General features: G+C 35.8%; 2 protein-coding genes across 3 annotated transcripts; both read right to left on the bottom strand.

Moving 5' to 3' along the window:
- Positions 1-35997: 35997 nt before the first annotated feature.
- LOC131027218 (protein HIGH CHLOROPHYLL FLUORESCENCE PHENOTYPE 173, chloroplastic) lies at positions 35998-118434 on the bottom strand. 2 transcript variants are annotated; one of them, XM_057957224.2, is made up of 13 exons: positions 117380-118433; positions 116775-116987; positions 115579-115783; positions 66436-66511; positions 65850-65985; positions 65605-65709; positions 65349-65432; positions 37391-37480; positions 37206-37271; positions 36903-36959; positions 36722-36799; positions 36582-36629; positions 35998-36474 (listed from the first exon to the last, which is right to left on the bottom strand). In XM_057957224.2, the coding sequence occupies exons 1-13, from the start codon at positions 117866-117868 to the stop codon at positions 36403-36405; spliced, it is 1719 nt and encodes a 572-aa protein (XP_057813207.2). In that variant the 5' UTR covers positions 117869-118433; the 3' UTR covers positions 35998-36402. The 2 variants fall into 2 exon arrangements, with proteins under 2 accessions (XP_057813207.2, XP_057813208.2); XM_057957225.2 differs by lacking the exon at positions 116775-116987 and having other exon boundaries at positions 117380-118434.
- On the bottom strand, positions 72295-75047 carry LOC131873634 (uncharacterized). The gene is made up of 2 exons (XM_059216635.1): positions 74594-75047; positions 72295-74481 (listed from the first exon to the last, which is right to left on the bottom strand). The coding sequence occupies exons 1-2, from the start codon at positions 74647-74649 to the stop codon at positions 74154-74156; spliced, it is 384 nt and encodes a 127-aa protein (XP_059072618.1). The 5' UTR covers positions 74650-75047; the 3' UTR covers positions 72295-74153.
- Positions 118435-144179: the final 25745 nt, after the last annotated feature.

The following is a 144179-nucleotide window of genomic DNA, read 5'->3' as shown; positions in this document are numbered from 1 at the left end:
ATGCCTCTAGAAATATCTGGTAAACATTCTACATCAAATTATTCTTCTTCTTGCTCTTCTTGATGTTGTTTTTCTTCTTCAAGTTGATCCACATTTATGGGCTCATCCTCACACTCCCCTTCTTTTGGTTCTTGTTCTTTCTCTTACTGAGAACCTAAAGAAGAAAGCTTTTCTTGTCCCTTCCCTTTACATGTTCCTATGTGAACTTGTAATTGGGAGATTTAGGAGAAGCAACAAGAACTTTCCTATTATTTTTTCTCAATTCTGATCTCTTTCCAATAGTTGCAATAGTATCATCCTCTAATTTAGTGGTGAATAAATTTAACTAGATTCCTTCCTGTGTCATCCAAATATTTGTATTTGCAAGAATCCTTTGAAATCTGGTGCTTTTGGAAACCACCTCCTTTTGAGACCATTGGATGAAAGGGATAAGAGTATTGGAAATCTTCCTACTTTCATAAATTGGATCTAAGATATTACCATCATTGACCAAGTTATCAGGAATATACGCCAAGTTGAGATTTATTATTTGATCCTTGGTGAGGTGGCAATAGTCAAGTCTCCTAATATCTTCTTCAGTTCTACAATTAGGCTAGATATCTTCAACTCTATGAACATGAGTATAATTCTTTTTTAGTTTGTTATTCATACATTTATAATCAAAATTATCCTTGGACTTGAATTGTCCTATTGTCACTTTTCTCATCTCATCCTCCATAGCTCTTACTTTTAAAAATGAGTTGATAAAATACCTCCCCATAGACAATGAAAGCTTAAAACCTATTTTATGAGAACTTTATTGTTTCCCATGAATCACAACCATTTGCCTTGCCAACTCAATCAAAAAATATTTTTCAGATGGATAGCTCGAGAGCATGAATGGATGATCATCATAACCTCCTATCCTTAGATAGGTGAAGGAGGGAAACTGTAAGAACATACCTCCATATTGATTGATGACCTCCCAAGATTCATAAAAAATCCTATAATTCTCAAGTTTCTTATCAAACATGCACGTATGGGAACAAAAGAATACATCATTAACTCTTGTTAAATGATGTAAACTTTCTTTAAGAATTAATTAAGAATAGTGTTTCCAAACCAAGAATTGTCTTCTATCTCCTTTTGAGGATAAACTTGAAAATTACTTATAGCGACTACAACATACACCAAGTAGAAATCCATGTAGAACTTCAAGGTGGTAGGTACCTTAGTGAGATGTTCACACAAGGCATCATTGATCTGCTTAATCCAGACGCTCTTCTTATTATTCTATCTAATGATATGAATGTACTGATACATCCACTCATAGTATGTATTAGAAGTGGGAATCCCTTTTACTCTACTGAGAATTACAATCAAGTCATTTAATTCCTCCTTGAAGTCACTTCAAGGGAATGTCTCGGGCCATCTAAAAATTGTAGGTCTGTGAGTCTTCAACCAATTGTCTTTGATATTCCTCATGAATTTCTCTAAATTCTTCTCATAATGGGCTTCAATAGACTTAATATCTATATCCACATATTTCCCTATACAAGGACACTTGAACAAGGAGTCAAATAAATCCTCATCCAACATAATCACTTTCTTTCCATCTGCATCTTTCATACTTTGACTCCCAGAATCAAAATGATTTGCCACTATAAGAACAAACTTTGGATTCTGAGATGACATAGGGAAAGTTGCAACTAATTGAATACTACTATTAATGATGGTTCCATTAGATAGTAGTGTGGGGGATTCTCAATTCATCTTAGATTCTCATTTATATCCACATGGCCTATTTATGTGTCCTTGATATTTGTAATATTTGATACCACTAGAAATGGTGGAAAGACTGGATGATGATCTTGTTTCTTGAATTTTACTGTCTTCTTTCTTAGAGATGGTTCTAACATTCGTAAATAGATTGAACTGCATCAGAGTTCAAAAAGATCCTCCAAAATTAGATGAAAACATCATCATGAAAAAAAACCTTAAATATTGGTAAATCTTCAACATTGATACAATTTTTATACTGAGAAAAATTTCTAAGTATTGGGTGTAAATCAGGTCCATGGACCCAATATGCACATTGGCAAACTTGAATAAACTGTTTAGATGCAAATCGAAGAGGTATATGAAACATGTAAATCAAGCCTATAGACTTGATTTGTGTTTTGGAAGGACAAACAAGGCTTATGTTATTTGGGTCTGTAGGCACGAATTACACCTAAAAGAGGTGATTTGGTGTGTAGTTTGGGTCTATGGACCCGAACCACATCATACTTGGCTCGATGTAAAACTTCGGGATAACTTGCATATTATAATTATGTAGTCCGGGTCTATAGGCTTGAACTACACCAAAAAATAATGAGAATGGTGTTGTTGGGGTCTATGACCTCGATTAATACCATATGACAACAATAAAGGTCCTGGTGTAATTTAAGTCAATGAACCCAACTACACCAAATGATAGTGTAGTTCAGGTCCGTTAGCCTAAATGAAACCATCAAAGGAAATTCTAAGAAAAATAATAGTGTGGCAAGGGCTTATTGACCCTCACAACACTATACAACAATGATGATATATCATGTGGTGCATGCCTATAAACCCTAGCCACATGGTATAACAACAATGCAAAGGATAAAACAATGAAGTAAAGTTCAGGTTCATGGACTTGAACCACATCACAATGGTGTGATTTGAGGCCATGAACTCAAATCAAGCCACACTCAAAAGCATTAAGATAATTGTAGGCACAAAAGAGGGAAAAAATCATGTCCACAAGCCCAAATTTAAGTAAAAATAAAAACTCTATATTCGAACAAAAAAGATAAGAAGCACACCTATAAAAAATGACTTGCGGAGAATGAAAGGAGAAAAATAGTGAGCTTGACCTCCAAATTGAATGACAGAAGTAAAAATAAATACTAATATGCATAACAGAAGTATCAAAAAGAGGAAAGAGAGACCTAAAACAATTTGAACTTTGAAACATTAAAGCTCAAATCATGGTCAATAAATGAAGTGCGAATTGGGTTCGTGGACCCAATTTGCACTCAAATGTGTATTTTGGGTTCATGAACTAGATTTTCATGTTGGAGAAAAACCAAGTGTAGAGTCAGATCTAGGGTTTGACAATACACTAAAATGACCAAAATGAAACTAAATTAAGATTGATTCCATAGATGAATTAATCGCTTTGAATCAAAAAGATCTTAGACTCTATCGACCATGATTTAGACAAAAAACATGGGGCTATCCCAAAATTGTACACAACTTAAATTGGGATGACAACTGTCTCTAGCTAGAGAAATATTTTCCTCATCATTATTTGAAACAATTAGAAAGTGGTAGAATCCCATAACTCTATGTACCTTCATCCATTCTATTGGGCCACAGGGTCAAGCAAAGACAAAGATGCAGAAGAAAAGACACAAACTAAAGATTGCATAAATATTCACAAGGTTATTTCACAACTTCATTGGGTGAATAAATTGAGATGCTATGCACCATTAGGTAGCACATATGGAGTCCCATCATCATATGTAAGAATACAACTATCATTGCCATAAACTTGATGAATTTTGAATGGGCCTTGTCCATAGGGTGTCAAATTTTCCATGCATGCCTTTAGGTTCTTGTCGCTTGTCCTAGATAAGGACAAGATCACCAATCTTGAATTTCATTTTCTTTGGTCTCTTGTTAAAGATAACCTTAACTTGCTTTTGATATTGCGCAATGTGATCCACCACTTGTGTACGTTGTTCCTCCAAATGAGTAAGAAACATGATTCTTTTGTCAATGAAACATTCATAGGTCCCATCTTCAATGACCTTTGCCAGCCTTAAGGTCAGTAGTTCTAGAGTAATTGGAACCTCATCATTCAATCCATACAATAGCTAAAATGGTGACATACCAGTGCCTCACTTAAGTGTAGTGCAATCCAACCACAAAGCATCATACAATGCCTTGCGCCACAAGCGTTGATTTTCATCAACCAATTTCTTGATAATAGTGACTAGGTCCTTATTGCTAGATTTTGCCTAACCATTGCCTTGTGGGTTGTAGTCAGATGAATGAGAAAGAGTAATTTCATATTCATAAAAAAATTGAGTCACATACCAAGAAGAAAAAATAGTTGCATTATCTACTACAATTTGTGTGGGACGCCAAATCTGCAATTGTTGTTTTCCTTGAGAAAACAACATAGCACCTTTGAAGTAGCATGCTTAACTAGAATATCCTCTTCCCACTTGGTGAATTAGTCTATTTATATGAGAAAATATGCATGTACAACACTTGAGGATGGATTTATGACACCAATTAAATCAATTCTCCATTGCTTGAAAGGTTATTCAATTATAACTAGCTTCAAAGGAAGAGCCGCCAAATTTTTCTTTCCAACAAACTTTGAAAAAGATCACACTTACACACCCACTTATATAAATCCTAAAAAAAGTGTGGGCCAATAATATCTAGCCCTCAAAATTTTATGAGATGTAGTTGGTGCAGAGAAATGTCTGCCAAAAGCAAATTGTGAATATATTTCAACAATTTTTCATGTTGTGCTTCATCAACACATCTCAAGAAGGTACCATCAATATTCCTTTTGTACATGAAATTGTCCCAAAGAACAAAATTTGCAGCTTTAATCTTAATGCTCACTTCTTTTCCTTTTAACTCAAATGATGAGGGAATTCTCCACATGTAAGAAAATAAGAAATATTGGAATACCATTCATCAGTAGTGCTAACAAAGAGAACTTGAGGGAAAGATCTAGAAGTTTCACCTTCTTCATTAGGTTTATTTTCAGCCATGAGCTAGCATAAACCTTTACTATGAACAAGATTTGTAGGATTTATCTCTATATCATACTATTGGATTTTAGCAATCCAATTGCCTCTCTTAGTGCCAAATTCTTGTTGACTCAAAATAGATTTAACAGTGGTATCAAGAATTAAAACAAGAGTATGTGTGTTAAGGATGTAGAACCTAAAATGTTTCTCTTCCTTAACAACAGTGAAAGAATGCTTTTCCATTTGGGAATACTTCAACTCATGAGACATATGGATAAATCATGAAAGCGATAGGAGAATCGATCCCCTCTTCATTTTTCAACATCAAAATGGCAGACATAGTATGCTCTAAAGCATAACTATACATGATGAAATCCTTGGTATAGTAAGTGTTGGATGAAAATTTTGTAAACTAGGGAAGTTCACAAAATTGTGGTTTCAGCAACAGTATGCGAGATTAAATCTCTCATAATTATAAGGGAAGGCTCCCCCTTTTGCTCACTACTCTCTTTAATTTAGAACAAAATACAAACTGTGATTCCTAATCTAAACTTGGGTTGCACAACATCTTATTCTCTTTTTCAAATAGAAGTTATACTTTTCTCTTTTTTCAGAAAAGAAATTACAATCAGGAGCAGTAATGATTAATACAACTTTGAAGTTACTATAGAATAACTCATAGCATGTTAATGAAAAATACAAATAAAGAGAAACAAAGTTTCCATAAAGGCACAAAGTCCTCCATTGCTTCTCTAGGATGAGAAAATAGTGTTCAAGCACGAAGTCTTACAATCACTATAATCTTAGCTACCTTCTATAAACAAATTCTGTAACCTAGAATATTATACCAAGATAACTATAGCATCGTAAATTGTACACCCTTAATTGGGTGGTACAATTCCATGCTTAGGTTAGCACCCACCTTAGTGTGTTGCATCTTGCATTTTAATTTCCTTTTGATCATTTAATTGATTAATTTAATTAAATCTAAAGTTCTCTTTCATCCCTCTACACATCATAAAATTGGGCCCTTAATCCTAAGCGTGCCCCTTTTAATTTTATTCTTTCAATTAATTAATTCATCAAAGCCCTAATTATCTCCTATTTCGACCTTCAAGGCTTGATTTATCATATCCAAACATCTTAAATCATCACATCCACTTGGGGATCACCTTATAATCACGATACCTTGCATCCCTAACAATATGGAAAAATGTTGGCCGGACCAATGTGATTCACGTCAGCCCCTACTTTTTCTTATCAAATTTCAGGATCATGTTTTGGTAGTATTATAATATTTAAATCCAACTTGGTGTGAAATTATATCATTTCTTGGTTGGCCTATGATAAAAAAAGAAGTTAGGGTTTCATAAATATAGCCTTTCCTTTCCTCATTTGAAGGATCCAACAACTCTAGCAATGAAGGAGCCTCTTATGAAGTGAAAGTGTAGGTTTATGTGAAGTCTTTAATAAAAAAATCAAGCATCTATAAAGTCTACATCAAGCATTTTCATCATAAATTTAAGTTTTGAAGATATTGAAGAATAATAGGAGATCGTTGACTATTGATTGGATTGTACCTCTCCCTTAGGGTTTGGTATGGTTTCATGTTATTTTCATATCATTGTATGAGCTTCATAACACTTATTTTCAGATTTACATTCATGCTTTAGATCAGTTATTTCATTTCTGATTTGAATCATTTACATTTATATTTACATTTACATTTACATTTACATTTACACTCATTTAGGGTTTACTCTCCAAGCGTAGGGTATAACTCTAGATTTTTTTTTTGTTCATTTAAGATCTTGCACACACACAAGGTTCTTGTACACACATCTTCAGTACATTATCAGTTATTTGTGGAGGTGGAAATCACCAAAACAAGAGGGTTAAGGCAAAACCCCATATAGCCACCCAAACACCATTTTTTCAAGTTGCAAGTGTAGGTATAGAAATCTGACGAACACACGATCTTCAAAACTAATAGGACACACAAGTGTTGACTCAAGGCCAGAGGTAGGTCTCATTTTTCTAGGACCAAGGCGTGGCACCTTGGTCCTCTAGGGTTTTTTGCTTCTTGTGGTAATTCTATAGTGAAAGGTCTCATATCCTATAATCCAGAAGTTCATCTTTGCACAGTATCAAGGACATAGGCGCCCAAAGCCTTGGTCCTGGTCAATTAGGCCCAAATTTTTGTGACATGTACACATCTGAATTCAATTTCCTTCTTTCTACTTTGTGTCTCAGTCTCAGATTTGTATTTTTTAGTATTTCAGTTCATACTAACACCTTTAGTTGTCTCCTTAGCCTAGTTGCTTATATCATCACATTTTTTATATCTCCTCTTCATAGCAGCAAAGGAATAGAAACCCTAAAGATATTCCTTGAATCTCTCTCTTGCAAGAAGTATTCAAAGTGAATTATCTCCTTAGGCTCTTTCATATTCTAATGTGTGCATGAGAGTGGGATTAGGTCTTAGTTTACTTGATTCCATTTTCATCCTACACAATAACAAAACAAATCACAAAGTCTTTTTATTGATATCTAATTATAATTTTGATAATATTTTCTCAAAAAAACAAAATGAAGCTCAAAGTGTTCAAATCACTATCTCTTGTACTAATTGTGAATTCTATTTAACAAGCATTGAAATGTAACATAAAGTTTACAAAACAAAACCTTCTCTACTCCTCAATAATATCTTTCCACAATGTTTTTACTTGATCTAAACAAGACTTTATAACAAGAATGACATAATAATACTCTCACCATAAACCACAATGTATTCAATGCAAAGTCTGAATACAAAAGCTTCCATCTTATTTGATCAAAATTGCAAAATAACAATATGAACTCAAAGTTTCACTTTGATCTTCACTTCGATAGAGTTTCTTTGCATAAGCTTAAAGATAAATAATTACAATGATCAACCTCATATATATAGGCGAGGTGCAATGACTTAATCTAGGAGAACTATGACTAAGTGAAAAAAGAGTCCTAATTGATTTAGGACACATGCATATTCTAGATGCATAAACTTGAATACAAAATGACGCTTGAGGTGTCAAAATCTAACTCCAAAAATGCACCTACAACTTTAGAAAAATGGAAACTACGAAGTGTCACTCGACACTCCATTATGATCTTGCTTCATGAATTCTTCAAACTTTTGAAGATTAATCTTCATTTGATCTTTAGTAGGTCCTTTTGTATGGCTTGTGATAACTTTGACCCGAGTGATCGAATCTTCGAGGGTCACATAACATTTTTTGTGTTTCTTTATAAGGGAAGCGAACTCATCTAGATTGACTTGAATGTCTATTAACTTATCAATTGAATATATTGAGTAAACTTCTTTATGCACTTCTTCTCCATTGAGAAAACTGAATTGTTTGATAATAACATCTTCATGAAGATTATTTTGATTTTCATCAAGGAGTGTACAAATAAGTGTCGATAACTTTTCAATTATTTCCTTACCTTTGTCATTACATTCCCTTTGAGCTTTCCTCATATCTTTGATAAGTATTATCAAGGTGTTCATTTTATGTTCTAGCGCTTCCATTTGTTCAATGTACATGTCCCTTGAAGGAAGCATGCCATTAACAACCATGACATCTAATTGAAAATCCTCTAACTTCAACCATGATTCAAAGTCCTTCTCTTGTGTTTCTAACTCCTTTAAGAATAGATCCAACGTTTTATCTATCTCAAACTTGACACCCTCTAGATTATTGATTAGGAAAACTATGGAACATATGAGATGTGTTCCCTGATTGAGTATCCTATCCATCCATTTACCAATTGATCTTCCTCATGAATTGACTTGCTCAGCTTGTTTGATGATCTTCTTATCAAGTGATGAGATGACTGGCTCAATTATCTCTAAAGACTTTGTTATCTTGATCAAAATATTAGTGAGTTGTTCCATTTGTTTCTTCAATATATCTTTCTTGACCTCTTCGTCATTATATCTCACCACAAGATTATCAAAAGATGATTGATCATATTCTATTGTTCCTTCGCTATTTTTCTTATCCAAATAAATCTTGTTAATAACATAATCAATGGGTTGAATCTTGTCAACGTCCTCAAACATGGATGTGGATACTTTAGACAAATTTGGGAAATTGGAAAACACATTCCCAATGCTATCTTGAGGAGTATCTAAGGCAACCTCACTAGTAGTAGAAGAAAAAACAATAGGAATGATCACACTTGGAGAATATGACACGTCAAATAGTGGACTCAAATGGTATTGATTTAGAAACATGAATCCATGAAGATGTAGCAACTGAAACAAGACTTGATACCTGTGGAACATGACCTTCTATGTCATCGGGTTCAATGCCTCTGGAAATCTGTGTTAAACCTTCCTCATCAAATTCTTCTTCTTCTTTCTCTTCTTGATGTTGTTGTTGTTCTTCAAGTTGATCCACATCAATGGGATCATCCTCACACTCCCCTTCTCTTGGTTCTTTCTATTTCTCTTGCTGAAAACCTGAAGAAGAATTTTCTTGTCCCTTCCCTTTACTTGTTCCTATAGTGAACTTGTACTTGGGAGGTTTAGGAGAAGAAACGTGATCATTCTTGTTCTTTGTTCTCAATTCTGATCTCTTTCCAATAGGTACAACAATATCATCATCTAATCTAGTGGTTAATGGATTAAACTGGATTCCTTTCTATGTCATCCAAATATTTGTATTTACAAGAATCCTTTGAAATATGGTCCTTATGGAAACCACTTCCTTTTGAGACCATTGGATGAAAGGGAGAGGAGTATTGGCAATCTTCATGCTTTCATAAACGAGATCTAAGATATTACCATTATCGACCAAGTCAGTGGGAATACCTGCTAGATTGAGATTGATTATTTGATCCTTGGTGAGGTGACATTAGTCAAGTCTCTTGACATCTTCTCCAGTTCTACAATCAGGCTAGATATCTTCGAATTTATGAACATGAGTATATTTCTTTCTCAGTTTCTTTTTCATACCTCTATAATCAAAATCATTCCTGGACCTAAATTATCTCATCGTCACTCTTCTCATTTCATCTTCCATAGCTCTTGCTTTAAAAAATGAGTTGATATAATACCTCCCAATAGATAATGAAAAATTAAAACTAAAACTTGTTTTATGAGAACCTGATTGTTTCTCATAAATCACAACCATTTGCCTTGCCAACTCCATCAAAAAAATCTTGTCAGATGGATACCTCGAGAGCATGAAAGGGTGATCATCATAAAATCCTATCCTTAGATAGGTGAAGACATGAAACTATAAGAATGTACATCCATATTGATTAATGGCCTCCCAAGCTTCATCATAAACCCTATTCTTCTCAAGTTTCTTATCAAATATGCACACATAGTAATTAAAGAAGTCATCATTAACTCATGTAAAATGATGTAAAATTTATTTAAGACTTAATTGAGAATAGTTTTTCGAAACTGAGACTTGTGTTGTAGCTTGTTTTGAGGATAAATTTGCAAAATTCCTCATAGCGGTTGCAACATACACCAAGTAGAAAGTCATGTGGAACTTCAAGGTGGTAGGTACTTTAGTGAGCTAATCACAAAGGGGCTCACTGATCTACTCACCCTAGAAGATCTTCTTGTTGTTTTGTCTAATGATATGAATGTACCGATACATCCACTCGCAATATGTATTGGAAGTAGGAAGCCCTTTTACTCTACTGAGAAGAGTAATTAAGTTTACTTATTTCTTGAAGTCACTACAAGGGAAGCTCTCAAACCATCTAAAAATTGTAGGCCTGGGAGTCTTCAACCAATTATCATTGATATTGCTCCTCCATTTCTCTAAGTACTTCTCATAATAGGGTTCAACAAACTTAATATCTATATTTGCATGTTTCCCTATACAGGGACACTCGAACAGGGAGTCAAATAAATCCTCATTCAACATAATTACTTTCTTGCCATCTGCATCCTTCATACTTTGACTCATAGAATTAGAATGATTTTCCACTGCAAGAACAAAGTCTGGATGTTGAGTTGACATAGGGAAAGCTACAACTAAATGAATACTATATTAATGGTGGGTTCCATTAGATAGTAGTGTGGGGGACTCTCAATTCGTCTTAGAAACTCATCTATATCCACATGGCCTATTTTTGTGTCCCTGATATTTGTAATATTTGTTACCACTGCAGATGGTGGAAAGACTAGATGAGGATTTCGCTTCTTGAATTTCATCGTCTTCTTTCCCGGAGACGGTTCTAACATTTGTAAATAGATTGAACTGCATTGGAATTCAAAAATATCCTCTAAAATTAGATGAAAACATCATCATGGAGAAGCACCAATACTGATAAATCTTCAACATTGATACAATTTTCATATTAGAAATAATTCTAACTATTGGGTGTAAATTGGGTCCATGGATCTAATCGGCACATTGCCAAACTTGAATATGCTATTTAAATGCAAATCAAGTCTATAGACCCGATTTACACCTCAAAGTGAAAAGGTATATGAAACATGTAAATTGGGCCTATAGACCTGATTTGCATTTTGGAAGCACAAACAAGGTTTATGTGATTTGGGCCCATAGGCCCAAATTACACCTAAAAGAGGTGATTTGGGATTTGGTTCGGGTCAATGGACCCAAAACACATCATACTTGGTTTGATGTAAAATTTGGGATTAAATTGCATATTATAATTATGTAGTTTGGGTCCATAGGCCCAAACTACACCAAACAACAATTAGAATGGTGTCATTTGGGTCTATGAACTCAATGAACACCATACAACAATGGTAGAGATCATAGTGTAGTTTGGGTCAATGAAATCAATTACACCAAATGATAGTGTAGTTTAGGTATGTTGGCCTGAATGACACCATCAAAGGCAATGATAAGAAAAATGATATTGTGGTGAGAGTTTATCGACCCACGCCACATGGTATAACAGTGATGGTGTGTCATGTGGTGTGGGCCTATAAATCCTAACCACACGACATAAAAACAATGCAAAGAATAAAACAACGAAGTAAGGTTTAGGTTCATGGACTCGAACCACATCACAACAAAAAATATTGTTGTGTGATTCGAGGCCATGAACTCGAATCAATCCATACTCAAAATATTAAGATAATTGCAAGGTGCAATAGAGGATAAATTTATGGCCATAGGCCTAAATTTAAGTAAAAATAAAAAAACTCTAGATTTGAACAAAAATGAAAAGAAAAGAAAAGAAGCATACCTGGAAAAAACAACTTGAGGAGGATGAAAGATGGAGAAAAACAATGAACTTGACCTCCAAAGAAAATGACAAAAGTAGAAATAAAAACAAATATGCATAAAAGAACTATCAAAAAGAGGAAAGAGAGACCTAAAACAATTTGAACTTGGAAATCTTAAAGCTCAAATCATGGGCAATAAATGAGGTGAAAATCGAGTTTGTGGACCTGATTTGCACTCAAATGTGCATGAACCCGATTTGCACGTTGGACACAAACCAAGTGTAGAGTCGTATCTAGGGTCTGACAATACACTAAAATGACCAAAAATAAAACTATAAGATTTCAATGTCGTAGATGCATTAATCGATCTGAATCAAAAAGAGCTTAGAGTTTATGGGCCATGATTTAGATGAAAATTATGGGGGTTATCCTAAAATTGCGCACAACTAAATTTGGGATAACAAAGGTGTTACTTGGTTTGAAGGGTGTGATTTGGAAAATACATATTCTAGTTGCAACTCAAATTAGGGATCATATGCAGAGGTTTCCTGACTGGTAAATAATGTAGCACCATGTGTTGCACACTAACTAAGATATTCCAAAGTGATATGCAAACAAGGTATAGAATAATTTTTGAAGTAGTGGAGAATCATAAGAGTTTCAATACCTTCATGGTGGACAAGGATAAATTCTATATGGAGGTAGTTTAACCAAGGACAATTTGGATTCCTACGTTGCCTTATGAGGTTATAAAACATGAGTGGATTGCATATGCCAACATATTGCTCTGCAAGACCGAGGATAACACTACTAAGAGATTTTGTACCTATGATGAGATATTTGGAAGTAGAATAGGAAGAGTGCAGAAGAAAAAATTAAAAGGAATAATGTAGAGATAGAAAGAAAGTTGGGCCTTCCACCAAAATCCACACTTGAGGGCCCTATGGTAGTACCACAACCTACTTTTGCCACTTTGCTAATAGAGTAAGGATGAAGAAGGACATGTAGGTCCACCTCTTGCACTACTACTACTCAACCATCTAGATATTCACAAACACCTCCTAGTAGAAGAAGAGCCATTGTTGAAGAACTAGTAAGAAGAAGAAGAAGAAGAAGAAGAAGTTAATGCGTCATGATGAGTTTTGATAAATATTAGAGGAAGCTAAAATTAGGTAATGGATAGATTGTCTCAAAGACAAGCACAAGAGATTAAACCAAACAAAGAGTGAATACTCTAATGGGGATGGACAAAGAAGATATAGAGAGGATGGAGAAAGAAACTGAAGATAAGACTACTAAAGTCTTGGAAGAAATAAAGAAGACTGGAATGGTTGTTGAGGAACAAGCTCCTCTAGATTCTTTTGACTTACGTGACAAACCTGATGTGTTATCCCAAGACATGGATTTATCATATTTTGATGTTCATCTGATAAGAAGTGGTGAGGATGAGAAGAATGCTAAGAAAAATGAGGAAACTTCTCCTTCGTATAACACAAGTGCACAAGTTGTAGAAGAATTAGTATCCTTCCTTCAAGGACATAAATCCAGATGAAGAAAAAAACACTCCTGTTTTGGAGAATACAATTTATGATAAGAAAAAGAAAGAAGATAATCTTGAGAAAGGTCAAACACTGATGAGAAGATAATTAATAATCAAGATGCTTCTAAGAGTAGCTATGAAATAAGTCATGGATCCTCTTCTCCCTCAATAGACTCATTCAAAGACCTATTAGTACTACATATTTAGTTTCAACCTATGGTGACGCCACAATTACTTCAAATCCCAAATCATGTAAGATAGGTTGACTTGTCTAACATGTCTCCCCTCCACAAGTTTCAACTTTGTGATATATCACACTCATCTATAAGGAAAGAGATCATGTAACAACATTTGGAGAGGATTGGGCTAATAGATGATGTTGTGAAGATCATTTGGGAAGGTTTACCAGAGGTATACATTTATTCATCTTTTCCCTCAAAGAAAAATTTGAAACTCTTGATGGGTCTCTTAAGGATCATTCTTCTCACTATAGCATCGTAAATTTTACACCCCTAATTAGGGTTTTCCAATTCCACACTTAGGTTAGCACCCACCTTGCATTGCATTTTGCATTTTCAAGGTTACTTTAAGCATTTAATTATTAATTTAATTAAATCTAAGGTATTTTCTCACCAGCTTACATATTATAAAATTGGGACATTAACCCTAAGTGTGCCCCTTTTTACTTTATTATAATTAATCTTGATAAAGTCCTAATTTTGAACTTCAAAGTGTATTTTTGCATATCTAAACACCTTGGATTGATGCACTGATCTAGATTTGACTTTTTAATCATGATAGTTTGATTCCTTAGAAATTTGGAAAAAAGTCGGTCGAACCGTAGCAAGCACCACAACGGTCTCAACTTTTTCTCCCCAAATTTTGGGAGCTTAATTTGGTGGCATTATAATGTTCAAATATCATTTTGTGTGACATTTTATCAATTCTAGGTCATCCTAAAGGTGATTTAAATTATGAAATCCCTATATAAGGTATCTCTATCAATTCATTTTTGAACAATTACACATATATGGAAACATTATCATCAATTCAAGAGAAAATTTGATTCAAGGAGCAACAAGCTACATCAAGGCATCATCAACTTATTGTTTCAATTATGATTTCATGATGGAAATCATAATGGATTTTATGTGATTTATCATGTTATGGCATCAACACATGGATGACTTGTCCTAAGAGGATTGCATCTCCTATTGAAGGTATAATCATCTACATTCAAGCATTTCAACCTTGCCTTCAAAAGGTAATCTTTTCCATTTAGTTCAAGTTCAATTTATATTTCAATTAGGGTTAATTCCAAACTAGGGGTTTGACCTAAGGTAAACCCCTATCCACAACACAATTTCCCTACTTTTGGTGCTTAGGTGGTGGATTTGGGAGTCGTATAGGTGGAAAAAAAAAAAGGAGATAGAAACAAACAAAATTGGCTTTTGCAGTTTTTCTATAGACCCCCTCTATGACCAAGGTGAAATTGCAGGACTAGGGCAAAATTACAAGACTGGGGTGAAATTGTAGGACCGGGGAAAATTTAGAGGACTAGGACGACATGCATTCTAGTCTCGACATTTTTCCCCGAATTTTTAGTTACAAGTTTTGACCCTCTTCTTCTGCTTAGATCCCAGTTTACAACTCTATTTGACTTCTGCAACATTCTGTTTTCATCATTTCATTTCAATTTCTCATTGTTTGTGATAGATTTAGCATTTGAAATTCATATTCAAACACAACTTCAACTCAAACAAAAGAGGAAATAGTAACTCGATCAATATTCAACCCTCTCCTTTATAGAATTGAGGTAGGATCTATTGAGATCATCCTCCTTTTGAATGTAATGTTTGTGAAAGTTGGGCCATTTCCTCCTATACAGATCATAACTAGTGAAACTCTAATTTTTCATCCATTACTCACATTGAATAGAAGGTAGATCAAATGTCATTAAGAAAGATAAGTGATAAAAGGATGGAATAAGAATTTGACAGGTGTGATAATTCACATAATAAAATACAAGAGAATATGAAGACCTTTCAAGAAGGTGTAGATGAAGCCATTGCACTTTATCAATTTTCTTTGAGATGACTAAATTCCACCAAAAGCATAAAGGATCGGATTGACTTCATTGAGTCACAGATCACACAAATGTATAGCATTTATGATCTAACAAAAGATAAGGATGGATGAACATGGGCTCAAATTGAAAATCTACACATAATTATCACTATTTCAATATGAGAGAGAGAAAATCAAGAAACAATTTAGTCAATTAAGGGAAGTAATTAGCCTAAGACGTGCATCACTATCTAGGTTGCTAGCTGATGTTGAGGAGGTGATCAAAAGATGAAGACACTTGGTAGTGCGGGTGAGGTAGAGGACCTATACATTTGATTTGAATGTTAGAACCACATATTATCATCAACAAAAGCACATTGGGATACAACTTTGGCTCAACTTAAAGTAATTTACAAAAAACATCTTACCCTATAAGTAAGTTGTAGATAATCGATAATAGGATAATTTTATGATTATGTATATATGCAGAGGTTGAGAGTGGAGTTATTAACATTTTGTTGCATTTTTTTTAATATGTAAATCAAAGGATCAAGTTTTTTCTTGAGGAAATAAATGCTACATCTCAAGGGGGGTTTTGTAATGGGTTCATATAACTAGTGGGACTATATTGTTAGAAAATAGATTGTGTCCCTCTACCCATTTCCCTTGATGTCAAATGGGGAAAGAAGACTTGTAAAAAAATAAGTGTTGTCATAAATGAAAAAGTGGGAGATTGTTGGAAATATGTGCCATATATTGTTATTTATGTACACCTATCATTCATTTTAACCTATCATTCTTGTATAGAGATAGATTGGTATAATTGAAGTAGCCTTGTATAGAGATGGATTGGTATAGTTGAAGAAGAAGAGAGATAGTTTGAGACTAACATATTTGAGAGAGATGGTTTGACACTAATGAAGATATGGGATCAACATGTTTGAGGAAAAGCAAGGCATTCAAAAAGACCAATATAGTATGATGATATCAGTAATGTTATTTAGGAGCCCAAATAGTTACCATAACATAATGTAGTCCAGAAGCTCTATAAGTATCAGTTGCATATTTTGAATACTTTGGGTATATTGAGAAGTGCAATCATATGGGATGGTTTTTTAGTGTCGTAAATTGTACTAGACCAATTTACACCTCATGTTTGTGTTGCTACTTTAGTGTGTCTTATCTCCATCTCCACTCTAGGTCCATTTTGGCCCCTTTTCCAACCTTGATGTCATGAATACCAAAACACACCTTGGTTTGGACTAGGGTGCTTTGGTAATCCTTCTCTTTGTCTGTAGCTTAGGGGGCAATGATCTCTCCTATTGTTTCCAAGGATCCACTTTTCCTTTGTTTATTTGTGTTTTCTCACAATACGATACCATTCCTTGTGTGAAGTTTTTTGTTTGCTCAAGGATTCTCTCTTATGAAAGAGGTGTGCATCCTTGTTTACAACCTCTTCTTCATTTACAAATGTATGTCTAGTATAAACAAACCCTTCACTTTGGTTCAAAAAGTGTGTTATCCTTTATCAAGAATTCGTTTTACCTAAGAATTGGGGGAAAGTATGAATTGTTGCTCTCCTTCATTTCTTTTTGGTCAATCATTTAATTTTTGTTCAAAAATATCTTCTTGGAAGTAGATGTCTTTGAACAAATATCTCTTCTTCTCCAAAGGATTCTCTTTATATTTGTTGCAAGCAATCTCTTTTTCAACTATCTTTTCTTTGCTTATAGGATTCTGCCTTTTTAGCTTAAATTTATGAACATTGTTGCCTAAAAGGACATCTCCTTGGCATTGAAGTTGTGTATCCTTGTTTCTATCTTCTTTAAGACATCAACATAGGACTATGTTGACATATTTAGGGGGGGGGGAGAAGAGGGGGTTGCATCACATATCTCCTTCTTTGTAATATATTTTTGCATGTCTTATATGGGGGTTTTCATTCTTGAAACCATACCAAGAAGTCTTATACGAGATGTTTTTGTAGATGGAGAAAAATATATTTGAAATCTTATGGGACAAGATACAGATTTATTATAACATCCTCAATAGAGTACCTGCAAAAGAAACACACATGCAAAGCTGAAAACAATCAAAACACACACATGCATTTCAAATGAAGCCTCACTCCATTGCAACTCTATATTCAAGATACTACAATCAAGATTTGTGCTCTTAGATTTCTTTCAACACTAAGTGCAATAAGCTATGAAGAATGATGATTTCAAGAAATTAAGATGCAATAATGCACCAGGGATACTAAAAGACACAAATAACAAATGCAAGATAATAGATGGATGCTTAGAATGCTAAGGTAACATATTTGAATGCAAAGTCTTGGATGCCCAAAATGGGAGAGGAGATCTACTTTTATAAGAATTCTTCGGGTGAATCCATGTTGTGGTATGAATGCGGGATAAAGAATAGGGTTTGAGATTTTAATCCCACATGTGTGAGGTGGATGGAATAGTAAGAGTGAAAATAGATAAATGGGTGGTAAAGAGAATGCAAGAGAGGTTTAGGAAATAGGCAAAGTGGATAAAATAATATATTAAAATGGCATTATTTAATAAATGGATCAATATAATATAATAGGGATATTAGGATTAAATGATAAAACAAATAAAGAATAATGGGATAAATGATAAAATAGATATTATAATAATCTGAATTCATCCTTATGATCAAAAAAACTAAATTAGGAGGATGTTTGATTGAAATTTTTAAGTGTCTACAAATTCATTTCCAGAACCAGATGTAGCCTTTTAAATTTCTTATATGGGGTATACATTCTCAAAACCAGACCAACAAGTCTTATATGAGATGTTCCCGAAACCAACCATATTTGTTTTATTTCATGTCTTATTAGGGGTATACATTCTCGAAACCAGATTAACAAGTTTTATATGAGATGTTCTTGAAATAGGCATATTTGTTTTTATTTCATGTCTTATACAGGTTGTTGCATGATTGAAACCAGACCGACAAGTCTTATACAAGATGTTTAACTCCTAAAACCAAACATTTAGATATGCAGCAGGGTGAGTTGACTAGCATAACACAACTTACTAGACCATTAAACTCTTCCTTTTTCAGAGAGTGGAACTAGCATAACACAACTTGCTAGATTATTTTGACTCTCCCTTCCTCAACATGGATCACCTAGCATAACACAAATTTCTAGCCTATGACATCCATGTTCTTCCCTTTTTCTTCCCCATGAGCTCATAAATTTGCTACTTGTGGATCATGGTTCATCATTTGATGCATGTTCTTTCTCTTTTCATGTGATTGCTTGTGTTCTTGTTATAGCATTCTAAGAATGATATTAGTGACTGAGACATTTGATTATCAAGATGTAGTGTCATAAAATTGCGACCCTAGCAATTTTTGACTGCATTAGGGTCCTCACGCATGGGAATTTGAATCCTCTAGCCTGATCGAAGATCGAAGATTGCTCAACAGAAACAACTTCTTCCTTGGCCTTTGCATCACCCCATCCACACTCTACCCTAGAGAAAGGGGCAGGACAGGGGTGTGGTGCCATTTCCCCCCCTTGGATAGGGGCATGGAACCCTTGTCCTCCCAAGATAATGGCGTGGCACCCTTATCCCTGCCCTATTTTGGGGCAGGATCCTTCCTAGGGTTGCATTGTTGGTTGTGCCTCAGGCGGGAAACTCCCCCGATGTCGGCCCGTGAGGAAATTCAAATCCACTAACATGTAAGGGGAATTTGTCCTCTCATTTTCATAAGTGGAAATCTGATAAGTTGGATAAGGCGAAGTTGGAGAGATCCAAGTGTGCACAAGCGATCAAGCAATCTTTTCCAGCATTGAGCATTCTCAAGTCTCCCTTCAAGGCTAGGTGTTGCATTCAAGTCAAGGATTCAACCATTGAACAGGAGATTAATTCCAACATTCAAATCCACACAATCATTTCTATCAACATTTCTACTACAACCTCCCTTGAGGTGATTTACAATTCAGTCTTTCATTTACAGCTACTTGCAAGTACTTTCTTTCATTACTTGGTTAATTCCAAAACTGGGGTTTGACCTAAAGGCAAACCCCCAATCCCAACCCATTTTCCTCTCTTTTCTATGTGTAGGTTGCAAGTGCGCAACTGTACTTTTAGATTCAGGCTTCATTTGCAGAGGCAAAAAAACCCTTTTCGTTTCGCGGATTTTTCGGAGGACCGTGTACATTCCCGCCATGGTCCTGACAAATTTTCCTCAAATTCGCAGGGCAACTTTGTCTCAACATTTTATTGCTAGATCCAGGTGCACAGCTTCATCCCATATTCCGATCTTAAGTTATAATCAATTCTTTGTCTCTTTTGCACTACATAATTCAATCAATTTCCTTTCCATTTCCAAGAAGGAAGAGGGGATCAACTTAGCATTCCCGATTCATTCAAAATTCAATCCACCATCTTCATGTGGAGAGATTGGATCTAGTGAATTATCCTCTCCTCTTTCTAATGTAACATGGTGAAAAGTGCTTGAATGGTAATCAATAGCAAAACTCTCATCTCTCTTTGAGGTAAAGGGTAGTTTCCTTCTTGATCTATCATTCACCATTTTTATCACCATTACATTTTGGTGAACCCGACATCTTGCATGCTTTCCTTGGAACAAAATTGCATATTTTTCATTTACAAGTTTTTGAATTTAAAATTGAACTTGTGATTTGTAAAAATTGCTTGTGGTTATCTTAGATCTGAAAATTGTTTTGTTTGTCAAATTCAATTTCCTCATTGTCTTGTTCAATTTGCAATTTAAATTTACAAAATTAAGAGGTTACTTGTTAAAATCCTAATTTTCAAAATTCATCTTGAACTTGTGTAAAAATTGGATTTCCATTCAATTTTCAGATTTTTGATTGTTCTCAGATTTGTCTTCAATCCTACAATTCAAATTTTCAATTTCCCCGCTTTTTCCAAAAATTCAAATTTCAAAATTAAGTGGTTAGGTCATAAAATTCTAATGTTTAAAATTAATTGGATTTTGTGTGAATTTCAAATCAATTTCATTTACATTCAGATTTCTAAATATTTTCCAAGGTGTCCCTATCTATTATGTTTGACCCTTTTCAAAATTGCAATTCAATTCTTCATTTTCTTCAAAACCCTAATAGGGTCCTATTTTCACATTTGTGTCTTCATTTCGCCCATCTAGAGATCATGAAATTCACCAATTTTGGGGGGTTAGCTTTAAAATCATCATAATATCCATCCCTGAAAATTTCAAAAAAAGCTAGTCGAACCATGTGCGTTCCCGCCACGGTCCTCGACTTTTTTCCCAAAATTTTGGGAGATTGTTATGATTGTATTTAATAGCTTAAATCCAGAAGATTGGCCAATTTTATCGATTTTTGATCCCTCTAGAATCATAAATACCTTCAAAATTCAACATTTCAAATTTCAAGAAATTTTCTAAAACTAAGAGGTTAATTATAGTTTGCCCTGATTTTAAAAATTCTGATTTTAAAATTAAGTGGTATTCCCTTGGCCCTAATTTTAAAATTTCAATTTCCTTTCATTTTTGGAAATTGTGTCATCCTATTCCCCCAACAAAGTTCAAATTGTGTAATCATTAATTTCTTGAATTTTTCTTTACTCAATTTTGTAAGCTTTGTTCTACAATTCAAAATTCAAATTTTCCCTCTAGTGCATGAGTTTTACCACTATTAGTCCTACCTATCCTATCCTCGTGAGACAAAGCATTAGAATTAAGGCTTCCCAAGTTTTAATTACCGAGGAGATGGAGCCTGATTTGGGTGACTTCTTTAATGAGGATCATGCTAATTCTTCCCATCCTAATCATGTGCCTATTCACCCCATTGATGGATCCCATGATGAAGAAGAAACTTTAACTAGGGTTTCTTTAGATCAACTTTCTACATTGGACAATCAATTTGATAGCTTTCAATAATGGATGTCCCAAGAGTACCCTAATAGTGAAGCTCTTCCATTAATTGAAGGTCTTAAGAGCATGCTTCAAAGTGATAAGAATGGAATTGATATATTGTCAATTCTTCTATTCGTTTGACTACTCCTGTGACTAGCATTCCTACTTTTACCTCCAACATCATGGCTACTACAACTCAAAATGTCATTCCTACAACCATAGGTCATGGGGGAAATCCCTCTTCTTCATGTAGTCCTCCATTGTTACCTATGTCTTCCATAAATATTCCTATTATTCCTCAACCAATCAGTGTGACACAAGGGGGCAATTCCTTCAACAACTTTATCCCTCCTTTAAGTGTCCCTTTTTCTACCCAATCATCACCAATGCCTACTTACCATAATGTCCCACCACCTTATTCTCAGTCCATTCCTTCTTTCAATAATATCACACCACCTTCTCAATCACCTATGTCTAACATCAATTCTTCTACTGAAATGACAATCAACAATCTTGCTCAAACCGTGTCTTCCTTACAACAACAAATTGCTTCCATCAGTCAATCCAAGTTTAGTGTGCCCACCTTTGATGTTGCAAGCCCACTTTCTCTTGATATTATTAAATCCGTGCCACCTAAACATGTTGAGATCCCTCAATTGGAACTCTATAATGGAAAACGTGATCCTCTTATGCATGTCAAAACATTTCAAACCTTGTGTACTGATTTTGCTTATGATCAAAGATTGCTTGCAAAATTGTTTACAATAACACTAAGAGATAAGGCTTTACAATGGTATTTCTCTTTTCCTTCTTCTTTTATCACTTCCTTTCAACGACTAGCAAATACTTTTGTCCAACAATTTCAAAACAACATTGGTCCTAAAATCACTTTGACTGATTTAATGCATTGTAAACAAGGTGTTAAAGAAAAAGTGATTGATTTCATTGGTAGATATAAGCATTTGTGTGCTCAATTTTTTTTTCATGTACCTAATAATGATATTAAAATAATTTTCATTTCTAATTTGCAAAAAGATATTAGGGAAAAGCTTCTTTTGTCTGAGTTTACTTCCTTTATGCAGTTGTGCGCAACACTCCACAATTATCAACTAACTGTGAGTCAAATGGAGCAATCCACTCATATGGCTCTGAGTGATAAGGGGGAGATTTTTCAACAACCGTTTGCGAAATTCAAACCAACAAAAAGCTTCATCAAATTCAATGATCCAATCAACAACAACCATGTGAATGCTACAACAGGTGTGCCTTCTATTTTTAAATTTTTCCAAAGAGAAAGGCAATTTACTCATATGAATGAATCTTTACATAGTATTATGTCTCAGTTATTGCACATAAATGTTATCAAACTTCCTCCTATTAAAAAAATTGATCCTTCCAAACTTGCATCTCCTTATTTTGATAACAATTCCTTTTGCCAATTTCATCTTCAACCTGGTCATGATACTGAGAAATGTTTGGCATTGAAAAATAAGGTTCAAGAATTGATTGATAATAATACTATATCTGTGGAAGGTGTGAATGATAAAGGGAATAAATCAGTTGCTCTTCCTAATCAAAATCTTAAGATTTTTACTGATCCCTTTCCATCTCATACCTCTAACGTTATTGAGATTGTGCCTAATTCTCTCTCTTCTGAAGAATTCACCTCTATGGCTCCAAACTTGGTTAATATGGTAGAAACACATGATATGCCTAACGATCCTTGTATTACATTTGACCCTAGTGAGACCATAAGAGAACTTGATGGCCCTTTATACAAAGTTGCGAAGGTTAAGGATATCCCTTGTCGTGGTGCCCTTATTGATCCCTCTTGCATGGTTAATGTCATAACTAAAGAGTATCTTTTCACTTTACGATTGCATAAACCAATCTATGATGCTTATAATCTGGTTGTGAAGTTATTTGATGGCTTCTCTTGTCCTACCATTGGCTCTATTACCCTTCCTATTGAGGTTCATGCTGAATCCATGGATGTTGACTTTGTTATCATACCTTCTTCAGAGCAATTCCGTGTGAAGTTGGGATATCCTTGGCTATCTTCCATGAAGGCTATTGCTTCTCCAATCCACAAGTGTCTTAAATTTCCTCACAATGGAGAAATCATAACTATGAACCATAGCTTATTTTGTCCATCTGAAAGAAGCCCTGGTGTTCCTATTGATCTCTTTTGGCCTAAACAATTTCAATCTCTTCCATCAAGGAGCGATGCTCTTTTTCAATCTTATAAAAAATGGAAGAACGATATGATCTCATCCTTAAGTCAATCTAGATCCCTAACACTTGACATTCCTATTATTCTTCAAGATAAGGTTCTTCCCCTCATAGAAAAAACTAATCTCCCTCCTAAGGAAAATTGTCCACCTACTCCTATGGATGTGACCTTATCTTCTCTTAAGGAGAACACCAATATTCTTCCTAAGGTTAGACATATACCTCCTCCTCATGATGGACCCGGTCTCCTTCCTACACCTCATATTCCTCCTTTCTATGTCGCAGTTCCACCTCCTTCCTCTTATCGAGAGAAGAGGTCTGCTTCTCCTATTGTTCAACCAAAAAGACCTCAACCTAAACCTTCAACTATCAAGGAAAGAAACACTCCTACTTTTTCAAGTGTTCTTCCTCCTTCTCAACCTTCCACTAAGACTCGACGAAATCATTGTGCAAGAGAACGCTGACGAAAACTCCGTGTTCGAGCTCATGAATCTATCCCTCAAAATATTCAATCTCCTCAGATTCCAACAGTTGACATGATTCCCTTTTCTCCTAAGCAAGACATTCAACCATAATATCCAGATCATAAGTTGCATAATACATGTGATGGTTTTACTCCTATTCATGTTCTTGCTCCTCTTTCTCTAAACTTTGATGAAGAAATGGGTGAAAATGTTATTCATAATGGTAATACAACTCCTAATGCTTCTACCAGTGAGTATGAGTATGTTGATGTGGACAAACATTTATCAAATGAGTTTTCACAAACCCTAATCCTAGCTCCTTCAATTGAACAAAGTGACTTACAACATGAGCATAGTCCTTGTTTGGATCTTGTGATAGCTCCATCTGTTGTGCTCGATATCGCTCCTCTGGCATGTTGCTCACCTTCCTGAAATAGTGATCAGAAAGATCGAGAGATGGATGTCGTGCTAGATTAGTGATACTAGCATTGTAGATCCTCTCTCTCTCTCCTTTCTTGATCTTTTGTGACCATTCTTCTATATGTATCCTTGTTCTTCTATTGTTCCCTTAATGTCTACTTGGGGATGATGCAAAGCATTGAGATCTTCTCTTAGTCTCTTTCATACTGACTCAAAAGACATCCTCTCTTCCCTTTCTTCTAAGGTAGTGTCCTTCTTTAGGGAATGAAGATTATTATATGCATATACATACATGATATACATGAGTTATCATACACCATATTGACCCCGAGGACAGCGACACTACCTCGTGTTTTCTGTTCATTATCCTTGGGTTTATTCCTCGATTGGGGGCTAAATCCTTACGATAACGTGCACCCTCTCTTATCTCTCTCTTGGGTGTATCCTACCTCAAAGCAATCACTCCTGATAAGGCACATGCGATCACTTTAACGTGGGGGCATACACTCCACTCATACTTTCCTTCTTGTGATACTTAGAATTACTTAGTGAACTTTGTTTTGCTTTGTAATCTTTTGTATCCTTGCTTTCATGACTCATAGTGAAGGGAACTTTTCTACTTTCAATCATGGTTCTCCCCTTCTTGATCTTCCCTTTTACTTTGTCAATCGAAGTCGTAAGATCCTAAGTCCACTGGGGGCTTGGTGCATCTTGCCTCCTTGGCATGGTAAAAGTATTTCAATCTTGTTTCCTTGTACTTTACCGACAGTATTGGCGTACGCTTATACTCCTGCTAAAGTGGGGGCTAAATGTAGTGTCATAAAATTGCGACCCTAGCAATTTTCAACTGCATTAGGGTCCTCACGCATGCGAATTCGAATCATCTATCATGATCGGAGACCGGAGATTGCTTAGCTTGTAGAAACAACTTCCTTGGCCTCTGCATCACCCCATCCACACTCTACCCTAGAGAAAGGGGTAGGATAGGGGTGTGGTGCCACTGTCCCCCCTTGGAAAGGGGTGTGGCTCCCTTGTCCTTCCAGAAAAAGGGTGTGGTGCCTCTAACCTTCACCTATTTTGGGGTAGGACCCTTCCTAGGGTTGCATTGTTGGTTGTGCCTCGGGTAGAAAACTCCCCCGATGTCGGCCCATGACGAAATTCACATCCACTAACATGTATTTAAGGGGCATTCATCCTCTCATTTGCATAAGTGGAAATCTGATAAGTTGGATAAGTCAAAGTTGGAGAGATCCAAGTGTGCGCAAGCGATCAAGCATTCAAGCATTCTTTTCGAGCATTGAGCATTCTCAAGTCTCCCTTCAAGGCTAGGTGTTGCATTCAAGTCAAGGATTCAACCATTGAAGAGGAGATTGATTCCAACATTCAAATCCAAACAAGCATTTCTATAAACATTGCTACTACAACCTCCCTTGAGGTGATTTACAATTCAATCTTTCATTATAGCTACTTGCAAGTACTTTCTTTCATTACTTGGTTAATTCCAAAATTGGGGTTTGATCTAAAGGCAAACCCCCAATCCCAACCCATTTTCCTCTCTTTTCTATGTGTAGGCTATAAGTGCGCAACTGTACTTTCGGATTCGGGCTTCATTTGCAGAGGTAGAAAAACCCTTTTCGTTTCGTGGATTTTTCGGAGGACCGTGTGCATTCCCGCCACGGTCTAGACAACTTTTCCTCAAATTCGCAGGGTGAATTCGTCTCGACATTTTACTACCACATCCAGGTGCACAACTCATCCCATATTTCGATCTCAAGTTATAATCAATTCTTTGTCTCTTTTGCACTACATAATTCAATCAATTTCTTTTTCATTTCAAACAAGGAAGAGGGGATCAACTCATCATTACCAATTCATTCAGAATTCAATCCACCATCTTCATGTGGAGAGATTGAATCTATTGAATTATCCTCTCCTCTTTCTAATGTAACATGGTGAAAAGTGCTTGAATGGTAATGAATAGCGAAACTCTCATCTCTCTTTGAGGGAAAGGGTAGATTCCTTCTTGATCTATCATTCACCATTTTCCCACCATTACACAAGGTTTCTTCAACTAGTTGACTTGGAGCCTTTTTGTTTTTAGTACTAAGCCATTGTGTTGTGTGTCTCTATGATGAGTGATTTTAGTTTCTAGGGACCTCTTTGCCTTTCCTTTTTCACTTTTAGAGTTGTGGAAATATGTAAATGAAGAAAATACATAAATTGTTAGATTATTTAGCCTTTTTTTATTGGTAAAATATGATTGTGTTTTTAAGATCTTGGTTGCTACTTATATATGCTATTCTTCTTACTCGACCTCTTCCTATCCTTCTTAGTATAGATTGGAATTTTTTTCTAAAAGACTTTCTTTGGGTTAATTATGAAGGCTCCAAAGGCTTTCATAGGGTTGCTTGAGAAAATTTATTGTCATTCCAAAGAGGTGGAAGGTCTTATGCTTCTTGATATTAAATTTTAGGGACAACTCTTTGTGCCAAATAGATCACCATAGTGCTTGATTTGAGTTAAGCTTATAAATTGCCCATTTGCATATATTTCACAAGGGATCCCTCATGTTTGCGGAGCTTGGGAAGGATTGATTTTTTAGTCTTTCCTCATTTCTCATATACCCATCAAAATTGTTGGAATGTTTGTGGCTAAGAGCATTTAGAAGTTTGGGAGTCCATTAAATCTTGTCTCATTTGGAAATGAGATGAATATAAATCCACTCTATTTATTAATTCTAATTCCGTTTAGTGGTCCCCTATAATTACCTCTCATGGTGTACCTTTAACAAAAGTTCTTCAGATTAAGGGTTCCAAATTTTCAAGAAAGGGTTGCACACGTTAAATTGTACTTTCAACAATTATTAGATGCAATCACATTAAAACTTGACTCTATTGGTAATAATTTAAATAAAAAATTCAATTAAATTTCAAAGATCTTTGAAATGATTGACGTGTTGCAAATGGTCTTTCTAGCAAAGTACCATTACAAGATTGACTAGTTGATATTCCTTTTCATCAATATAAACCCCAACTTGCTTACCAATGGCTTTCTTAGCAAATTCAAAACAAAATCTTGAATTCTTACTGGAATATTCAATTGGTTCTTGCCATTAGATTCAACACTTTAATAGAATATTAAAAGTCATCATAGAAATAACCTTTCCTCTCCTCCCCAACTCTTCATATTTGAAGAGTTAAACATTTGTATAAAATGATGAATGCAAACTGTGTATCATGTTGTAACAATGAATAGAAGATATTGCCTTGGTTTCCCGTGGATCTAGCCTTTAATGGTGAACTACACAATTCATTGTGGAGTGTCTATTTTTTATTATCTCTATTTATGTTTTGTTGTTTGATGTGATTTAATCTGCTCTTTAAATCCCAACAATTGGTATTAGAGTCAAGGAGAAGTTGTGGAAAAAAAGTTGTGGAGAAATTAAGAAAAGATGGAAGAAGAAAATAAATGGAGAATTGAAAAATTCTAAAGGAAAAACTTTAGAATGTGGAAGCTACAACTGGAAGCTTTGTTGGTGCAAAAAGACCTCGCAATAACGTTGGAAGCAAAAGCAAAGAAGCCAATTGAGATGTCCCATGAGTAGTAGGAGAAATTGGATAAGAAGGTGGTGGCAACTATAATTCTTTCCCTCTCCATCTATTGAAAAATTCTAAAGGCAAAACTTTAGAATGTGGAAGCTACAACTGGAAGCTTTGTTGGTGCAAAAAGACCTCACAATAACGTTGGAAGGAAAAGCAAAGAAGCCAATTGAGATGTCCCATGAGTAGTAGGAGAAATTGGATAAGAAGGTGGTGGCAACTATAATTCTTTCCCTCTCCATCAATTGAAAAATTCTAGAGGCAAAACTTTAGAATGTGGAAGCTACAACTGGAAGCTTTGTTGGTGCAAAAAGACCTCGCAATAACGTTGGAAGGAAAAGCAAAGAAGCCAATTGAGATGTCCCATGAGTAGTAGGAGAAATTGGATAAGAAGGTGGTGGCAACTATAATTCTTTCCCTCTCCATCAATGTGTTGTTTAATGTTGAAATAGAGAATACAATGGAAGGTCTTGGGGATCATTTATATGATATGTATGAAATGGCTTCCACGTCAAATGAAGTTTTTCTAATCAAGAAGTTAAACAATTTGAAGATGAAGGAATGCAATGTTGTATTAGACCATTTAAATGAATTTAACACATTGATCAACCACTTAATTTCGGTGAGAATAAACTTAGATGATGAAATCAAAGTCATTTTGCTATTGTGATCTCTATTCAATAGCTGAGAAGTAGTTATTACTGCTATCAACAACTCGATGTCCAACAAGAAGGGAAGTGTATTAAAATTTGATAATGTTGTTGGGACTCTTCTTAGTGAGGATATGATGAGGAAGAATCAAAGAACTTCATTCGGAGATGCTTTGATAATAGACAACAGGGGGAGATCACCAGAAAGAGGAAATCATAACAATAGAAGGTCAAATTCCAGCAAGAGATCGAAGTCAAGAGGCATATATAGTGGTTGTTGGTAATAGCAAGCAAGGCTACATCAAATGGAATTGTTGGTCATTCAAGATGGCTGAAAATCAACCAAAAGAAAATGAAACAAATGCAACATATGAAGAAGATGCAGAAGCTCTTATTCTAATTATAGGAGAATTTGCAATAGATGTTTGGGTGATTGATTTAGGAGCATCATTACATGCCACTTTGTGCACAAAGTATTTCATAAACTATCAAAGCCATAATTTCAAATGGTAAGGTTTTTCTTGGTGATAATGAATCTTGATATAATGTTGGCAAAAGGGATATTTTCTTGAAACCAAAAGATGAAAATAATTGGTTTCTATAGGATGGTAGATATGTCTCTCAACTCAAAAAAAACTTGATTTTAATTGGGAAACTAGATTCTCAAGGATGTAGAGTCACCTTCAAATTAAGTAGATGGAAAGTGATAAAAGGAGCCTTGGTAATTGCTAGGGACAACAAATGAGGCACTTTGTATGTGCTAGAGTCACATGAAGTGGGAGTTGCAAAGGCAATAGCGGATAACAATAAAAAACTTTGACACAAGAGCCTCGACGATCACATAACTAACTAAGGCCTTGACAATTTGCACAAAAAAAATCAACTTTCGATCTGAAATCAAAAAACCTAACAAGAAGACACTACCATTGGAGCTAGTGCATTTGGTTGTCTTTGGTCCCACAAATGCAACTTCGATTTGTGGGTCTAATTATTTAGTTATTTTGTAGATGATTGCACTAGAAAGGTTTAAGTTTATATGTTAAATAAGAAGGCTACAAGTGTTTGGAAAATTTAAGAATTTCAAAGCGCTTGTTGAAAATCAAACCAGAAATAAGATTAAGTGTTAAAAACTAAATAACTGGTGAATTTTGTTCCATAGAATTTAATCAATTCTGTGTAGAAAGTGGTATTAAAATCGTTAGAGGTCGTAGCATGCTCTCAAATGGAAGTTTGGGTAAAGAATTCTAGGCAAAGGCAGACGAGGTAAGAGGATTCGTACAATCTTCTGGAGTGTTTGGGTGTGAAGCTTACATTCACATTCTGTAGGAATAAGGAACTAAGTTGGAACTAAAATCGAAACGGTGTATCTTTATCAGATATAAAAACGATGAGACATATTGCTACAAATTGTGGGATCCTATTTTGAAAAGAAGCAGTCGTTGTAGAGATATTTTTTTCAATAAAAAACGATGCCCAGTCTGCTCGAACAATAGATATTGGCAAATGAATCTATATCACTAAAAGGCATTACCATTGGAAGTAATGTTGTTACACCTCGAGAGACTTCAAATTCAACACATAATTTGCAGGCATAGGGAACTCTATTTTTAACATAAGGCTAGGAAAGGTCATTTCCAACGCTGCCTCAAAATGATATGAAACTTACAAGGTTATGTTGAAAACATCCTTCGCATCACCATTTCAAAATTGCCAACTCATAAGGGAAATCTAGATACTATGTGGGAGAAGATCGTTGGGAAGAAGTTGCTTGCGTTTCAAAATATGGAAGATGCACATATACCGCAATAGCAGCAGCTTATAAGGCCATTGTCCCAAGCTAATTTGGGGAATTTACTATTTGAAGCTCCAAGATGCAAGATTATTATCACAATCAAAGATGGTTCTACCATCCCTAGAAACCCCTTTACTAGACATGCGCATGTTCTCGGATTGCATGGCGAATCTCATGTTGCCTAGGAGAATGCAAAAAACAAGCTTTCGCAATGGAAATCAATATTCCATTTTCGCAGAGAAGATTTTTAAATGCTTGAACACTACTGATTTCTTAGATGACGTTGGGAGGGAATGTTTCTACACTTAGCCTCATTCTCGGTGGACAAGAAAATATGCGGTGGACAAGAAAATATGCGCTGATGCATTGCTTGACATTTGGGTTTATGTTCGAAAGATGAAGAAGCAAGATGCCCTTATTATGTTACGGGAACTTGCAAGCAGAAATTTTTTAAATCTAATCAACAATTAAGGAAGCTGAGCAACAATCCCTTTCGAAAGTGCCTTTGAGTTGTGTTGTCACAAAAGTTTGCACCCTTGTTGAACACTAGTGCTCAACAACCTTGTGAACATGGAAACAACCTCCAAGTGTGGGACATTGTGCAATGTGAGGTTGAATCTCTGGAGAAGGCCAATTTCCTTATCAATTAGGGTGCAATGTTGGACCAACCCAACACTTATAAAACCTATTCTAATGATCTAAGGGGAAAAGGGGAGAAGGAATGCTGAAATGGAAAATAGGTGATGCACCTAGATTGAAAGTTGATCCTCCCTGCCCATAACTACATAAGACATCAATGAAAACTACCCAAAGATGCACACAATTTTCTATCCTAATCAGCTCCCTAAGAACATGCAAAGGTTAGAATCCTATAAGATGAAGAGAGGAATTAAAATTAATTCATAGACAACGTCTACAGGGGTGTTACACAATCACAAAAACTAAGAATCAGAAAAAAATGCATTCAGATAAAGAGGTAAAATGCATTACACAAAATATTTGAATTGAAAAGAGGCGAGACAGACAATTTTATTGATATAAAGGCAAGGCAAAGTTTACAGTTGTAGAAAGTATGAGTTTCTATAAGAGAAATGGGGAGAGGACCCTTTGAAAGAGCTTCAAAATTTGCCTTTATAGATCAGGCATAATTAGATGAAAATACTAAGATCATAAACCCTAACTAGCTAGGGTTAGGTTACAAAAAAGAGAGGATCAGATCAGACAGATTGATCTGATGGTTGTGTCTGAAAATATCTCCTAGAATTGGGAAAGAGCAACAATCCTTGAAAAAAGGGAGAATCCCTGCATTGAATAGCATCTGAATGTCCTCTGCGAGGCCCAAAAAGTTTTCGATCTATAATAAATGAGCATGGGTGGCCTGAGAGAAGAGCCTGTAGGGTCACAATAGAGTAATGGCGGTCGTCCCTCAACCCTCTAAAAGTGGTTGAGATATATCGGATTTGATATGGTTAGCTGACAGGGTCAAAAACTGATTTTCGACCGATTAAGTCGACAACCACTACCAGGTAGTTGTTTGAATTCCAACGATCATCTCAGGTTTAAATTCAGGCCACCCGATCCTCATCCTCGCGTGCAAGTGGATGGTCGTGATTGTGCCATGAAAATGAGCTGGTCCCACGAGCCAACCAACCCATCGCAATATCGTAGCCAAGGGGGGGACCCAGTTCCTGATCGCTACGAAACAACGATAACACTCTTCCTTCATAATGCTGCCCACATCGCTCATCGCCGTGTCGCACAAAAATAGAACAATCGCAGTGTTTTTGTTTGTAGGGAAAGAGCGATAACCACCTACCAAGAGACAACAACTTAAATTCCTCCCGACTGCATCGCTCATCGCCTTCTCGTGCGAAAGTAGAACAGTCGTAGTAGGGAACAAAAGTGGAAAGTTCTCGACTGCATGATGAGCGATAAAAAAGAACTCCCACCAGCTGGTAGCAGATGAAAGGGGTTTGTCCCGCCATGAAGAAGGGACCCTCCAACTGGTAAACCTTAAGTGAAATGACCCCCTGTGCCGGTCAACAAAGCAAAAGAATAAGGCCGAAAAAGGTTAAGGCAAAAGCCTTAAGGGCTTATAGTTTTAGGTCTTAGTGGTTTTAATAGGGTGTTTTAGGCATTGAAGATATCTCAGATCGGTTGTTTGCATGGCTAGGGTTGACACAAAAATGGTCAACAAGTTGTTCTTTATACAACACATTATTGTGCCAGATTTGGGATGCCAGGGCAGTCCAGTCCATAAAAAGAGGTTAATCATGCATGAGAATGAGCCTAGCCTGCTAAGGGAGAGGGAGTTGCCTAGTGATTCACCACTTAATGCTCAAATTGTCTCTATTCACACATGTTCAATGACCAAGGTTCAATGGTATGAGATGAATTTTCTGGAGACAACGACTCTAGTATTTTTTTTTTTGCAACATAAATACTTTCTTCCTCTAATTCTGAAAATAATGAAGAAACTCAAAAGTTTTAATAGTATGTAATTTGGATTCACATAGGGCCACAATAAAAGGTCTAGATGCCTTTTCTTCAGTCAACTCAAAAGTGTTCGCTTGGAGAGGTTGGTTGCACCCACTATTCCCAAACGGACCAAAGTAATACAAAACTTGGATCTCAAGCTTATGCGAAAGGTTTGTAAAAATGTCCACATTCAATGACTCTAATCTGCATGAATTTAGCTTGGACTACTGACAAATGAAGAAATTGGATGTCTGGGCAACTTATGGAGTTAAAAAGGATAGGGTCTTCTAAGTATCTTGTAATGTCCCCTTTTCTAGGTGACATGAGATGAGCAAGGGTTGACCTACCATTCGAGTTCCCATAGGTCAATGACATGGTTAGGGGACTCATTCTGAGGGTCATGGAGCTTTGTGAGCCATTTTGGACCATCAGACGACAGTTCCTATTTTTAGGGAGAACTGGCAGTTGACTGAATGACCACCTGGGGGACCAAGGAGTAGAGCAGGATCCTTTTGAGCAGTTATAGGTGTTTGGAGAGAGGTTCCTACTTTTTAGGAGGTTGTGGCAGTTTCCATATTTGAGGTTCCATGAGACCATACCATGGTTTCAGTTTCAGGAAGATCTGGTGTGTTTCCTAGTTTCTAGGAGTATCCCTAGATTTTAGGGATGGGACTGCCAGTTGGCCCATCTTGTCCGGCATCAGTCACAGACAGGTGACGAAGTCAGATTCATGTTTGGTTGGTTATTTTGGGCTATTATTGGATCTATGGAAATATTTTAATATATTTAAATATTTCCTAAGTTGGCGATTAAATAAATTAAAATAAGGCTATGTATATAGCCATTTCGGAGTAATAAGGGGTTTTTGGCTTCATCTGGTTTGATATGCCTATGTGTTATAGCTCGTTGGAAAGGTCTTGAACTTTGCTACATGATTCTCACCCCCAGAGTCTTTTTGGATGCTTGAAGCTATTTATTCGCAATAAAGTGACATTTTTCTATAGTTTGACGCCATAATTGGGAAAGTGTCACTTTAATTATAAAGCGCAAGCTTTATTATTCTTTAGGGTTCGACTTGCAAAGGGAAAGGAGTTATAAGGAGATGAAAACCTAATTGATAGCATCTTTGATCATTTTGAAACTTGCGAATTTGGGAATTGCTCTGGAAGAGTGATTTTGGTTTGGGACGCAAACCCCAGGTCTGAGCTTGCTGGGACGTAGCCCTCAGCAGGAGTTGATAGTGGATTTATCTAGGATTGCACAGAGATTGTCAGAGGTAGAAGATACATCTTCTTGTCCTGAAGATTCAGCGTGCATATTGGGGATTTCAACAGGGCGGCTAGTCTATTTCAGCTGGCACGTGATTTGCAGCAGCTTCCACGCCTCCTTTGCAACCACGCGTTGTTTGTATGTTGGGTTGAAGGGTTGTGTTCAGCTTATTTGGTCTTCCTTGTTCGTTGCCAGTAATATTCCTCCATCTAGCATCAATCCAGATTGATGAATTCTTGCTGAATACAAAACCAGGTTATTTGCCTGGTATGATTTGCAGTATTTTCAGATTGCTTAAGTGTTCTTACATATGAACTTTGTTTACTGTTTTATTTCACAGTTGTTGCTATTTATCAATTACTTTACTTATAACATCAAAACCCAAAAAGAAACAATCCCTTTCTGCAACTTCTGTCTATTCTATAAGATCATCGGAAAATTACAAAAATATAGTATGTTTAATTAAGAATTTACAGCAGCAACAACAAAAGGATCCATTTGGGATTTTTCATATCCTGTTAGCATTAATGATGTCAAAGCTGAGGCGGTAAAAGTTCAATTGCAGATGGTTGTATTCAAGTTTGCTCCAAGAATCCAATGAATTTCAATGAGGAAAATGTACGAGTTGCTAAATTGCTAGGGGGAGGACTGCATGACTACCGTGTGGTTTAGGACACGGTACTGAAAAGTGATGCTATTGGAACCATCAAGCATGTGGAGAGACTCAAGATTGCAGTGTTCGGTGGAGGTGTGGGTACATTAGCTACAAAAACTAAGGGTACTGTCATCATTCAAAATGTTGAATAACTGCTAAGTTTTATTGATTTTGACATGGTTTGATAAAGACTCGTCCAATGCATCCTTGAAAAATATTTGTACAAGTGAAAGTCTTGCAAAGCTTCTATGGGCTTGGCTACAATGTAACATTAAGAGTGGAAAGCAGGGGACATCACTTTTTATGGCTGTATTGGTTGGATTTCAAGTGGGAGATTGTTGGATGTGTGAAGTCCAACGGTCATCTGACCTTTTCTCTCCTCCTTGCCTCTTCACTTCCTTCTTGTCTCTTCATATTTGAAGAGTTAAACATTTGTATAAAATGATGAATGCAGACTATGTATTATGTTGTAACAATGAATAGAAGATATTGCCCTGCTTTCTGGTGGATGTAGCCTTTATTGGTGAACCATGTAATTAACTGTGCTCTGTCTATTTTTTATTGTCTCTATTTATGTTTTTCTGTTTGATGTTATTTAATCTGCTCTTTAAATTCCAACATGGGGACTGATAATACCAAGGAATTAAGAAAACAATTAGTTAGAGATACCATATTACAACCATTGTTTGATTTGATTAGTGAAATTTGGAAAAGATGATCCTGTCTTGGTAGTCAAAACAAAATTTGAAATCTAATTTGGAAATTACCTTAAAAAAAAATTATAATACACAAAAAATATCATCATATCAGCTACCACCATTTTGAATTTGGTAGTTAATTTGACTGTTTTATATTGTTTATTTGCCAGAAAGTCGAGTAATTTGTTACTCTATCGTTGAGAGATCCATTCATACACATAAAAGCAAAGAGTGGTTCGTAATATAATCTTTAGTTATCTGAGCAAGTTTAGAATATACATTACACATTGAATACACTTCTGTTACAATCTTTTCAAAGGGAACACATTAAAGCTGGCTTAACTTAGGATCGAAACTTAAAAGACTTCTAAAATCCAGCTGCATAAAGTGGAACTTAGTTGACAAAAAATGGAATATCAGAGATCTGCCAATTGGATATTTGATACAATGAGCAACATCAAAGGAATGCAGAGACATCTTCTACTAGAAGCATGTATAACATCAAAATCTTGGCGCTCGCCTAGCTGATGAGCAGTTGAATGAATATTGCAAGAATCTATACGTGCCAAACTAGTATTACACTTGAAGAAATAATAGCATCTTGATGAATGGTTCGAGTTGCCAGTTTGTTCAAACATCAAGTATTTTTTTCTAGAACAGCAAGAGCTGGGGTCAAATAGTTGTTTGATTTGTCTGGTAAATGAGCAACCTGTTACAGGCATACCAGTTGATGTTAAGAATTACTGAAAAATAATTTAAGTATGTTCTCTTAGAGATGAGTCAGATACAATGTTGATTCTACTTTCTAATGCTTACCAGTTCATAAAGCCCTTGACCCTGCTCTGCAACATATTCATAGCAGACCTGATGACCAGGCATACCATGCATTTAATTTTTTAAAGCATATCAACACAGATTAATATAGCTATTGGATGATATATATGACAGATACTCACATCAAAGCTCTTATTCCTTGCTGTTGAATCATGCAAGGCCTTCACACAAATATCTGCTACATCTGCACAACTTATCCCCTGTGATCACAAAAGTTAACATAAATGTATAATCTCGAGAGGAGAAACTGGAACCAAAAATAATATAAGAAACTACCAGCTTTTATAGTATGATGTATCTAACCTGTGATATCCTGTTTCCCTGATCAAAGACAAGTGCACGCTGTCCTCCAGGTTCTTCCTATAAGAATTACAAGCGACTTGTTAAATGCTTTTTATATTACCTTCAAACAATTGAGAATGGAAATGCGAGCAATCCAAATGTGGCCCTCCTGGATTGAGACCATTTTTCCATTTTTGTGCTTTTAGATAGAAAATAAATTTGATTAATAGGAAGAATTGCAATAAAGGCACGCCATCTTGCATGTATCAAAGTGGTTCTCAACTTCACCAAGAATAAAAAATAAAAAATGGCTAGGAATCAAACCTGTAATGGGCCTGGACGAATGATTGTGTATCCGAGACCAGATATTCTCAATGCATGTTCTCCAGCCTTCCAAATTCCAAAAGATCGCATAAGGTTTGAAGTTTACCAGGTGCAATAATTTTTTTAAGCTTTTTAAATATTGAAGCAGATTGACATATGAAAAGATAAATTACTACAATCCTAACCTGCTTGGCTTTAATAACTTTCTCTCTTATAGTAGGTTCAATACCGGCTCCTGTACATGATACTAAAACAAAATCTGTTTCTTGTCCACTCTGCAAGCATATATAAATATAAAAAATCAGGGAATGCAGCTGCTAAAAAATACAAGCTTAACATATCAAGATTGAATTTATTTCTGAATCTACTTCATTGATGATGTTTATAAGAATAGCAAACTGATTTATTTCAACACAAGGCATCCAGCATATAGCATTGTTTATTTAGGCAAGTGTTTATATTCTACGGAATTAGGAGCATTAGGTTTCCAGTTTTCAGATTCCATATCAGTGATTTGTAAATCTTTTGGAGAAAACTGTAACAAATTTTAAATTTTTACATGCACATGTTTGATCTTACTCCATGATCCATCAGCAAGGTCTCAGGCAAGAGAGTTAGGATTGCAGATTCTAGTTACACTTATATAATGCTTAAGATGCCAAGGAAGGTGAGTTATCTGGAGAAAAGCTACTACTAATGTGAAATAATGGTGTAAAAACTGGGACTAGAAAAAGGGTAGGGAGTCGTTTGGGTAGGATAATAAGCATGGTATTAAGAATAAAGTGAAATAAAATAAAGGAAGCATGGCAGAGTGAGATAAGTGCAGCAAGAACTTTTAATGAGAGGTAACTAGCATAGATATCTTAAATACATCTATCCCGAGTTACCAAATTGCCCTAAAACCGTACTAATCAAGGGTATGGAACATGTCCGGAATTAAGATTGGAATTGATTCATTTGTGGATTCAGTCTAGGCACATAACTTTTAAGGTGGAATATTTGGAATTGAAATGGATGTACCTAGGCAATTCCAAGTGTATTGGGGTAATTCCAAAGCAATTCTAGGTGTTTCCAAGTGACAGATGCCATTTTCAATGCATTTTGACATATTTTCTTTGACTTTTGACCTTCAAAATGTTGTCCTAAACCTTAAGATGAAATTTATAATGATGAGATGTTGGGTAAGCTTTTGAGTAGTGTCACCATTACCCATGGCAATGTGCTGCCAAACATCCATCAAGTGCTGCTGCCAAAGAACACAACTGAGAAAGCAGCTTCTTCCAAGGCCAAGTCACCCAAAAAGTGGGACCAAAATCTCTTTTTTCTTGAAAGCTTTGATGTTTATGAACACCACCGCTTTGTGGATGGCATTAATTGCTTTAATTTAAAACCATTAACTCAGTTGTCGAGCTGTTTTGTTTATTGGTTTCAACTTTCAACGGGTGAGGATCAACTAATCCACAATAGTTGTATATTTTTAGAACAAGAGGTGTATTAGGTTAGTGTAGGTGAGTTGGTTAGTTAAATTTAAATTACATTTGGAGTTAGGTGTGATTTGTGAAATGTGTAAGATTTAACAATTCAAATTTAAATAATAATTGGACTTGAGCTATGATTTGTGAATCAATATTGGAGTACAATTAAGGAAAAACCTATGTTACCCCAAGTTTCCGGGACAGGGACGACAAGGGATGGCAGGACGAGTTTCCTGGACAGCAAATTATTTTGCCAATTTTGGGGACGGCGGAGGGACGGCAAAGGGGACGGTTATATAAAATATAGGGAAAATTTAAAATATATAGGGAAAGTTTAAATGTTCATATGAAAAATAGATAAAGCATGTATATATACATTATATTCATATGAAAACATGGATAAAATAGGTATATGTACATTATAGAACCTTAACATACCACTTTTGTGTTCAAAATTCATTGCTAATACTCAAAATGCATTCATAATTCAGAATTCATTGTCAATAATCAATATGCATTCATAATTGAAAATAAATTGTCAATATGCCAACACTTGTTTGCATGTAGTTCATTGTTTCTTTCTGGTTGGAGGATATTTTGATAGTCTTCCATTTCTGTTATGACTTACAACCGCTTCTTTATGCACTACAAAGTTTTGGGTGTTTGTGAAATTCTATGCCAAGCTGTTATTCATATTTCTGAGTGCTTTTGGCTATGATTCAGACCTGTTTACCTTTCATAATTCTCAAAAGTCCAATATTGCAAACCTGCAACCACTTTTTTACACACTACCGAGTTCTAAGTGTTTGTGAAATTTATTAATAGGCTGCTGCTCATTATTTTTAAGTGTTTTTGGAAGTGATTCAGACATGTTTACTGATCATATTAGTGAAAATCCAATTTTACAGAGCTATAATAAAATTAAAAAATATTTTTTTTGAGCATTTGAGTCTTTTTTTTTAAATGTGCTGGGAAAATGGGGATGGCTGGCCGTCCCTAGGATGGTTAGGGGACGGGGGGACATCCCATTGAGAATCATTGTCATCCCAAAGTTTTCGGGACGTTTCCCACAAATTTTGCAATTTTGGGGATGGCAAGGAGTCATCCCCTAGCCGTCCCCAAGTCCCTGAAACGTCCCTAGTACCGGGACGGGGGATTTTAGCCCGAGGACGCATCCCCGGGTTACGTAGGGAAAATCATTTTGTGGGATGTAGACCTAGAGCTAGCTGACTTGGATGTTTCTATTGCCACACAATCTTCACATTTTGAGGAATCAACTAACTAGCACATTTCTATGTGGAGTAGTGGAGTGGCTACTTCTGGTTCTTCAAATCTACCTAATCATCTAATGTCAATGATGATCATAATGATGATGTTTCTCATGATGAAGACCCATATGATACTGAACATAGTTGAAAAACTTGGACTTGGCGATGACTCGGCTGACCCAAAAATTTAAAAAACTCGGGACTTGCCACAAACTCGGGAAAACATTGGCTATAACTCGGCAAATTTATCGAACATGTTAAAAAACAATTTTTAAAAAAATATTATTCAAAACAAACATATTACTAGATTTGTTGAGCATATTACTAATTTCCATCATACATAAATCAAAATTAGAGTTTAATGCATATCATAGATCAAAAAAAGTTAAACCCTAAATGAGTTGCAATGCCAATTCCTCCTCACTCCCTCATTGTAATCAAGTTTCTTATTTGATAGATCCAATAACTAATGGGGATTTGGGATTGGAGACCCACAATGGGTTTGAGGGGCAGTGGCCCTCATGGGGATTGGGGGCAATGCCAATGAAAATTATTAATATATTAGGTTTCAATTTAGATGTTCATACAATTGGGCAACATGAATGTTTTACATGTAAATGACCATCAAATTTATGTTGTATTTTTGTTATCCAACCACTCCATTACAAATTTTTATAATTATTTATATTTATAAAAATATAAAACTATATAGAATTGCAAATACATTTGATATTTCATGATATTATGTTTTATAATAATACATTTGAATCTTTGATAGCATGATACATCACTATTGATCAATGATATCATGATAGTCATAAAGATAATTGTTGAAGTTGTCAGTTTTGGTTTCCACTCCTAGACACCCTCATTGTAATCAAGTTTCTTATGTGACAAGAGATCCCAATAACTATTGGGAGTTGTGAGTGGAGACCCCAATTGGGTTGAAGGGAAACAACCTACATGGGGGTTAGGGGGCAATGCTACCAACAGGATCCAAGGGTAGCACTCCCACCACCAAGCCCAAATTTAAGACTTTAACCACACAAACCTTCATGGCACACACCAATTTCACAATTTTATCAATTAACGACAAAATTTAGTTTGTAATCATTCACCTTAAAAATAAATTACCTACCTTTCAAAATGCAAAATTGGCATAAGAAGAATGAGTTTAGGATTTAGGGTTCTTTTTAGGGTATTTTTAATGCTTTAATGTTTTAAATATTCTTTGTGTTTTTATTAAGTTTTACCCATGAGAATGTTTGGGAGTGCCTAGGAGCACCTTTGCTGCATTAGGTTCAGTGTGGGTATGTCATAGGCATACCCACAACAAACTTGACAGGGATTTAGGCAGATAATGAAATTTAACACACGTTAAACATTTTGCTTCCATTCATTGATTTCTTCAATGAGATATTACAAATATATAGGAGTTACATCTCCTACTTACATGAGGAACTTGTATAACAAATTATCTATTTTGATGAGTTGTTTTAACAACTCAACAAATAATTATTCTCACATTTGTAAATAGCTAGATGAGTTGTGATAACAACTCACATTATGTGCACTAACAATACATTTCCCAACATTCCCCCCCTTAGTGTGAACATGGTAAGAACTCACACCCTACATCTCCACTAAGCCCAACTCTTTTGGCTCATGATCTTGATTCAAACAAAAGGCACCTTCCATCATCCTTTCATGGTTTTCACATAGGTTCACCACAAACCTAGACATGAACATGAACCCACTCATCTATTCACCTCATATGGTTTTTTGGATTACCACCAACCTTTTCAAGATCCATGAACTGCAATACACTAGTACTTTTGTTCATTACAATATTTTACACTTGTGGGTTACTAGTGCAGGAGCATCTAGAGTTTAGTTGCTATGTCAGTTAGATGTTTGAGTCTTAGGAGTTAGGGGTCATGTCATTTTGTTTCAATAAGGTCCATGGAGACCATTTGTAATGTCATTTCATGTTTTCAGGTCTCTATGTCAGAGTTGGAGTCATAACTTGCAAGGTTGGAAAAATTGTCAAATGTTGTCATCGGGATAGTTATCCTGATAAAGTGTCGTCATTGTAAAAAGTTGTCAAAGTGGTCATCGGGATAGTTATCCCGATAAAAGGGTCATCGGGATAGTTTCTTCTATCGGGATTGGCAAATATTGTTTAACCCAAAGAAGCAAAGATCAGGGAAAAAACCCGATTATACCCGATTAATCAGGAGTCGCCGAAATCCCCGATTAATTCCCTGTAAAAATCGGCAAAGTCGTTGACTGATTTTCAACAACTTTTTGCATGTTTTTAAAGCGATTAAAACGGGTTTCAATCGGCAAAAAATCGCGCGCCTGCGGGAAATTTGCAGAGGGCCGTTTGAAATTTGTCGACGAAGTGTTGCACGCTGATGAAATGCTTCGGCCGATAGGGTAGGGTTTGTAGAGGCGTCGAGAAAAATGGTTGACCCATATAAATGTTTTTAATATTTATGTTAAGACTTTTTAATGCAGCCCGATATAAATGTCATTTACTAATGTCAAAAATATTTTTTTAAATTGTGGGATTTGAATATTAAGGAAGCTGCCCATTATAAATGGTAATTAATATTAAAAAATTATGTAGAATTTAATGAATACAAAAAATATAAAGTCTATTTTGATAAATATTTAATATATTAACATTTATTATAAAATTTATCGGTTTTAACATTTAATATATTAAATTTAAATATTTTAGAATATTTAATTTAAATTTTTAATTATATATATTAAATTTGACAAATTTAAATTAAAATAAACAAATTTAATATTGTTTATTGTGATGTTTATTAGATATATTATTTATATTTTCTAAGAAATCAAATTTATATAGAGCGAATTTAATGACTAATTTTTTTTTGAATATTTTTTCTCTTGCCAAATTTCATCCGAATTTTTTTGTTAGAAACTTGAATTCAAACAAGGTGAATTTCAATTTAAATTTACTATTATTTTAATATAATATACTTATTAATCATATGTTTTTCAAATACAAATTTGATGTTTTTATTTTGTTTTTAAAATTGAAATTCAAAATTAATATAGTTTGATTTTATACTTTTAAAACTAAAGTTAAGTGTTTTTATTTTGTTTTCAACCTTAAAAATATAAATGTTTTTAAAAATATAATTTAATATTTTTATTTTGTTTTTAGAGGTAAAAATAAAATAATTATATAGATGTTTTAATGTTTTGTAAAATAAAATTTAAACATTGTTTTATTTTTATTTTTTGAAACAAATGTTTTTAATGGTAAGAATAAAAAATTATTATTTAAAAAATATATATGAAATGTGTTAGTTTTTAATTAGGGTGAAGAGCGGATTCTAATTGCCTAAGGCAACATTGGAATCCGCCCTTTAGGGTTGGGCCCTTTTCCTCACACACCACCCTCTAGGGCTGGGCCCTTTCTCACGCCATCCTCTAATAGGGCTGGGCCCCCTTCTCACACGCCACCCTCCAAAAGGGCTGGGCCCCCTTCTCACACGCCACCCTCCAAATAGGGCAGACCCTATACCTCACACCACTTGATATGGCTTTCATGAAACGTGTTAAGGAAATAATTAATAAATAAATTATAATTATGCTAGCCGACTTAGAGGTTTACCATCAAGAGGAAGATATATATGTGGGTGCTTCAAGATGAAGTAAAGAATTTCACATCTCATACAATGCGATCTGCTCTGCTCCTAAATGTGATCTGCCCTCCTACACTTGGCGAATTTGCTCCTTGGTGAATTGCAAGAACATTTAGTTATATGTTGCTTCAGCCTGTTGAAGTTATCTTCTGTTGATTGGTGTCTTGGTCATCTACAGCTAGGGCATCATCCTACATCACCTTGGCAACTTGTTGTTTGGACAACAATCAGAGATAAGTGTTGTAATCAGAACATTGTGTTTAAATCATAATCAGATCTGAGGATCTTTCTTGCTGGGTTTTTCCTCCTAGGAGGTTTTCCCAAGGTACTTGTGTGTTGTGTGTTCATTCTGTTCATTTCTCTACTTTTGCTTAATTCTGGTAATTCCTAACACTAACAACAATTAATATTAATCTGGAAATTAAGATAAATTTTAATTTTCTGAGTATTGTATTAATCTAAAAGACTAAAATCAACATGGTATTAGAGCTATAGGCTAGATCAACTTTCAGATTTCAGAATTTAGTACTCTTTTATTTCCAGATTGTTGTGTCATTCACAGGTCAGGTCAATGGGGCTGAAAGTTGAAGATAGGCTTGATGGAAATCTCAACTTTGCTGCATGGAAGGTTCGCATCATGGTTGCCCTAGAGGAAGAAGATCTTCTTCACTTCATAGAAGAGAAAGAGCTAACTGAACCTACAGATGTAGCTGAGCTAAAACAATTCAAAAGGAATGCTGTCAAGGCCAGAAAGCTCCTTATAGATTCAGTTAAAGACCACCTAGTCACCTCCATTGCCTCATTCACTATTGCAAGAGAAATATTCAGTCATCTACAAGGTACTTATGAAATTAACAATATCAGTAAGGGAATTACTTTAAGGCAACAATTACTTAATATCAAGATGTCAAAAGAAGATTCTGTTATGTCTTATTTTATGAGGATTTCAGAACTAAAGAATCAGCTAGGTACAATTGGACATAACATGGAAGACAAGGATCTTGTTATGATTGCCCTAAATGGTCTACCACACTGATGGAAGTCTTTTATTCAAACCATAAGTGGAAGAACTGAGTTACCTACCCTTGATCGCCTTAAGAATGATTGCATTCAAGAAGAGTCGCGTCATATCACAAGGGGGCAACTCAAAAGTCCTCAAGTAGATGATCAACACATGCTTGCAGCCCAATGCAAGAAAGGTGGTAGTTGGAAGAAGTATTATCCCAAGAGGAATAGAGATTTCAGATCACCTAGTTCTCAACATTCTTGGAAGAAGCCAAGAGATATCTCTCGTGTTCGATGTTTCAGATGTGACAAATTTGGTCACTATGCTAAAGAATGTCAGAATGATCCCACGCAAAATGAAGCCAACCTAAATCAAGTCTTAGAACAAAATGATGACTTCTTATTCATCTCTGCCCTATCAAGCAGCATACCCACAGACAGTAACACATGGTTGATTGACAGTGGTGCTTTCACAGGCTACCGTGATCACCTTTCAGACTTAGTAGAAAAGGATACCAATCTACATGTGGTAATTGGTGACGATACTTGATATTCGGTAAGAGGTTCTGGCACTACTTCCTTAAATTTAGACTCTAGTACTTCATTTCACCTTAGTGATATCTTATTTGTTCCTGGAATTAAAAGAAACTTAATTTTCATTTTTGCTCTAGAAGACAAAGGTTATCAAATTGCATTTTCTGAGGGTAAAGTACTTGCTTGGCCTAAGAAATCTAGTTTTAAATCTGCTCGTGTAATTGGAAATAGATATGATAGTTTATATAAGCTCTCTGCTAACCCTATTCAAGCCCTCATTAATGAGGCTCCCGAATCCTGTGAGCTATGGCATAGAAGACTTGGACACTTACACTATCAAGCACTTCCCTCCCTTGGAAAGTTGGTCAAAGGTATGCCTAAACTTAGTCAAATTCATGATGATACATGCAAAGGTTGTGCTATAGGTAAAAATGTTAAAAGCCCTTTTCATAAAAGTGAAAGTAGAGCTAAAGATAAACTAGAACTTGTTCGTTCTGATTTATGTGGTCCTATGTCTATAGCATCTCCTACTGGATTTATTTATTATGTAATCTTCATAGATGATTTCTCTAGGAAAACTTGGATCTACTTCTTGAAATCTAAAGAATCTGATGAAGTCTTAAGTAGATTTAAAGAGTTTAAGGCATTGGCTGAAAACACCTCTGGTAAAAGAATTAAATGTTTAAGATCTGACAATGGAGGTGAGTATACCTCTGGTAGCTTTCATGATTTTTGTGTTGAGACTGGAATTAAGAGGGACTTTTGTGTTCCATACAATCCTCAGCAAAATGGAGTTGCTGAAAGGAAGAATAGAACAATTGTTGAGACTGCAAAGGCTATGATTCATGATCAAGATTTGCAGACTTTTCTATGGGCTAAGGCTTCTAGAACAATAGTATATATTCAGAATAGATGTCCTCACCATGTTTTAAAGAATATGACAACTGAAGAAGCTTTCACAGGATCCAAACCTGAAATCAGTCACTTAAGAATTTTTGGAAGTCCTGTATATGTTCATGTGCCCAAGGAAAAGCGAACCAAGTTGGAGCCCTCTGAGAAGAAAGGCATGCTAGTTGGATACAGTGAATCCTCCAAGATCTATATTCCAGGTCAAAGGTATGTTGAGGTAAGTAGGGATGTTACTTTTGAAGAAGATATTGCCTTTAAGAAATCAAAAGGTTCTCTTGTTATTGATGAAGTTAATGACAATCAAGATATGAATGTTGATACTAACCCTGAGATTCAGAGGGAGCCTGTTGAACCGCCACCTCAAGAAGAGCATAGTGATCCACCTGAGCCTATGAATCCCACTGATATACCTAGTGACATTGTTGTTAGCAAAAAGAGGCCACTTTGGGTGAGAAACACCATTCAAGAAGCTGAAAGATTTGTAGCTCCCAGTGGCACTTTCCAAGAAACCAAGAGACCGCAAGTATTCTCCAACTACGTTGCATTGATGTGCAATCTCATTGAGTCTGAGCCATGCAATGTTGAAGAAGCCTTGAACCATCATGCCTGGAAGTTAACTATGGATGAAGAGTATCAGTCAATCATCAAGAATGATGTTTGGGACATTGTGCGTAGACCCAAAGGTAAATCTGTTGTTTCCTCTAAATGGTTATTTAAAATTAAACATAATGCTGATGGTAGTATTGAAAAATATAAAGCTAGATTTGTAGCTCGTAGTTTTTCTCAAAAGAAAGACATAGACTATGAGGAAACATTTGCTCCTGTTGCTAGATATACCTCTATTAGAACTATAATAGCTATTGCTGCAACTAGAGGTTGGAAGCTACATCAAATGGATGTTAAGACTGCCTTCCTTAATGGTGTCATTGAGGAAGAAGTCTATATTGAACAACCTGAGGGTTATGAGATTTAGGATAGAGAAACTCATGTATGCAAATTGAAGAAAGCTCTATATGGCCTCAAACAGGCCCCTCGTGCTTGGTATGAAAGAATTGATAAGTACTTGTTAAGTTTAGGGTTTTGTAAAAATGATGTTGACTCTAACATTTACTTTAAGATATCTAATGATGAAATGCTAATTCTAGTTCTATATGTGGATGATTTATTTCTTACTGGTAAAGATGAACTTATCATTAGATGTAAGAAAGAATTAGCTTTAGAATTTGAAATGAAGGACTTAGGTCTAATGCATTATTTTCTAGATCTAAAAGTATGGCAAAGATCTAACGAAATTTTTCAAGTCAAGGAAAGTATACTATTGATATTTTGAAAAGATTTAGAATGATGGATTGTAAACCTATGTTTACTCCTATGGAATCTAACTTAAAGAAGTAGAGTGTTTTTGCGGCTAACTTTGATTTTGTAGATCCATCGGAGTACAGGTAGTTGATTGGATCATTGATGTATCTAGTTAACACTAGACCAGACATATGCTATGCAGTGAATGCTCTCAGCCAGTTCATGAGCATGCCCAAACATGTTTGTCTTGTTGCAGTCAAGCACATCCTAAGATACCTGCAAGGCACAGTTGGTTATGGGTTGACGTATCCACTTAACACTTCAATAACCTTGGAAGGTTATTTAGATGCAGATTGGGCTAGAAGTGTCAAAGATAGGAAAAGCACTTCTGGCATTTGTTTCAGCTTACGATCCACAGTGATCTCTTGGGCTTGCAGAAAACAATCCTCTGTTGCACTAAGTACTGTTGAAGCTGAGCATATTGCAACAAGTGTTGCTTCTAGAGAAGCAGTGTGGCTTTGTAAGCTTCTTGCTGGGTTGTTTGGACAACCTTGGGTACCTAAAGTTATTCATTGTGATAATCAGAGTTGTATCAAGATGTCTGTCAATCCAGTGTTTCACGACAGGTCAAAACATGTGGAAACTCATTATCACTTCATTCGAGATATGGTGCAAAGAGGTGCTATTCAGCTGAAGTATGTCAGCACTAATGATCAGATTGGAGATATCCTCACCAAGCCTTTATCCAAGGTGAATTTTGTGTACTTCAGAGACAGGCTTGGGATTTCAAAAAATGGGACCTTGGTTGAGAGGGAGTCTCATCCCCAGTGATGCATTGTGTTGCATCAACCACCCTCTGTGGGCAATGTAAGGTGGTAGTTTTCTTAGGGAGAAGAATAATTGTTACCATCCTTTGCAGGCAATGTAAGATGGTAGAAAAGATCCTCACCACCCTCTGCGGGCAATGTAAGGTGGCTTCAGTCTTTGCTTGTGTGCAAGATGAAAAGATCTTTTGTTATGTAATTCCAATCTTTGCTTGTGTGCAAGATGGAAGACCTTTGATTATGTAATTGCATTCTATGCTTGTGTGCAAGATGGAAGTCTACTATGTTCTGATTATGTAATCCATTCTTTGCTTGTGTGCAAGATGGAAGATAACGATATTCTGATTATATTCTCTTCTCCCTAATTAAGAGGGAGCGTTAGTTTTTAATTAGGGTGAAGAGTGGATTCCAATTGCCTAATGCAACATTAGAATCCGCCCTTTAGGGCTGGGCCCTTTTCCTCACACGCCACCCTCTAGGGCTGGGCCCTTTCTCACGCCATCCTCCAATAGGGCTGGGCCCCCTTCTCACACGCCACCCTCCAAATAGGGCAGACCCTATACCTCACGCCACTTGATATGGCTTTCATGAAACGTGTTAAGGAAATAATTAATAAATAAATTATAATTATGCTAGCCGACTTAGAGGTTTACCATCAAGAGGAAGATATATATGTGGGTGCTTCAAGATGAAGTAAAGAAATTCATATCTCATACAATGTGATCTGCTCTGCTCCTAAATGTGATCTGCCCTCCTACACTTGGCGAATCTGCTCCTTGGTGAACTGCAAGAACATTTAGTTATATGTTGCTTCAGCCTGTTGAAGTTATTTTCTGTTGATTGGTGTCTTGGTCATCTACAACTAGGGCATCATCCTACATCACCTTGGCAACTTGCTGTTTGGACAGCAATCAGAGATAAGTGTTGTAATCAGAACATTGTGTTTAAATCATAATCAAATCTGAGGATCTTTCTTGCTGGGTTTTTCCTCCTAGGAGGTTTTCCCAGGGTACTTGTGTGTTGTGTGTTCATTCTGTTCATTTCTCTACTTTTGCTTAATTTTGGAAATTCCTAACACTAACAACAATTAATATTAATTTAGAAATTAAGATAAATTTCTATTTTCTGAGTATTGTATTAATCTAAAAGACTAAAATCAACAAAATGTATTGAATCTCAACTTAAATATTGAATACTAGTTTTTATTATAATAACACAAAAACCAGTATTTTTTTTTAAAATGATCTATAAAAGATATTAATTAAATTAAAAAATATATTAATTCTTAATTAATATCAATAAATTTGTTTATATGTTGACTTTGTATAAAGTCACAAACTATATTATAATTGACATTTTGCCAACTGTTACCATCTAGTTATTATTTATGTTGTGGTATGTTTTGTGCAATGTAATCAACGATATGAATATGATCAATGAAAATCTATTTTCTCCAATTTATGTGTTGAAGTCTCTATTTTATTTGCCTTCAATATCTCTATGCTATGGAAATGCCCTTAAATATAAAAAAAGAGTAGTTTTTGATTGTTTTTCTGCAATTTTTTAGGATTTTTTATAAATCTGATTTTTTCCTGATTTTTTCAAAAAATCTTATACTTTTGATTTGCCGATTAGTTCCCCAAACGCTTAATGCTTCCTTTGTTTAACTGACCTTGGAAGGTTATACCGATAGTTTTCCAATTGCCTCGTTCGGTACAGCTATGCCGACATAGGGACATCGGGGTAAGTTTGCTTTATCGGAGTTGCATAAAAAGGTTACCCCGCGAATATTAGTTATTCCGATGGGTGAAAAAAAAAAAAGACTTCAGTTCGGGATTGCTATCCCGACATCGGTGTCTAGTAGTGTTTTGTCAATTCGAAATTGTTATTCCGATGTCAGTGTTAAAATTTGATTTTTCAAATTTGGTAGTCAAACAGTTATGCAGTCCAACAGTCACAGTGGGAAAGTGCATAAATTGGGTATAAATTGTATAGAAATGGTTGGAAACTGATTCGGAAGCGTATTTTGAGAATTTGAATTTCTGAATTTGATTCTATAACATAGTTTCAAAATTTTTGCAATCACTGGCGTTGTATTGAAGGATCACTTTTTTGCAATTCCTCTGTTTCTTGTACATATATGTTGTTGTATGAATTCGATTTGACTAGGCAATTGGCAACTAGGGTTTTATTCACGATTCGACAATTCTCCCTATCTTGCATCAGTTACATAAGGAAATGACATAATTATAAATAGAAATAGCCACCGTTGTCGAATTTTGCCACTCGATCTCCAACAATATAGGAAATTGTCACTACCAATGAAGATGGAATTATATTTCCCCCATAATGTGACATTTCCAATTATTAATAACATAGAAAATATAAGAATACAATACAATAGAAAATGAAATGCCACCAAGGCTGATAAGTGGCCCTGTCATTGGTGATTGACGAGAGAATGCTGAGTGTCCTCCTTCCTCCGTTGCCTTCTACCTCCAAGATTGAATTATTTAAAGCACATATTCCTCATCACTAGGACATGACAACTCTATTGTATTTGGTCATTGATGTCAATATTGTGTGTGTCAATTTAATCTGTTTGTTGTATTACTTCCAGCTTTATGGTTGATCTCTTGTATGGTAGAGTTGTTTTCTGCTTGCCAAGTGGAGTAATGTCAAATTTGTTGTTTGTAGATCTTTTGTGAGTCGATCCTCTGCCTTACAAATTTGTCAATGTCAGTTTGCAAGCAAGCTTCAGGCAACACCTGTTTGTAACTGAAATTTCTGGTCTTATGCGTGTTATGCATATTATTCCTTGTAACTGAAATTTTTGGTCTTATGCGTGTTATGCATATTATTCCTTATAACTGAAACTTTTATCTGTGAATTCGCTCTTGAGGAGCTGCTGTATTTGGTGAGACTCAGAATCGTTTTTTTCTATCAACTCTTTCTGACACGTTTGATTCATTGAAAGCCCTTTTTTTTTAGTTGTGTATGGTGTGTGCGTACAAGGGGAGACTCAGTCAGAAGTAAGATTTGGAGGTGTTTTTTTTGGAATATCTGTTTTAGATGACATGTTGGTGATAAGTTTCTTTTTGTGTGAGAATATGATCAATTTTTTTTCTGGTCCTTTTAGACATGTGGCATGATTCGAGCTGTAGAAGGATTTTGGCCTTTGCATGGAGGGAGGTGATGATATGCGTAACTGAAGAAGAAGAATTTTTGGGGGGTATGCATCGGATTAAAAATTTGGTGTGATTTGAAGCCTTTGAATGGTGTGTCTTGTTCGATAATTTGTGTGGAACCTTCTAAGGAAGCCATGTAGACATAGAACCCATTACGACATCTCTCTTTGCCATTTTTTTTAAAGGGGGTGTCGACAGTGTATTTGGCAGTTTATGAGTTTTTTGTACCAAATGTATTATGTTTAGTAACCACTACTTTAGATTGGGAGGCATTTTCTTTTTAGAGAAAAGTTGACAATTTCAAGTTGCCACTATGTTGGAACAGATACAAACAATGACATATTCAAGTGGCCGAACTTTTTAAGAATTTGATGAAGATGTATTTTAAAATTCATGTGTGTTGTTCAGTTTGTGTAACCCTTTCAGCTACATCAACCACATGTCTGTAGGTGCTAAATGAGTAACGGGTCTCTGTATGTGTATTATTGTCAGCAGAGTTACAGGAGATTCGATGAATTTGCTAAGTCATTAAGAAACAATGTTTTTTGGTTTTAGTATTTTTGTTTTTGGATGAGGAGATGAAGTGATAAAAAAAAAATTGGAGAAGTCTTTTTCGACAATAGGAAGATTTGTTACATATTCTTGTAAGCAATCTAGCTATGATTTTTGAAAAATAGTGGACGGTGAAAAGGTGTTGTTGGAATGTTTAAAGATTCAAATTGTTTTCTGTATGGTGAACTGATTCACTAATGTATAAATATGATACTGTAATGTATCTTGTATGTGTGTAACACACAAATGCAAGATTACTCTGTAAACAGGTTGTATAACTGAACATAAAAGTCTCAGGACAAATAGAGTTGTGTGTGGTCTACTCATATCAGAGTATGACAATGTATCTAATTTTTTTTGGTTCTCAAGTTCGGAATCAAAGATGTTGGGTTGATGCTCATTAGGGTTGTGAGTGATTGTAATTAGTTGATGCTCTTTGAGTGAGTTGGAGCTCATTGTTGTAAGGGTTGGTGCCCAAGTGAAGCTTTTTTTTAGTAATTGTTGAGCCATGGTTTTTTACCCTGTTGGGTTTTCCACGTGATAATATCTTGTGTCTGTGTCTTCTTTGTTACATGATCTCAATCCTTTGCTTCAAATTATTAATTGTGCAAGACACTGATTCACTGTAGTCAAGCTGCAAGGAATCCTGACTGCATATGAAATGCATACCAGTGTCCCTATGAGAAAGAGGAAGACAACGATGATGAAAGAAATTCTAAGCTCAAAAATTCCAAGAAGTTTGTAAAAAGGGGAAAGAAGTTTCAAGGTTTCAAGAAAAGTGTCTATTCGAAAGAAGATAGTGACTCTTTCCTTAGCAGTGAGGAAGAAAATCAGAATGATGAAATTTTATTCATGGTTGTTGAAGACACTCAAGAAGTAGATTATTTTGATGAAGAAGATGTGGAGGTTGATCTCGAACAAGAGTTGATTAGTTCTCTCAATGAGATCAAGATATTAAAAAGGAAAAATCAAAATCTCAAGGTGCTGCTACAAGAAGAAAATGGTAAAGTTTATGAGAAAACGTTGGCTCTAGAAGCTGCTGAAAAGATGGTGACTGATCTGAAAATTCAGATTGAAGAAAGTAAAAATTTTGTAGAAGACCTTAGAAAACAATACAAAGACAAGGAGGCTACTTGTGAGAAACTTGAAAGAGAAATTGTGTCATTAAGAAAGCTTGTAAAGTCCTCTCAACAGTTCAACAAGGAAAACACCTTTCAGAACAATGCTATGCCACTAGATGACTTATTGAACTCTCAAAAGCAGTCCCTTGACAAGAGTGGAGTTGGCCATGATGAAGGTCAATGCTCCAAATCTGCTGAAGGTAAACAAAGAAAACCCAATGCTGGTTTTGCCTTTAAAAACAGAAATGGCAACTTGAGCAAATTTTTAAATGCTAGAAAAGCTCATGTGACTAGTTACAACAATGCATACTTCTATGGCTATTGTTTTTCTTGCAACTATTATGGTCACAAGGCTGTAAATTGTAGAAGATTTCCTAAAAGAAATTTCAGTTTTATAAATCAGAATTCTTTTGCTCCATTGAGAAATCATAATGTTGTCTGTTACAAGAGCAATAACCTTGGTCATTATGCAAAGTTCTGTAAAAGTGTCTTGACAGATTTGCCTAAGAAGGAGGATAAATAAGAGAAAGGGAAAAGAGTATGGAAGTCTGGAAGAAGAAAGAAAAGTTAAGTCCTGAAGTAGCTTTAGTTATGCAGACAACTCTTCTTGCTCAGAATGAGAAGGATATATGGTACATTGACAATGGTTGTTCTAGACACATGTCAGGTGACAAAAGTAAATTTATTACTCTTAAGAAAATGAATGGAGGTAAAGTCAGGTTTGGAGGTAGTTCTTCTGCAAGAGTTGCAGGTAAAGGCACTCTTGTTTTGAATGATGGTGAAACAAAAGTAGAAAATATGTTATATGTCAAAGGTTTGAAACACAATCTATTAAGTGTAAGTCAGCTATGTGACCAAGGATATGATCTTTCTTTCAATTCAAATTGTTGCACTATAAGCAAAAGTGAAAAGCTAATTGCTAATGCTACTAGGGCAGCAAACAATCTTTATATTCTTGATGATTCTAACAGTGAAACATGTTGCTTAAGTCAGTATGATGAAGCTTGGCTATGGCATAGAAGACTTGGGCATATGAATTTTGACAACTTGATTCAAATCAGCAAGAAGGAAGCTGTGAGAGATATGCCACAACTCGAAAAACCAGCTGATATAGTTTGCAAAGACTGTCAAATGGGGAAGCGGACAAGAACCAGTTTTAAACCCAAAGACTTATCCAGTTCCAAACCACTTGAGTTAGTCCATACTGACCTATGTGGACCAACTAGAACAACAATCTTGCAAGGTGAAAAGTATTTTATGTTGTTAATAGATGACTTTACACGTATGACATGGGTTACTTTTTTGAAAGAAAAATCAAAGGCTTTAGAAAAATTTAAAGCATTTAAACCATTGGTTGAGAATGAAATGGATTTAAAGATTAAATGCTTGTTCTCTGATAATGGTGGTGAATTTACTTCTAATGAATTTGTGAGTTTTTGTGAGCAACATGGAATTAAAAGGCAAGTTTTAGCACCTAGAACACCACAACAAAATGGTGTTGTTGAAAGGAAGAATAGAACCGTGCAAGAGATGGCCCCCAGTATGATGAATGAGGCCAAGGTTAGTGATGCTTTTTGGAGAGAAGTTGTTCACACAGCTGTGTATATTCAAAACAGAGGCTTGTTAAGAGCCAAATATAACAAGACACCTTATGAACTGTGGAAAGGTGAACCAACACCTTAGGAAGATTTGTTACATATTCTTGTAAGCAATCTAGCTATGAGTTTTGAAAAATAGTGGACAGTGAAAAGTTGTTGGAATGTTTAAAGATTCAAATTGGTTTTTGTATCGTGAACTAATTCACTAATGTATAACTGTGAGACTATAATGTATCTTGTATGTGTGTAACAACAACAAGATTACTCTGTAAACAAGGTGTATAACTGAACATAAAAGTCTCAGGACAAATAGAGCTATGTGGTCTAGTCATATCAGAGTATGACAATGTATCTGTTTTTTTTTGGTTCTCAAGTTCGGAATCAAAGATGTTGGGTTGATGCTCAATAGGGTTGTGAGTGATTGTAATGAGTTGATGCTCTTTGAGTGAGTTGGAGCTCACTGTTGTAAGGGTTGGTGCCCAAGTGAAGTTTTTTTTATAGTAATTGTTGAGTCGTGGTTTTTTACCCTATTGGGTTTTCCACGTGATAATATCTTGTGTCTGTGTCTTCTTTGTTACATAATCTCAATCCTTTGCTTCAAATTATTAATTGTGCAAGACACTGATTCACCCCCCCCCCTCCTCAGTGTCTTCTGTTTGTTCTTCAAACTCATCATCTCTGACATATTCTTTCCAATTTGTTTCTTCAGCCAAGGAAGCACGATGATCTAGTAGATCTTGTGCCCTCTTCTTGCAATTCAAAATTACATGTCCTATTTCATTACAATAGAAGCATTAGATTTTTCCTTTTAAAGGAATATTCTTAGATTTGTACTTTCCTTTTCTTGCTTTGTTATGTACAAATAAGACCTCTTCAAATTCCGAGTCTTCATTATGATCAAGTAGAGTAGATATTACTCTGTCAAGACTAATGGTTACCTTGCTTAATGTGAACACAATTCCAAACATATTTTTAGGTAAACTATTCAGAAGTATTGTTTTGGCATCATCATCTTTTACTTTCTCATTAATCCTAGCTAGCTGATTTAGGAGAGAATGAAACTTACATGATTTGCCATTTTTGCACCTTTATCCATCTTCAATCCATACAGTTTCTATTTCAATGTTGTCTCGGCACTTTTTTCTTTAGATCCAAAGAGCTTGTTTAATGACTCCCGAATCTCTTTTGCCGACTTTGTAAAATCCACATGATGCAAGTATGATTTTGACAAACCAAGACCGATAGTCCCCAATGCTTTTTGATTTTTGATAGTCCATTTGGCAAGTTCATTCGCATCAATTGGAGAGACTGAGTTGGGTTTAACAACATCCCAAAGATCTTTTTCGATCAAGTGTAACTGCATTTGTATTTGCCAAGTATGAAAATCTCGACCTTCATATTTTTCAATGAAACTTAACTTGTCTATGACCACACTATTAACCAAAAGAAAATCAAAGGTGTTGAACTTTGTCAATAATTCACCTTGATTATAACACTTTAAACTTGTTGATCAAATAGACATACTTTTGATGACACAAAATCAACAACTTGGACTGGACTATCCAACTTGACTTTGACTTTTAAAATTACTTGCCTTATGGGTTGTCTTTATCAGCAAGCTTGGCGATAATAGCAAGCGCATCACTCTATCAATTTTGAGAGATAGAATGATCTTATTTGTGTTTGTTGTACTCAACCAAGTCCTCGCATCAGATACATCATCCTCTATATTAGAACCTTTCTTTGAACAAAATCCTTTCAAAATGCTGCTTCAAAAAAACGTCTTCCTTGTTGTACGTTGGACACTGCTAGGCTTGCTAGATCTGCAATGGTGCACGAAATCTTGCAACGCTGCCAAACATTTTATTAAGGAACTTCAACCTTATGCGATGCCTGACTTGAGTAAGTTCAAACAAATCTTCAAATCTTCGAAATGCCAATAATGGTGGCAGTAACAAATGCGACAATGGATGGAGCGAAAAAGAGCCTATGCTATCGATAAAGCATCTCTTCTACTGCAATTGACTCTCCCATATTTTCTTTGGCATGCTTGGTCTTCACCTCGGGCTGAATAATGATGGACAATACTGCCAAAGCTCCAAATAATCTGCCTCCTATCTTATACAAGCAAATGCTTTGCTCATATCCCACTGTGATATGTAACTTGAAAGTCGAATGTTTGATCTAGTAACTAGGTGATTTTGAAAGATCTTTAAAATCCCTCTAATCATGCTTGCTTTGATACCATGACAAGGATTTAGGCGAAAAAATGAGATTTAACACACATCAAACATTTTGCTTCCATTCATTGATTTCTTCAATGAGATATTAAAAATATACGAGTTAAATCTCCTACTTTATAGGAGGAACTCAAATAGCAAATTATCTAAAGTTGTTTTAACAACTCAACAAACAAACAAACCTCAACAAATAATTATTCTCACATCTGTAAATAGCTATGTGAGTTGTGTTTACAACTCACATTATGTGAACACTAACAATACATTTCCCAACAAAACCTAGGGCAACAAAAACGCTCCCTACTTGCTCTCAAGACGATCCTATTGCCACTCCTAAACTCACTCGCTCAAGTATGGGAATGAGAACCCGGTAACTTAGGGAAATAATTGAATAGAGGAGCCCAATAAAATGAAACAAACAAAAAATGATCAATTAAAAAACTAATAGAATCAAGACATGTTTCTAAACAAATTCTACTATTGGAAACCATGAGTCATTAACTCTTCAACCGTTGGCTATATTAAGATTATTGTCTAAATGTTTGCTGACCTCAGCGGATTCTCTTAAGAGTCTTTTTAAGTAGTTATCTTGCAAAGCTAAGACCTCGACGTCTCCAATGCAAATGTTGTGCTTTCTTAGTAGAGTATTAATCAGTAATGTCCCCTTTTAAAGTTTCCTTCTTTTATTTAAATATAATAAACCCTAACTCACAATAATAGTTAAATTATTAATAATAAGTTTGAGATTTAACCTAGAAATTGTAACCTAATTTTTATTATACAAATCAGATTTTACACTTAGAATGTGTCTTAGAAAATATAAAACTTATTCTCCTATCTCCTCTATAAATCTTCCTCCAATCTGCAGTGTGCTCTCTTTATTTAAATTCCTTGAAATGTCTTTTAAGTCTGCCTAAATAAGGGGTTTTTGTTCACTAACTCAACGACTAGAAATTAAGGGGCTTTCATCCTTCAATTTCAAACCTTGAGGGGTTTCTTCCATAGGTTGCTGAACCACGATTCACGTTCCACAAGAAATTAGAATATAAGAATGTCCTCTCAATTCATGTCCCCTTCTCCTTCATTGATCTTCCTTATATAACCTTTTTCTTTAAAAGACATAACTCTTTATTAATATGCCTTTTGACTTTTCATCAAAGTTAAATTTTATTAAATTTCAGTCTTTTATAACATTAATTATTCTCCCTGAAGTGCTCCCTTTTATTATACTTAAGGAAATTGTAGGAGAAAAGAGGGGGCATTACATCAGCTAGGGCAGATTTGTTATGTAAACATGTTTAATGCCATGATCTTTCATTCTAGTTTATATGGAGTGGTAAATTTCTATGAAGCGGACCACTTTATAGACTCCTAAGTTGTGAAGTGGATATTTTCAGTTTTTGGAGGATTTGATCAATCTCCTAAGTTTGTTGTGTGGTCTAAAGAATGTGAGGATGCCTTTTCTCTTGAGGATTATATAAATCTAATTGGATAAAATTTCAATGTAAGGAAGGAAAACAAGAAGGGTATTTGAAGACGTGCAACATTATGTTGGTTATACTGGTGCAATTTGGCTAATGATGTATTCATGACTAGAGGGTCCAACTAAGGATTATCTAACCATTCAGCCAAGGACACAAACACATAGTGAAACTCAATTGATACCGCAAATAAATAGGACTATGTATCTGTTGATTTACATTATAGTCCATTGAAATGGGGTTACAACATGAGGCCTCAATTTTCAATGATATATGGGCACAATTATGTGTAAACCACAAAATCTCGTATGATATTACAGTACAATGCTCTCAATATACCACACTATGAGCCTAAGCTCTAGGTTATGATTTCTATATCTGGTATATCATGAATGTTGCTTTCCAATGGGTAGGGATGATGTTTATATGGTGATCACTGGCCTCTAGAATGATCCACACAAATTACAAGATGGTGAAAATCATGATGCAAGACTAAACATGTAATCGTGAGATGTGTAGAAGCGAACCTTTTGGAATAAATGTGGCGAAGAATGTGCAATAAATTTCAATGTGGTTCATACCATGAATTTTCTTGGTACTAATTAATGTAGCTTTGTCATTGTAATGACATCTACAATGGAAATATGTTACTAGTATGCAGAGGTATGATTTTTAGTTTGGTTATTCTTGTTCCATCATCAACACATTTTTGTATGTATAGGTTTATTTGTTATGAGGTTGTTTCTCAATTTTGGGAAGTTGTTCATTTTCTTAGGCTCATTTAACAAGCCTCTATGCAATGTATTTTCAACAACTCAAGAATATAATCATGATATGGAATCAATGCTTGTTCATTAGTACGCCAATGAGGAAGAATCTTGCTTAGGTGTTTGAGAGAGATCCCACTCTTAGGAGGAAGTATTGCATACCATTGCATGTAGCACACTATTGTGTGTTTCTACTTGGAAATTCGGCACTTAGAAGGATCACAAATTTCTGTAAGCTTGCTCAAAAGGATGATTTTGACATTGTATTTCATTTGGAATTGATAGTGACTAGTGGGGTTAGAGATATGTCAATCTTAGAGAGGTGGTGAATTGTGTAGGCTAGGCATTGCCTATGACAACAACATTCTAATTCTTAACATTTTATTTGTTAAAATTGTCTTAAGGTTCAACAGATTTGAGCTACAATACCAAACTAGAAGCAAGACAAGGAGGTAGAAATGACATAGAGGCAATGTGGTGCAACCAACAAAGGCACCAATCACATAAACCTAAGGGAAAAGGTCTTCCATATCACATATCCAAACCCAGACCTAAATTGGCAACATAGTTAAATCTGCAGTGTTAAACATTTGCGATACACCAAAACCTTCTAGTAATGCCACTTCCTATGAATTTCCTAATTCAAACTTTCTAAGAATTCTGCAAGGACCAAAATTTTTCATCTTTATCCTATTATATGTGCCTTATGGAAATCTCTCTTTCCTCAAATATACCATTAGTTCAATTCTTACCACAAACTCCTTATGTCTTTTTTCCCCATTTTCTTTCTCCTTATAGTCATTCATTTTTCAGTTTCCCAACTAATTCTTTACCTCCTCATGTATGGGCTTCATGTGGTCTAAAAATTCTTTTGCTTTTGCACTTTTTTCTCTTTTTACATATATCTCTTAAATCTGAAACATTCTTCGTGTTACTGCTCTTATTCACTAAATTGTTATAAGAAAACTTAGCTTGTGACCCTTTTGACTCTGTAATGTCCCCTACTTGGTTCAAGACAGTTTTAACCGTAATTAATCGATTTCCAATATATTTATTACTTAACTAAATCGATTAAGAGACAAAACTATCTTAACATGAATCCAACCTAGGATGTTCTACCTTTTCTTTAGTCTATCAAGTACTAGCTATCTTACCATACTAAATAATTAATCCTATTTTTGATTTATAAATCATTTACACATTTATTAATTTTTAATTAATAAATGCTTATTATTATCAATTAATTTAATAAATACTTTGTTTTGGTGATTTAATAAATATTTATTAATTTACTCATTAAAAATTACCTTTTTATTGTATTAATATTAACTATAATTATTATTTTAATATTTATTATTATCCATCTTTATGTTATCCCCCATTGATCATTCTAATTATATAGATACATAAATAAGTAAATATAGTAATGTGGCAGACAGATCTGACACATAACAGATTTGGTCTGCCATTCTTATGTTCTTATATATTGGCTTTACATATATTTCACTTTTATGCTAATATTATGTAATTTGCCTATCTGGGAATTTCCTTTATAAGTCTGTTGAAGATCAGTCTAAAGGAATAATTTCTGAGTTATATTCCTACATAATATCGTTAACACTATATAATAATTATAATTGCAGCTTTATTTTTTTATTATTAAAACTATATTATTATTATTAAGTTTATTAAATCCTACATAAGGATGATATAGGGCTCCATATATTATGCTACTGCCTGCAACTAAATAATAGTTCTGATCTGATCTGATTTGTGTTCTTGAGATAAGTCTGATATTCATATAACTCTAATAGGTATACGTATGATGTGTAAATAAGGATTTCAATAACTTTATTTGATCATATGAATTGTCTTCAAATGATTGAGACTTAAACCAAGTGAAGGGTATTGCACAGATTATCAATTGTTATTTCTTACCCAAATACGTCAGAATTGATGTAGAACTGATAGCAAGGTCTGATATATAATCATGAGATATACTATAAATGAGATTACTTAGTTACTTATTGTGATAAAGGAATGAGGCTGGTCTGATGTACGATATGCCTCCCAATTGATATATTCATAAATATGGCTTTTGGCAATGGTTTACTCTCTCTGATATATATCAGTTTCTTATACCCACGTCTATGTATTTCTAGCAGCGATATGTAATTGTTCCCAAAAATGATCCCCTTTCCTTTAATGGTCGTAATGCCTTATTATATCTTGATGGTGAATACGACAGGTTGCGTTTCCAAAAGATACGTCTATTAATGCTTCTAATTGTGTTATAAGTACACACCCGTCATTAACGATTCTTTTCTTTATTAAATATTGTGGACTAATTATGTGATTAGCAATGTCTTAGTACAGATTGCTATACCATAATTAATAATGGTCTTTGTCACTAATCGAGGCTTGTCAAGATGCCTTAGTCACTATACTTGAAATCGTATTTGATTCGGATAAAAGACTAATATATTGAGTTCTTTTGAACTGATCAGGCAATTCGATCATTAAACCTATTAATTGGATAGTACTTGAGTACTGACCTCCTCTAATCGCCTTTCCTTGCAGAATTAAATCTTTTATTCCGTGGTCATCTTATATTTATGGTGGTGTGAATGGAGGCTTCCATATTCTCGGCACTACCTTGTTTGATATTAATATCGTCTTCATGAAATCGTTTTAGCTAATATTTAATTAGTCTTATGCTTGACATTGTCATAAGTTTACTTTCTATGAATCACTTATTATATACTAGATTGATTTTCTCTTTCCCTGATCGCAGTCTTGTGTAATCTCTTCTTCGCAGCGATAAAATGGAAAGATCGATAGCTTTAATCTCGTTAACTCAATCAACCATTCTTTACGGCACAAAGAGTGAGCATAGCTCCTAAGGGAGTAAGGCACATTTGTGCCATCCGTAACTCCCACTAATAACTCATGGTTATTTGTGGATACTCTTCAGTTGGTAACTCCTACGATCTCAATTTATAATTCCCGATACCCTTATGTGCCTCTCAACAGCAGGATTGCTATCATTTAGAGATTACCTACATTACCGATGGTAATATTGAATACTACCAAAGAAGACCGATGCTTTTATTTGAGTATATACTTAGAACGAAATACACAGCGGCAGAAGGACATATAATCTGATCTATTTTGATAGCTAGTCTAAGATGAAGTTATTTTCTCCGTGCTAATTTGATAATCTTCTTTTTTTTAAGAATTTTAGTGGTCTTGAAACTTTATATTTATTATTAATTATTGAATATATATAAATTATGTTTACAATTAAGAAAATGTAAATTATGTTTATAGTTTATAATATATAAAATATGTTTATAATATAATATTAATTTATTTTTATTTGAATATTTATTAGTAATAAATATTAATTTAATAAATAAATAGGTTTCAAATAATCATTCTTTGGTAATTAATTAAAAATAATAATTATTTCATTTAGGATCAAGGAGGGGGCATGACAGACTCTTCATTAGCAGTTGTAGCTCTCATTGTATCTTCAAGTATTCTACACTGCTTCCTTAAATTGGGCACATTCAAAAGCTCTACAACTTTCTATTCCACATCTACAACAAGTTCCTTAAAAGATCCTTCACTATCTCTACCTATTTGATATCAATCTATCTTATCACTGCGGTACAAAACAATTCTTTCTTTGTTCTTGTGGTATGAATCGCTGCCTTCTCTTTCTTCAACATCTTCATTATAGGGTCTTCTACCACTAACCGGATGTCTTCCTCGCTGGAACCTTCCTCCTCTTCCTCTAGCTATCATATCTAATTTCAAATCTTTTGTTCTAATTTTCTCCTACCTTTAGTGTAAACTGGTATGCTTGTTCAACTATTTGTAACCTTACCATGCTCAATTCTTCCTAAATAGTTCCTCTTAATCTATTGATGTATCTTGCCACCACCTCTTGATCATTTTTACTATGTCTAGCCCTAATTATGATCTTCTAAATGTTCAGTATATTCATTTGTAGTCTACTCGTTTTGTCTCAAATTTTACAATATTTTCAACAATTCTGATTGATAATCAGCAAGTATTAATTGGTTCTTCAACTTTATAAACATCTTATCCCATCTCTCTATCTTTGTGTTACCTCTCATATTTCTTCCCAATTGTACTTCTTTCCACCAAGTAGTAGGATGTCCTTTCGATTTGGTATTAGAAAACCGAACGCTCTCAAGATCTACAATCTCTTCTCATACTCAAAATATTCTTCAAGATCATTTATTCAATTAATCAATTTCTTTGGATTCAAACAAACGAAGTAACTAGCAATGTCCATCCTAGAATTCTTACTAATCTTGAAAATAGCTCTCAACATCTTTACTTCATTTGTTTATTCTTCATCTAGGCCTTCCACAACTTGTTAGATAGCTTGTAGATTCTCCCTTTATTCAATTTCCTCATCATCACTTTCATTATTTATAGGTTTATGACCTCTTCTTCTATCCTCTTCAACATCTGACCAGATATGCACATTTCTAATCATCTCAAACATTTCCTCTATACTTCCAGCAATATAAGCAACACCTTGGCCTCTACCCATTCTTCGTGGAGGCGTCTTGACTTTGGGCCTGATGCAAACATCCTTTGATTCGGTGATATATCTACAACCTCCCTTGCAAACTACCTCAAAGTCTATGCTTTATTTAAAAACTTTCAATGTGGACTACCTAAAATTCAATAATCCGTTTACAAGAAAAACCTTGGTTATCTCTCATAATCTTTTCTCAGCATTCAAAATCACGCTTTTCCACCATTTGATGTAGCCCTGGTCAGAGGGTCCAACTATGCAGCCAAGTACATAAACATACAATGGAACTCAATTGATATCAATAAACAAGAATAGGCCTTCGTTGATTCACAGTCATGTAATACATTACAGTTTGTTACCATGGGCTTACAACAAGAAGCCTAAACCTTCAAAGATATATATCGGCAATTATGTGTGAACCAGAAAAATCTCATACAATATTACAATACAATTCTCTTATATGCTATCAAACTATGAGCCTTAGGTCTAGGTTATGATCTCTCAATTTGATCCATTATGAATGCTACTTTCCAGTGCTTAGGAATGATGTTTATATAGTGATCCTTAGCCTCTAGAATCATTTGCATCAGCCACAAGATGGTGCAAAGCTTGATGCAAGATAAAATGTGTAATGGTGAGACATGTAGAAGGGAACCTTCTACATTGAATGTAATGGAAAATGTGAAATAAATCTGTAAGCAATTCATACCACAAATCTTTATGAACCAATAAGCTTGGAAATATAATTGAGCGTTGATACAAAGCTCAAATGGTCACCACAAATTAAAAACAATGAGCTTGGACTGGAAAATTCCAATATGCCTATGAATGAGTCTAGAACTCTTATGTGCCTTTGTGGTGTGAACCACAAGTTGTGAATATATGATGGCTGGAATATTATTGGAAACCTGCATACAAATGTAAAAGGAAACATTTTTTATTGATGCAAGATTGCTCTTACACCTTGATTGCTTTGAAGATCTGTTTATAAGTACACTCATTCTTTCTAAACATCTTTCAATCTCTTGGTTAGTATGATGATGATTCTCATCACATTTTCAAAATCTTTGACACATGAGCAATGTTTTGAAGAAGTGCACTCCATGGGGTGGGTGATGATGAGAAGAGACAAGCAATTAAAGGTCAGCGAGTCAATTTTTGATATACTATATTTGATAGGGTACCATCCAGCTTTCTAGAAAGAAGGATGAGGAGGAAAGGTAAATTGCCATCAACATTTATCTCCTTGTTAAATTTTAAGTCCTTCCAAGATGTTGAATAAATGGAATTTTCATTCTAAAGTTGTCAAGGATTCTTCTTTTCTATACAACGGGGAGATATATCCATCAAAGGAGAGATGCAAAAATCTTGTCTTCTAGCATCTTGAACACCAAGAAATTAAAGTTCCAATGACAATGAAGATTAGTTCTCTTGAAAATTGCGCTGATTCATCAATCCAAGATTATATAAAAATAGATTTCTATGAAAAATTTCGCATATGTGTTTGCAAAGTGAACTCGAGCAAGAAATAAAGTCAATGGCAGGATGCACCATCTCAACAAACTTAAAAAACTCCTTGCTTTTCACACAGGAGAGTCATATAGTAGTCAAACTTACTGGCAGGGCTTTTATATATTCTAGAATCATCTTGAAGTTGTTACTGTCCCGTGGTCCTTGTTTTGTAGTTGTAGTGGTTGCTCTCTGTTACATTTTACCAACAGAAGAAAGCATAATCTGTCAAGTTATAAATCTAAAAATGAAGTCTTATTCTGTTGCATTCTAGCCACTGCAAATCTTTTTAAGTGGTTTTTAATTATTTAAATGAAATAAGACACACACTATAAATACTACATGAACCAGAAAGAAGGTTTACCTGTTTTCTTGGTTCAAAGCGAATTCTCATCGTATGTACAAGGAATGGATCCAATCCAGGATCATTGGGTTTCACAGGCCGGAAAGCTGAGAAAGGTAACCTATACTGTTGACAATAAGGAGCAACCAATTTCAGCAATTTGTGTTTGTTAATCTCCGGTAATTTTAAATATACAATTCAAATTATTTTGATATCTTTAAGTGCTGTAAACATTTACTGAATTTCAAAAACCAAAAATTGTCTACCCTGCCAAAGCCTATACGTGTTGCAAACCGTGTGAAGTATAGTTTGCTTTGAGACATATCCCCAGCTGGCCCAGTTTCTAGTATTACAGTATATGCTTTTCCATCTCCGCCAACAGAGAATAATAGGCCTTCATATCTGTCAACACCAAGTATGGAAAAAGTTTACAGTTATTAAATGTCCAAGGGAAATTGGCAATGCACTCGTGTATATTTTTAGTTATTCTATGTCAATTCAATCCCTATCAACTTTAAGGAATTAATTTCAGAAATTACATACTAGAACTGTAGAAAAAATTACCTCAAGGAAAGATATAACTTAAGAGGCTAAGTTTCTTTAAGAAATATATACAGATACACAAGTTGCTCTGAAATTATTCATCCCATTCTGAATCTGTTAGTTGGCTAGTTCAATCTCGAATGTATTAAATTATTAATAACAGTGTTAACAATTAATGTCACTTATAAAATTACTAAAATCTGTAATGAGTAAAAGTTCCTTTCTTTCCTCGTGTTCCTTACATGTATACTTTAGTGAATAGTCCACAAAAGGAAAAAGTGCCCAATATGAAAAACGAACATTCTGTACCTGTCAAGGGTAAAACCCAAGGGAAGAGAAATCTTCTTCGTTATCTCCACATATCCAGTTCTGGTAAACACAAATCCTGTAAAAATCATTTATATTTAAATAATCTGATAAGAAAAACACTCTTTTGTGATGGTGCCATCATTTGAGTCATGATATTATGTGGCATTGAGATAAAACAAAGTCAAACAATTGAAAAAATTATTATTGTATATATTTTCCATGCCACTGAAAAATAGTAAAGAAATGAAAACATTGGATGAGAACTGAGACAGTTTTCAATGGAAACATGACTGAACCAAGTTACAATTATTGTAAAGGAGAAACTGATTTTTTTTAACTGATAATGAGGATTGAATCAACTATAAAGTTGCTGGATCTCTGATATAATAGAACTTCCAAAGGTAACTCCGCTTTGATTATTTGGGTCAATTACCCTTGGAAACAAGAAAGAAGCGCCCAGATCTCTTTAAGACAATCTTGCATTTAGAAATAAGTCTGGGCACTTGCACTTCATATTTTCCACAAGCAGTTATCTGGTAAAGAATGAAATTTTTATTCCTTTGTTTTCTCTGCATGTTCTGCTCTATTATATTTCAATTGGTTATCTATCACGCATTTGATTAGGAGCTATTTATCACTTTCTTAAGTACAAAATGAATTTTGGAACAATTTCCAAAGAATACAAGTTAAAAAGACTTGCTAAGCTTGAGAAAAAAGAGAGATTGGAAGAAACAAAGTTAATTGTAATTGGAGTCGAAGATTGCAACAAGTGGACCTCCTTGATAAAGTAGTCACGAGCAAGAGTTAGTGCTGTCTAAATGTTGGACAATATTCATATTGAAAATATTTGGGAAAAAAACCTTTACTTTTGGACTCCATTATGAGAAGATCTTGATGTAAATGGATTCAAATGAAGAGCTGGATTATCTCCTTCCTCTTCTCCTTCATCAACAATTTCTGTAATTAATCACATTTCTCTAGTTCAGGTAACTCATTAGGTTTTAAATTTAAACAACAGAGTTACCTCACCTTGCCCCTAGCACTTCCAAGAATTTTACACAGCTCAGAGTACTTGGAATTATAAGACAAGTTGCAGTTAAATACAAAACAAGGTTCTTTAATCATACAATTTTAATTTTTTTTAATAAATTACTTACAATTTTATAGTTATGAATGTCCTATTTGCATATTTGTGGTAGGAATATTATAGTGCTTGAACAACTAATCTTCAAAGGTTAGTGTAAGAATTGCCTATGAAGGTAGCCACCCAAGATCTAGAGCATAGTTGAACTATTCGCGACTCGGCTCGACTTGCCAAGCCCCTGGGAAAAAAACTTGGAAAAACTCGGCGAAAAACTCGGCAACTTAAAAACACGCTTAAACTTAGTAAAAAATGCATTTTTTTTGCAATTTTTAATGAGAAGATGCATCCAATGAGTCAATAAATGATAACATAAAAGAAACAAGTTGATTCTAGATATATTTAAATGCAAAGTGTCTACAAAATCACATCCTCATGAGGAATGCTGATGGCTGGAAGCCTGAAGCAAAATAGTAAATTACTAAATAGTTTTTGTAAAAACAAAAGTAAATACATCATTACAAATTACAATTACAACTTCCTCTTCGCAGCTCTAGCAAAAACATGGGGAGAGGTAGAACTAGAGGGTCTAGACTATCTAGTCGTATAAGTCTGTTGTGGGATTGGGTGTGACTGTGCCTCCTCGCTCGGTATGGTTGATTGAGACTCATCCTCCATCCTGGATGAAGCTATGTCTCCACCTGCCTCTGGCACTGGCAATGAATCCTCATCCTCATCCTCATCCTCATCCTCATCCTCATCCTCCTCAATGTCATCCAGCCTGAAACCAAATCCACCCCCCTCCTCCATAGCTTGCCTCTCCAAATCAGTGATGTCAGTGTCGAAAAACAATGGAGGCTGCTCCTGTGATGTCCAATCACTGTAAGGATCTATATCATCCAAGTCAATTGGACCACCTTCTAGTTCCTCTACCTTCTTTACGCGCAATCGAAGATTATATTGCACGTAGACAATGTCATTGAGCCGTTTCTGCGCTAACTTGCTCCTCTTCTTTGTGTGGATTGCTTCAAACAAGCTCCAATTGCGCTCACAATTGGATGAACTGCAAGGCTGACATAAGACTTTGAGGGCAAATTTTTTGAGATGTGGGGTGTTTCCACCCCAATTTTGCCACCAAGCATCTACAAAATAAATAAAATGGAAAAGTTAGAACGCAAAGAGAAAAGAGAAAACATAATTTATCAATCATTTTAGTCTTTAGATCCCAAAATCCAAATGGAAAATGTTATACCTGGGGTTTGAGTGGTTCTTCCTCTCCTAGCCAGCTCTGAAGAGAATAGCTTACCCCTTCTTCCCTCATAATTTTGGAGCTCACTCACAATGAGGTCTCTCTCCTCAACATCAGGTACCTGTTGTGACGTTTTCACACATCGCCCCATTGCAAATGGGGACCCCTGCTTTTTTTTTGCTTTTTAGGGTTTGTTTTTAGTTTTTTTTAGGGTTTTGTCAGTTAACCTTTGCATTTTGAGGGTCGCCTAGGGGATCACATGGATAGCAAGTCTGGCTTGAGTGAAGTCCTGATCCTGAAATTTGGCTAAGTCTGGAATGTCCTGATCCTGAAATTTGACTAAGTCTGGAAACTGAAAAACCTCCAAAAATTAGATTTTGCAATATAACTTCTGGAGGTCTGAAACCACTCTCAAACATCCTGAAAGTATATATGGAATATAACTTAAAGTATAAGTGACATTTCCTTCTATGTTTCTTCTTTCTTATAGAAGGAAATGTCACTTATACTTAAATGTTATATTCCATAAAAATTATCCTGATAGAGAGTTCAAAAAGTCAAATTGCGCTCCTGTCCTTCACTGAGGATCCAGAGCGCATTTCGCTCTTGTCCCTCTCCAAGGGACCAAGGCGAAGCGCTCCTGTCCCTCACCAAGGGTCCAGGGCAAAAAAGCTTATTGGAGTCATTCCTGACCTTGTTTGGCTAAATTGAGACATCAAAGGCATAGTGAAGGACGAAATGAACATGATAAAGCATCCAGACTTGATCAAAAATGATGAAATGATGAAGTTTTTGCCTAGAAGGTCAAAAGTGCTCCTGTCCCTCATTGAAGAACCAGAGCACTTTTCTTTATATGCAGAATTTTAGACCTTTTTTGGACATTAACTCTTATTCGTAGCGTGAAGTAAGATGAAATCTTCCCTAGCAAAGGAATTTCGGGGTGAAAAGTGAGACAATTTGGCTTAGAAGGCAAAAAGTGCTCTTGTCCCTCACTGAAGGACCGTAGCTTGAATTTCAAATTTGCACCATTTTTGCAAGATTAAAGTGATTTTACGATTTGAAGAGGTCAAGGGAAGCATGTTTTGTCCATTGAATATAATTTAAGTGATCTACAAAGGAGTAAATCAACCCAAGTGACAAAAAGTGCTCCTGTCCTTCACTGAAGGACCATGGCACTTTTTCAAGTTTCTCCTCTTTGTTTGATATTTTATGGCAAAACTTGACTTGGATGGGAAGGACGAAGGATGTTTTATGCCTTGGACGCGATTGAAGGTTTAAAAGAACAAAGAAATACACCAAGATGCAAAAAGTGCTCCCGTCCCTCTCCAAGGGACTAGAGCGATTTTCCAAAAAGTGCTCCCGTCCCTCTCCAAGGGACCAGAGCGATTTTCCAAAAAGTGCTCCCGTCCCTCTCCAAGGGTCCAGAGCGATTTTCCAAGAAAGTGTAAATTTCTTGCAAAGACAAGGCAAGTTTGTGATTGAAATGAATGGAAGAGGACATGATTAGCCCATTAAAGATAATTTGGGAAGCTAGCAAAGGACGGATAAGCTTGAAGTCGAAAAAGTGCTCCTGTCTCTCACTGAAGGACCAGAGCGCTTAACATGTTATCTAGCCTTTCTCACCAATTTTGGACAAATTGAGGCCAAGGCGCAAGTTTGAAAAAGGGTTTAAAATGCCTTGAAGTGGAATTGAGATGCGAGAGTTGCAAATTTTGACGACAACTGGCAAAAGTGCTCCTGTCCCTCACCAAGGGACCAGGGCGCAATTTCCAAATATGACTATTTACCTTGCATTTTGAAATGATATTTTTATTACCAAGGCTCAAGATGGAGTGAAATGTGATATTCTACGCCTGGAGGATAATTTGAAGTTGATATGATCAAGAATTCATGCAATGGACTCAAAAGTGCTCTCGTCCCTCACTGAAGGACCAGGGCGCTTTTTATGAAACAACAAATTCCCTCCGAGATCATGCTAAGGCAAAGTTGTATGAGATGGGAAGGATCTTCTAAAACATGATGAACGAAGGTTTGACTTCAAAAAATTGAGAATCCTAGCCTAAAAATGAAAAAGTGCTCTTGTCCCTCTCCAAGGGACCAGAGCGAAGTTAATGGCATTCATTATTTTTTACCATATTTGGGCGTTAATATCCTCCAAATCGCATTAGATGCCAAATTGCTAACTTTGGAATATTTGAAAAATTTAATTAAATTGGCATTTAATAAATTAATTTTGGGCCTCAAAAAATCGAATTTCTATTATAAAGGCATTTAAAATTAATTTTTGTGAAATTAAAATTAAAAGTTGAGCGCACAAGGCATTATTTTGCCTTTATTTGACAAGTCGGCCTACTCCTTTTGAGGTTTTATTTATTATTTCACCTTTTATTTGCAAGGTCGGCCTCATGGGTAAGTGGAAGGTGAGCACTCTATATATTGGAGGTGTTGTTTCACAATTCAAATCATTCAATCATCCTTTCAAGTGCCAAATTGGAGAGCAATTTGAGGAGTGAAATCCAAAGGAGTGGAGTGAATTTCTACTAAGTGTGGAGAAGCTAGTGGAGGGCGAAATTCATCTTGAAAGCTATTGGAGAGGAGAATTTCTTGCTAGATTGGAGGATAAATTCCAGATGTTTTGAAGGTATCTGAAGGCGAATTTCCAGATTTTTGAAGAGGAAGGTGGAGTTCTTTTCCAAGCTAAAGGAGGTGCATTTTATCCAAGGGAGAGCTTTGATCTACACTTTGCCTAGCAAAATTCATTTATTTTTACATCATTTCTTGGAGTTAATTCTCAAGAGGAGGTATGGCAAAATCATCTTGACACCCTTATTCAAGGTTTGATTTTTTTAGACATTTTTTAGAAAAGTCTAAGTAGTGCATGGTTAATTAGGAAATGATAACTCAAGATTTATCATGAAGTTTCCTAATTAAAATCTTGAATCTTCCTTTTAAAGTTTAATTTTTAGATTTCAAGATATATTACTAATTTTGAAATGTTGTGTAGGTATCAAGATGGCGACTCCAAAGCCCGGAGGATCTACAAGTCGGCAGGTTCTCATCAAGGACAATCAAGCAAGGACAAGGGCGACCTCCTTTAGTCTAGCATTGACAAGGACGGCCTTCTTCAGTCAAGCGTCATCAAGGGCAACTTCTCCAATCCAGCATTCCAGAGCGAGGTACATCAACATCCTGCACATCAGAGACAAAAGAAGGCGGAGCAAAGGGTTCGTTGAAGAAGCCAATAGTTCCAGATGAATTAATTAAAGCTAGCTTCTCAACAACATCAAGTTGAATATCTACCAAGTTACAAGTGTCAGACGAGGTAGCATCCTAGTCATCACTTCTCCAGTCGGATTGGTCCACCTCAGCATGTCCAGATTCAATGTACCTAACTCATGGAAGGTAGCACAAACTTCAATGTACCTACCCCGACTATCTATTGGTGGAATTTTTCAGAGAGGACATGTGACCAAGCAATACAATTATTTCATTGGTCGAGCATTAAATGTTATGTAATGGTTGTAACAAACCCTAATTAGGGTTTTCATTATTGAATCTTGGCCATTCATCTCAAATTGATCTTAGCCATCGAATTGTATTGTGGGCACTATATAAGCCCCGACTCTTCATTTTGTAAAAGGAATAGTTGGAAGCAGTTAGAAGACAGATAGAGAGTAGTTAGAAGGTGATTAGCTAGTTGATAGAATAGCAATTAGAGTAGAGTAGAGAGAGAAGGCAAAGATTGTTGCCAAGATGTTGTTGTAAAAGACTTGTAACTTCATTGAAGAAATGGTGGAATTTATGGGTCGATTCGACAATTTGCATGGTCTCTATACTTCTCGTATTTGATTTCATGTTATTAGATGAGTGGAAGAAATGTGCTTGATTGATGGTGGAATTCGTATATCCATACTACTAGCAGTTTGTTGATTGTAGACTTGCCTTGCGTAGTCAACTGGAATCGTTCAGCTTAAGCCTAACTTCAATTATCGCTTCTTCATTGATATGCATCAACCTGATGGTGTCTATGCCTGCAGTGATGATTTGAACATCATAAAGCTTTCCTTCGAAGATCGCACTAACCTTGTGGAGATGTTCCTGTGATGTCAAAACAAGACTTAGTTAGAATTTCATCAAAGATCATTCATTGCTCTTACATTCTTAGTGTTAGGATTAGATCCTTTCCTCGCCCTCATCTTTTTTCCTTTTTTGTAAATCAAAGCTAGTAGGAGCCTGTGTTCCAGCAATATTCAAAGCAAATCAAACGTTCAATCATCAAATGTAAGTCCCCTTGTGATTCCAGCAAATCATATCATACCACAAAGAGCTTATCCACACATAGAGATCCTACAACGAAGAACCTTGGAGTCATCTTGATTGATCCTTTTCCGTGATATCTACAGCAATTAGAGGCTTTACTCAAGAGAAGATAAGGTACCCTTGGGTATTTTATTCTGTGTTTGATAGTGTACAAAATACACGTCAACAGTACCATCCTCTCAATGCATGTATTGAGGCCCTCCATGACTTCTGCATTCGAATTTGAGTAAGAACCCCCGAACCTAAAACAAGGGTTGAGGAAATACCCTGCTGCATGAATGGGTTGGTGGAGCTGATTGTTCCACCTCCTATCAACAATTTCCCAAACGGGATCAAATTTGAGCCTATCCCCCTTGTAGTAATTTTTGATAGACTCCTTGGCCCTATCCATGGCCTCATAAAGATATCCCATTGGGGTTTTATCCCCATCCACCAAGCGAAGAACTTGAACCAAGGGCTCTGACACCTACAATTGAAAAATACAAATTACAAAAAGATCAAAATTTAAATAATGAAGTTACAAATTAGTAATGAGAGACTTGAATCAAGAATAACTAAAATTTAAAAATTAAAGTTTTGAAGTAACAACCTTCACAATCTCTACAGCCCTTTGTGCAAATTGGTTGTCGAAGACTATGCATACGACAACCTCTCCTTTAGGCTTCTTTGAATAAGGTGAGTTAAGCCATTCTCCACTCAAAAACATTTGTTTCAAAGAAGTCAATGCAGCAAAAATGCTTTGCAACGTCAAGAAAATCGTTGCAAACCTTGTGACACCAGCTCTCACCAAATCTTTCCCTTGCGTGTGTTGTCTCATCAAATTTAGGACCCAAGGGTGATTGTAGATATATTTGGTGATCCTCCTTGCATCTTCCCACAACTGGAGTCACCCACTCAAGTTTTCCTATGTCCTCCAAAAGAAGGTCAAGGACATGTGCTGCACAAGGTGTCCAAAAAAGAGTGGGGTGCCTCTCTTGGAGGATTCTTCTTGCAAAAGAAGAATTTATTCTTAAGAAATATGCAACCAAGTAAAACAAAGCCCACAACAAATGAGAATATTGCTAATGCCTAAAGGTGATAATTCAAAAGGATTCTACCTAGTGACACATATGCTGCTGCATTATCTGTGATGATTTGCACCACATTCTCTACCCCCACCTCCATGATGACATGCTCCAACATTCCGGCCAATGTTTCTGCATTTTTCACCTTGTTGGAGGCATGAACAGATTTCAAGAACACTACATTGTCCTTGCAAGCGACCAAAAAATTGATGATGGTGCGGTTCTTGCCATCTGTCCACCCATCAGAAAGAATGGTGCAACCATAATTTGCCCAATCAATTTTTTGATCCTCCATCACTTCTCTTGCCCTAGCAACTGCATTTGTGAGCAACCTGTAAGTGCAAAGTGAAATTAGGTCTTAGTACACAATTTTGATTTATTAAACAAGAAATCTAAAAAATAATTAAAAATGAAATCAAGTGGACTATGTAGTAATTTACTAACCTCCCACTCAAATCCCTGCGAGAAGGGGCCTTGTACCCCTTTCCTGAAACTGTCATAGTAGTGACCAAATTCAGCCAATAAGCATTCTCCGCCACATTGAATGCAATATTGTTGAAGTACCAAAAATCAGCAATTGCAATGTCAGTTTTCTCATGTACCTCCTTATTCCATCCGCTAGCCTCTAATGATGGTTGTGCTCCAGGTGTGTTTCTGGGCACAAAATAATCACCTATCGACCCTGATCATTGTGATGGAAGTGGAACAGTGCCAGGTACTCTACTAGAGGAAGCAGAAGCAATGGGCAAGCTGATGGTGGGTTTGCGGATACGTGGGCCACGCCGAGAGCCCACTATGCCTTCAAGTGCTTCTTCTTCCTCTTCAAGGTCAATAGAAACACCTTGAGATTCAGCTATGGCTGATCTCATGGCTAGCTTTGCCCTCTCCCTTTGCAATTTCTTCTCTTCCCCAGTTGCAAGTAGGGCATTCATTTGTCTTTTAATTTCTTCACTGGTCCCAGGGCATGCTCTAGCATTATGCCTATCTATTCCTGCAAGGTGGTATTTGAGGCGGTTGATGCCTCCATGAAGTATTCTCTCACACTTTATGCATATAATTGACCCAGGATCGGGTCCCTCATAGGCATACCTCCATGCCCCATCTCTAGCACCTCTAGGATGGGTGCCTATAAATCCAGATGGGCATGGATCTAGTGGCCATTGCTCCCTTGCCATGATTAATGCTTACTTAACCTACACATACAGAGTGAAAAAAATTTTTAACATTTTAGTTAAACAATTTAGCACTAAGCAAACTATCTACATTAGTTTATATAAATTTAGACATCATTCGAAGTTTTTTTAAAAAAAAAGTAGAGTTTGAATTTTTTTTTGAAAACTAGATTCTTCAAAAAAATTGTAAAAATTCAACAAAACTTGTGTTAAATCTTGTATAAATAAATTAGAAATGATTTAGACTACCTAGGAATCATTTGTAATCAATCTAAATGCAATAAAAAATAAACAAATTGTTTTAAAAAAGCATAGAAAAAAAAATTAAAAAACTTACCTGGAATCTGATTTTCCCTTCAAATCCCCTTCAAATCACTCAATAATCACCCCAAATCACCTTGCAAGCCCTTCCAAGTGAGTTTCCCCCTTCTCAGCCCAAAACAATATTGGAAAACAAAAAATGAAAGCATTTTAAAGCCGTTTTCGGCTGATAAGGAAACGCGAGCGAGTTTTTGGTTAAAACTCGCTGAGTTTTTGGCAAAAACTCGCCAAAGACTCGACGAGTTTTTGCCAAAAACTCGGCAAGTTTCCCTGGTGAGTAGAAGTCGTTACTACTCGCTAGGTCCAAAAACTCGGCAAGTTTTTGTCACTCGCCGAGTTTTCGGTGAGTGTGTCATCTATGATCTAGAGGCAATAGAGAGCACAAGAACAAGAGAGAAATAATATGTGACAAAAAAAACTATATTCCTATCACTGATGCAATATAATAGAATCAACTAAATTCCATTAAATTAATTGGATAAATAAACAATGTATATAAGCCAAGGCAAAAGGGAATCAGAGCACACAATAATAACATGTGGCTCAATGAGATGCAAGGGTAGGTAAGAGTTAGTTAGAACTCAACCACCCAACACAAATAACTATGCATCCTAGGAAAGGACAATTCCACCTAAAGTGGAAGCGCTCCAACTAATCCTATGCAATTCCCTAAGTAAGTTTAAGTAAAGTGTAATTATATCCTAAAGATAAATAAAATAAATTAATTACACCAACACCCCCCCTTAAGTGCAACTTAAGGGAATGTAGACTCAAACTAACAATGCAAGATGGGTCCTGGCTACTAGGCCATGTTAGGTACCCATGTACAAATGCAATGCAATCTCTCACAAACAGAGAAAGAAAGAAAAACCCAATGGGAAAAAACTCCCCCCCAAAAGAGAGATGGAAACACACATTGCTCTCAAAGACGAATGCGAAGAACAAAACCTCATGTGAGGAAAAAGTCCCCCCCATACAAAAGAAGAAGAAAGACCATGAAGCCCCCCCCCCAAGTAGAATCTCCTACAAGGATGTTGACCGAAATTTCTCCCCATTAGGGAGAAATAGAACCAATGTTGCACCAAGAATGTTGAAGTGTGACAAAACCATGTACCATTGTCGATGAAGAATGACCAATGAATCTCTCACCTCAACATGATAAAGATAAGGCATGGAGACAACCTAAATGCGCATCGGTTGGATACTCAAACTACATACATACTCAACTAGAGGCATGTACCAAGTCTCACAAGATAGTTCCTAATCTATTGAATACAGGAGGATTACATCAAATATGCCATCAATGACAAAGTACAAAGAGGTGTGGCACTTTGTAATAGTGCATTACAACATAGCTCATGCAAGAGAATACAACATAACAAAGTGCAAATATGAAAACATGAAGATGATGCCACCAAAAAGATGCCCTGTAGAAGACTGCGGATGAAGATGCCTTCGATTGGCATGTCGCCAAGAAAAAATGTAGGAGCAACTGGCCCCCCCTGGCTGTTGTTTGTAGGACATTGCAAGATAGGTATGATAGGTGGAAAAGAAAAAAATGTGTTCCTAAATTTGCTTATTTCATGAAATCTTTTTTTATAAAAGACTTAAAAAATCTTATTAAAAACAAAACGTATAGAAAACTTTATTAAAAAAAATAAAGAAAAATTTGAATTTTTCTTTTATGATTTTTTGAAAAAAACTTTATAAAAAACAACAAAGAAAAAATCATTTTTTTTTTAACTTTAAAACTTTATTTAAAAATTGTTTTAATAAAAAAAAATTTAAATAAATTTAATTAAAAATTATTAAAGAAAAATCCTTATTTAAAAGGATTTTATTTATTTAAAGTTTTTAATTTTAAAAACTTACAAAAACTTTTATTAAAAAAGTAATTAAAAAACCTTTAAAAAAAATTTAGTTTTTTTTGGATCCCCATGGAGGGCACAAAGACCACTTGCGGTACCCACAGGTTTCCTTGAGAGTCGTAGTGTACCTGCAGGCCTATGAACCGCAGACCTATAGGCCGCAGTGTACGTGTGGTACTCGCAGAACGTGTAGACCCCTTAAAAATGCCCGATTTTTTTTTTTAAAACAAACACAATTAAAATCCCCCCCATGAATATAATTTAAAATCTATTTAATTAAAAGAAATTTAATTGAAAACCGAAAACAAAATTTTATTTTTTAATTAAACAAATAAAAATCGTACCTACAAACAGTGACGTCCATACAGCAAGGAGGCTTTTTTTCTTAGCTCAAGGTGATGATGGCCGATTTTGACGAATTCACAGGTGATTTTGGGGTTTTTGGGCCTTATGAGCGCAATGGTGATGTTTGATTTGGCCCAAAGTGCTCCAAAATTGTAGATTGCTCTTGGGTCTGGTAACCACCCTCCACCTTCAAATGGCTATAGATTTGGCCTTCGATGTTGGATTTGGACGAAACAAAAGGCGATTCTAACTTTTTGAACCTCCTCAATCTAATGGTAACCTCAAATTTGACCCAACAAGCTCTAATTGTGATCTGCAATAGAAAGCCACAATACGCAAAAGCCCAAGTTGTACCAAAATTTTCTCAAATGGCAAACCAATGGCACTTCAATGGCTTTGATACCATGTAAGAATTGGCTATGAATGTAGCCACCCAAGATCTAGTGACAATGAAAAGCACAAGAATAAGAGAAATGATATGTGATAAGAATAAACTGTATTCCTATCAATGATGCAATAGATAAGAGTCAACTAAATTCAATTAAATTAATTGGATTAATAAATAATGTACATAAGCTTGCTTATATAGACAAGGCAAAAGGGAATGAGAACACACAATAACAACATGTAGCTCAATGAGATGCAAGGGTAGTGTTGACATGTATTTTGTACACTATCAAACACAGAATAAAATACCCAAGGGTACCTTATCCTCTCTTGAGTAAAGCCTCTGATTGCTGAAGATATCGCGGAAAAGGATCAATCAGGATGACTCCAAGGTTCTTCGTTGTAGGATCTCTACGTGTGGATAAGCTCTTTGTGGTATGATGTGATTTGCTGGAATCACAAGGGGACTTACATTTGATGATTGAACGTCTGATCTGCTTTGAATATTGTTGGAACACAGGCCCTTACTAGCTTTGATTTTAAAAAAAGGAAAAAAGATGAGGGCAAGGAAAGGATCTAATCCTAACACTAAGAATGTAAGAGCAATGAATGATCTTTGATGAAATTCTAACTAAGTCTTGTTTTGACATCACAGGAACATCTCCACAAGGTTAGTGCGATCTTCGAAGGAAAGCTTTATGATGTTCAAATCATCACTGCAGGCATAGACACCATCAGGTTGATGCATATCAATGAAGAAGCGATAATTGAAGTTAGGCTTAAGCTGAACGATTCCAGTTGACTACGCAAGGCAAGTCTGCAATCAACAAACTGCTAGTAGTATGGATATACGAATTCCACCATCAATCAAGCACATTTCTTCCACTCATCTAATAACATGAAATCAAATACGAGAAGTATAGAGACCATGCAAATTGTCGAATCGACCCATAAATTCCACCATTTCTTCAATGAAGTTACAAGTCTTTTACAACAACATCTTGGCAACAATCTTTGCCTTCTCTCTCTACTCTACTCTAATTGCTATTCTATCAACTAGCTAATCACCTTCTAACTACTCTCTATCTGTCTTCTAACTGCTTCCAACTATTCCTTTTACAAAATGAAGAGTCGGAGCTTATATAGTGCCCATAATACAATTCGATGGCTAAGATCAATTTGAGATGAATGGCCAAGATTCAATAATGAAAACCCTAATTAGGGTTTGTTACAACCATTACATAACATTTAATGCTCGACCAATGAAATAATTGTATTGCTTGGACACATGTCCTCTCTGGAAAATTCCACCAATAGATAGCTGGGGTAGGTACATCGAAGTTTGTGCTACCTTCCATGAGTTAGGTACATTGAATCTGGACATGCTGAGGTGGACCAATCCGACTGGAGAAGTGCTGACTAGGATGCCACCTCGTCTGACACTTGTAACTTGGTAGATATTCAACTTGATGTTGTTGAGAAGCTAGCTTTAATTAATTCATTTGGAACTATCTACTTCTTCAACGAACCCTTTGCTCCGCCTTCTTTTGTCTCTGATGTGTAGGATGTTGATGTACCTCGCCCTGGAATGCTGGATTGGAGAAGTTGCCCTTGATGACGCTTGACTGAAGAAGGCCGTCCTTGTCAATGCTAGACTGAAGGAGGTTGCCCTTGTCCTTGCTTGATCGTCCTTGATGAGAACCTGCCGACTTGTAGATCCTCCGGGCTTTGGAGTCGCCATCTTGATACCTACACAACATTTCAAAATTAGTAATATATCTTGAAATCTAAAAATTAAACTTTAAAAGGAAGATTCAAGATTTTAATTAGGAAACTTCATGATAAATCTTGAGTTATCATTTCCTAATTAACCATGCAATACTTAGACTTTTCTAAAAAATGTCTAAAAAAATCAAACCTTGAATAAGGGTGTCAAGATGATTTTGCCATACCTCCTCTTGAGAATTAACTCCAAGAAATGATGTAAAAATAAATGAATTTTGCTAGGCAAAGTGTAGATCAAAGCTCTCCCTTGGATAAAATGCACCTCCTTTAGCTTGGAAAAGAACTCCACCTTCCTCTTCAAAAATTTGGAAATTTGCCTTCAAATACCTTCAAAACATCTGGAATTTATCCTCCAATCTAGCAAGAAATTCTCCTCTCCAATAGCTTTCAAGATGAATTTCGCCCTCCACTAGCTTCTCCACACTTAGTAGAAATTTGCTCCACTCCTCTGGATTTCACTCCTCAAATTGCTCTCCAATTTCGCACTTGAAAGGATGATTGAATGATTTGAATTGTGAAACAACAACTCCAATATATAGAGTGCTCACCTTCCACTTACCCATGAGGCCAACCTTGCAAATAAAAGGTGAAATAATAAATAAAACCTCAAAAGGAGTAGGCCGACTTGTCAAATAAAGGCAAAATAATGCCTTGTGCGCTCAACTTTTAATTTTAATTTCACAAAAATTAATTTTAAATGCCTTTATAATAGAAATTCGATTTTTTGAGGCCCAAAATTAATTTATTAAATGCCAATTTAATTAATTTTTTCAAATATTCCAAAGTTAGCAATTTGGCATCTAATGCGATTTGGAGGATATTAACGCCCAAATATGGTAAAAAATAATGAATGCCATTAACTTCGCTCTGGTCCCTTGGAAAGGGACAGGAGCACTTTTTCATTTTTAGGCTAGGATTCTCAATCTTTTGAAGTCAAACCTTCTTTCATCATGTTTTAGAAGATCCTTCCCATCTCATACAACTTTGCCTTAGCATGATCTCGGAGGGAATTTGTTGTTTCATAAAAAGCGCCCTGGTCCTTCAGTGAGGGACGAGAGCACTTTTGAGTCCATTGCATGAATTCTTGATCATATCAACTTCAAATTATCCTCCAGGCGTAGAATATCACATTTCACTCCATCTTGAGCCTTGGTAATAAAAATATCATTTCAAAATGCAAGGTAAATAGTCATATTTGGAAATTGCGCCCTGGTCCCTTGGTGAGGGACAGGAGCACTTTTGCCAGTTGTCGTCAAAATTTGCAACTCTCGCATCTCAATTCCACTTCAAGGCATTTTAAACACTTTTTCAAACTTGCGCCTTGGCCTCAATTTGTCCAAAATTGGTGAGAAAGGCTAGATAACATGTTAAGCGCTCTGGTCCTTCAGTGAGAGACAGGAGCACTTTTTCGACTTCAAGCTTATTCGTCCTTTGCTAGCTTCCCAAATTATCTTTAATGGGCTAATCATGTCCTCTTCCATTCATTTCAATCACAAACTTGCCTTGTCTTTGCAAGAAATTTACACTTTCTTGGAAAATCGCTCTGGACCCTTGGAGAGGGACGGGAGCACTTTTTGGAAAATCGCTCTGGTCCCTTGGAGAGGGACGGGAGCACTTTTTGGAAAATCGCTCTGGTCCCTTGGAGAGGGACGGGAGCACTTTTTGCATCTTGGTGTATTTCTTTGTTCTTTTAAACCTTCAATCGCGTCCAAGGCATAAAACATCCTTCCTCCTTCCCATCCAAGTCAAGTTTTGCCATAGAATATCAAACAAAGAGGAGAAACTTGAAAAAGTGCCATGGTCCTTCAGTGAAGGACAGGAGCACTTTTTGTCACTTGGGTTGATTTACTCCTTTGTAGACCACTTAAATTATATTCAATGGACAAAACATGCTTCCCTTGACCTCTTCAAATCGTAAAATCACTTTAATCTTGCAAAAATGGTGCAAATTTGAAATTCAAGCTACGGTCCTTCAGTGAGGGATAGGAGCACTTTTTGCCTTCTAAGCCAAATTGTTTCACTTTTCACCCCGAAATTCCTTTGCTAGGGAAGATTTCATCTTACTTCACGCTACGAATAAGAGTTAATGTCCAAAAAAGGTCTAAAATTCTGCATATAAAGAAAAGTGCTTTGGTCCTTCAATGAGGGACAGGAGCACTTTTTACCTTCTAGGCAAAAACTTCATCATTTCATCGTTTTTGATCAAGTTTGGATGCTTTATCATGTTCATTTCGTCCTTCACTATGCCTTTGATGTTTCAATTTGACCAAACAAGGCCAGGAATGGCTCAAATAAGTCTTTTCGCCTTGGTCCCTTGGAGAGGGATAGGAGCGCTTTTGCCTTGGTCCTCCTGAGAGGGACAGGAGCGCTATGCGCTTTGGATCCTCAGTGAAGGATAGGAGAAAAATTTGACGTTTCGAACTCTCTGACAGGATAATTTTCATGGAATATAACATTCAGGATGTTTGAGAGTGGTTTCAGACCTCCAGGAGTTATATTGCAAAATCTAGTTTTTTGAGGTTTTTCAGTTTCCAGACTTAGTCAAATTTCAGGATCAGGACATTCCAGACTTAATCAAATTTCAGGATCAGGACATTCCAGACTTAGTCAAATTTCAGGATCAGGACATTCCAGACTTAGCCAATTTTCAGGATCAGGACTTCACTCAAGCAGGACCTGCTATCCATGATCTCCCCGACAGCACTCAAAAATGCAAAGGCCAACTGACAAAACCCTAAAAGACCTAGAAAACAAACCCTAAAAAGCAAAAAACATGGGTCCCCATTTGCAATGGGGCGATGTGTGAAAACGTCACAACAGGTAGGTAAGAGTTAATTAGAATTTAACAACCCAACACAAATAACTATGCATCCTAGGAAAGGACAATTCCACCTACAGTGGAAATGCTCCAACTAATCCTATGCAATTCCCTAAGTTTAAGTAAAATGTAATTATATCCTAGAGATAAACAAAATAAATTAATTACACCAACAGTTAGTCATCCATGTTTTGTGTCAACCCAATAGCACTTTTGGGTCTACGTATAATTGGAACTTCTAGGAGAGTATTCAAACCAAGAAGAGAAATAAGTTGACCCAAAAGCACATCTGTGACCTTGTCTTTATGTAATAATGCTTTTTTCCGTATGCGTCAAAAAGGTAGGTAAAGGGGTCTCTTGATGCAATGGATGTGGTTGACATCAATCCATATTCAAACTATATTTCCAAGGATGCACATCAATTGTTTACCAACAAAGATCTCACAAAAATAGAGAGCGAAGCAGCAAAGGTGGAAGCAATGGAAGTATGTGGGGACAACATTCTTGATGATGCATTCATTCTTGAGGAAGATGCTTTTCCTTCAAGATTGAGGGTGATGACTATGAGAAAGGTTATTAGAAGTTGGAAAATATTTGAGGGATTTGTGATTTTTTTTATAATATTAAATCATCATATGATAGTATTATTGTGCATTGTGCTCTTTCTTCTCTAACCATAATAAAAAATAGACCCAAATATTCTCTAAATAAATTCCTTATTCTTCTTATCTATTATTTAATTTTATTTATGAATTTATATATGTATTCATTTTCCAAGTTTGAGTACAAGTTTTTTATCCTTGCTTCGAAGTTACAAGAGAGGGTGATGCATCAGTACCATTGTAGCAAGAGCAGTTGACCTGGAAAAAGGGTCAGTCAGGGAAATTGCACTTTCCATACTATATACAGCACAATGACATGTAATATTGTTCTTTGCAATTAACCAATGGTGAACCAGATTTGCATAAACAAATTGTAATGTTTATGGAGGGGTGAAATTGACTATGCATTAGTTAAATATAGGTTGATTTCTTGGAACAAAAGAGTAGAGAATTATTACTATTTCAATTTTTTAGTTAGAATAATTCAAATACTGATACACTCTTAGGCTGATGTGCAGCAACATTGAGTTTAGAAGACACTAACCAAGGTCTTAAAGGGCTAAATTTATATGTAGGATTAAGCCAAACTATTTTCCAGAGACTCCATATAACATAAAATGCACCAAGATTCCTTTGAAGTTTGATGGCAGAAAAATGCTCAAGTCTTTTTTGTCACAAAATCCAACTCGTGCTATATTGCTTAGCTACAAAAATAAAATGGGTGAAATTTGCACAAGAACAAGGAGCTAGTAATAATATAGTATATCATATGTCACAACTCATCAAGGAAAGATAGTATGATCCTACTAGCTCAGATATCAACATATTCAAGATGCAAATCTATCATTACACCCAATAGGATCTAAGGTAAGATGAGATTGCCTTTGAAGCTACAATCTAAGTTGCTAGTTTGGGTTCAAGCACCGGTTCGGGTTCGAGAACCTGGTTCGTTGGTACAACAAAATTTTGAAAAGGGGCTTGGGTTCATTAGTACAAAAACATATGTGTGTGTGTGTGTGTAGCATTAATTAAGATTAGCATGTCACATAGCATCATATAAACAACCAACATAAGCTTGTAATCGTAACATCATGATCATACTATCAGAGCATCTTATACACCAAGTTTAATATCAAAATGACAAAATATTCAAGTATCATTGTTTAAACTTTCAACAATTGGAACTAAAGTTTAATCATCAAATGGATTCTCCAATTCATCAACATCATCATTCTCATCCTCCTCATCCTCCTCATCTTTGACATCAACATTAGATGAACCAATGCCAATGCCACTTGCACTTGCAATTGCACTATAAGTTTGCTTTCTATTCAAGTCATCAAATGCAACAAGCTAAGAAGCGGAAGCATCCAAATCATTATACTCTAGCTCTATATCCCACATCTTTGTTTCCCCTTGCTTGTAGTCATGTTGCTTGTGTGAAAGAAGACATAGGTTGGATGCACATATATTAAATTCTCCGCTCTTTTTGATTGCGATCTATAGCACTTTATTGAGTGGATGAAAGAATATGTGCTCCAATTTCTTTCTAATGCAAATGAGCTAGCAACCTATGAAGACAAAGTAAACAATTAAAGTTATAATTTATAAAATTAAAAATTACTAGCAACCTATGAAGACAAAGAAACTATAAATAAAACTTATGATAAATTTTAATTAATTAACCTTACTTGTGATAAAAATTTGATAGCGAGGGGTTGTAGATTGGAAGCATGTGCCATGGAAGTACCACCAACTATGAGCATCCTTCTTGAATCTATGACAAAGAGCATCAACACTTAGACCATTTCCATTTGCAAATTCTATGAACTCTTTTGTAATAATATCTCGCAAATCATCATCAGGGTAGAGTCTAAGGAATGTTGCCTTGTACCCATCAGACATTTCTAAATCTCTCCATGGTGCAAGCCTTCCTGGTTGATCAAGAAATTGATTGCTATAGTACTTTGGTGTCAAGGCATAGGAAAGAATATGCAAAGGAGTGGTCATCTTATTCCACCTTTCTACAACAATTGCTTCCACTTGTTTGAAGAATTTCTCCTTGGGGTTTTTCTCTCTTGCATATATAATGCACTTCATTTTTACAAGCATTGAGTCAATGCCATCATAAATCTCACCAATGCAAGGCCTATCCATGTCAGTGTAGTGAATCATGCTCATAATGGGCTCAGTGAAACTAAGGAGACATGTCACAAGATTCCACTATGAGTCATCCAATATCCTGACCCTAATTCTTGCTGCCCTCTCACTGCTGCTTTGCTTCCATATAGCCCAATTTTGTCTGATCACCATATTGCAAAGTGCCACTTTAACTTTCACAAGTCGTCTCAAGATAATTGTATTTGATGCAAAATGGGTCTCAACAACCTATAATACAAATTAATGCCAAAATGATTAAAAAATAAAGCCAAACTTTAAAGAAGAATACACATTATATCTTACACAATGAAATAATGAACATTGAAAATAAAACCTTAAAAAATCAGAAAATGTAAAAATTAAATTACTATTTCACTTACCTTCAATAGCTCCAAACTCAAAAAGGATCTTAAAATCCCTTGAAACATGTGGTGGTTTGTGATGAACATCTGGATGTCCTCAACCTCTACATACACTTGTTTGATCCATTCAATTTTATTCCCAATCTTTTGTAGCATAAGATTGAGTAAATGGACCACACAAGGTGTCCAAAATATGTGATGATAGCACTCCTCAACCAACAAACCAACAACTCTACAATTTTTTGCGGTCTGTCATGACTTGAACAACATTGGGGGGTCCCACTATCTCAATGGCAGAGATGAGAAGATCTACGATAAATTGGCCATCTTTTACTTGGCCTTTACAATCCACAACTTCAAAAACATTGCTCCTTTAGGGGACACCGTTGTGACATTGATCAAGGGATGATTTTTAGAATATTTCCACCCATCTGAAACAATTGATACACTTGTCTCAGCCCATGAATCCCTTATGGGCTTCAACGCATCTTCAATCCCCTTCACCTCTCTTTCCAATAAGGTTACACGTACCTTCTCATAACCTGGACCCTTATATCCTCTTGGAGGTTCATTAACACTTTTCAACATTTTTTTCCAATATGGAGAGTGAACAAGATTGAAACCCAACCCATTTGCATATATGCATCTTGCTACATCTTGGTTGGCAATGTCTCGACTCTCATTTTGAAATGCAGTCTCTAAAGGCCCCTTTGATCTTTTGCACGTAATGGGTGCAAAAGATCACTTTCAGGCTCAGCTATGGAAAAGAAGGGGTGGTTTTCTCCTACAACATTGGGATTAGATGGGGGTTGCATTCCCTTTTTTGGGGGGGGAGTGGTTTGATTTAATCTGCGGGCTTCTCTCTCTTCTGTTGCTTCATGATCCCTAATGTATTTCAACATCGTCTCATCTAGTATAAGCACACCATCTTTTCCAAGGCATTTTTTTACGCCTCTTCCTAGTATTCTACACAAATGGCCTACCACCCAAAAATATGAACTATTACATTCTTTACCACATCCTTGGCATTTCCAACGGAATCCCTCACCTCCTATAAGTGGTTGTATAATGTCAACATACTTTCATAGGGGAGAATTTGGATCATTTCTTGTTTTGATTGTTCACTTGTGCTTATGGAGGAAGAGGTGGATGCCATTCTGATTCCTATGGCAAAAAATAATATGAACACATTCAAAAACAAAAATAAAACAATGAAAAACAAATAATGCTTCATGTTTGACAATTTGTGAAACAAAAATAGTTGAAAAAAATGTTCAAAAACCTACCTCTTTCAGCCAATGGGAGCTTGCAAATGTGTGGAAATGATGCTGCAACACTTGTTGTAGCTTCAAAAATCGATCTTGAACTCCTCCTATGATGTTGAAAGCCAAATTTCTTCAACCTTCCTTCAACTTGCTAACAAAAAACTGATGTTTGCAACACAAGTGAGGAGAAATGATCCAACTTTATGTTTTAAAACTCACTTTTAGGATTTTATTCTTATTTTTTAAGCTAAGTTACCGGTTCCGGTTCGGATTCGTGGATTCGGCCAAAAAAAAAAAAAAAATTGGGTACGGGTACGGGTTCGTCCGTACACACACACATATATATATATATATTTTAATTTATATATATATATATATATATATGTTCAAACTTCAAACATCAAAATTATATATGTTCACAGTTCAAACATACAAATATGAAACATACAATGTAACTTTCCCATACAATGATACATAAATGATAACAGATAAATCATAAATCATAAATCCATAATTGCCAATGCCAATAAATATTTTGTTATTGATATATCGTAAATCATAAATGTAATATCATATTCATAATTTGCAAAAAAGATAATATTCAAGTTTCAAGTTTCAAAATGTTAAAATAAGATTAAAAAAATTGTTTTTTAATTGTTTTTCTTTGTTTTCTAACCTGTGGGCCCCGTTTTTGGGAACCCATGGGCTTGGGTTCACCCGGGTCCTCCTTGGTTCGACCTGGGTGTGATAACCCCTAAGGTATCACGAGATGTAAATCACTTATGTAGATTAATTAAATAAGGTTATTGCAAATGAATAATTAAAATAATAATATAAGTAATCTATGAAAAATAAAGGAAATATATTTAATTCATTTTAATAAAGGAAATGTTATTTAATAATTAATATATTTAAATGATGATACTTAACATTTAATATATTTAAAATGAAATGATATTTAATAATTAATATATTTAAATGAAATGTTATATTTAATATATTTAAAATGAAATTAAAGGTAATATTTAATATATTTAAATATATACATATTACAAACCATGCATGACTTACAACCTAAACAAACCGCTGACTCCTAAATAAACTGGTTACTTCCACACGAAGTGGTGCGTGGGTAACCGTAGCCTACCCCTGCACCCCTTCATGCGGAAGGGGACTGTGGAGGGGCACAAACCCTCACGGGATACGTAAGGAGCAGCGGCAAGAGGCTGGGAGGGGAGAGAAAGAGGCAGAGCGGTGGAAGACTTGGGGAAATCAGCATTCTGCGGCAGACAACAGGTAAGGAATACGTGGTTTCTTATACCCAATAATATAAGTATAATAGTTGATGTATATATTAAATAATGTGTAAATTGTGTATAGTGAATGTATATATATTAACTAATGTGTTAATGTTCACTAGTCATTAAACATAGGTGAGGAATATAATAACATTAATTGTTGTATAGTGAATGTATATATATTAACTAATGTGTTAATGTTCACTAGTCATTAAACATAGGTAAGGAATATAATAACGTTAATTGTTGTATACACTAATTTACACACTAGGAAGGATGATGGAATAACAAATGTAATTAATGAAAATGTAAAGTAAAAATGTAAGCACATTTGATATATATACGTTAAAGAATACATTAGGATTCCATGTTAACATAAAGAGGTAGACTATGCATATGTATGGCTTGGTTGATTAAACTCCACCAAGAAGAGACGGATCTGGTCGATCCCCTCTGAGGACTTGGATGATGAAGGCATCGCCCAAGGCAAGGAATAGACAAGGGTCTTCCTTGGATGGCTTGGGCGTAAGAGGTTACACCCAAGACAGGATTTGAACTCATCTTCGATTTCCTGGAGGGCTTGGAACCCCTTTCCTGGAGGGCTTGGAACCAAGGGGTTCCAAGAGGGCGAGCTTCACGGCTGCCTAAGGACATCTTGGAACCAAGGGGTTCCAAAAGGGCGAGCTTCATGGCCACCTAAGGACATATTTTCGTATGGCATTCGTATCCTTTTTATTAGATGAAAATTATGATTATGTTAATTTAGTATTAAAGATAGATTGCAAATAAAAAAATGGTTTATATAGATATATATATGTTGTATTCTAACAATTTGTTTTGCAGGATAGTGATCTCTAACTAGTAGGGACATTACAGTGGTATCAGAGCATAACCCTACCATCCTGTGGGAAAGGTTCTTAGTTTATGATCACATATCAGAGGAAGAAAGGAGCAAACGCCGTGGCTGATCAATTGGCCAAACAGTTCTAGACTTTTATGGAGCAAACCAATGAGAAATTCGAAAGAATGAGCCAGTTAATCCTCCAAAGTACCAACAGCAACAATAGGGATATTTTGAACCCTAGAAGAGAGACACACTCTAATCACGCTGACAACGAACGGTCGCCTCAGAGTTCTAGACAAACAATTCTTGAATTTCTTCCCAGAGAAGAACATGTGAGGGAGGAGGAGGAACCGGCCACACTTGGGGTGGAAGAAATCACCCAAATTTATGCTAGATTGGAACCACAAGTTCAGAGGGTGGTGTCCTTCAGGGACTTCTGTGAGTCTAAGTCCAACAAGAGTAGGAGGAGGAAACCTATGGGTAACGACCTCAAAGCTAAGGTCAACAAAATGTCCCTACCCTGTTTTGATGGGGCAGGAAAGGATGTTGCCCAAGCTTGGGTACAAAAACTAGACACCTACCTTTCATACAATCCAATGACTGAAGGAGATGCTATAAAATTTGCCATACTACATGTAACCGGAACTGCCCACAATTGGTGGCATAACGGTCTCATTACCCTAGGACACAAAAATGTCTCCACCTACAATGAGTTTACCCAAAGGCTCATTAGCCGATTCGACCAGAAAGACTCTGAATGGTACTTCCAAGAGCTAACACACCTTAAGCAAGTAGGAACCATTGAAGATTATATAGATCAATTCCAAAACTTGTCAGTAATGGTCCCCGACCTATCCCAGAAAAGGCTTACCTACATGTTCTTAGAAGGTCTGAAGGACCCCATTAAGAATTTTGTTAAACCCCTGGAACCACAAAACTTAGGAGAAGCCATTAAGAAAACTAGGATGGTCGAATTTAATGCCCCCAAGAATACCTCAACCAAAACTCCACATAGGAATGAGGGACCCTAGAGGGACCGCCGAGAAAAGCCTTGCCATTTGTGCAAAAAACCTTGGAGCTTTAATCACCAATGCAAGGAAAGAGATGAGCTCATGGAGAAAGGGTTATGTTTCAAATGCAAGACCCCATGGGTGAGAGGCCATGAATGTAAAAGAGGACAGTTGAATAACACAGAAGAAATACAGGATGAGGAAAGACCCTATAAAAGAACCAGATTTCGAAACAATGTACCAAGTACCTTGGCAGTCATCACTCAAGGAAGTGAGAATAGATGTTTCAAACTCAAAGGGACTATCAAGGGACAGAAAGTAATCACGTTAGTGGACACCGAAGCTTCACATGACTTCATTAGCAAACATTTAGCAGCAAAGAGAAGATTAAAAACCCAAGAATTTGGAGGATTTGAAGTGTGATCATGGGCAACGGAGTCTTAGACAGGTGCACTAGAGTTATACCCTAGTTGGAAGTCACCTTGGGAGGACATACCATTACAAGGAACTTCTTTGTGGTAAACCTAGAGACTGATATCATTTTGGGGATGCCATGGATAAATTCATTGGGACAATTCACTATGGATAGTCCAAATTGTGAGATATGCTTCCAACATGAAGGGAGAGAGATAACATTGAAGGGAATTCCCAACGACACTCCAAAGATAGTATCATGCAATAAAATGGAGAAAATCCTTAGACACGATCAAGGAGAGTGGGTCGCCCAATGTATGGTCTTGGATAAATCTCCAACCGAAGGCCAAATCATTCAAAGGGATATACAACCTATCCTTAGAAGACACCAAAAAGTCTTCGAAGACATTCCCCCGGGTTTACCCCCAAAAAGGGGATTCAAGCATTCCATTGAATTAGAGGAAGGAGCAAAACCTATCATTACCACTCCTTACCGCCACCCCCACAAGTTCAAAGAGGAGATTGAAAAAACCATAAAAGAATTATTAGAAATGGGGCACATCCAACCAAGTAGCAGCCCTTTTGCTTCATCAGTAGTATTAGTTAAGAAGAAAGACGGGACTATGAGAATGTGCATAGATTACCGAGCCTTAATAAAAAGACTATAAAAAACAGATACCCGATCCCAAGAATTGATGAACTAATGGATGAACTCCATGGAGCAAAATACTTCTCTAAAATCGATCTAAGGTCAGGATATCATCAGATTAAATTGAGGGATGAGGATATTCCCAAAATAGCATTCAGATGTCACATGGACATTTTGAGTTTTTGGTCATGTCGTTTGGTCTCACTAACGCCCCGACCACCTTTCAGTCATGTATGAACCATACATTCAGGCAATAGTTGAGGAAATTTCTTCTAATATTCTTTGATGATATACTCATTTACAGCAAGACATGGGAAGAACATCTCCTGCACATCAAAGAGGTATTAAACATTCTGGAGTCTAAATCATTATATGCTAAAGCCTCCAAGTGTGAATTTGGGATGAGAGAAATCATTTACCTAGGACACAAAATTAGTGAAGCAGGAGTAAGTGTGGATGAAGAGAAGATCAAAGCCATCAAAAAATGGCTCACCCCTAGAATCTTAACACAGTTAAGGGGATTTGTGGGGCTATGCAGCTACTATAGACGTTTTGTAAAAGGGTTCTCCAAGATTGCAGCACCCCTTACCAATCTAACTAAGAAAGGGGCTTTCTCATGGAATGACCAGGCCCAATAGGCCTTTGAACAACTTAAAATAACCATGAGCACTTGTCTAGTATTAGCCATCCCCGACTTCTCTATACCTTTTGAACTACAATGTGATGCATTAGGGGAGGGAATTGGGGCCGTACTCATGCAAAAGAAACACCCCATAGCTTTTGAGAGCCATAAACTTACTGTAGCAGAAAGACACTATTCTATCTATGACAAAGAAATGCTAGCCATAATGCACGTCTTGGCCAAATTTCGCCAGTACCTTGTCTGTGGGAGGTTTGGTGTGAAAACTGACCATAACAATCTACGTTTCTTCTTGAGCCAAAAGGATCTTAATGATAGGCAACAAAAATGGGTGAGTAAAATACAAGCCTACGACTTTGATATAGAATATGTAAAAGGGGTGAACAACGGGGCAGCAGATGCACTATCCCGAAGGGCTAATCTCAATATCATCACTAGTATCTCAAAAGACTGGAAGGAAGAAATCCTTAACGAATATGACCATGATCCACAAGCAAAGGAAATCTTGGCGGGAAATCTTCCAAACGAAGATTTTAAAGTTAAAGGAAATCTCATCTTGTATAAAGGAAGGATATACTTGAGCCCTCAGACCAATTTCAAAAGCAAAGTTCTCAAAGAATTTCATGATAACCCCTTAGCAGGACACCCGGGGTGCTACAAAACTTATAAACACATTAGGGAACGATATGCATGGAAAGACCAAAAAAGAGATATCCAAAAATACGTACAAGAATGCCTAACATGTCAGCGCAATAAAAATGAACTCACCCACCCCGCTGGGTTGCTTCAACCACTACCTATTCCTAATCAAAAGTGGGAGAGTATTTCTATGGATTTCATAACTGGGTTGCCAAGGACACAAGGGAAGGACAGCATTTTTATGGTGGTAGACAGACTCACGAAGTATGCACATTTCCTTGCAGTCTCCATTGAATACAAAGCCTACCAAATAGCAGATCTATTCTTCTGGGAAATTTTCAGACTCCACGGGCTCCCTCTGAATATTGTCAGTGACAGAGATAGCAAGTTTATTAGCCAATTTTGGCAAGAGCTCTTTAGAATGGTAGGAACAGACTTGACCCTTAGTACCAGTTACCATCCTCAAACCGATGGGCAAACCGAAATAGTAAACAAATGGATAGAGGGCTACCTAAGGAACTATGTTACAGGGCAACAGACTGCTTGGGTTAAGTGGCTACACTTAGGAGAACATTGCTACAACATGACACACCACATGTCAATAAGGATGAGTCCTTTCCAAGCCTTGTACGGCTATGAGGCCACATGCTTTGGGGAACTAATAACCCAAGAAAGCAAAGTACCAAAAGCACAAGACTTTGTGCAGCAGAGTAGGGACATCATGAAGACCTTGAAGGAGAATTTACATCAAGCTCAAAACCAACAAAAGATCTATGCCGACAAGAAGCGTATAGAATGGTCATTTGAGGTCGGAGATCTGGTGTTTCTAAGATTGCAACCCTATAAGCAATCATCCTTCAAAAAGAATGGGATTGAAAAATTGAAACCCCGATTCTATGGACCCAACAAGATAATTCGAAGGGTTGGAGAAGTAGCTTATGAGATTGAACTTCCCAAGAGTAGTAAAATACATAATGTGTTCCATGTTTCCCGACTTAAGAAGGTTCTCGGACAACACTTGGTTCCTTGCGGCAAACTACCCCTCTAGATGATGAAGGGAAACTCACATTGTACCTAGAGATCATTCTGGATACACGGAAAAGAGAGCTCAGCAACCGGACTATTACCGAACACCTGATAAAATGGAGGAATCTCCCAGATGAGGATGCTACTTGGGAAAAGGAGGAAGATCTAAAGATGCTTGAGGACAAGAAAAATTGAGACAGAGGGACTGTGATAACCCCTAAGGTATCACGAGATGTAAATCACTTATGCGGATTAATTAAATAAGGTTATTGTAAATGAATAATTAAAATAATAATATAAGTAATCTATGAAAAATAAAGGAAATATATTTAATTCATTTTAATAAAGGAAATGTTATTTAAAAATTAATATATTTAAATGAAATGATACTTAACATTTAATATATTTAAAATGAAATGATATTTAATAATTAATATATTTATATGAAATGTTATAATTAATATATTTAAAATGAAATTAAAGGCAATATTTAATATATTTAAATATATACATATTACAAACCATGCATGACTTACAACCTAAACAAACTGCTGACTCCTAAATAAATTGGTTCCTTCCGCACGAAGTGGTGTGTGGGTAACCGCAGCCTAAGCTGCGATTACCCCCGCACCCCTTCATGCGGAAGGGGACCGTGGAGGGGCACAACCCCTCACGGGATACATAAGGAGCAGCGGCAAGAGGCTGGGAGGGGAGAGAAAGAGGTAGAGCGGTGGAAAACTTGGGGAAACTAGCATTTTGCGGCAGACAACAGGTAAGGAATACGTGGTTTCTTATACCCAATAATATAAGTATAATAGTTGATGTATATATTAAATAATGTGTAAATTGTGTATAGTGAATGTATATATATTAACTAATGTGTTAAAGTTCACTAGTCATTAAACATAGGTAAGGAATATAATAACGTTAATTGTTGTATAGTGAATGTATATATATTAACTAATGTGTTAATGTTCACTAGTCATTAAACATAGGTAAGGAATATAATAACGTTAATTGTTGTATAGTGAATGTATATATATTAACTAATGTGTTAATGTTCACTAGTCATTAAACATAGGTAAGGAATATAATAACGTTAATTGTTGTATAGTGAATGTATATATATTAACTAATGTGTTAATGTTCACTAGTCATTAAACATAGGTAAGGAATATAATAACGTTAATTGTTGTATACACTAATTTACACACTAGGAAGGATGATGGAATAACAAATGTAATTAATGAAAATGTAATGTAAAAATGTAAGCACATTTGATATATATACGTTAAAGAATACATTAGCATTCCATGTTAACATAAAGAGGTAGACTATACATATGTATGGCTTGGTTGATTAAACTCCACCAAGAAGAGACAGATCTGGCCGATCCCCTCTGAGGACTTGGATGATGAAGGCATCACCCAAGGCAAGGAATAGACAAGGGTCTTCCTTGGATGGCTTGGGTGTAAGAGGTTACACCCAAGACAGGATTCGAACTCATCTTCAATTTCCTGGAGGGCTTGGAACCAAGGGAGCGAGCTTCACGGCCGCCTAAGGACATCTTGGAACCAAGGGTTTCCAAGTGGGCGAGCTTCACGGCCGTCTAAGGACATCTTGGAACCAAGGGGTTCCAAGAGGGCGAGCTTCACGACCACCTAAGGAGATACTTTCGTATGGCATTCGTATCCTTTTTATTAGATGAAAATTATGATTATGTTAATTTAGTATTAAAGATAGATTGCAAATAAAAAAATGGTTTATATAGATATATATATATGTTGTATTCTAACAATTTGTTTTGCAAGACAGTGATCTCTAACTAGTAGGGACATTACGCTAGGTCCCACCCGGGTCCTACCCAGGCGGCTAGGTTTTTTGTGGATCCTGCCACACAGGACTCACAGGGAACCCAGCCGCCTGGGCAGGACCCGGGTGGGACCCAAGTCGAACCAGGCTCGGACCAGGACCGGGCATGAACCAGGAGGAGGACCCGGCCATTTTTGGTAAGAACCGGTAACTAAGTTTTTAAGTGATGGATTTGAAAATTTTATGAAACTTTGCAAAAAAAAATCAAATTTTGGGCCGTTGGACACCCAAGTTTGACTGGGTCCAAACCAGCCTTCCCAAACACGAACCCTAGCCGGACCCACAGGCGGACTGAATCGGTACTAGGGGCCCAAAGAGGTGAACCCTGCAACTTAGGCGACAATCAATAGCATCAACTAAAATTCAGTCAGATAAGCCAAAAAATGGCATTCCAAAAATGGCTACTGTAGAACTCAATATTGTTAACTATGGAAAATGAGAATAGAAGAACAACCAAGGAGAAGAAATTATAAAGAAAATTTATGGTCAAAAAGGAAAAAACACTTCCTTATTTTGGCTAACATTAAGGGTCTATTTTCACCCAAATAGAATTATATATCTCTATCTCAGGATAAAAATAAATAAAAACTTAAAAGGTGCTATTCATACTTAGTTTTAACTTCTACTGATTAAGAAAAGATTCAACATGATTATTAGTACAAAACTTAGAAGTAGCAGTTCTTGATTTTAAAAGTGAAACTCTAGGTTAAGGTTAAACCCAAACTTGTCAATAAGTTAATAAGCTTTTAAGGATAACAATTGTAAAGTTCATATGGCTGACAAATATCTACATCAAGCTAGTACGGATATCATAGAATAGAGGTCCCCAAGGTTATAAATTTGTCATTGGTCTCAAGCAGTGCCAAAGTTGTAGAAACTAGAAAATAAAAGAAATGAACTACTTCAAGGACTTTATCAGAGTGTCACCTTTTGGAACATGAAGTAAAATAGGAGAACAAATATTGCATTCAAGCATTTTTTATGTCTAGGTCATTAAAACCAAGAAGGACCTCAGAAGTGTTAATGATAGATAATTCAAATAATAATAGTGGGAAGCCAAATCAGCATAAATAGGAAGTCTTACCTAACATGCAAAGAAAAGTTGAAAGGAAAAGAATGAAAGAGTTTACATCATTTCCTAAGCTTATCTACCAATCAATGCAATACAAGGGCTCAAACTAGCATGGAACTCAACTAAAATATTAGGCCCAATTAGTAAATACACAATAAACAGAAAATGATAGTTACCCAGAAAATGATAGTTACCCAAGTAAAAAATTCAGGCACATTTCCTTGCACCAAGGAGGATTATTTCACTAGGATTTGTGGAACAATGACTACTCTCAAACTCTATAAGATGAGCATATGGGTGCATTTGATTTGATTTATACAAAAAGTCATTCCTCAAAGGAGTTTAATTTTTCTGACAACTCTTTCCTAGCTAATGCTAGTTCTTGTATGTATGGGAAACACGTATACTGGTCCATGACTCAATAATTATGACAATGGATAGAAATATGACAAAAAATGGCACAGCAAAATAGTTTCAGTTAGGTGGAACGATAGAATAAAGTAATGGTTTCAATTATTTATGTTTGGATATAGTTGTAGCTAGGAAAGATTTTAAGTAACAGAGATGCATTCATAGTTATCTATGTTGATTTTAGTCCTTTAGATTAATACAATACTCAGAAAATAGAATTTATCTTTAATTTCCAGATTACTATTAATTGTTGTTAGTAATTAGGAATTTTCAGAATTAAGTAAAAGTAGAGAAATGAACAAAATGAGCACACAACACACAAGTACCCTGGGAAAACCTCCTAGGAGGAAAAACCCAGCCAGAAAAGATCCTCAGGTTTGATTGTGGATTATGAGTAGTAATATGATTACAATACTTATCTTAGTTTACCCTTAGGGCTAATGGCATCTTCAAGTGGTTTCAGATCTGCCCCTTAACCAGTTTCGGATCTGCCTTTTGTTGTATCAACCAGCAACCAAGGATTTGATCTTGAAATGACGTGTATGTCTCCAGCTGATGACTGTAATCAACTTCAGAACAGCAGGTCCTTTAATTGGCAGATCGCTTGATGAAGGCTACTCCTTTAACAGCTGAGATGGATCACTTTATGCCCAACAGATAAAAGACTAAGTTCGCTGTCCTTCAGATCAGAATCGCATATGAGAGAGTAGATGATTTAATGTACAAATGAAGTCAAGTTGTCCTTTATTTATATGAGGCGAAGGACCTATTTAGGTCCGCTTTGACATTAATTCTTTTTATCCTTTTATTTCTTTTGTGCGAATTGTCTTTTGAATATAGGGTCGGCCCTATTTAGAGGGAACACATTTCCCTTAGGGTGGCGTGAGGAATAGGTTAGAGAGTGGTATGTGAGAGAGGGCCCAGCCCTATACGTTAAAGAGGGGCCAACCCTTTTGGGCGGATTCCAATGTTGCCTAAGGCAATTGGAATCCGCCCCTTCTACCTAATTACAATCAACACTCCCTCTTAATTAGGGAGGAGAAAACATAATCAGAATATCATAATCTTCCATCTTGCACACAAGCAAAGAATGGATTACATAATCAAAATATTGTAGTCTTCCATCTTGCACACAAGCATCTAATGGAACTACATATTATAATCTTCCAGCTCACACACAAGCATAGACTGGATCCACCTTACATTGCCCGTAGAGGGTGGAGAGGATCTTTTCTACCATCTTACATTGCCCATAGAGGATGGTAACAATTACTCTTCTCCCTGAGAAGATTACAATACCACCTTACATTGCCCACAGAGGGTGGTTTGATATAACACAATGTATCACTGAGGTTGAGACTCCCTCTCAACCAGGGTTTCATTTCCCAAAACACCGAGTTTGTCTCTGAAGTACACAAACTTCACTTTGGACAAAGGTTTGGTAAGAATATCTGCAACCTGCTCATCAGTGCTAACATACTTCAGCTGAATGGCGCCTCTTTGCACCATATCTCGAATGAAGTGATAACGAGTTTCCACATGTTTTGACTTGTCATGAAACACTGGATTGACGGACATTTTGATACAACTCTGATTATCACAATGAATAATTGTAGGATCCCAAGGTTGTCCAAATAGCCCAGCAAGAAGCTTACGAAGCCACATTGCTTTTCTAGAAGCAACACTTGCTGCAATATACTCAGCTTCAGCAGTACTTAGTGCAACTGAGGATTATTTTCTACAAGCCCAAGAAATCACTGCGGATCCTAAGCTGAAACAAATCCCAGAAGTTCTCTTCCTGTCTTTGACACTTCCAGCCCAATCTGCATTTGAATAACCTTCCAAGGTTATTGAAGAATTAAGTGGATACTTCAGCCCATAACCAACTGTGCCTCGCAAGTATCTTAGGATGTGCTTGGCTGCAACAAGATGAACATGTTTGGGCATGCTCACGAACTGGCTGAGAGCATTCATTGCATAGCATATGTCTAGTCTAGTGTTAACTAGATAAATCAATGATCCAATCAACTTCCTGTACTCCGATGAATTTGCAAAATCAGAGTTAGCTGCAGCAACACTTAACTTCTTTAAGTTAGATTCCATAGGAGTAGACATAGGTTTACAATCCATCATTCTAAATCTTTTCAAAATATCAATAGTATACTTTCCTTGAATTAGAAAAATTTCGTTAGATCTTTGCCATACTTCTAGACCTAGAAAATAATGCATTAGACCTAAGTCCTTCATTTCAAATTTTGAAGCTAATTCTTTCTTACATCTAATGATAAGTTCATCTTTACCAATAAGAAATAAATCATCCACATATAGAACTAGAATTAGCATTTCATCATTAGATATCTTAAAGTAGATCTTTTGTCAACATCATTTTTACAAAATCCTAAACTTAACAAGTACTTATCAATTCTTTCATACCAAGCATGAGGGGCCTATTTGAGGCCATATAGAGCTTTCTTCAATCTGCACACATGAGTTTCTCTATCCTGAATCTCATAACCCTCAGGTCGTTCAATATAGACTTCTTCCTCAATGACACCATTAAGGAAGGCAGTCTTAACATCCATTTGATGTAGCTTCCAACCTCTAGTTGCAACAATAGCTATTATAGTTCTAATAGAGGTATATCTAGCAATAGGAGCAAATGTTTTTTCATAGTCTATGCCTTTCTTTTGAGAAAAACCACGAGCTTCAAATCTAGCCTTATATTTTTCAATACTACCATTAGCTTTATGTTTAATTTTGAATAATCATTTAGAGGAAACAACAGATCTACCTTTGGGTCTAGGCACAATGTCCCAAACATCATTCTTGATGATTGACTGATACTCTTCATCCATAGCAAGCTTCTAGGCATGATGGTTCAAGACTTCTTCAACATTGCATGGCTCAGACTCAATGAGATTGCACATCAATGCAACGTAGTTGGAGAATACTTGAGGTCTCTTGGTTTCTCGGAAAGTGCCACTGGGAGCTGCAAATCTTTCAGCTTCTTGAATGGTGTTTCTTACCCAAAGTGGCCTTTATTTGCTAACAACAATGTCACTAGGTATAACAGTGGGATTCATAGGCTCCGGTGGATCATTATTCTCTTCTTAAGGTGGAGGTTCAACAGCCTCCCTCTGAATCTCAGGGTTAGTATCAACATTCATATCTTGTTTGTCATTAACTTTATCAATAACAAGAGAACCTTTTGATTTCTTAAAGGCAATATCTTCTTCAAAAGTAACATCCCTACTTACCTCAACATACCTTTGACCTGGAATATAGATCTTGAAGGCCTTGGAGGATTCACTGTATCCAACTAGCATGCCTTTCTTCTCAGAGGGTTCCAACTTGGTTCGCTTTTCCTTGGGCACATGAACATAAACAGGACTTCCAAAAATTCTTAAGTGACTGATGTCAGGTTTGGATCCTATGAAGGCTTCTTTAGGAGTCATATTCTTTAGAACATGGTGAAGACATCTATTTTGAATATATACCGCTGTTCTACAAGCCTTAGCCCATAGAAAGGTCTACAAATTTTGATCATGAATCATAGCCTTTACAGCCTCAACAATTGTTCTATTCTTCCTTTCAGCAACTCCATTTTGCTGAGGATTGTATGGAACACAAAACTCCCTCTTAATTCCTGTCTCAACACAAAAATTATGAAAGCCACCGGAGGTATACTCACATCCATTGTCAAATCTTAAATATTTAATTCTTTTATCAGAGGTGTTTTCAGCCAATGCCTTAAACTCTTTAAATCTACTTAAGACTTCATCAAATTCTTTAGATTTGAAGAAGTAGATCCAAGTTTTCCTAGAGAAATCATCTATGAAGATTACATAATAAAGAAATCCACTAGGAGATACTATAGACATAGGACCACATAAATCAGAGTGAACAAGTTCTAGTTTATCTTTAGCTCTACTTTCACTTTTATGAAAAGAGCTTTTAACATTTTTACCTATAGCACAACCTTTACATGTATCGTCATGAATTTGACTGAGTTTAGGCATACCTTTGACTAATTTTCCAAGGGAGGGAAGTGTTTGATAGTGTAAGTGTCCAAGTCTTCTATGCCATAGCTCACAGGATTCGGGAGCCTCATTAATGAGGTCTTCAACAGGGTTAGTAGAGAGCTTATATAAACTATTATATCTATTACCAATTACACGAGCAGATTTAAAACTAGATTTCTTAGGCCAAGCAAGTACTTTTCCTTCAGAAAATGCAATTTGATAACTTTTATCTTCTAGAGCAGAAATGGAAATTAAGTTTCTTTTAATTCCAAGAACAAATAAGATATCACCAAGGTGAAGTGAAATACCAGAGTCTAAATTTAAAGTAGTGCCAGAACCTCTTACCGAATATCGAGCATCGTCACCAATTACCACATGTAGACTGGTATCCTTTTCTACTAAGTCTGAAAGGTGATCACGGTAGCCTGTGATGTGTCTGGAAGCACCACTGTCAATCAACCATGTGTTACTGTCTATGGGTATGCTGCTTGACAAGGCAGAGATGAATAAGAAGTCATCATTTTGTTCTAAGACTTCATTTAGGTTGGCTTCTCCTTGCGTAGGATCATTCTGACATTCTTTAGCATAGTGACCAAATTTGTCACATCTGAAACATCGAACGCGAGAGATATCTCTTGGCTTCTTCCAAGAATGCTGATTGACAGTGGTGCTTCCAGACACATCTTGAATGCAATTATTCTTAAGGTGATCAAGGGTAGGTAACTTAGTTCTACCACTTATGGTTTGAATAAAGGACTCCCATGAGTGTGGTAGACCATTTAGGGAAATCATAACAAGATCCTTGTCTTCCATGTTATGTCCAATTGTACCTAGCTGATTCTTTAGTTCTGAAATCCTCATAAAATAAGACATAACTGAATCTTCTTTTGACATTTTGATATTAAGTAATTGTTGCCTTAAAGTAATTGCCCTACTGAGATTGTTAATTTCATAGGTACCTTGTAGATGACTGAATATTTCTCTTGCAGTAGTGAATGAGGCAATGGAGGTGACTAGGTGGTCTTTAACTGAATCAATAAGGAGCTTTCTGGCCTTGACAACATCCCTTTTGAATTGTTTTAGCTCAGCTGCATCCATAGGTTCAGTTAGCTCTTTCGCTTCTATGAAGTGAAGAAGATCTTTTTCCTCTAGAGCAAGCATGATTCGAACCTTCCATGCAGCAAAGTTGAGATTTCCATCAAGCCTATCTTCAACTTTCAGCCCCATTGACCTGACCTGTGAATGACACAACAATCTAGAAATAAAAGAGTACTAAATTCTGAAATCTGAAAGTTGATCTAGCCTATAGCTCTGATACTATGTTGATTTTAGTCCTTTAGATTAATACAATACTCAGAAAATAGAATTTACCTTTAATTTCCAGATTACTATTAATAGTTGTTAGTGTTTAGGAATTTCCAGAATTAAGCAAAAGTAGAGAAATGAACAAAATGAACACACAAGTACCCTGGGAAAACCTCCTAGGAGGAAAAACCCAGCCAAAAAAGATCCTCAGATCTGATTATGGATGATGAGTAGTAATCTGATTACAATACTTATCTCAGTTTACCCTTAGGGCTAATGGCATCTTCAAGTGGTTTCATGTAATGTCCCTACTAGTTAGAGATCACTATCTTGCAAAACAGATTGTTAGAATACAACATATAAATATATATGTAAACCATTTTTAACTTGCAATCTATCTTTAATACTTAATTAACATAATCATAATTTTTATCTAATAAAAAGGATACGAATGCCATACGAAAGTATGTCCTTAGGCAGTCATGAAGCTCGCCTTCTTGGAACCCCTTGGTCCCAAGCCCTCCAGGAAATCGAAGATGAGTTCGAATCCTGTCTTGGGTGTAACCTCTTACACCCAAGCCATCCAAGGAAGACCCTTGTCTATTCCTTGCCCTGGGTGATGCCTCCATCATCCAAGTCCTCAGAGGGGACCGGCCAGATTTGTCTCTTCTTGGTTGAGTTTAATCAGCCAAGCCATACATATGCATATAGATATTCAGTATATATACTGCCCTAGGGATTATCATAATCCCTCCTTTAAACTAAGGGAGTTTCCCCCCTATAGCCTCCATCATGTAATCACATTTATAATACATTTTGCATTTTATTACTATTTTCCATTCCATAATCCACATTTACATATTCCTGATTAACATGTAGTCCCTAACATATATTCATAAAAATGTTCATTAACCAATATTCACATTTATTTCTTAACATATATTCCTACCATTCATTGATATGTATTTATTACTGATGTCCATACATATTCATTAACATATGTATTAAAATATTCATTTAACATATGTACTAAAATGTTCATTATTTATATTCGTTAATATATATAATAAAATATTTATTATATTTATTAGTCTCGTAATGATTCTAGATATACATACGTATTCTACCTGGGTACCTATCTTTATTAATATATTCATATAAATAAATATTAGTGATACATGTAATCATGAATATGCACTAGTATATATGTGTGTGTGTGGTACACACGTCCACACACATATATATCTGTACACACGTCCACACACATATATACCCTTACCCTTCTTACCTGTCTGCAGATCGAAGTTGATGTAGGCGTTCGCAATCTGCAGTTGTCGTCTGTAGACGGGAGTCCTTGTTTGCCACGAGCCTTCCTTGCTTCCGTAGTGGTCGTTTCTAGACTTCCTTATTTCCTCCCCCATGTGCCCCCCTTTAGCAATAATAATTCCTTTTCCATAAATATTCTAGGCATCGAATAGTTGTATCTTATGGAGAATAGTCAAGCCAATTAATAATGATTAATTAATTCTTATCCCCTCTGTTAATTGCCTCCTTATGATAGTCGATAATAATCATTGGTTTATAATTAACTGACCAATCACCGTTCTTAATATTAGTTTATCCGCTGCTATTACTAATTTAATTCATGCCTCTTTATAGCATAACCCAATCAGTAGTAACATAGTAGCTATCTTCCTTCGATGCTTTGATGATTAATATTTATTAATTATAATTGGTACTGGTCCTTCTATTTTGTCATCTTCACTTATCGCTGCCCTCAGGATAGTTGATCACCGACAATAATACTCTTCATAATATAAATCACTGTCATAATATTGTGCGCCTTTAGGTTAGTTGCTTGATAACATTCTTCCCTTAATCATTAATGTTTAATGTTATATAAGTTGTTGACTGCTGTTTGATAATTATCAATACTTAGTTAATCACATTTCCTCTCAGCTCTTAGTCAGTAACATATTGTCATCGTGGTTCCTTCATTCAGTATGCTTTGCTGTCTTAATAAACTTACGTCTTTATTTTCAATTAATCTGTGTTACTTACATAAGTCATTGCTTCCAATTGTGATCACTACCAATGATCATTAACACCGTAATTGTTTCCTTTAAGCAATATCTCAGACTGTAATGACCGTGACGTCTCCTGATCACATAATTAAGTATAACTATGATACATATTGCAGACTATTAATATTACTATTAAATTCTGCACAAGGACATTATTTAAGCTTCATAAATTAAGCATATCACCAAGAAGACAGATGTTTCTGCCTGTAACTTAATAACGATTCTAAACTGATCTGATCGATGGTTCTTCATCATAATTACCGCTGCTTATTGTTTTACCTTAATTGCTTCTCTTTAAATATTAATCTCTGCTCCTTATTATTAAGTGTTTCCTTCTTCATATATCTTTGTAAGAGTTCATTTGTATATAATGAATAAATTAAAATATTAAATTAATAAACAATTAACAATATTTTAATTGCTATATCTAGGTCATATTTCTTGTAGGGAAAATATGATGATTAAGGATGGGACATGGCATAGAAAGAATGCACCTCCATTTGTGCTCTTTGTAATGTGCACTTCATAAATAATATTTAATTAATGAATTTTAAATAATCATTCATTAGTAATTATTATATTAATTAATAATAATAATTTCTTCATTTAGGGTCTCTCTCTTTCTCTTTGTATATATATAATGATCCAGGAGGGGACATAACATTTCAGATCCGCCCCTTAACCAGTTTCGGATCTGCCTTTTGTTGTATCAACCAGCAACCAAGGATTTGATCTTGAAATGACTTGTATGTCTCCAGCTGATGACTGTAATCAACTTCAGAACAGCAGGTCCTTTAATTGGCAGATCGCTTGATGAAGACCAATTGGCAGATCGCTTGATGAAGGCCACTCCTGTAACAACAGAGATGGATCGCTTTATGCCCAGCAGATAAAAGACTAAGTTCGTTGTCCTTCAGATTAGATTCGCATATGAGAGAGTAGATGATTTAATGTAAAAATGAAGTCAAGTTGTACTTTACTTATATGAGGTGAAGGACCTATTTAGGTCGGCTTTGACATTAATTCTTTTTATCCTTTTATTTCTTTTGTGTGAATTGTCTTTTGAATATAGGGTCGGCCCTATTTAGAGGGAACACGTTTCCCTTAGGGTGGCGTGAGGAATAGGTTAGGGAGTGGCATGTGAGAGAGGGCCCAACCCTATACGTTAAAGAGGGGCCAGCCCTTTGGGGCGGATTCCAATGTTGCCTAAGGCAATTGGAATCCGCCCCTCCTACCTAATTACAATCAACAATCTAAACCACCAATCTAGAAAGATCTCAAAATTTAAATTGAGACGGTGGGCATTGTTGACTTTCTTTTTAGTACATGAGGCCACCGCCATATATGAAAAAACCATCTTACTCCAATTTGCTATAGTATTTACTATTTGGACATATATAATAATGGTCTGCAATCTAACTCTGTTTGGCAATGTAATGAGATGAATTCAATCATTGCAACATTCATTTAATGGTGCTGGGAAAACAAAATCTTCGAAAAAATGCATATTGACTTACTCTATTATTTATCATAAAAATGGTATCAAACTTGTGTTGCAAAGTTATGATGAAATCAGACTCATTTTTATTCTTCCTAAACTTCCATCCTATTCCAAACAGCCTGAATTTGGAACCACAAGAGTAATGTCCCCATTTTTACACCTCCTTGTCCTATGAGCATTGGCTTAGTTTCAAGGATTTTGTGGCATCCGGTGATGGTTTGGAGTTCAGTTGGTGCTCTAGTTGTTGACAATGCTCTTTGTAGCATTCTCGTTTTTTCTGGTTTTGTTCTCCTTGGTCCTTGGAGAACACTACTATTTATAGTAAGTGCTCATTTTAGTGCCAGCATTTTTGGGCTTTTCTCGGTTTCTCCACCTCAATCCTTGGTAAACGCTACTATTTATAGTTAGTGCTCATTTCAACACTAATCATCATCTTTCAACATCAGTTATTTTTGGGCATGATTGATTTTTGTTTTCAATGTCTTGGTAAGTTTTCTGTAAGGTGGTGCAATAAAGTAATAAGTGACATTTTATTATTCACTTTAATGTTTAAATATTTAAAAGGTGTTTTCTTGTTCCCCAAGTTGGATTCTTAGGAGATGTGGAGGAATTAAGTTGTTTTAAAACATTACAAGTGCTTTTTTGAGGGAAAATAAAATATTTGAATTTTGAACTGCTTTAATTCCCTCCAAATTCTATAAATTGGAGTTTTGGCTCTCATTTCTCTCATTCAAAGTTTGCAAACTTAAGGAGATGCTGTTAGAATGAATAGAGGATTTCTTATAGGAGTTGTTGAGGAGAAAAACCCTCTTCAATCTTACTAGTTTCGATGGTCGAAGATCCACTCTAGCTGGTCTGATATTTTCACTCAGGAAATACATTGATTTCACAAAGTTTTTTGGAGACTCAGGATTTCAGAAAAATGAAGATCTTTAAGGTAAATTGATTGTGAGTTTTGGGTGATTTTGGCATTGAACTTAGGGTATTTTCGGTGTGCTTTCAGTGATTTTATAGATCTTTCTAGGGCTTGGTCATACCTCTTCATGTGCAGGCCGTACCCCCTCATTTTGGCACAATTAAGGACTGAAATTCATGGAATGTTTCTGGGTATCGTTGGTATCATTTTCTAAGTGTTGAGCAACTCTATAGTAGCTATTTTGCTGAAGTTATATGTCGAGTCTGTCTACTCCATAGAGGCCATAGTATCCTTACTAACCGTACAAGTATTTACAGCTGAATTTGTGTTTGTGGAGGTTTGCTGAAGGTTATTATTTGACTTTCCTCTTCCAAGCTAGATGCCTTGACCTTATTACTATCTGCTGAAGTTTGTGTGCTCAAAAATTGTTAAATGAATTAATGGTAAACTTTTGAAGGGAATCACCCCTATTCTTGGGTGCCCATTACAGAAGGTATGACTATAATTATTTTTAGACTTCTAGATTGGGCTTTCCGAGTGACTTGAAGTTAGTTTGGGCAGTCTAGGACAGACCTAAGTGAGTAACCCTCATGGTGGGAAGCAAATCCAGTATTTTGGTGTTCTTCATGAAGATTTGGGACTGTTTGGACCTGCAACAGTTGCAGCCCCATGTTTAAGTTTTTCTTTGGTCAAAGTTCAAACAAACCTATGTGCCATCCAAGAGTCTTAATTTCAAGTTATTTATGTCATGAAATATATGAATGTCTTCTTCATGCAAAGGATGTGTTTCAAAACTTTATTTTATCCAAAAAATTATGAACAATAGTTAACATGAACAATGAAATGTAATCACAAACTTTTATGACAATCAAGAATCAATTATGCATTCATTTCTTGACCTTTGTTTGACACTTTATTTGGCAAATTGTTAATTTAAAAAAAAAAGTAGGGGTGTTGTTAAAGTGGTATTTGTTGTCACAAAAGTTTGCACCCTTGCTGAGCTACCAGCCCAACAACCCTATGAAACATGAAAACAACCCCAAAGTGTGAGACCTTGCACAGGGGGTTGAATCTCTGGAGAAGGCCGGCTTCCTTTCTAATCCAATTGCAAGTGTTGAACCAACCCAACACTTCATTTTTTGCTTCTGAACCTACTCTAACAACTTGTAGAAGAAAAGAGGCGAGAAAATGCAGAAAGTAAGGAGGTGATGCACCAAGATAAGAGATGTCTCTTTCCTTCCCCCGAAATGACATAAGGAATTGATCAGAATATCATGGAGATGCACAAACTTCAATTACATAAATGACACGAAACGCATGATGGAGATTAGGATTTGTTGAATGTCAAAAGGGAAGAAGAATTTCCACAAATCACACTTAGAAACAAGTTAACACAGCATATATGTGACAGGAAGCCACAAAACACATACTTATCATTAAGGTAAGGAGACATACACAACATGCACAAATCAAAGAGAGGCAAGAATGATAATTCCGATTCATTTATAGGCCAATGGTCAAACTTATAGTTGCAGAAATGCAAGAAAATATACAAATCTTCAAGATAAGTGAAAGAGCAGAAGATAGCTCAAGCTAGCAGGGAGAGAACCCTTACACTGAGGCTTAATAACCTATTTATAGAAAACCGATCGCAGAGAAGAAACCAACGGTCAAAGAGGGAAAACCTTGACTCTTGCATGTAGAGGTGGATGTCAATCTGAGAAGATAGGGAAGTAGCTAGATCTAACATGATTGTGTGTGCAAGAAACTTGACCATACCCTAACAAAGCAATCCCAAGAAGGGAAGTAGATTTGGAAGGTGGATTGCCTAACAATCCAAGGTCAGAGCATGCAGACTTGATATGAAAACCATCAAGCAACCATAAATAGGCATGGCCTTGGACTCAACTTGATGGCAACCTGCAAAACACATTAAATGTGCCCCTATAGCTACATGAATCAAAATAGACAAGTTGTAGGAGTTGATGAAGCATCAAGATATTTGAATGTCAATGATCGGGCATATGGAAGTGTTGTTGGTCATCGAAGATCAAGCATTAGGCGTTTAAGAAACCATCGCTAGGGATGAAGAGTTGGGAACTCTGGAGTCTGAAAGACCAAAGGGACGAGGAGGCAAGAGAAGGATTCCGGGTTTCAAGGTTTGAGGAGATAGGTTAACGCTTACCCTTTGGGTAAGGGTTAGACTAGTTCCTCGAATCCCGAAATCTGACAAGGAGGGGGTTTCGAGTTTTGGGGAGACAGGCTAATGCTTACCCTTTGCGTAAAGGTTAGATTGGTTCCCCAAATCTTAAAATCCAACAAGGGGTTTCGAGGTTTGAGGAGATAGGCTAACGCTTACCCTTTGGGTAAGGGTTAGACTGATTACCCAAATCCCAAATTCGACAAGGGATTTAAGGTTTCAAGGTTCAAGGAGACAAGATAACGCTTACCCTTTAGGTAAGGGTTAGACCGTTCCCCCGAATCTCAAAATTCGACAAGGGATTTCAGGTTTCAGGCTTCGGGGAGATAGACTAATGCTTACCCTTTAGGTAAGGGTTAGACTGGTTTTGAATCCCAAAATTTGACATCCTTTAAGAAAAAAGGAAGAAGAGTGGGCTAGTGGACCCCGGGGGACTAAAGGCAAGGTGCAAGAATGAAGGGAGAAGACTCAAAGTCTGATCCATGACAAAGGAACACTTAGCATTTTCTTGATTCTCTAACTCGATGTTTGATCAACTGGTGGAACATATCTCTAATCGGTTCTCACTAATGGACCAAGGGTGTCATAAAATGACAACAGCATCGGTGCAAGTTTTTCCTTCTAACCTGTTGGTTGTGGTTGCTTGTTGTAGTCTTCGGATGCATGACAAAAATTGAGTAATTGTCTATTAGTTTCAATGGCTTCAGTTTAGTACCACTTTTTGCCAATTGCTAGAACAGAGTTGAAAGAGATGTCTACTGTTGATAAGTCTTTGTGTGAGTTGATGCAAAAACTGCTTAATCTGATGTAAGGACCCAAACATTAAAAGGGAGTATTTAAAGATAGTTGCAAAACCCAAATATATGGAACCAAAAACAAATAATGATGAAGCTGCATTCAAAGGCAACCATAGAGGAAGAGTACATAAGCCCTCCTAAAGAGAATAACATAGTGCATCCTTGTGAAGAAGAGTTAGATCATGGGAAAGATTGCCCTAGACAAGATACTAAAAGTAACCTTCAATTTTATAATAATCCTCTCTTTGAGATGAAAGCAGAGATATCATTTGATAATGCACTTAACGAGGTTAAGTACTAGGATGATCTCGTTGAGAGATGTGTAGAAGAAAGTTGTATCACTTGATATTAATGAGGGTTTGGAGCATGCTAAAATTTTCAAATCAGCAACCGTTGATAAGCTTTTTGATCATTTTGATGATGCTAATTCAGTTTATGAGCAGGATGTTACAAATCATGAAATATACAGGATGGATTCACAAAAGAACTTGGTTGGGAAGTATGCATTTGCGAAAAATGCATGGTTTGAGTCTATTGCAATTTTCAGACCAGCAAGTGGAGGTAACGAATTTGACCATCTTTGGGACTATAATTCAATGCATGAAGGTAATCATGAGAGAAAAGGATTGATGCTTTGTACTTTGCCATTATAAAATTGTTTTCATCAAAAGATGCATCATAAGAAAGGTAAAGAAATCCATGCACATCTACACACAAGAGTATGGGATCTGAGGGCTCCATTAAGATATTGGTCATCAACAATTAAGGGCTATCCTCCATGCAAGAATCATAGTATGCAAGTTGAAACCACAGTTGTTCTCTCATATTGTTACGGTATTGAGTCCACTTTGGGTCAGCCTTGCATGGTATGTGATGTTGCATTTGGTATAAGTGAAATCACTAGTATAATGGCTCAAAAAATACCTTGTAGCAGCAGGATCATAAAGAAATCTGTCCAGCTGATTGTGGAGAATTTTCAGGGTTAGAGCATTTCAGCAATTCATTGATTGTTAAGAAAGTAACTATACGGCTTTTGCAAAATTCAAGTTTAGTTGCATTATGCTAGATAACGCTTGTGGGGGAATGAATCTTTGGGGGCTACCATTAATGATGTTCATATCAAGAAAACTATAACCTCCATTAGCTCTATCATGTCACAAATTTTGAAAAAATATGAAGTTTTTACATGGGATATTATGATGCATGGCGACTTCATTGTCTTGAAGACACCACCATTAAATGACATGTGGAATGAAATCATGATATGCAAAATGATGGATTTAGTTATTTCACCATGGAGCATTTGTGCAAAGGCTCACCAGCTAGGCGTATTGGAGGTTTAGGATGACAGAGGGACTATTATATGGAGGCCTATGGGACAAATTTTCAGATTTGGTGCAGCTGTCATCCTTTCAATCAGCCATCACATGATTTTAGTTGATTGCATACAGGTTAGTTGGCAAGCACTTCCAATCAAGGAATGGAGCCTTTATTGGTTGGGGTTTATTGGCAAAGAATTTTCAGTCTTTGGACATTCAATTCTATGCTTACATCTCCCATACATATTAGAATTATTCATTATTGCAGCTGCTGTCCCAGTTTTGTATTGTTGATTTTGATAAAATCAGCCGATGAGCTGATTTGTTTTGAGGACTTACTAGTAACATGGCAAGCATTGGTGGACAGGATAAGGTGCACATGGCATAAGGTGATAGATAAGTTTTATGAAATTGTCATTAGTAGGGGGCATTACCTTGTTGATCTTCTAGATTTCATAACTAAACATGAGATGGTGTTTGTGGAACCCAACTACATACAAGATATAACATCCTATGATAGTCCTACCATCCCTTGCATCATGGAGACATTTCTTCTTGTTATCTCTTTGATGGGACATAGGGTATGAAGGGACTTTGATATCATGTTGAATTTGAATAGGTTGTAACCTATTGAGCAGATGATTACAAGAACCATGAGATTACCTTTTGGGAAGATACTTCATTTTGATGATGTTTGGTTTGTATTGGTCACTCTCTTAAAGAGGATATTGAATTATAAATCCACAATTTCCAATTTCCAAGCTGCTGAACTTCATTCATTATTAGCGGATGAACAGTTACTGTCACAATCTTGGCATTTACTTCAGTATGCAACATATTGTGGGAGAATTTTCAGTCATGGTTCAATTGTTTGTAACTTCCATACTGGTGATTAATGTGTGTTGCAGTCATTTCATATTGCTAACCTTCATATTTACAAATGTTGCTTTGATGGTTGCAACTGATTGCATGAATCTGTGTGCATGAGACTTCCACTTTGGCACTTTGAGTTTGAGTACTAATGAGGGGTTATCAGTTTATGATAACGGAAGCATTTCCAGGATGACTATTGACTCTAATTTTCAGATTTAACACTATTGTCATCTTTTATATCAGCCACCTGAAAGGGGTTTGTGTGATTGTTGGTGGTAACTTGATGAGAAATATTCTTCCTTTCAGCCTCTGTGTGTATGTTGATTTGAAAATTAGGAACCCAGGAGTATACATGATTGGTGAAATGGTTTCACAGTGTAGAAAATTTGAAGCAATTGATTGTATCATAATGGAGTAGTGGAGTCAAAGTAAGGTATATTTCTCATATTGATTTGGGATCCTGAAATCATGTTGTGTTTAGTCTGGGATCATTCAGCATATAAGATGGCATTTCTTGAGGACAAGCAATCTTTGGGGAGGGAGGACTGTAATGTCCCCATTTTTATGCCTTCTCGTTTTGTGAGTGTTGGCTTAGTTTTAAACAAGGTTACCAGGAGATGGGGGTACTTGGAGACTCTAAAGGTTGGTATTGGTACTGATACGACTAATTTTCAAAAATAGGAGATGGGTGTACATGGAGACGCGAATTTTTTTAAATAAAATTTAGTAATTTCCAAAACATATCATGACAAAGAACTTTGAAAACAAAAACAGTGGTAAAGTTTAAAATTAACTTTAAAATTGAAATTAAAATTGTTTATATTGCTGATACCATAGCCAGTCTAAATTGTTCAGTGAAAGTAAGGTAATATAGATGTTCAGAAAACTCAATGTTGCCAGCTAAATAGTAAAGGCAATTTCTCTTTAGACTATTACATTGATAAGAAATCGGTCCTCTCAAAAAGTCTACATTGTCAATAGATCCAATCACTATAACGTTGCATGGATTTTTATCTTTCTATGAAACAATTTCCTTATTAGTCATTTCCCTACAACTTTGCTTTGCTGCAAGCTTATCTTATTTATTTGCTTTATTTTTTTTGCCTTTTTACTACATTTTGCCCTAAGTTTTCTAGGAGGAGATGTCAATTTTTGGTCGGGAAGGAGACGGCAGCCAAAAGCACCTTATGCATCAAGAAGTTTATGGAGACTTCTTTGGTACTGGTACGCGTCTCCAGGGATAGGAGATGGGTCTCCTGGTAACTATGGTTTTGAGGATTTTGTGGCATTCTAATGATGGTTTGGAGTTCACTTGGTGCTCTAGTTGGTGACAACACTTTGAGTTCTAGGTTTTTCTAGTTTTGTTCTCCTCAGTCCTTGGAGGACACTCCTATTTATATTAAGTGCTCGTTTTGGCACCAATCTTTCTGGGTTTTTATGGGTTTGTCCTCCTAAGTCTTTGGAGAATATTACTATTTATAGTCAATGCTCGTTTTTGCACCAATCATCATCCTTCAACATCAGTTATTTTTCAGCATGATTGATTTCCATTTTTTGTGTTTTGACAAGTTTTTTGTAAGGTGGTTGATAATATTTTAGTATTTGCACTAAAGTAATAAAGTGGCATTTTATTATTCACTTTAGTGCTTAAATACTTACAAGATGTTTTTTTTGTTCCCCAAGTTGGACACCTAGGAGATGTGGACTTAAGTTGTTTTAAAATGTTATGGGCGATTTTTTGAGGCAAAATAAAATCTTTAGATTTTAAAATGCCCTAATTCCCTCAAACTCTATAAATTGGAGTTTTGGTTCTCATTTCTCTAATTCAAAGTTTGCACACTTAAGGAGATGTTGTCGGAATAAACAAAGGAGTTCTTCCAAGAGTTGTTGAGGACAAAAACCCTCTTCAATCTTACTAGTTTCAGTGATGGAAGATCTACCCTAGCTGGTCTGGAATTTCCACTCAAGAAATACAATGATTTCACAAAGTTTTTATTGGAGACTCAAGATTTCAGAAAAAAGAATATCTTTAAGGTAAATTGATTGCAAGTTTGGGTGATTTGGCATTAGACTTTGGGTATTTTCAGTGTCACTTTAAATGATTTTGTCGAGATTTCTAGGGCTTGGTCATACCTCTTCATGTGCAGGCTGCCCCTCTCATTTTGGCACAAATAAAGACTAGAATTTGTTGAATGTTTCTGGGTATTGCTGCTATTATTTTCTGAGTGTTGGGTGACACTGTGGCAGCCATTTTGATGAAGTTCAATGCTGAGTCTGTCTACTCCATAGAGGCCATACTGTCCTTACTAATCGTACAGGTATCTACAGCTGGGTGTGTGTTAGTGGAGGTTTACTGAAGGTTATTATTTGATTTTCCTCTTCCAAGCTAGATGCCTTGACCTTATTACTATCTTCTGAAGTTGTGTGCTCAGAAATTGTCAAATGAATTAATGGTGAATGTTTGAAGGGAATTGTCCCTATTCTTGGGTGCCCATTGCAGCAGTTATAACTGTAATTATTTTCAGACTTCTTGATTGGGCTTTTCCAAGTGAGTTGAAGTTAGTTTGGACAGTTTGATCCAGACCTGAGTGAGTAACCCTTGTGGTGGGAAGCAAACCCAGCGTTTTGGTGGTGTTCTTCATGACGATTTGGGACTGTTTGTAATTGCAACAGTTGCAGCCCGGGGTCTGATTTTTTCCTTGGTCAAACAGACCTATGTGTCATCCAAGAGTCTTAATTTCAAGGTATTTATGTCATGAATTATATGGATGTCTTCTTCATGCAAAGGATGTGTTTCAAAACTTTATTCTATCCAAAAAACTATGAACAACAGTTAACATGAACAATAAAATGTAATCACAAACTTTTACGACAGTCAAGAATCAATTGTGCATTCATTTTTTGTCCTTTTTTGTTCAAACTTCAATATTTATTTGGCAAATAGTTACTCACAACAAAAAAAATGTAGGGATTTATTACAAGTATAAAATGAGTCCAAGTTAAAAAAAGGGCAAATTTTCCCTAAGGCTAGGGGCACACATTCCCATTGCATCCTGGACCACCAGTCAGAAGTAAATGATTTCCAGAAAAGGATAATTGGTTTCGATTCTTCAAATACATGTATATACATAAAACCAACACGACAAAACATATATACATAAAACCTATATTATAGACAAAGTTGTTACTCACAAACTAAGTTAATAACAATAATAAAATGAATGTTTAGGTCATATTGGCTGAAATGCACATTTGAATTTCTTATGTCAGAAATCCATTAATGAAGATGCAATGCTGTCCCAGACCTCTCTTTCATGTGCATGTTAGTAAAATAGTTCATGTACATGACATGAACTGAGACAAAATAATGAATTTTATGAATGCACAACAAAATCTTCATGATAGCCATGGTGCAAATTAGGAAACCCAAAGTACAGAATAGGTAGGCTAACCTGAGAATACTGCATTTCCAGTCTCCTTAAACTCAAAGGTTGCATCCATGCCTCCATCATATTTGGAAGCAAAAGTATCAATAGAATATGTTCCTTGTTCCACCCCCCAACCTTCCAGTGCTTCGGGACGGTTAAATTTGGCTATTGTAAGTTTGCTTTTACTGCTTCGTCCAGCTCGTAGTTGGGCTAACCTGTGGTTATAGTCCTGCACAATCAGATGTCATATAATGGTTACTCATTGTCATATTTGAAAATTGTGGGATTTGTAATTAATACCAAACAGCACATTTCACTGCAAGCTATATAATAAGCACATAGATTATGGTTATTTTTCCAATTATTGATTGCCTGACATGCTCATATTTCTTGACCGCATTATTAAAATCGTATCAAGAGTAAACATCAAGATAGATTTCCCAAGCATAGATTTCAATAGCAAAAGGTTGAGCAAAGTTAATTGTTTCATAGATTAAAATGTTGTAATTGAGATAAAAAACACTGCATACTTGTGAAAAGAATTTGACAAAATGTGAAAAGTTGCAATCCTGAAAATTAAGAAAAGGGTGCCCAGTGGGTTTGGGTGAGTAGTGAGGAATGATGAGTTCCAAGGTTTCATTCCCATGGATGGACACTTAATAGTGACCATGGGATAAACTTGAGGTATGGATCAAACTTATGGTAATGCATATCACCATGGAGCACCTTGAGGTATGGTTGAGCATAACCATATTAAGCACCCAAGTTCATATTCATATTCTCTAAGAGCTTAGCCCAGTGTCTGACCTAGCATTTAAGTCAAATGGGCAGATTCGTATGGTAAATCACCGGGAGCTTTCATAATGGAGACCTCTGTTCAAATCCCTAAGAGATATGTGACATGCACAAATTATAAATGTTGAATTAGGTAGAACTACCACATTCAATTCTTGGTGTGTCATATACCCCAGTGGAAGTGGCCAACTAAAAATCCTGCGTGAATTTGTAAGAAGAAACACCCTTTGATCATGCCACCTAAGCCAGTTATACCCATGAGGAAAATTTACTGATCAAGAAAAGAAAGTTAAGAAAAGGATGCTCTTTGCTATTTGATAACAAAACAAAATAAATTTTTGAAAACAATAAACGATAAACTGGAACTAAGGGAAAGAATATTATTGTCATGGACATTAAAATTGCAATGTGTCATAGATCCAAACCTGGAAAGCTTTTGACAAGTTGTACACACCAAAATGATCCACTCTATTAAGATCTCCAGTAAGAGTGGAGCGTGCGGTAGCACAGTAAATGACTTTACTACAACCTTCTACAGCATCTTTGAGTGTTGACGGTTCACCTACATCACCAACCACTATCCCTATTGATCTTGGAAGCATATCTAGTATTTCTGGATCTGCTTTTCGCACTAAGGCCTGAATTGAGAAAAATGCCTTAGGCCAACTTGCAAAAATTGCATAAATAGTAATGATTAAAAAAAATTGCGAGTGTTTTGCCAAAAAGTTCTAATCGAAAGGACTTGATGAATATATGTCTATGCTTAAAGATGCATCATTCCCACTTTCAAAAATATTAAATTAGATATGTGACTGCAGCCTACTAACAGAATTTAATTATAACATTGAATGCCCATCAGTCACAAAAATGGATAAAACAACTGCTATGAATTACCTGTTATAAGTAAACAATGCAAATACATAGTGCATCTCCTTCGAGCTAGAACGTGAAAGGTATAAGTAACTCAAATAACGTCAAAGTAAAGTAATGAAGCAGAAAACCCTATACAACTACGAATGTTAAATCTTACTTTGACTTTGTAGCCTCTCAGCATAAGCTTTCGGGCAACAATGCGACCAATACGGCTCGTGGCTCCGACAAGCAGAACAGTGGTGTCTTGTGCACCAGGAATTGTGAATTCACACATGGGTCCTCCCACAAGCACTGACTCATACTCCTCATCAGTTCTTGGAGTTCGGGACAACTGACCCAATTCAGAAAATTTTCTCCACACTTCATCAAATACCTGTCTTGATTTCCTACCAAGTCCAACAGGATTCACATCCTCAAGTGAGAGAGAAACAGATTGCTTTCCCTCTTGTTCTTTGTCATCCTCTTCGACTTCATTTTTAGGACTAGCAAAGGGCACTGTCTTTTTGTTAATTGATGTAAAACCTGTTGGTTTCCTAACTAATGTTTCGCCAAAAAGTTTGGAAGGGAGGCGTTGCTGTGGGTAACAGTTCTTGTTGTTGTGGACAGATATCAGTGGAATTATATTGACTACAGCAGGGATTGACATCTATGCTTTATTTTAAAGGGAATAAACTTGACAATTCACAGAGAATTAGAGACTATACTAATCAAAAGTTTGTGTTCCCATCCCATGAACCCTTACATTAAAATTCAAGAGTTCAGAATATTGTCCAGATTTCTGAACAGTGTACATTGGTCGAATAATATTTCAAATTGCAAGCAGAAGAAATGCTCAATTCTCAAAATAAATGAACAAATTGTTGATGAATGCCTTAAAATGAGATTGTCTGAGAGGAAGATCTACAAAATTGGAGACTCCAATTGGGCTTTTTTATGTTTACAATTAGTCAGATTTTGTATTGGCAGTGATTTATGTGGAGAAATTGATAATCGAGCAGTTGAGGTCTCTGAAAGAACAGCATGACAAACCAACCGGATCCAATTGTGCCACGTATTCGGTCTACTTTTAATTGCTTGGTCGACAGGTGGCAAGCAGACATGGCCTAGAAAATGGATAAAGGACCGAACCATTTATCTCTGTCGAATAAAATATTCTGCACAAAATCTGCTTAGTGTTCATTATCGAAGGAGGGATGACAGAGACTTGTTGGCCTCACGTTTGTGTTTTTGTCACTTAGATAAGGGAGTACCGTTTTGTGAGGCAACCAGTGCACCGGAACTTTTGTAAGTAGGTATGGGGAAGGACTCTGAACAGACAATCTCTCCTTCCTTCCAAAGGAAATGACCTCTGTCATCACCGGCCTAGAATTTGACGGCCACCCCTCCCTGTCATATGAATCTTTTATGACAGTATAGTCATCAATTTTCTTTTTAATTTATGAATAGTTTAATATAAATTTTTTTATATTTAAATATTTTTATCAATTTAATAAATAATACACATTTATATTTAAACATTTTTATCAATTTAATAAATAATACATATCAAATATGAAAAATATTTTTTATTTTTAATAAATCAATATGCAAATAATTTCTTTATTAATTTAAAGTCTATTATTATATATTATTGAAATTAGTTAATTATTTTTAATAGAGATTATAATTTTAAAAATGTCACTAACAAGTAAAACATATAATAATCTAAAATGAAAGATAGAAACTATTTTAATTTATTAATTAAAATTGAAGACATATTTTTGAAGCATCTAAACAAAAATAAATATATTAATTATATATAAAATATTATTTTGTAATGAGATATTGAATTAAAACAAGAAAAGAGAACTGTGCGTAAAGAAGAAAAATAAGTTGCACAGAAAGAAAGACAAGACTTAATAAAAATACATGCAATAAAAAGAATAATTTACTTGTAATTTCTAAATTCACACTCAAAAATCTTGTTTATAATAAAAATAGAAACTAGTCTAATTTTTGTAATTACAATATTTTAAAAAATTAGAAATGATTATATCTTATCATTTCAATTATGAAAAAGTTTCTAAATTGATATTTAAGACAATCTTATAAAAAATATTAAAAAATTAATTGACAAAGTTTCTAAATTTATATAAGAAAAAAGATACTAAAAATTCATATAAAAATAATATAAAACTAGAAACAAGTATATCTTAATCCTACCATTTTAAAATATTCTAAATAAATTCTATATATTTATAATAAACCTTGTAAAATAATATATATCAATATTACAAATTATAATAATATATAATATATATTACCTATTATGTTTTTTTATGGTTTATTAATAATTTTAAGTGTCATATAATACGGTCTAAAAGTGCAAAAACGGCCATATAGACCGTCAAATTCGAGGCCTGCATCATGGTACAAGTGTTCGGGGGTTATTTTACAAAGGTTGATTTTTATTATTTATTATATTTATTATAATTCATTGTTAGAGATTGAATAATTTTTTATATTATATTATAATTCATTGTTAGAGATTGAATTCAATTTATTAGGTTCATTATGTATTACTTTGAATTAAATTTGTATAAATTTTGATCTAATTTATTTTCATAAATGTAAATTTAAATGGTAAATTTTGTCAACTTTTTTTATTAGATATTGTGAGTCGAGTCAAAATATATTTGTGTGATTTATGTGCTATGTTCTTATTTATGAGGATATTCATTAGTCATTTTGAAATCATGGAGGAATACTAGAATGCAAAAAGAACATCTAAATCAAAGAGCTTTAAAGAGAATCTATTATGCATTATTTGCATCATAGATATCATTACACACTCCTTATTGCCTCATATCTTTCATTCAAAGCCTTAAAAGTTAGTGTATTAAGAATTTGATTAAGAAGAACATGGATCTCATAATTTAAAATATTCTCCAAATGTGTTTGTAAACACTATCAATCCTTATATTTAAATATCATAATATCAAGGTGAACATAGTTTAGTAATTGGTTTCTATCAATTCATTTTTGTGCATATGTGCTCAAGTATGTGCACCAAATCATTTTGACACTCACACGGATAAATTTTGCAAGCATGGATTTGAATTAGAGCAAATTAGAATCAAATTGTAAACTATAAGGCACTTGACAAATCAAATCAAAAAAATCTAGGTGTGTGGTGAATCGGTACCTTGTGCCTCCAACATCATTTTCCCATCACCAAAATCTAAGTATCTCGTTTAAATGCATTTAGTTTAGCATCTATTGTTTCTAGTACATGCTCATTATCCTAGATCATATTTATTTATCTTGTGATTTAATTAATTGTTCTAGAATGTTTAGGAAAGGGCACTCTTCAGTTCTTTATAGTTTTTTGTGAACTTGGCATTCCTACACCTTCTATAATTTTTTTCTTAAGGTTTATTCCTTCTACATTAAGGTTTTAGATCTAATATTTCTAATTGTTACATATTTCTTTTAGATTTAATTAGAGTCTATAGATCTACCCTATATTGTGCTTCATTGTTCCATTTTGATAAGGGTTTGGTTAATCATTATTTGTTTTATATTTGATCCCTATCCACCAACTCATCATCCCACCCTTAGATTGTGCATTTTTGTTATTTCATTTATCATGTGTTCTCGTAGACCCTTGCCTTTAGCTTTGTATTCATGCATGTTGTTAACAATAATCTACTTGTGTGCAATAGATCAATGACTAAGCACTTTGATGGCATATGCACTAGCATTCTCTTTGTCTCACCTAAAACACATTGATCCATGTAACCCCTACTTGCTCTATGCACTACATATTATAGATTTCATGTATGCATAAAGAATCACATACATTCACACAAATAACACTCAATAAAGACATAATTATGTATGTTATTTTAGTAACAATATATTAATCACTTATCTCTGCCAACTTGTTATTACTATTACAATATAAGAGTTATATATGTGCATATACCCAAGCACCACTTAGACTATGTATAAATGCATATAAAACTTGTCCTTAAAGAAAACTTACTTTAAAGCCATATGTGATTTACAATGTGTCTCAAAATACTCTTTATCTCTAATTACAATCTATGTGTGCTTTATAATTATGGATGTATACAAAATCATGTGCAATCTATTTATAACTAGGCACTATATATGGTGCTAATTCAAAAGGTTACAATTGAGCACCAACATCCTCCCAACAGATATTTTAGTTTTGTCATCACATTAAAAAAATCCTTAAACAAAACTAGAATAATAAATAGAACTCTAACATAAAAAAATAAAATACAATTATGTATTCCCATGACCATCCTCATTTTGCACATCATTCTCTTGTGCAAACTTAAGTGCAATTATCATATTACTTTAAAAATAGAGTTCCGCGTGTGTAATATTGATAACAATCTCCTCTAACTCGTTTGTTTCATCAAAACTTGTAAGTAAACATGGAGTAGAAAAATCAACTTCCTACACTAATCTTTAAAGGAGAAGTGAATATAAAACTTTTGAATCTAATTTAAACTATTAGAGAAAATAGAGAAACACATGTAATAGCACAGTTAATTTATAACACATACATTTGTATTTATGTTGAAGAAAAAATATTTGGAGAGAAATTCCCCCCTCCACTCCAAAACCTACTCAATGTATTATCAAATCAAATAAAAGATTACAACACTTGCAAAGAAAGGCTTCGTAAGAGTTTCACCAACATAAAGATTATTTTTGGTAACACTCTAGTACCTACAAATTTAGATATACATACAATTCCTCAAGTACTCAATTTATAGATAAATGAACAAGTTAGAAACTATTTGTGGCTTGCAATACCATGTTCCAAAACCCCTACAAGTTTGGTATATGATTTCCAACATCAGCTTTGGAAATTAGATCACTTAGACTGAAAGTTGCATATTCTCTTACATTCTTACAACTCTCATAACTAACTAAATTTATCCACCCAATAGGGATGCCCAACTTTCATTATTTCCTATTTCAAATTAAGCACTTCATGACAAATAATAAGGCTTATATCATAGTTGGTCGATATTCCAATAAAACTTCCTCTACTCTTGGGTCTTATACATCATAAGATTGTGTCACAGAATCCCTATAAATAGGGTACTCCAAATGTGTTGTAGATAGACATTTTAAATGCACCTTATATTACTCCACAAAGTGTTGACATGTGCCATATGATGTCAAATCAAAATCCCATGACCTATTTTGGTGGAACACATTTTTAAAATAATATACAATGCAAAAAAAATGTTAAAAAAATAATAAATAAACTTAGGAATTGCCAAGTTGAGACACCTTAATTCTTGATATTTTTTTATTTTTAAAATACTTTCTAAGAGCCAAAGGAAAACATAACATCATGGAATATAATTGCTAAGGGTTGAAAGACCCATACACTCACAAGTTTGGTTAAAGCGTCTTCAACATTCATCAAAATTTGAACTTTATCATTTTGTCCTTCTATCTTTGACCACATATTTAACAAAATGGTATTGCACATCTATTTACTTGTTCCTTGTATGAAATGTTGGGTTCTTTGCCAAATAAATTGCACTCTAACTATCACAATAAAGAGTAACTATTTAATTTAGCCCAACAATCTTTTCAATCAAATTAATTCTTTACAAACATGAATTTGTTTCTATATACTCTACAATAGTAACAGACAAAGCCACCATGAATTTGTTTCTATATACTCTACAATAGTAACAGACAAAGCCACCATAACTTGTCACTTTCTGATCTAACTTATTATACCACCATTCAAAATAAACAAATATACATTGATGAATCTTCTTCTATCGACATCTCCAACCCAATTTAAGTCCACATAACCACAAATATATAAGGAACTATTGTCTTATATAAAATAACCATGCTAATCCAAGAATGCCTTTGAGAAACAAATGAGAGAGAGAAAGGCAAGCGTAGGAAAAGAGGTGGAGCTTGCAGAAAACAAAAATTCTAAGGCAAAGGAATTAGAAGTAGATGGCGAGAATATAAGAAGGAACAACAGACTGAAGTTTAAAACTAACAGGGTTATTTTACGCAAGGAGACAGAGAGAGATTGTTGCGTGGGATGGAAGAAAATTAGATTAGCCGTTGGAAAAATAGGGTGTGAGATAGCTAAAGAACAATTGCGCAAGACTTAGAGGAATGTGTAGAATGTAAGAGAAGAGTGTAGTGTTGAAGGAGTACAAATTGAAACAAGCCCTTGAGTGAGAAAGCGTTGTTAGCAGAGGAGATGAATATTGTTTCTTTGTATTAATTTCCTCGCAGTTTCTCAAGAAATCTGAATATTTTTAGGTTTGTGAGTTTGATTATTATTATTGTGTTTGAACAGCAAAATTTCTCTGTCTCGGAAGACTTAAAAGATCATCTGCATCAATGGTCTAAAATTGTGCATATTTAATAAATAAACAAGTGCCACATAATGATCAATACTTGTCTTTTTAGTATTACAATAGTAAAAATTTTGTTTAAAGATAGGTTGGGTAATAAAAAACAAATTGGTTGGTAAACAGCAGTAAGAGGATTATATTAATATTATAAACATATACATATTCTGTTTAAACAAAAATAAAAAAGATAGGCCCTGTAGCCCTAATTATCCAAATTCTTCAATAAGAGAAGAATTTCAAAGTTTTTAACTGAAAAAAGTTGGCTTTCAGCCTTGAAAATCTAGAGCTGATTCCATTAGGACAAAAAATTATAGAGTCCAGACGAGTCTACAATCATAAATAGAGACAAAGATTTTTAAAACAAAAATCATATCTGTATTGCTTGGAGTTCAAGCTGTCCTAAACTAGAACCTCTGCCCGAGCACGACCCTTACCTCTTGGATGGCCACGACCCCTATTCTGCACTGGATGATTTCCATGGCCATGAGCCCTTGCATTCACAGCTTCTCGACCATCAGTAGCCCTCCCATTCCGTCCCAAATTTGGAGGGATAAGGCCATTAAGCCAAGCAAAGTCAAGGAATTCATCTTCTCTGTCAACATTGTCTGGTTCATCCCCTAGAAATCTCCATTCTAAAAATTTGGTTGCCATTGTCGTGTACACCCTATGACACCCAAGAGTAGGGCCTTTTAAGTCCAAAAAAAAGGGGTAATAGTTAATGGTCTCACCCGAGACCAAAAATAATATCAAGTCACCCGAGCGAGGCATTCCTGTGCCAATAATGGCGTGGTTAAGAACAGTATCCAAACCCTCTAAAACATTCTGATAAAAAAGATGTGTGGTTAGTGCCTACAACTTCTCCTTGGAATATGGGCACTCTAGCAAAGAGGCAACAAATCTTGAGGAAATATTGGAATTATCCCTAGGATACTCTACCCTGCTCAGAAAACCAGAACCTAAGATTACCTTGACCCCCAAAATGACAAAGAATTTTGAATTGTGGAGCAACCTTTTGAGCCTGAGGTCTGAAATCTCATGGAAGGAGACTTGGCGACAGTTGCTGGAAAGAGAGATGGGCGTATCTGCCCCAAAACAAAAAATTGGCTCGGGATGCTTTCTAATAATGAAACCAAATGGGGCTTCCTCCATTCTGTGGCCAACCCGGGAAAGACTTCTCTGCAATTTTGAGTAGAAAACCTTCAACCTGCAAGATAGAGTAGCAAGAGTGCGAGGACAAAACTTGGCTTTCTTTCTTTTTAATATTATTCTGACATTCTTGCGCATTTCTAGGCTCATAAATGCAAAGTGCCTGAAGTTATTAAGCCCACATAAGAGGTGGCGAAAGAGATAGCTTCCAACTATATTGTATTAATTAACCAAATTTTAGAGGGTTGCCAATGCATCACCTCAAGCCTCGGCCCGCGAAAGCAGCGTACCTTTCCACCTCCATGAAGATTTGATGGATATGCTGACCTCATCTGCCTTCCTAAGCATGGCGCAAAAAATGAAAAAAATTATAGCTCAACTGCTACTCCCCAAACAAGAAACGGTTGTTTATGACGTGGTATGACTTGAGGATTGGAGGCTTCCAGATCAGTTGCCTTAGTGGATTTTGTGGTTATGTAGTCGTACTCATCGTACAGTAGGATGGAGTGCCCACAAAATCAAAATCTCTAATGCTTAGCAAACTTGCTTGGTGGGAGAAAAGAAGACCGTTGACAATTAAATGCTTCTTTCCATTTGAATTCAAATGTGGCCCCACTAGGAAAATTTCCTGATTCTAAACGACTTTTTTAGAAGTTCAAATTGCCTAAGTTCTACCACCCTCTTCCTGATTCCTTGGGGAATTAAAGATGAGTTCAAGCGCCCACCAGCTTAAGGAAGTACCAACCGATTCCAACTTGGACAAATCATCTGCATACATGTTTGCCTCTCTGAATATATGATTGCAGATGTAGTTGTCAAAAGAAGGAAGCAGCAATAGGATTCTTTCTAGAAGAGCTTGTGGCTTCCAATTAACAGAATGAGTCATTTTAATTGCATTTATAACAATGGCGGAGTCCCCCTCTATTGCTAAATTATTGATACCACGGTTGGAACACTTTGACAGGGCGCCATAGAGAAGACCTTTACATTCTGCTACATTGTTTGTATCTGGAGGGATAGGTTCAACCATCTTCCCCACCACTACTCCAATGTGGTTTCTAACTACACATCCAATTCCAGAAGCTCTTTGATTACCTTTAGAAGCCCCACCAAAATTCAATTTGAACCAACCATACCGAGGAGGAGCCCAAACTGCATTTTCTTTGTCACCTGGCTTCTTTCCCAAGAAGGGGGGAATTTTGATTCCATTCCATGAAAACCTCATTCTGTCGTCCCATGATGTAAAATTCTTGTACAAGTTGATAGAAAGGGCAAGTCTGCTATTAATGTTTTCAACAATGGTTTCTTCTAGAGAAGACAAGAATGAGTCAACACTCCTTTCTTTTCCATCAAATATTCTCATGTTCTACTCCTTCCAGACCTCCCATACTAGAGAAGAGGAAGCAATTTCCCACAAGGAACTTAAAATGCCATCTTTTGGTCTGATTGGCTAGTTGGAGAAAAGGGAAACAATGTCATTTGGAAGAGTTGTTATTCAACCTATCTTAGCACAAAGCCACCTCCATCATTTTGCAAAAAAGGGATAGGTAAGGAGGAGATGGTCTACAAATTCCTCGTGTGCTTTACAAAGAACACACCTAGAGGGGCCCTCAAAACCCATTTTCCTGAATCTCTTAGTCGTGAGGATCTTTTTCTTTACTACCAGCCAGGCAAAAATACCAGCCTTGGGAATAATTCTATGATTCCATAAAAGCTTTTGAGACATTTGTTGTTCTTCAGACTCCACTAGGTTTTCGAGAATATTATATCCTATTTTAACAGAATATTGGCCGGATTTTGCAGGGGACCAAATCAAAGTGTCGATTCCATTTCTAAAAACCAAATGCCTTTCCTTCAGGAGGCCATAAAGTAGGTTAAGTTCATTTGGGGGAAGGGGAAGGCCTTCCAGATTTTTCCAACCCCATCCTAGGAAGGAGGTTTCCTTTGAAAATTCTACATAATCCTTGATATGAATCCCCCAATGACATCTTAACCATTCCCTTGTTGTTGGAATCGTTATTAAGTTATCTATGCTAAAAAATCCACCCCAAGAATCCTCCTAGAAGAGACAAGATGAACCATCTCGGACATCCCAGGAAACATAATTTGCTATCAGATGCATGTATTTGAGAATGAAATTCCAGGTCCGAGAACCTTTTGGATGACTAGAAGCTCTCAGAAAGTTAATGGGGTCTCCTGCAACAACATATTTAGTAAGCATCATTCTTACCCATCTTGCACTTGGATCCATAAGCATCTTCCAAGCTAGTTTTGCTCCTAGAGCCTTATTTTGAATCTGAATATTATGTACTCCCAAACCCCCTGAAGACTTGGGTTTGCAAATTTCGTCCCAGGCTATCAAATCAGTTTTGTGCCTTTCATCCAAGTTCTGCCAAAAGAAATTTCTCATCTTCTGAATGATGAAAGAGTTCATACCCGCTGAAAGGGATAAAAGGGACATCAGATAGATGGGGAGAGCAGAGATGACAACTTGAAGCATAACCAATCTACACGCCCAGGATAGTCATTTTCCTTTCCATGAATTGGCTTTCTTATCCAGTTTTAGCTTAAGTGGATCCCACAGTTTGGAGCTCCTCAAACCCTTATCTATTGGGATCCCAAGATATATGCAAGGTAGAGATCCCTTTTTGCAGTTAAAGATTTTTAAAATCTTGTTTTCCACAGATACCGGAGTAGAGAAGAAGTAAATTTTTTATTTTTCCTTATTGACCACCTGACTTGAAGCTTCCCCATATGATTCCAATAGTTCCTAAAACATAGTTATAAAACTAGGTTGGATAATAATTTGAGATGATATATTCTTGCAATAATAAAATAGAGTGCCCATAAGATAGTTATAAAACTAGCATACCTATATTTTATAAATAAAATTAATGTAGAGGACGCCCAGAGATATCAAATTTAAAAAATCTTTACCTTTAGCATAGATTAATTAACTTCATGTGATTAATATTTATTAAAATTTAGTCTTACCTTTTAGTATAGATTAATTAATTTAATATGGTTAATATTTATTATAATTTTGTCTTAATGATTTGCATGCAAAAAAATAGGAGTTTCTTTTAAATGTAGATTTAAAAATATGATTTTTTAAATTAGAAGCTTCTTTTAAATCTAAATTTAAAAATATAATTTTTAGAGTTTTATCTTAAAATATGAAATGATTTATATGGAATAAATAAATAAATTGAAGTTTTTTAAAAATCTAGATGTAAAAACATAATTTTTTAAATTAGAAGTTTTTTTAAATGTAGATGTAAAAATATAATTTTTTACATTTAATAAATAATAATAATAGAAAGTTGCTTTTTAATTTTAATTTTAGTCTTAAACTTATTTTTAAATTATCCGTTTACGAAAAAAAATGAGTAGTGTTATGCCTCTTGACGAAATTACAATAATATCTATAACTAATTCAAACCTTAACAATAACCTTAATTCTAACTTTAACATAATTTGTACGCTAGCCCAAATTTTTAACCTAATTCTAACTCTAAATCTAACATTAAATACAATCCTAATTCCTCGGGGGTTGGTCCTTTTTCTGATAGAGGGGATGTTAAATGGGAACCACCTAGTAAAGAGTGGATAAAGGTCAATTTTGATGGTGCTTCAAGAGGAAATCTAGGAATCTCAGGTGTTGGGGTGGTGGTGAGGGATGGTAATGGGTCTATCCTCTTCAAAGGAGCACAACGTTTGCAGGAAGGTACGAACAATGAAGCGGAGGTCTAGGCGACACTTCTGGCAACTGAGTTGGCTTTAAATATGAAAGTCCAACGACTGCATTTGGAAGGAGATTCTCAGATAGTTATTAATGCAATTGCTAAAGGCAACACTCCATGCTGGAAAATAAACCGTTGGGTGTCTATGATCCGAGAGAAGCTCAAAACATTTGTAGAATTTTGTGTCTCCCATGTCAGGCGAGGAGCAAATGTAGTGGTAGGTTTGCTATCTAATATTGGATGTGATATGGACAGTTATATGACCAAGTGGTGGAAAGGAGATGGAAGATTGTGGAGGTGGTATTAAATGCAGTCTTTTAGGAACTTGCAGCCTCCAATAAGTAAGCGAGGGAAGTTTTTTGGCAAGTACATTACACAAGTTGGTGCTTTCTCTTTGAATGTGGTAGTTATCCTTAGCAGGTCGCATGTTTGGTGCGGGTGGAGGATAGCAACAAATCCTTCGTGCAATCTCATGGCATTTATGCCATCACTTCTGCATTCATTACTCCTCCTAAACAATGATGGAGGAATTTATTTCCTTTTGGTTTGCGAGCTAGTGTTTGTGTGTTTATTAATTGATTGCACTTCTTTGTGGCTTTTATGACATTGTCATTGTAGAAGTTGGTGCAGTTTCAATTTGTAGGTGACTATGGAAGCAAATTTCACCCTACGCATAGAAAAGAAGTTGGTGCCATTTGTGAGCAAGGTGACGGAGAAGAGGATGCAAGGATTTTTCCATTAAAGGCGGAGAATTTGTGGAGTGCGACTCACCTCATGCTTGCAGAAGAGGTGGTATATGTCCATCATCGATACCGGATGAATATGGAAGTCTACTCCTTGATTCTGGTATGGGCATGCGAGTTTGAGCCGGAGGTGGAGAAGATTAGACTCACATTGACCAAACTGATTGATGGGGAGTACTTTCTCAATCTTGACTCACTTCTGGAGTGGGTTGTGCCTTGAGTAGGCATTCGTATCAAGGAGGGAGATGACCAAGAGGAGTTGTTGCCTTTTGTCCGTTGGCCGGAGGATGATACAAAAGAATAATGTCATGAGCGTGCTCGTATTGGATGGGAAGTTGTGAAGCTATGTGTGAAACTAATTAGGACGGACAGAGTCCTAAAGGAATTACATGTGGTAGCATGGATGGAAGTCGGTAGAGACGTGAGAGACAGGTTTGAGGAAGGACGGGTTGTTTAGTTGCTGGCGAGCTTGGAAGGTGACCCCGATTTCGGATGTTTGGATTGCATCCCAAAGATGAAATGTGAAGCGGCAAGAGCTAAAGCTCCGACCACCAAGGAGGGAGGGGAAAAGGAGAGCCAAGGTGACAACGAGTGAGTGGCCATTTGGCCATTGTTTTTAGATGCTTTTACAAATTTTCTGATAATAGTTAATTGTTAAAACTAAACTATCTCTATAATATTTGGGTTTGGCGGGAGCAACATTGAGCTGGTTTTTTTTTGGACTTACATAGGTTGTATGGTTTTTTATAACATATTGTATGGTTGTGGGTAGTATGGGGGTTTGTTGTCTACAGTATGTAAATGCACTATGGGAGACTGCATTTCTGTATGCTTAAATTTTTGCATTAATATAATACAAAAACTATTACTGATAAAAAAAAAATGCGATCCTAATTTAAAAAAAATAAAAAATTAACCCAAATCTAACTCTAAGCCTAAACCTAATCTTAATTTAGAAATTATTTGAACCTTATTTTCAACCCTAACCTTAACCCTTATTTCAACACTAACTCTTATTAAAAAACCTAATTTTAATCCTAATCATTATTATAATGATTTTAGAATTATAATAATAAATAAAAATTAAGATTAAAGTTATAATATAATTAATTATAAATTAAGTTATAATCATTTATTTAAATTATAATCATAAAATTAATAATTATTTAATGAAAAAAATTATAATAATTATTAAAAAATATATTTATTATTATATATTTTGGTAATGTTATTATTAATAAATTATTTATAATTAATATATTAATCTTTTTTATTAAGTATCATAGAATCACAAAGTTCATTTTTTTGCTCATTCGACCTTTCGAGCACCAAACTAGAAACAACAATTGGAAGACCAAGGGTCACAACTTAAAAATCCACTTTAAACAACCAATGGAAGACCAAGAGTCACAACTTAGAATTTTACACAAAGATGTCCCTCATGGGAGTTGAACTTGGGTCTCCACATTGAGAACTCAATGCTTTAACCAACTAAGCTCAACCCCTTGGACTTAATATATTAATCTTTATACAATATTTTAGATTAGATTATTGCATTATATAGATTTAATATTATATGATAAGAATATATAATAAATTGCATTTCATTTATGTTATGAATAAAATTTAGATTATAATTAATTATGTTAATAATATTTGTCAATAATATGCATAATATTAAATTATTTATTAAAGCCTTAATATTTAATTTCTTATATTTTAATAATTTAATATATTTAACCTTACTAATATATTATTATATATAATTGTATTATTCATTGATTATATATATTTTTGAATAAAGAGGTAAAAACTTTATTAATAATCAGAAACAAGCATTACATAAGAAGCCCAAAGTCACAAGGATCCAGGAGAGAACTACAAGCAAATAAAGTCATCATCCAACTTCATAACTATCCATATCCTCAGCAAAGATCCTATGTAATTCCTGACAGTAATCAGGAGAAAGATGCCCCCAGCCCTCAATTCTCCAATCATCACCATGTTTCGAAGCTCACTTAGCCAAACAATCAGCTGCTCTATTCCATTCACGAGGAATGTGGATGAAAGACACCTTCTCCATAATCTGCAAAATCTAGTGAACAACCCCTTCTAGCTGCCAATTAATCCCAACCACCTTCTACTCAATCAACAGATTAACAATAATTTGTGAGTCTGATTCATAGATAGCCTTACACGACCCCAACGCATAAGCTCATTCCAGGGCATAGAGAATTGCTAATCCCTCCATATAATTATTAGCCTATTGCCCTTTATGCACTGAAAAGAAGAAAACCACATCCCCCAAACGGTCCCTACCAACACCTCCAATCCTAGCAGGACCCAGATTACCATGAGAGGAGTCATTTGTGTTGATCTTTAGGAAATCATCCTAGGGAGGCAACCATCTTCCCACCCTTTGAACCTTCTTCATAGCATGTCTGTCTCTCCTCACACAAGCGGAAATAGGAGACAACTCTTGCAAACCCAACCTACTCACAATTTCAGTCTTTCCTCTATCCAAAGGAAAATTCACCTTACATTTAGCTTCCACTGTCTTCTGGATCATTCCTATTATTCTATACCACACTTGCTAAACTATCAACTTGACTTCCCAAAAGATCCTTTGATTCCTCTCTAGACAAATCTGCCAAAGTATGAAAATGGGACCTATGTGCCACACAATCTGGAGAAAAGAGGACAAAGTAAGAAGCTTACCCATATTGCTCCAAAAATCCACCAAAGAATCTACATGAACACAAGGGTGTTTCCACACCCCCCACTAGTAATGCCAGATCTACATCGAGAAGGGGCATCTGAAGAACAAGTGTGAAGAATCCTCCTCCCCATTACCATTTGAAAACATAGATGGAGGGACTATGAAACCCATGCTTGCGAATATTGTCCTAGGTCAGACATCTATTCAAATCCAAAGTCCAAGGCAAGAAGCTACACTTCGGCCAAGATAATTTGTTCCAGACATATTTCCACTAGTGTACTTCCCTCCCCTCCAATCTATGGGACAACTACTCCTAGTATCCACTAGCAACAGTAAAAACACCCTTAGGATTCGGGGACCAAGAAATTTTATCCCTATCCTTGAGGGAGCTACAGTGTCTACTAGCCAAAATGCCATGAAGCTCAGTGTAGTCTTCCTCCATAGCAACATCTGACCATTCATCAGGCACCTTCCATCGCACCATCTCCAATTGCCCACACCTATAAATCGATTTAAAGTCGTTCACTCTAGACCACCTTGCCTCAAGGAACCTTTAGCAGAGATTCACTAAATTAGGAAACTGATTAATAATGGAAGGGCAACCATCCCAAGAATCTGACCAAAAAAGCGCTTCTTTCCCCCTTTTATAGATCCAAAATAGACCTTTCTTTATCAGTGCAACCCCTTTCTTAAGTGTGCTCCAAATCATGGAACCTTTTCCCGTAAGTAGATATCTTGGGATTTCCTCCTTAGGAATCCTTTGTATATACTTGTGAGACAAAATCCTAGCCCAACTTCGGTCCTGTTCCACACACCACCTTTAGTATAATTTTGCCGCCAAAGCCACCCCAAACAATGTAGATTGCCTTAAGCCAAGCCAAGCCAACTATTTCGGGCTACACACCAAGTCCCACTTGACAAGACACCATTTAGGGGAGGACAAGTTGCCTGCCCATAAGAATTACCTTGCCAAAGAATCGAATTCCTTCACAAACCACATTGGTGCCACTTGGAGCATACACCTATAAATTGGGAGAGCATAAACCACTAACTTGATCATTCGAACCCACCCAGCAAAGGATAACCATATGTGCGTCCAACATTCAACCTTCATGTGAAATTTGTCTAGAATACACTGCCAAGAGTCCCTAGGAGGATTACTAGCAGAGATAGGAATACCCAAGTAAGTCAAAGAAAGAGAGCCAACCTGGAATCTCAAGATATGAGAAATCCTCAACTAAATAGGCCCAGGTGTGTTGAATAAGAAGATGGAAGATTTATCTTCATTGATCAACTAGCTAGAAGCATCAAGATAAACATCCAAGACTTTGCGCAAATTTATGGCTTCACTGACCCTAGCCAGTCCCATCAGGGTTGTATCATCCATAAACTGCAAATGAAATTGACGAGGCATTTCATTACCCCAACTCCAACCATGAATAATACCCATCCCTACATTATACTTAATCAATATCCCCAGACCCTCTTCTAGAAGGATAAATAAGTACGAGGAAAGAGGATTCCCCTATCGAAGACCCCTGGAAGCACCAAACAACTCAATATGATCTCCATTGATTAGCACAGAGAATGAGGTAGACAAAACACAACTCATTACCCATTGGATCCATTCAACAACAAAACCAAAGGCCCTAAGAATCTTCTAGAGGAAGGACCATCAGACTTTATCATAAGCCTTTGCCATATCCAACTTGATAAACATAGATTTTTCTTTAGAAGTAGCCATAGAATGAATGGTCTCAGTAGCAATGACTACTCCATCCAAGATTTGACGACCCTCTACAAAACCACTCTGCTCTCGAGAAACAAGACCCCCAAGCCATTTCTTCAGCCTTTCTGCTATCAGTTTAGAGATTATCTTGTAAATCACATTACAGAGAGATATACGGCGGAATTTGTTGGCATTTGGCATTATAACAGACAATGGGAGATTGTTGGCATTTCAATAAGGATATTGAGAAGGTTGTTGATGATTATAGATATAACTGATTAAGGATGTTTACTATCTTGATATTATTATTTTGTCATTGATGTCAAGAAATTGATTTTCTAATTCAATATGATGTTGCCATATCTTGAGAAGTATGATTTGAAGAATATAAAGATGTCGGTAAAAGACACAGAAAGAGTATGATGAATAAGGGGATGAATAAGATATTCAATGGGCAACTATTATCGAGTTAGACAATGATGAGATCATGATGTTTAGATTGTTTTAACATCATACATATTTTGTAAATTGTAAGGTTAATACTATACTATGTTACCGAGCAAAGAACCTAGTCGGTAAACCCTAAGGTTATCACTATCGGTTAATGAAGGCAGAGTGTTTACCGAGTGAAGTTTAGTATTTACCAAGTTATTACCAAGTTGTTACCGAGTTGTAAGCGAGCTGTAACAGAATACATTAAATGGTTACATGAGTTATTTAATGAAGCTGATGAGCTGGAACTGATTAAATGATTGGTATGACGTGCATGAAGTTTGTTAATGAATCTATGGCAAAGGAAAATCGGCATGAAGATCTACAGCTTAGATTGAACTGCAATACCCTAGCACAAGTTCCAAGAAATGTATGCAAGTTCCAAGGCAGGGTAAAATGTTTTCAGATCGAAGGATACATTGAACCTAGTCAAAGTTTGAAGATTTGATGGCTATGATTGATCATGGGAAATGTGATCAAGGAGATTAAGTGGTTAGCTAATTGTTTATAAATAGGGAACTATTGATAAACAATGTATGTGGGCAAATGTATGCACATGGATGCTACATAGTGATTACCGAGCATAGAAGCTTGAAGACCTGTTTGAATAACAGAGTATAGAAGCCCCAACAGATGGACAAGATTAGTTCTATGTCTAGATTGTATTGAGCAAATAAGAATCTGCTTTAGCATTTTAGATGTGAAGTTGCAGATAGATTTTTATTACTGTTATTTTGTGAAAGTGACAAAAAATCTCTTAACCGAGTGGACTTAATAGTCTTATTTGTAAAACCCTCTAGCAAGGTGACATTCTGATTGAGTGGTTGAAATCCTTTAACAAGGTCACTTCTAACAAGGTGAAGATCCTAATAGATCTGAGGGAACTCCCTTAACTGGGTCACATCTAGCAATGTGTTTGTAATCTTTAACAGGATTTGCTTTTAACTGAGCATACTCTAGAAGAGTATATTTCTTAGTGGGTCCAAAATCCCACAGTGGTTTTTCCCTATTTGGGTTTCCACGTTAAATCTGGTGTTATGAGGTTTATGATGTTTATATGCTTTTGAGTTTGTATGTTTAGCAGTTTTGGTTATATTACTGAAGTATATGTTACCGAGGTTGAATCTGATGTTTTTATGGAAGATTAAGTTTGTATGATTCACCCCCCCCTCTCATCTTGTTGGCTATTGGATCTGTACTTACATTAAGTATCAGAACTATCAATTGGTATCAGAGCTTTGGACTTCGGAAGAAAAGTTTAAAGGTACTTGAGGCAAAGATCCAAAGATGTATAAGAGGGATGCACCGAAGTTGAACAAGTCAAGTTTCTCTACATGGTAGAAAAGGATGAAGCTGCACCTATCAGGAGTTGGAGAATATGTTGTATATTATTTGGAGAATGATTTCATCACACCGAGCACCTATCCATTGACAATGGAAGAGATAAAGGCAAAGCAAGAACATATCCAAGCAATGATTGAAATAACATTTGCATTGACCGACTCAGAGTTTAATGATCTAGAAGACTGCAATGATGCAAAGGCTATGTGGGATAAGCTCATATCAGTATATGGAGGAGATGAACATGTTCAAAGAGAAAAAGTAGATAGTCTAAGAGGACATCTTGAATCTATGAGGATGAATGAAGGTGAGAACATAACCCAGTACAGTATAAGACTAAAGGAGATTGTCAATCAAATCAAAGGAGCAGGTGGAACTATTGAAGAAAAGGATATAATAAGTAAGTTGTTAAGAACCCTTCTACCGGCTTATGCAATCAGAGTCTCTGCAATCAATGAATTGAGGTTTGTCCCTAATATGCCAGTTTCTTTAGATGCTACTATTGGTAAGCTACATGCATTTGAGTTAAGTAACTTTGATAACAGTGGATCTTCGGTAAATAAAGTTGAATATGCATTTAGTTCTTTTTATCTTGATGAATCTAATGATTACAATGAAAGAAAGTATAAGTACTCTGAAGGAGATCACAGTGGAGCAAGTGAAAGATTTCATAAAAACATGGAAGAAGTACACAAACTGTATGAGGAAATTAGAAAGCAGGAAGAGTTTGAAGCACTACTAGCCAGAAGGTTACCGAGAGGCAAAGGTAAGTATAAAGGAAAACTACCTTTGAAATGTTTCAATTGTGATAAAATAGGACATATGGCTTCTAACTGTCCTGACAAAGAATCTACTGAAAAGAGAGATTACCGAGATGACAAACAAAAAGACAATCATTACAGAGGACACCGAGACTTCAGAAGAAGAGATAGAAAGACATGCTTAATAGCTAATGAGGAATCCAATGATGATAAATCAGATGAAACTGATACAGAGGAAGTAGTTTATGTGGCTATCAAAGATGGATCAGATGAAGAAAGGTATGAAGAAAAAGGCCTAATATCTCATGTAAATACTAATGATTCTTGGATCATAGATAGTGGATGCTCACATCATATGACAGGAGATAAACACAAGTTTGTTATGTTAGAAGATTATGATGGAGGCTATGTAAGATTTGGTAATGATGCACCATGTCCGATGAAAGGTAAAGGATCTATAACACTTGGTGACAATGCAAGATGCAATGATGTTTATTGGGTTGAAGGTTTGAAATACAATTTGTTGAGTGTAGCACAACTAAACAATACAGGTTACCAAATAGAATTTCAGAAGGGAATTGTCAAAGTTCATGACAAGAATGGAAAGTTAGCTACTACCGAGACACAACCAAAAGGTAACACATTCCACCTTCACTCAACTTGGAACAAGTGTTTGTATGCAAAGATAGATGATACCTGGTTATGGCATAAAAGGTTTTGTCATGTAAATTTTGATAATTTGATCAAAATAAGTAAGAAGCACCGAGTAAGAGGTCTACTGAGTCTTGAAAAGCCTGAGAATGCTATGTGCCAAGGATGCCAGATGGGTAAGATGACAAGATCAAGCTTTACAAGTAAGTCTTACACTTCTGAGGGAATTTTAGATCTTGTGCACACTGATCTTTGTGGTCCTATGAAAGTTCAAAGTTATTATGGTGATAAATATTTCATATTATTTGTGGATGACTTTCAAGGATGATGTTGGTAATGTTTTTAAAAGAAAAATCAGATGCTTTTCAAATGTTTAAATGGTACAAGGCAAGAGTTGAAAATGAAACAAGAAGACAACTGAAATGTCTTAGATCAGATAGAGGAGGAGAGTTCACATCTGATGAGTTCAACTTATTCTGCAATGATCGTGGTATTAAAAGACAAGTCTTTGCACCGAGAACTCCACAACAGAATGGAATAGCTGAGAGAAGAAACCGATCTATTGTGGATTGTGCTAGAACACTGATGATTGAAAAGAAAGTGCCACAAACATTTTGGAGAGAAGCAATAAGCACAATAGTTTACACCCTGAACCGAGTACAACTGAAGAAAGGTATTTTGAAGACACCATATGAAATCTGGTATGAAAAGAAACCTAATGTAAGTTATTTTAAAATCTTTGGAAGTAGATGCTATGTACACAAAGATGATAGAAATGGCAAGTTTGATCAGAAAAGTGAAGAAGGAACATTTCTAGGTTATTCTTCTAGAAGCAAAGCATTTAAATGTCTGATCAAATCATCTAACAAAATAGTAGAAAGTGCAAATGTGAAAATTGATGAATTTGCAGAAAGAAATGATGAAGGAAATTCCAAAGAACCAAAAGATTACGATGAGTTTGTCTATGTTCAACCGACAAGTTTTACCGAGAAAACTGTTGAAGAAAATATCCAGTTACCGAGTGATGAAGAAGATCATACAGAACCTACCGAGCCTGTATTAGCCAAGTATGTCAGAAGACATCATGCACCAAGTTAGATTATAGGAGATAAGGATGATCCAGTGATGACAAGGAACAAACTAAGACAGAACACATGTCTGATATTTGAATTTGAATCGAGAATAGTGAAAGAGGCATTTAATAGTTAAGATTGGATAAATGCTATGACATAAGAGATTGATAAAATCAAGAAGAATGACACATGGACACTAATCCCAAGACCAAAGGACAAAAATTTAATCAATACAAAGTGGATTTTCAGAAACAAGCTAAATGAAAAAGGAGAGGTCATTCGAAATAAAGCAAGACTAGTTTGCAAAGGTTATGCTCAAGAAGAAGGAATTGATTATGGTGAAACTTTTGCACCTGCAGCTAGACTTGAAGGAGTAAGAACATTGTTGGCATATGCTTCTTTCAAAAACTTCAAGGTATATCAAATGGATGTCAAATCTGCATTTCTGAATGGAATATTAGAAGAAGAAGTTTTTATTGAACAACCTGAAGGATTTGTTGAAGACAATAATAAAGATCAGGTATGTAAATTGAACAAAGCATTTTATGGTCTGAAACAAGCACCTAGAGCATGGTATGAAAGATTGCACTCTTATTTGATTACGATTGGTTTTATAAGGACAAGTGAGAACAACAATATGTACATGAAGAATGATGAAAATGGAATACTGATCTCAGCCATATTTGTTGGTGATATTATATTTTGTGGAAATGACTCTCTTTGTAAGAACTTTGGAAATGAAATGAGCAAAGAATTTGAGATGTCATTAATTGGTGAGATAAAGTATTTTATAGGTTTACAAATACTGCAAATGAAAAATGAGATTTTCATTACTCAATCCAAGTACATAAAGGAAATCTTGAAGAAATTTGGAATGGAGGATTCAAAACCAGTAAGTACTCCTATGACTACTAACTGTAAACTATCAAAGAATGATGAATCTGCATCTATTGATGAGACACTTTACCGATCCATGATTGGAAAGCTACAATATGTTGTTCACATCAGACCAGACATAACACATGCAGTAGGTATAGTTGCAAGATTATCTGCAGATCCTAAGGAAACACACATGATAGTAATCAAAGGAATTTTTAGATACTTGAAAGGCACATAGGATTATGGCTTAGTATATCATAAAGGAAATCATTTTGATTTAAAAGTGTATACTGATGCTGATTGGGCAGGCAACATTGATGACACGAAAAACACAAGTGGAGGAGCTTTCTTTTTAGGAGAAAGACTAGTGAGTTGGCTTAGTAAGAAACAAGGATGTGTTTCACAGTCAACAACAGAAGCTGAATACGTTGCTACAACATTGAATTGTACCAACATTGCATGGATCAAACAACTGTTGGAAGGAATAAATGAGAAAGTTACCGAGCCAGTAACTATATTATGTGACAATACTAGTACCATTAACATTTCAAAGAATCCTGTTATGCACTCTAAGACAAAGCACATCTCTATCAAATATCATTATCTTAGAGAAGAAGAAGCTTAAGAGAAGAAAGTGGTGTTGGAATATGTTAGCACAAAGGAACAAATAGCAGATATCTTCACCAAGCCACTACCAAGGGACATTTTTGAATATATCAGAAGTAAGTTAGGGGTCCTACCCCTATCTTCTACTCACTAACCAAGTTTGGTGAAAGCATCAATTCAATGACTCTATCGAATATCTTTTTAGAGTTGATGCTGATTTACACACTTTAGGATGTTTTCTAAAGGTGTGCAGGAAACAATACAGGAAACACTACAGGATACAATACATGGAGCAGGAATTGAAGACAAAATGCTCTGACCGAGACTCAGTTGATACACAACAATAAGAATTCACTTCATACAGGAAGAAATTATGTTTTAATTCTTTACTTTTTGGCATTGTTGTCAAAGGGGGAGAAGATTGATTAAAAAGACTGAAACTGAAGAAGAGAAGACTGAAAAAAAAGGAGAAGTCTAATGTATGTGGCAGAATTCTGATGACAGCAAGAGAGCATTTCAACATTTTAGAATCACAACAATCTGAATCTTTTTAAGGTCAAATCAATTGGTTTTGCCATCAATGCCAAAGGGGGAGATTGTTGGCATTTGGCATTATAACAGACAATGGGAGATTGTTGGCATTTCAATAAGGATATTGAGAAGGTTGTTGATGATTATAGATATAACTGATTAAGGATGTTTACAGTCTTGGTATTATTATTTTGTCATTGATGTCAAGAAATTGATTTTCTAATTCAGTATGATGTTGCCATATCTTGAGAAGTATGATTTGAAGAATATAAAGATGTCGGTAAAAGACATAGAAAGAATATGATGAATAAGGGGATGCATAAGATATTCAATGGGAAACTATTACCGAGTCAGACAATGATGAGATCATGATGTTTAGATTGTTTTAACATCATACATATGTTGTAAATTGTAAGGTTAATACTATACTATGTTACCGAGCAAAGAACCTAGTCGGTAAACCCTAAGGTTATCGCTATCAGTTAATGAAGGCAGAATGTCTACCGAGTGAAGTTTAGTATTTATCGAGTTATTACCGAGTTGTTACTGAGTTGTAACTGAGCTATAACATAATGCATTAAATGGTTACATGCATTATTTAATGAAGGAAGCTAATGAGCTGGAACTGATTAAATGATTGGTATGTCGTGCATGAAGTTTGTTAATGAATCTATGGCAAAGGAAAATCGGCATGAAGATCTACAACTTAGATTGAACTGCAATACCCTAGCACAAGTTCCAAGAAATGTATGCAAGTTCCAAGGTAGGGTAAAACATTTTCAGATCGAAAGATACATTGAACCTGGTCAAAGTTTGAAGATCTGATGGCTATGATTGATCATGGGAAATGTGATCAAGGAGATTAAGTAGTTAGCTAATTGTTTATAAATAGGGAACTATTGATAAAAAATGTATGCGGGAAAATGTATGCACAGGGATGCTACATAGTGATTATCGAGCACAGAAGTTTGAAGACCTATTTGAATAACAGAGTATAGAAGCCCAGCAGATGGACAAGATTAGTTCTATGTCTAGATTGTATTGAGCAAATAAGAATCTGCTTTAGCATTTTAGATGTGAAGTTGTAGATAGATTTTTATTACTGTTATTTTGTGAAAGTGACAGAAAATATCTTAACCGAGTGGACTTAACAATCTTATTTGTAAAACCCTCTAGCAAGGTGACATTCTAATTGAGTGTTTGAAATCCTTTAACAAGGCCACTTCTAACAAGGTGAAGATCCTAAGAGATCTGAGGGAAATCCCTTAACTGAGTCACATCTAGCAATGTGTTTGTAATCTTTAACAGGATTTGCTTTTAACCGAGCATATTCTAGAAGAGTATATTTCTTCGTGGGTCTGAAATCCCACAGTGGTTTTTCCCTATTTGGGTTTCCACGTTAATCTGGTGTTATGAGGTTTATGATGTTTATATGCTTTTGAGTCTGCATGTTTAGCAGTTTTGGTTATATTACTGAAGTATATGTTACCGAGGTTGAATTTGATGTTTTTATGGAAGATTAAGTTTGTATGATTCACCCCCCCTCTCATCTTGTTAGCTATTGGATCTGTACTTACATTAAGTATCAGAACTATCATAATTGACTTAATCGATCAGCCCCATCACACTTGGGGATGAGAGCAATGAAAGTCGCATTCAAAGACCGAAGAATCTATTTATTCCTCTGGGACTCTTGGACCACCTCCTATAAATCCAATTTGATAATATCCTAGAATTCTTGATAGAATTAAATTGGAAACCCATCCGGTCCATGAGCTTTCCCCTTCTTCATATGGAAAACAATCCTCTCAAGTTCATCCAACAAAATAGGTCCCATAAGATGCTCATTCATCTCCCCAGTAACTAGAGAAGGAATACACGCAAGAACCTAAGTTTCCTTTTCAGATTCCCCCTAATAATCCTCACTAAATAGGGATTGAAAGTACTACATAGACTCACTAGAAATCTCCTGCAAAGATAAACACTGCTAACCTCTATCATTAACAAGAATAGGGATGGAATTACCATGTCTTCTTTCTTTCACCAAATTGAAGAAGAATGCATTATTCTTATCCCCTTCTTGAAGCCAATCAATCAGAGCTCTTTGTTTCTATTAGATCTCCTCCCTAAGCTCTCACTCCTCTAGATCCTTAATTGTCTTGTCTTCCTCCCTAAGCAAGGCTTCTAACAATCCCTACTCCCTTATCTCTCTCGTAATGCCATCCAACTTTAATTGATCAACAACCTTAGCATGAAAAATATTACCAAAGCACTGACGATTCCACCATTTAAGCTAAAAATTAACAAATTGCTGTTGTTTGGCAAAAGTGTACATAGCAGTGCCATAGACTGGCCTCTTTTTTTTCCACCACTCCACAACATGTTCCTACAAAGAATAGTCTCACAACCACATAAGCTAGATTTTGAATGAAGGAGCTCGAGCCACCCGAGCAGAAGAAGACACTAATTTAATGGGTCAATGGTCTGATCCTATCCAATCTAAGATCTCAAAGCATGTGAACCACCCCCCACCAACCCAAAAACTAGAAAGCAATCTAGTCTCTCCACAATCCAATCCTCCCCTATCCACTGGTTGTTCCAAGTGAATAAACCATTACTGGGCTTGATGTCAACAAGATTCAAGGCTAATATACTATCACAAAGAAGGATGGAAGAAGGCTCCAACCATATAACACCATCCTTATTCTCACACAGCTCCACGATAGCATTGAAATCACCCGCCATAATCCATGGATGGAAAGGAAATAACCTACGCATAAAAGTAATATGAGACCAAAACAATTTCTTACCATGAAGATTAGTGGGGGCATAAATATTAGTAAGAAAGATGTATTCCCCAATCTCAAGACTAGAAGCAATCCCGGATAAGGATGATTTGGAAGATACCCACCATATAGGAAGATTCTTGAGGGGGTTCCAAAGGAAAGCCACACCTCCAGAGGAGCCATGTGCCCCAATATACTGACATTCGCCTCTCCCCCATAGCTTCGGCACTAGACCAAACATACTCTCCATAGATAATTTAGTTTCCTGCAAGAAGATGACATCAGGTGAATGACTCCTTATCAACTCTCAAACAACTTTTTATTTAGGGCCACTATTCAAGCCCCTAACATTCCATGATAGAACAATCATTAAAGGGGATTAAAGAAATGAGAATCCAAAGTTTTCACTGACTCTGACTCAACCAAATTCTCCCCCATCAATTTGATCTTATCTAAGTCCTTTTTGCCAGCCTTCAATATCTTCTCCACTGGTCCTTTTTTAATGTCCTTTTGAAGAAGGCCTAGATGCGGAGAAATATTATTACTTTTAACCCCAACGAAGCCCAATTTTTGTGCTCTAGGAGAAACATCCCCAATAGCCATCTTCGCTTCAACACAAGAGATGGGTCCCTCTTGAGCCACCAATTGTTGATCCATATCCATTTGTTGGCTCCCAACCTCCTGCTCGGCTTGGGTAGTATCCAAGTTCTCATTATCAGGTACCAACCCCTCCACACTTTGATCCAAAAGAAACATTCCCGGATTCACCTCTTGCTGACTAAGATCATCCAAAGCTTCAAATCTGTTAAAGGTATCCTCCTCCCGTCTCTCCTACAAAGTCCTCTTTTGACCTCGGTTCCTATTCCTTGTCTTAATTGGGACGAAACCATCTGCACCCACAACCTCACCAAACATGGACGCTTTTCCTTTATCAGCCCCATCAAGGTTACGAGAGGGGTGTTGAGGTTGATGCTCAGCCGGTTTAGACCTAGGGCACTTGCACTGCAAATGACCATACTCATGACATAGGCAACACTGGAAGGGTAAAGTCTCATAATCAAGTTGTTGGACCCAAGAATAAGAGCATGCACACATATCTATAGCATCTAGCAAAGGCTTACTTAGATCAATTTCAACATAAATGCGAGCAAAAGTCATTACCTTTCTCCCCAAGCTTTGCATTGAAGATCCAGCAGGTTTCCTAAGAAATGAAGCTAGCATTTGCAACACATCCTCCCGACAAAATTCCGTCGAAAATTGAGATAATCGAATCCACACCGAGACATGATTCAAAAGCTCCTCTAAAGGGTTAAATCCCACATGCCAAGGTTT

Source organism: Cryptomeria japonica, chromosome 2, assembly GCF_030272615.1.
Source record: "Cryptomeria japonica chromosome 2, Sugi_1.0, whole genome shotgun sequence".
Lineage (NCBI taxonomy): Eukaryota > Viridiplantae > Streptophyta > Pinopsida > Cupressales > Cupressaceae > Cryptomeria > Cryptomeria japonica.
The sequence above is the reverse complement of the archived record's forward strand: the minus strand, read 5'-3'. Positions and strand labels throughout refer to the sequence as shown.

Bases quoted from the DNA above. Each gene is read 5' to 3' on its own strand.
- LOC131873634 (XM_059216635.1), bottom strand. From the start codon at position 74,649: ATGACAGTTTCAGGAAAGGGGTACAAGGCCCCTTCTCGCAGGGATTTG. The intron at 74,482-74,593 runs GTTAGTAAATTA...TTGCACTTACAG, and splicing joins CGCAGGGATTTGAGTGGGAG to GTTGCTCACAAATGCAGTTG.
- LOC131027218 (XM_057957224.2), bottom strand. From the start codon at position 117,868: ATGTCAATCCCTGCTGTAGTCAATATAATTCCACTGATATCTGTCCAC. The intron at 36,630-36,721 runs GTGAGTATCTGT...CCTGGTCATCAG, and splicing joins CAAGGAATAAGAGCTTTGAT to GTCTGCTATGAATATGTTGC. The intron at 36,475-36,581 runs GTAAGCATTAGA...TGCCTGTAACAG, and splicing joins GTCAAGGGCTTTATGAACTG to GTTGCTCATTTACCAGACAA.